General features: G+C 42.2%; 1 pseudogene; it reads right to left on the bottom strand.

Annotated features, from left to right (window-relative positions):
- Positions 1-64,435: 64,435 nt before the first annotated feature.
- Positions 64,436-126,234, bottom strand: LOC126184189 (uncharacterized; annotated as a pseudogene).
- Between the last annotated feature and the right edge of the window lie 17,945 nt (positions 126,235-144,179).

The raw sequence follows: 144,179 nt of genomic DNA, 5'->3' as shown, positions 1-144,179 counted from the left end.
TCACTAAATTCCGAAATCCAATCTTCACCGAGGATGTAGAGCATATATTATTACCACCAACTTTCAAATCGCGTAATGATCATCATTCAAAGATAAGGGAAATAAGAGCTCGTACTGAGGCGTTCAGACAGTCATTTTTTCCTCGTGCGATCCGCGAGTGGAACTGAGGGGGGGGGGGGGATATAACTTTGGCGCGAATTGTGCCCTCCGCCACACGCCACACACCGCTTGGTGGCTAGCAGAGTATATATGTAGATGCAAAGTGGCGTCCGGGGGGGGGGGAGGAGGCTTAACTGAACTGCGTGAACTCAGCTATGTGGGTGCAGTTGAGAAGCTAGGTGGATGAAAAATAGATACCCCAAGATCATAAAACTCTCAGTGGCAAGGCGAGAGATGGGTTAACCACTTTGCCTCTCCGTACTGCACTCACTGATGTTTGCAAAGATGACAGTAGGGTCAGGCCGGCCGAAGTGGCCGAGCGGTTCTAGGCGCTTCAGTATGGAACCGCGTGTCTGCTATGGTCACAGGTTTGAATCCTGCCTCTGGCATGGATGTGTGTGGTGTCCTTAGGTTAGTTAGGTTTAAGTAGTTCTAAGTTCTAGGGGACTGATGACCTCCGATGTTAAGTCCCATAGTGCTCAGAGCCATTTGAACCATCTGAACTATCAAATTTGTGTGTGATGTTTCCAACGACGCTTTGGGTTGTATTTTAGGTCAGAAAGTCGACGGGAAGAAATATCCGTTGGCATATGCCTCCAGACAGTTGGATAAGGATGAAACTGATTATTCGACATCTGAAAAAGTAGTGTTAGCAGTTATTTATGGAATCCCTTAGTTTCGTTGTTATTTGTACGGTCGTAAATTTAAAGCGATTACAGACCATTCATCTCTAAAATGGTTATTAGGGTTGAAAGATCCATGATGGGCTTTAAAGTTAAATGAGTTCGACTATAAAGCAATTCACAAGCCAGCAGTCAAAGGTACGAACGCTGATACCCTAAGCAGGAAGACTGCAGTTTTACAAGTAGTTGGTGGAAGCCAGGCAGACTGGATAAAGGCACAATCAGCTGACAGTGATTGTCAATTACTTCGAACGAAACCTCTGTTTGAAACGCAAGAAGGTTTGCTATGCAGATCTACAAAATACAGATCTCACTTTGCAGTTTCTGCAGCGCTGAGAATGGAAGTATTACATGAAGCATACAACCACTTTTTATCCGGTCATGGGGTGAAAAGAACAGCTGATACATGTGTAGCTGAAAGGTTTTGGTGGAAATCGCGTCGCAGTGATTAGAACGATATGGAAGAAACTGCATCCCGTGTGCACAAAGGGCAAATTGGAGTTATCGAAAAATTCAGTTGACAGAGACTACCAGAAGCTGACACACCATTTTCTATGATAGCATTGGATGTTTTATGGTCTTCTAATAGAACAAAAGTAGGGAATAAATATGTTCTTACGATGTTAGATCATTTTTCTAGATATTTAGTTACGGTAGCCATCCCAGATCAGAAGGCGAATACGGTAGCACAGGCAATGGTAAACAAGCTGTTACTACAATTTGGCGTGCCTGGAATCATTATTAGGCACCTAGGAACCAGCATTGTTTCCGAACTAATGAAACAGTTATCTCACTTATTGAAAATTAAGAAGCTACGTTCCAGCTCGTTCCATCCTCAAATGAATGGACGACCAGAACGAGTTCACTGTACTTTTCCAAAATCTTAAGTTATTAGGTGATTTCACAGCATTCAGATTGGGATGTGTACTTAAGTTTTGTTGTCAGTGCATAAAATTAAAAAGTTAATACCAGAGATGGCCTCTCGCCGTACGAAGTAATACATGGGTGAAAAGTGCTCTCACCTTTTGAAGTAGTGCAACCTAAACTGGGTTGGCACGTCGAAAAAGTGGAAAATTTTGCCAAGAAAATGAGAGAAATTTGGCAAAGACTAAAGTGTGCCAGCACAAAAGCGTTAGAGAAACAAGGACGCGTTTGGAAACGGGCGAGAAAACTGTCACAATAGAGAATTGGAGACTATTACTAGCTAATCGGTGTACCCCCATGGACAAAACGAAAAGTTCTTAACCAACTATCATGGACCTTGACCAGTTATTGAAATGACATCGCCAGTCAACATAAAATTACAGTTACCAACTGGAGCCTCTAATGTCCATTAAGTAGGGTCAAACCGTTAAGAGGTGAGAGTGATGCATTGCCACAGATTCCTTCAACCGTTGCAGAAGAAGAAGGATTAATATGGAAACCTGAATATCACAGAAACATAACTTATGCACTTAGATCTAGGAAATATCGTAAATTCATGTAATATGCACATGTGTTATTTGTTAGTTACTTAGGCTAATCTTAATTTTCTTTACTTGTCATGTTCTGTATTTATTTACTTATTTAAAGCAAGGGGGGGGATTGTTGTTATTCCTTTTTTTTCAGGACTTAAAACTCTCGTATGAGAAATTGAAGACTCAGTTGCAACAGTCAAGAGAAGTAGTAACACGAACGCTAATACGTAAAGTACGAGGTTGGTTACATGCAGGAGAGAAACTGTTAAAAAATATGTTCGGAGCGCCGGATACTGAAGACAGCAAAAATTTAAAAAGCGCAGTTGGGAAATGTCTACAGATAAAAACTCGCGAAGTGGTACTAGACCGAGAAATCCGCATGTCATTATGTCTGTATCAGATTTAAAACATTGTATCAGAGAAAGTGTTAGCATTTTCCCAATAAGTGTGATACAAAGGAACAGTCAGTCAATAAAATACAGTTGTTCTTAGGGAAATAGGAAGCAGCAGAGCGCGAGAAAATGTTTTAGATCTTGAGCCAAAAATCCAAAAAGTTTGAGATCAGTGGATTTACTTCATATTTACACCTGGAACAGTAGTTATCACTTGGAGATATATTTATGATTAAAGCAAGCGAAGGCATGGAAAGTCAGCGGAAGGGACACGGAAATACAGATTTTGCTGTGACTACAGATATCTAAATGAACGAACCATTTCAGATGCTTATCCAATTCCAAACATCACGGAAGCTTTGGATAATCTTGGTCAGTGTTAGTTCTTTACAACTATGAACCTCAGGAGTGAATACCATCAATTGGTGGTGGCGCGTGAAGATAGGTCGAAAACAGTGTTTGCTTTCCCAGCAGGACATTTTCATTACAAACGCATGCCATATGGAGTAAAGAATGTAGCGGCAACTTTTCAGCGATTAAGCATTTGAGACGTTTGGAGGATGTCTTTAGCAGACTACGATCGGCACGTTTGACATTAAGTGTGGACAAGTGCCATTTTGCGCAAGCTCAAGTAAACTATCGGGGGCACGTGATAAGTGAGTGTGGCGTACAGACCGATCCTCGTCTTACAGACGCAGTTCAAAATTATCCGATACCATAAACAAATAAGTAGATCCAGTCGTTCATTGGCGTCTGTAATTATTAAAGACGGTTTGTGAAAAACTTTGAGAAAATAGCCGGACCCTTCAACAAGCTACTGAAGAAAGGGACGAAATTCCATTGGTCGCAGAAATGTTAGGAAGCATTTGAAAAATTGAAACGAATATTAGTTTCAGATCTAATATAGTTTTTTCCAGATTTCGAGAAAGAGTTTATCCTTTCGTGTGATGCTTCAAATGAGGTAGTCGGCTGTGCTTTGGGATAGATGGTAGATGGTCAGGAACATCCATTAGCTTACGCTTCAAGGCAATTAAACAAGGTAACTACTCAACAACGGAAAAAGAGATGTTGGTGGTGGTATTACATATTTTCGGTGTGGTAGGAAGTTTAAAATCGTGACACATCATGCCTCACTGAAATGGTTGCTTGGTTTGAAAGGTCCTCTAGTAGATTAACGGATGGGCCCTTAAGCTTAGTGAATTCGAGTACGAGGTAATCCATAAATTACCGAGATCACACGCAAATGTAGATTTGTTAAGGCGTGGGGTAAGAATGTTAAATACGTTAAGGAAGGGCGTTGAAGAGTGACAGCAGGCACAGGCAAAGGATGAGTGCCAGGCATTTAAGGCACAGCTACATTTCGCCGTGCGCGAGGGTTTGTTGTGTAGAACGACGAGTTGTGAATCACGTGTGGTGATTCCAGAGGGTTTTCAGAAGGAAGTTTTGCGGAAAGTTCACGACCATATTTTGTCAGGTCATGACGGGCGGTGTGCAACGGACAGACGTGTGTGTAGCAGGGCAGCTTCGGCGGGCGAACAGGAAGTGTGACGTAGAACATTATATTAAGGACTGTTTGCCATCCTCACAGAGAACCGATATTACGGATCAGAAAGTGCCATTGCAGAGGTCACCGGAGGCGTCCAGTCCATTTTCTATGTTGGGATTGATGTCCTCTGGCCATTTAATAAAATACCTGCAGGAAATAGATGTGTTCTCGCGATCATCGATCATTTTTCTCGATTTTTGGCAATGGTATCGTTGCCAGACCAACGAGCTAGTGCCGAAGTGCATGCGTTAGTAAATAACTGGGTATTAAAGTTTGGGGTGCCTGTGACCATTTTATTTATTTATCGTATCCAAGACATCACCATTTTACAAAAAAAAATTATATTACAATGCAAGAGAAGCAGTTATAATACAATAATACATGGTTATAAGGTAAATTAACTACAATAATATAGGAAAGTATGTAACATATAATGATAAGCGCTAAGGATGCGAAACAGAGCGATTTTCATATCCCACGTGAAGCCCAATACACTGCAGCTTGAATAGCCTTGTCATTTGCTTCAAATAGGTCTTGAGTCGAACACGGGTTGCTTAGTTTCCTGCAGACCAGTAGGTGTTGTGGGTCTTGCTGTTCTCCACACTCGCAGGGCTCGTCTGCACTGATGTAGCCCCATTTTTCCAAGTTTGCTCTGCATCTTGATACGCCTGTTCGTAGTCTATTCAGGGCTTTCCAGGTCGTATATGGGAGTTCAGAGCCAGCTGTGGGTTCTTCCCTGGGGCTATTCCCTGGTCTTCCTGGGTCCACATTGTACCACTGCTCTTCTCGTCATGCTCTAGGCGATAAAAGAGTTGCTTCAGTTGTTCGTAGGAAACTCTTCCTTGATTTAAGTCGGCGAGGTTGAAGATTGTATCCGAACATTGGATGCCTGGGATCTGTCTCCTGTTTATGTTTCTCGATTTCTGCGGCAGTCCTTCTTCTGATATCTGGCGGAGCTACGCCCATGAGGTGGTACAGCTGCTTTGTGGGAGTTGGGCGGAGGCATCCTGTCACGATGCGTCCAGTTTCATTCAATGCTATATTTACTTGTTCAGCGTGGGTGGAATTTTGCCAAACGGGTGCCGAGTACTCCGCAGTGGAGAAACATAAAGCTAAAGCTGACGTGCGGAGAACTGTAGGTTGCGCTCCCCATCTGCTATTTGTTAGCTTGCGGATGATGTTGTTCCTGGCACTCACTTTCATCTTTGTGGCCAAACAGTGTTCCTTGTAGGTGAGAGCACGGTCAAGTTTAATCCCAAGATATTTTGGTGTGTCGCAGTGAGATAGATGTTGTCCCTTCCAGCTTATGTTGAGTTTCCTCCTTGCTTCCTTATTACGTAGGTGAAAAGCACAGACCTGGGTTTTTGCTGGGTTTGGTTTGAGGTGGTTATTATCATAATAGTCACCCAGCTTTTCAATCGCTAAAGTTAATTTACTTTCTACCTCTTCAAAGGTTTTTCCCTGGGTGGCAACGACTGTATCGTCTGCATAGATGAAGGAACGAGCGTCCATGCTGATCGGTTGGTCATTGGTATAAATATTATACAACAATGGGGCGAGGACGCCACCTTGGGGTAGGCCGTTTTTCTGGGTCCGCCATCGGCTCTTCTTCGACTGCAGCGTGACATAATACCGTCTATTCTGCAACAGGCACTGGATGAATTGCGCCAGTCGGTAGTCTTTTGTGGTGTTATATATTTTTGATATTAACTTACTGTGGTTTATGGTGTCATAAGCTGCTGTAAGGTCGATAAAGGCTGCACCTGTAATTTGTTTCCGCTCGTATCCATCTTCTATGTACTGTGTAAGGTTGAGGATTTGTCCACAGCATGACCTTCCTGGGCGGAATCCTGCTTGCTCTTTAATTATATTCTTGTCCACATGTTCTGAGATGCGGTTAAGGATCATTCTTTCTAAGACTTTATAGAGCTGACAGAGCAGGGAGATAGGCCGAAAATTTTTAGGGTCTGTGGGGTTTTTTCCAGGTTTTGGTATAGCTACTATATTTGCCTTCCGCCAAGTCTTGGGGATTTTCATTTCAAGAACACATTTGTTCATCATATCTAGTAACCACCGTCTGGTAACAGGTCCGAACATTTTTATTTGTTCTGGGCGTAGATCATCTATGCCAGCGGCTTTATTAATTTTGGGTGCCTGAGACCATAATTACGGGCCAAGGTACGAATTTTGTCTCGGATTTAATGAAGAAGCTATGCCGCGCGTTGCGAATAGGGAAGGTACGGACGAATCCGCTTCATCTGCAGGCTAACAGGAGAACGGAACGCGTGCACAGTACAATTGCAAATATGTTGAGCTATTACGTAGGTTTCGGACACGACGATTGGGACGCTTATTTAACTTAGGTTCAATGCGCTTATAATTCGAAGGTTCATACTGCAACGGACTTGTTACCATTTGAGGTGGTGCACGGCGGGAAACTGCCATCTCCCTTTGACGTTTTGATTCCTAAGTTAAGACCGGATGGTGAGTCGGTGAGGAAGTTTGCCAGGAGAATTTGGGAGATTTGCAGGAATGTGCAAAAGCCAAGCACGAAGGCACTAGAAAGCCAGGAACAACCAAACAGACGCATGGGCAAATTGTCGCAATACCGCCTGGGACAATGGGTAATGGTCACTAGTCCCTATACGTCGAAGGGGAAACCGAAGAAATTCTTAACAAAATACCAGGGACGATACCAGGCCGTGGAAATAACCCCAACAGTGAATGTGAAGATACAGTTCCCCACAAAGAAGTCTATTACGCACATCAGTAGCATAAAACCATTTAAAGGAATGGTAGCGGAATACCACAGTTATCGGCAGCCAGTCAGGAGGTGAAAGTTACAAAGGGCAAAAAGAAGGAACCTGGAATTGGTGAACAACGGAAGGTACATGATGTACGATACGTGTTAAGGTCGCGTAAGTAACTTGTATAATTGTAATTTGTTGTTTTTCTGTTTAGTACATCAGGGAATACGTATTTTTATTGCTATGTGGAATTTGTTGTTTTTCCTTTTTGCGTATTTTTTAGTTTTTCATGTCGTTATTACTGATATAGGTTTTTTTGTGTTCTCGGAAAGAGGGAGCGAGTAGAAGATTAATTTGCGATATGACCGGGTGGCCAAGTACGGACTGATTTGCGGACATATGAAGCGAGTTTCTTTCTGGGGGAAGTAAATGGTGGCCACGCGGTTCTAGGCGCTGCAGTCCGGAACCGCGCGACTGGTAGGGTCGCAGGTTCGAATCCTGCCTCGGGCATGGATGTGTTTGATGTCCTTAGGTTAGTTAGGTTTGAGTAGTTCTAAGTTCTAGGGGACTGATGACCTCAGCTGTTAAGTCCCATAGTACTCAGAGCCATTTGAACCATTTTTGAAGTAAATGGGACGAGTTGCGGGAAGAAGCTTCTGGCAGCCCGAACGTACTTCCAGAGACTGGATACCCATTGATTATACTCCGTATTGACACCGGAAAATGTTATGGCTGAATTGGTACAAAGGAGGCAGACCAATAGGGTTGAAAAAACACCAGCTTGGGGAAAACGGAATAGTGATTAATGGCACGACTTGTGAGGCAGTCGGGACGGATTTTCGTCTTCCGGCTACTCTCACAGGCTCAACTGTTATGACATTATCGCGGAATACATTGTATTGGCCAAAAGAACCTCTGAGGGTGTTACCTATTCAAAATTTAACGAATTTAAATGACACACTCAATCCAGAACTTTTGCAGTCCTTGTACAGATCAATAGAGTCATAGCAGGGAGAAATTTGATGAAAAAAATGTGGCAGCACGTACACCATTTCCGGGAAGAACAGGAGGACAAAGTATTAGTGGTGAGCGTGTCGGCTACCAGCTGTGGCGTGTTTCTAGCAGGCCTTTGGGTACTGTATTTCTGGGTAAGACGCAAGAGGGCCCAGGATGTGGACGTGCCAACACACCAGTTACCAGTAGAATGGCTGACGGACAATAGTCGGAGAAGCAATTAGTTTTAAGGTGTTCATTAAGGTATAAGGGTATGATAAGGGATACATGGTAGTAGTAAAACGTGAGCGAAAGTCCTGTATGGTAAATTCGGGAGATTGTCTTCAATATGTAAGTTATTATAGTAAGGTAGATGAGTGGAAACACGATATTAAAGATTCGGGACGAATATTCTCGGAGGGGAGGATGTAAGCTGCGTCACGAATAAGTACAGGCTTAGATTTGTGGAATTCTTGTAAATCTCGCGCAGCTATGGCTGGAAGGCAGTAGCTAAGGGAGCGATTGGAACATCGGATGGCAGGCGAGGCCGATGTTGATATTTTGCAAACGATTCTGAGAGGTCAGTTTACGACACCGCTCGAGGGCTAGAAAGCACGGGTTGGCGGGCACTGTGTACTAATGTGAAGTAATCAGGGCAGCACAGGGCACCGACGTGCTGTAAAGAACACATACATTGCAGTTACAACAGCGCCTAATGAACTGTGCGTAGGGGAGGAAGCAGGCTGAGGAAAGCTGACGTAATTATCAACGGGCACTCTACTTGTCCCCTCCAGAGGAACTGCGTCACAGGCTTAGGGAAAAGACGTATAAGTAAACGAGCCCGGAGGCTCAAAGCAGGCAGTGGTGTCGCCGTTTTGTCCGCGTCTACAACCGGAGAGAATGAGTACTGTTTAAATTGCAGGCCAACCACGACGACCTGTTGGTGATGGATATCGGCGGTCAACCGGCCCGCTGAAGCTACCTCCAACCTCCGCTGCGCGGCGCCATCACCGAGTTCAGCGAAAGGCCGGCTGTGTAGCTTCGATGTAATAAAGTCAGTGCACCCTTGCCTGTGTTTCTCTGCACGCTTCAGGGTGAGTCATCTCTCTCTGACATAATAGAACCCATGAGCTTTGGGGTTATAAGAATAGCTTCAACAAGAAAGAAGAAAGCCTCAAGGTGAACGGATCCTGGATTCCCATGCTGCAGCGGACGACCGTTGCAGGTGGCAAAGGGGAAACCCGCAACAGAAATGACCAAGGAAAAGCCCTTTGGCGTTGACGCGCCAGGTTCATACAATCTGCGGCCGCGAGCTCGTCTCCAGTTCACCACCAGCCATGGAGTGTGAAGCTTTGGCAATGCCAATCACGAGCGCTAGCGAAACGTCAGGAAAGTCAACTAACAAACGTCGGCCGTAGATCTCGATACAGAAGTCAACAGCCAGTCTGTGAATAAATTATAACTCAACTCAACATTTACAAATTGCTACACTGAATTAAAAGAGATTTTCCCAGAGGGGAGAAGACTTACAATAAAAGTAAAGGGAGTGAGATCTGAAAGGAGAGGTATGTCGTTTCATCGGTACTACCAAGATTTAAATATCACTGGAAACAAAAGTACTGCAATCGTTATTAAATAAAATTAAAGCCACAATAACAATATCGATGTGCTACAAACCCAAAAAGCCCAGCATTACAGATCACATTAACACTACATGAAAACCCAATAGACGAGATGAAACGGTGAACTAAGTGGGATTTTTCATCCCAGTTTAGATTTCAAGAATCATTTGAAGGGAATATCAATTATTTCATTATTCCTGCACAGAGGCATAAACGTAAAGTTATATTGTAGAAGCAGCCTTAGCTCTGCTAAACAATAAATAGCATCTCTTAATGGCGGATAATATGGGATAAACATATTAACAAATCCTAGCACAGCAATGTCAGAGATGGATTGAGCAAATTTATACCAGGAAAGTAAATATCCACTTTGTTGTTGTAGTCTTCAGTCCTGAGACTGGTTTGATGCAGCTCTCCATGCTATTCTATCCTGTGCAAGCTTCTTCATCTCCCAGTACCTACTGCAACCTACATCCTTCTGAATCTGCTTAGTGTATTCATCCACTTATAACATGAAATTATGACGTTACTATAAGCAAAAAAGAAACGTCGTGTAACTTTTATATGAAACAGATGTAATTACCAAATCATGAAAGGCTGCAAAAAAACAAAACAAAAAAGGAGAGGGAGAAAAATCATCCAAGTACGAATGTTAACAATAAGCTGTATAACTTAGGTAGAGACGTGCAGTGTAAGCCACTTTCGTCAGCCCATTAAGAGATAACAGGTATTGGGAAACCGCTGATTTCACGCTCTCTGATTGCGAAGTGGAGGTAAAAACTGACGCAGTCACGGATCATCTATAAGCAAACAACCTCAAATGCAGTATATAGTGGTCCTTAAACGCTAAGCGAGTTGGAGTTCGTCAGAGTTCGAGAGTTCCAGTGAACAGAAGAGATGCAGCAACGGCAGCCTCGGATGAACTAGTCCACAGGAGATACTATGTAAGTGAGCAGCCAGACTCAGTTAACTTTGTCCACTAATGATTCGAAAAATCTTGCCTATACGTATCTCTGGGCTAGGGTTATTGGTTTCCATCGTACATTTGTCTACATGTACCTATGTTTGTATGACGCTTACGTTGTGACGATTACTTGAACCTAACAGTTCGATTATAGCAACAGAATCTGGCACTTTCATGGTTCGTGGTCTGTTGTACTGTGTATAATCGAACGTTAACAAAGTTATAGGCTGGGGTGGCAATTTGTTCTGGTAAGTGATTGGATGGTTTGGTAAACCTCATCTTTATTTTATAAACCAGTGTCTGTGCCCTTCTGCATGTTCATTGTTAACAGATGATGTTGCAATAAAAAGAAGACCATTAAGCCAACGCATAGTCTCATATCACGATTATCACCATATACACACAACAAAAAAAGTTTTGCATCACCTCGGTTCCGAGAGTTCCGGAACCCGTACAGAAAATTGGAATAGAGATCATAAACATCATTTCCGCAGTTTTTATTGCTCATGAAAACCACACATTGCATGTTGTACGAGCATACAGCGAGACCTTCAGACGTGGTGGTCCAGATTGCTGTACACACCGGTACCTCTAATACCCAGTGGAACGTCCTCTTGCATTGATGCATGCCTGTATTCGTCGTGGCATACTATCCACAAGTTCATCGAGGCACTGTTGGTCCAGATTGTCCCACTCCTCAAGGACGATTCGGCGTAGATCCCTCAGAGTGGTTGGTGGGTCACGTCATCCATAATCAGCCCTTTTCAATCTATCCCAGGCACGTTCGATAGGGTTCATGTCTGGAGAACATGCTCACCACCCTAGTCGAGCGATGTCGTTAACCTGAAGGAAGTCATTCACAAGATGCGGGCGCGAATTGTCGTGCATGAAGACGAATGCCTCGCCAATATGCTGCCAACATGGTTGCACTATCGGTCGGAGGATAGCATTCACGTATCGTACAGCCGTTATGGCGTCTTCCATGACCACCAGCGGCGTACATAATTTCACCCCAAAACAGTAGGGAACCCCCACCTTGCTGCACTCGCTGGACAGTGTGTCTAAGGCGTTCAGCTTGACCGGGTTGCCTCTAAACAGGTCTCCGACGATTGTCTGGTAGAAGGCATATGCGACACTCATCGGTGAAGAGAACGTGCTGCCAATACTGAGCGGTTCATTCGGCATGTTGTTGGGCCCATCTGTACCGAGATGCATGATGTTGTGGTTGCAAAGGTGGACCTCACCATGGACGTCGGGAGTGAAATCGTGCATCATGCAGCCCATTGTGCACAATTTGAGTCGTAACACGACATCCTGTGGCTGCACGAAAAGCATTATTCAACATGGTGGCGTTACTTTCAGGGTTCCTCCGAGCCATAATCCGTACGTAGAGGTCATCCACTGCAGTAGTAGGCCTTGGGCGACCTGAGCGAGGCATGTCGTCGACAGTTCCTGTCTCTCTGTATCTCCTCCATGTCCTAACAACATCACTGTGGTTCACTCCGAGACCCCTGGACACTTCCCTTGTTGAGAGCCCCTTCGTGGCACAAAGTAACAATGCGGACGCGATCGAACTGCGGTATTGAGTCTAGGCACAGTTGAACTACAGACAACACGAGCCGTGTATCTCCTTCCTGGTGGAATGACTGGAGCTAATCGGCTGTCGGACCCCCTCCGTCTAATAGGCGCTGCTAATGCATGGTTGTTTACATCTTTGGCCGGGTTTAATAACATCTCTGAACAGTCAAAGGGACTATATCTGTGATGCAATATCCACAGTCAACGTCTATCTTCAGGAGTTCTGGTAACTGGGGCGATGTAAAACTTTATTTGATCTGTGTATATCTCCTTAGGTTAGCGTCCAAGTCATTTTCTACTGTCTCCAACCACAGAGACCTGAAACATCTCAGCTGGACCCCGTCGCGGTTTCACTCCTTTACACAGCCGCTCGTGTACCAAGAAACGGATGAGACAAAGTCCTGCGTCACCTGTGATCTGAGAGTGAACTTCTAATATATGTTCAATGACTCTGAGCACTATGGGACTTAACTGCTGTTGTCATCAGTCCCCTGGAACTTAGAACTACTTAAACCTAACCAACCTAAGGATATAACACACATCCATGCCCGAGGCAGGATTCGAACCTGTGACCGTAGCGGTCGCGCGGTCCAGACTGTAGCGCCTAGAACCACTCAGCCTCTCCGGGCGGCTAATGTATGTACGTTGCGACCCAAGTCATGTTACGACACAGATGTGATACGAGGTAAACTGTAACGACCAATGCGTCTTAGTTATTCGAAGTACTCAGAAACTTCATGTAGCGATTATATCGATAGTAAAACAGGACGTTGTAACAGTCAACGAAACTAAAGCAATGGGGAAAGCTTGAAGAAACAAAGAAGCCCACTGTAGCTTTATGAGCACATAAATGCAAACCACATACAAAAAAGGAAGGCGTAAATATCAGGAAAATAAAGATAACATCACAGCAGCCACGCTTGGTAGCCCTATATATCGTTTTGCTGAATCATATCAGGTGAGTGGTGGCGTGGTCGGTAGGCTCTTCTAGCCATGGGCCACTGGTCACCTCCTTATCGCTCCTTTCCAGGAACTTGGCCGTAAGCTGCGTATCGCGCGAGGAGAGTGTAGGTGTAGCTGGCCGTCCTCGTAATACCGTCGCGTCGCTGGCCGCCGACAATTCTAAGAACTGCGTAGTACTCGACGCTTTCTGTTGCTCACTGTCGTAAGGAGATATCCGGAAAGAACTGGGTCCCGCTTGACTAAGATGATTACATTACTTGGGTGATTTAGAAGTGACTATGATGTTTTGTGTTTTCTTCGTATGAATAAAACATAATGTATCGGTCATTGGTTTTTCTTCTGATTGGTTTAACTAACCATCTATGCTACTGGTCTTAGAGAAATAGGCTACTTCCCTATGTTGAAAATATGGTTCGGGTTATTGTTATTCTGAGTGATTATAACATTCAAATAGCATTTACGGTCAATATTATTATAAAATATCTGTTTTTTCTATGTAATTAAAGCTTAAAAATCATTAGATTCAAAGTTTGGCCACGTGATCGAAAACACTGAACTCTGGTGTTGTAAGAATGTTAGCCGAAGTTACTAGGTTTTTACGTACTTTTTTTTGCAAATAGTTTACCTATTTAGTGATGGAAAACACATTTACAACTTTTAAGTAACAATAGAAAGGAACCTTGTGAAGGCTTACGTTCCACCCATTTACAGCGGCGGTATGTACAAGGGCAACTCGCTCAAAACTAAGGAATTGCAGAACTTTTGCAAATGTGTCCGCATCTTGTTTCCAGATTGTCGACTATCAGTCATGATACAACCCAAAGCACAATAAAATTATTCTTGGCAAATATTAGTATTGATTTCCTTATACAGCACACTCTGCAGAAGTCTAGCTCCGTGGCGCAAAGGGTAGCGTGTCTGAATACTGATAAAGAGATTGAAAGTCTTATACGAAATTCGAAAATACCGTTAGCAAGAATTCACTGCAGCCACTGTTTTGATGCTGGGATGTATTATATATAGCTAAACATTAATTTTTGTGTGTGAGAAATGGACAACTGAGGAAACATGCATTTACTTTGCGTATAAACAATACATTTTTTTGCAAAGCCTTGCTTGTAGTCAAGATATCACCATACGCCCACAGTACAACGATGTGTAGGACCATGAGGTTTTGTATGGGGAGAGATGTAAGGCATTTACAACATGTAGGTAACACAAACATAAGGGCTGTGATGTTTGTCAGTGTAAGCTAACATCAATGTCTGAAACCGACTTACTGATCTTTATGTTAGGTCATGAAACTTCAAAAGTTTAGACAATAAGTATCTTAGCTGCTCAGTACGAAGACAAAAAAACACTGTTCCTAATAAAGTAAAAAGTGTGTGGTCACATGATCAGGAAAACATCGTTTTGAACGTAACGTGTGTGAACAGCGACTGCAAATGTAAGCGCATGTAAATGACACTGAAAACAAAATAATACTCAGTTTCTGATCGGTGTGCTGAAGTTTTGTGATTGTGATTTGGTTTTCATATGAGAGGACTGTCGAGTCGTTTTGCAAAGAAGTTAAAACATTTTTTTCGGCTTGATTCGACCCAGCGGTTTATGGATATCACCTAATCGAATTCGATGGACTGCTGCTTCACCAACATTATTTTTTAACTTGGTTTATTCACGCCAACGATATTACAGAGCTTGACCACGTTAAAAACGTTACAGCTCACACCATTAAAGGGAAAGTCGTTCGAGAGTGGCCAACAGCAGACTGACTACACTTTTAAAGATGTAAATGACATTCATGATTAATTCCTTTATTTGATTGTAAGATCGTAATCGCTGCAGCCGTCGATCAGGTGGGTATTGTATCCGCGTGAAATGTAGCCGCAGCCGTCTACGCTCGCCTTCGCTGCATGAGAAATCTCGGGTCAGTGACTGCTTCAGGTTGGCCTTCTCGAAGGGTTGCTTCTTGGTTTTCCGTTTCATACCAGGTATGTATCCACACTCTGTTTTTTTCTGAGCTACCGAATGACTTGCGAGAAGCTGAGTATAACGACAATTTTCACTAACAGTTTAATTTCGGTCAATGACGTTATCCTTCCCTGTAATAGTGGGAAAGCATATCTCGGAGGTAAATTAATGTTAACGTCAGAGTGCAAGACATTTTGTATCGACTTGATGGCATTTTATCCGTACGGTGCAACCATACTTTACACAACTTCTGATTCTTTGGCACACTCAAAAACAATTTTCGGGAGTTTTTATACATGTATTTGTGCAGAGTCGTACTACACACTATTTGTAAACCATTTTCCGAAACGCAAATTCCAAAACAAGACATCACTATGAATCAGCTTTATGACAGTAGGAGCAGCGATCTAACCCAAATTACTTTAATTTCATTTCAATTTTTATAAAAGAATACTGACATCGAGGGAAAAAAGCATGTTATGAGCACAAAATGATATAATTAACCATTTAAGGTGATTTCCTGAAAATAGTAAAATACGCTTTTGTGCTGATTCGACAATGGCGATTAAGTCAACTGCGGGACGGTATTAGGGTATTATTCAAAGGGGAATTAGAACGGAATTTTTTTTATAGTTTCGATTTGTAATCCTGTTATAAAATTTAAAATTTCATTAATAAAATAGAATACAAACCGCTTATAAACTGGTATGGGAACTATCCTATTTACATTTAAAATATCGTCAGCACCTGTTTAAATTGTTGAAAATTTAACGTGCTTACTTGAAGATCAATTGTAGTCGGAAACTTTTTAAACAGTAGGCCGAGGATTGCAGAATTACAAAGGCAAAATTACGTTGTTTCTATTAGTAGCTCTGTCGAAAATAATATTGTAGTATGTCATAATGTAAACACATATTTTATGTACAAGTTCGAGGAATTCTGCTGCTACAGTAACGAATGAGGATACTAGGAAGATAATAGGATTTCACTTTCTAACAAAACCACATTTTAAATGTAAATCAGAGAACTAAGCAAAACATATCTGTGATAGCAATTATGAATAAGTGGAGGAATGGAGGCCTCTGCAGCTACTGAAATTTCCAATCGATCTACATCTACATCGATACCTCGCACTCCACCTTACGGCGCGTGGCGGAGGGTACCCCGTACCACTACTACTAGTCATTTTCTTTCCTGCCCACTCGCAAATAGAACGAGGGTTGAACGACTGTCTGTATGCCTCCGTATGAGCCTTAATTTCTCGTATCTTATCTTCGTGGTGCTTACGCGCATTGTATGTTCGAGGCAACAGAATCGTTCTGCAGTCAGTTTCAAATGCCGGTTCTCTAAATTTTCTCTACAGTGTTCCTCGAAAAGAACGTCGCCTTCCCTCCAGGGATTGCCATTTGAGTTCCCGAAGCATCTCTGCAACAATTAAGTGTTGTTCGAAACTACCAGTAACAAATCTAGCAGCCCGTCTCTCAATTGCTTCGATGTCTTCCTTTAATCCGACCTGGTACGGATCCCAGGCACTCGAGTAGTACTCAAGAATAGGTCGCACTAGCGTCCTACACTCGGTCTTCTTTACAGACGAACCACACTTTCCTAGAATTCTCCCAATAAACCGTAATCGACTATTCACCGTTCCTATCACAATCCTCACATGCTCGTTCCATTTTATACCGCTTTGCAACGTTACGCCCCGACATTTAAACGACGTCAATCAGGATACTACGAATGCTGTATCCGAGCATTATGGGTTTGTTTTTCCTACTCATCCTCATTATTGGAGGTCGAAATGTGTATAGAGGACTGAGACTGCAGTTCACATGTGAGGTTTCTGCAGTCTTTGGAGGTAGTACATGGTTGACTCTTGCTGTTCTTTGGGGTAACCATGCCGACTACAGTGGCCTTGCAGCTTTCACTGATGCAAATATTCATTACATTTTTCTACATTTAGAGCTAGCGGCCATTCATCACACCAACTAGAAATTTTGTTTACGACATCTTGCATCCTCCTACAGTCAACCAACTTCGACCTTACCATACGTGACAGTATCATCGGCAAACAACCGGAGATTGCTGCCCACTCTGTCCGTCAAATCATTTATGTATATAGAGGACAACAGCGGTCCTATCGCGCTTCCCTGGGGCTCCCCTAACTATACCCTTGTTTCTGATGAACATTCGCCGTCGAGGACAACATACTGGGTCCTATAACTTAAGCCTTCGACCCTTTCACATATCTATGAACATAGTCCGTATGTTCGTACCTTCTTTAACAGCCTTCAATGGATCACCGTGTCAAACGCTTTCCTGAAATCTAGAAATGCGGAATCTGCATGTTGCCCTTCATCCATAGTTCGCAATGTATCATGCGAGAAAAGGGCAAGCTCAGTTTCGCACGAGCGAAGCTTCCTAAATCCATGCTGATTCGTGGACATGTCACTCGATCTCAAGAAAATTTATTACATTCTAAGTGAGAATGTGTTCAAGGATTCTGCAGAAAATCGATGTTAGGGATATTGGTCTGTAATTTTGTGGGCCTGTTCTTCTATCCTTGTATTCACGAGTCACCTGCGCTTTTTTCCAGTCACTTTGCGCTTGGCGAGAGATTCGCGATAAATGCAAGCTAAATAAGGGGCCGATGCTATAGAGTACTCTTTGAAAAACCGAATTGGGATCCCACCCGAACCTGGAGACCTATTTGTTTCCACCTCCTACGCCAGAGATGCTTATTACTATATCGTCCATGCGGGAGTCTGTTCGATGGTCAAACGACGGTACATTTGTACGATTCTTCTGCATGAACGATTTCTTGAGAAATTTATAACTTCAGCTTTCGTTTTTCTATCTTCAACTGCCTCACCACAACCGGACTGGTCAACAAGTGACTAGATGGAAGCCTTACACCCATTTAGCGATTTTACATAGGACCGGACCCATGAACGAAACGAATGTTTGTTCCGCTAAGTTCTTAGGTTATTGTGAGTCAAAAGGATGCAACAGTATAGTAGCGCCTTATAGTGATAATCTTATCACAAAATTGGAATGTGTGAATCACTTCCAGGAGAGTATCGGCACCAGTCTCAGGAAGCTGATGCTAAGTATGAGGAACAAAAATCTTTCTAATGATAAAACCATAACGGGTAGGCTGGCAGACGAAATTATTGATGAATGACGATACTATGGGTTGGCCATTAGGAATAACAGTGATGATTTGCTCAGAATGACGCACGCCTTATGGGCTACCTTCTTCCACAAACAGATGAAAAACTAAATTATCAACTTCGTCCTCCAACATCAGATACATATAGCACCTTTCGCAACGCTCAGTACTCAAATACTTCATGCATCCATAAACATTCCATCCCAGCAGCCGCAATGGAAGTCATAAAGCCCATTTATATAGAATTGCACATGCTGACTTGCTGAGGAAGTGTCTGTATGGGCGGACTCAGACTCCAAATGCGTCCCTCAACAATCTGATATGAACTCACATGGCAATTTTTTTTTGAAGGATGATACTAAAATGGGGATCTGTGATGCCGTTGTCGCTTTTAATGATAGCAACACTGGTAGGATGAAAGTGCAAAGTATATCGGATTTAATCCTGGAGTAAACTATATCACAGAACTTTAACGGATGGACAAAATTTATATTTATAAAGCACAATATGTAGCAGAAATGACCTCAAAATGCTCCAGAAAGGAGAAAATATCGACAGTATGATATGCAGTGTGATCCAGGGTGTTTCTAGGTGAGTGAAAATAAAAAGAAATAAACATGTATTAAGTTGGTTTTAGTTTCTGAAAACGTACATTTTCCGTTGCGTTTTTCCTCGAATCTGCGGAACCACTTGGAGTAGAGTGTTCCGATTTTCAGGGAGTAGCAAGATACAAATTCTACGTTTGCTGAACTAAAATAAGAACGTTATGTAAAATAAAATTAAAATTATTTTGAAGAAATTACATACTTTTTTAAAAAAAATTAGACGTATATTTTAAAAATTGCATTTCACAAACCATTGACGTAAATGCTATTATTTGAGCACACTAAGAAAATAACGTGTAATGTAGTGCAAAAGTTTCTTGTCAATTGCTACAGTGGTTTATAAAATACATAGAAGCCATGTAACTACATTGAACATTGTTGAGATAGGGCATTCCAACTCCCCTTAGGAAAATTTGGAAAAAGATTAACGTCTCGTCGACGATGAGATCACTATGAACGGAGAACTTGCTCGGAATTAGAAGGGAAATAGACCGTGTTTTTCCGCGATATACCTCGTAATCGATTTAGGGAAACCATAGGAAATGTAAATCTGACGGTTTATGTAGGTACGATATGCAACCAGCCGCATTTAGAGATTAATACGATATAGTGTACCATTAACTAGTTCTCGAGCCAGTGCAGACCCATCAGGCAGAGGTATTCGAAAAGCGAGTGGTTGCATAACATGGCTACACAAAACGGCCAGTTTAAATGACAGTTGCAGTTCGTCATCCACAACGGACATAATGAAACGCAGACCTTTATTGGCGGGTGGTATTAAATTGAACTGGGGTGTGTTTTGACTTCGGAACAGCTGCTTGTGGTGTGAAAAACTCCAGCAATGTAACTAACTTGTAGGTCTGACAAGAAGTAAAAGTATTCAAAATCAAACTTGTAGATTCAAAGCCAGAACATGTAGAAGTTTAGTCTATTCTAAACTCTCTCAGTAATGAACATTATGGTTTTTGGACGACACTGGCAGTACTTCATCACTTACACGTTTCTCGTATGAAATATCAAGAATCGTCCTAGAACAACGTTACTGATAAACATTGAACATTTTGAATATACGTTTACAAATTTACCGGTAACAATCCTGAAGATTTAAATAGTGTTAGTGGTATTTTTGCTTCTGTAGATCATGCCTAAATAAAATTGGTTGTGGTGGTAAGGTCTTATGGGACCAAACTGCGAAGGTCATCGGTCCCTAAGCTTACGCACTACTTAACCTAACTTACACTAAGCACGACACACATACACACCCATGCCCGAGGGAGGACTCGAACCTCCAACGGGGGGGAGGGGGGGAGCCACGCAGGTCTGACAAGGCGCCCCAGACCGCGCGGCTACCCCGCGCGGCGCCTAAATAAAAAATACACTTGTGTCCATTAGAATGGTAACACAAGGAAGAATGGAAACTAACGAAGCTTTACTTATTTTGCATATGAAGTGTGAAGAACGTAAATTCCTAATTCATATGTGATTTGAGGGTACAAAGAGCGCAAAACTCAGAAAACAGATCTGCCACCTCTGGCAGCAACATTAGCTTAAATCCGGTTGGGCATCAAGTCGAATTGCGTTTGGATGACAGATAAGGGTGTGTCGCACCGTGCTGCTTCTCTTATATGCCAGAGTTCATCAATCATAGGGGCTGACGAGTTATGACGTGGCTGTTTTTCGGCAGTGCACGACAAGAAGTTTTCGATCAGTAGATCTGTAGATCGTGATGACCCGGGCAACAGTCGAACACACTATCTAGCTATATATATCAGAAGAGCATAGGCAACAGGCCGTCTTGAGTTGTCTTGTTGAAAACTAACGGCATGGAGAACTCGAAGATAGGGTACAATCATCGGTCTAAATACGCCAGAAATATAACGCCAACTGTTCTAATTGCTAGCTATGGGAGCCAAAGGTGATTCAAAGCCACCCTCTACCATCACGTCAGTTGCAGGGCACTTATGACTATGAGAAGTGCAATCTGCCAACTTTCGTTCTACTCGGAGCCTCCACACACTGATACGTCCATTGTGATGCTGTACGCAGTATCGGAACTCGTCTGAAAAAGACGACGTGGTGCCACTTCCGTGTCCAGTGACGTCATCGGGCCCAGCAAAGTCGGCGCGTCTCTCTCCTGCTGCGTCCAGCAACTCGCAACAGTGGTGGCCGCGCTGACAGTTTTCGTTGCTCCACGCATCATAGCACTGTCCCTGTGTTTTCTTGGCTTTTTTCTGGTGTCCTGCTACCCACTCTGCTATCCTGTTTTTGCAATATTCTAGTCAGCTGTTATACAGGGCAGAGGAAGCTGCTCCTACCAACTGCCCTGTGTAAAAGCTTACTAGATTATTGCAAAAACAGGATAGCAGAGTGGGTAGCAGGAAACCGGGAACTAGTCAAAAAAATAACGAAGGCTGCCCTCAAGGTTCAGCCAGTGGACCAATATTTTGGGACATTGCTATCGAGCCACACCCAAATAATTTGGGTACGGATTTGGGTCATACCAGTGTTAGGTTTGTGTCGGTTCTAGAGCGCCACGACCGACCTCATTTGAGCTCTTCTGTCAGGAGAGTTAATTTGGAGTTGGAACGGCTACTTGGATCTGGTGCAGGGTCACACATTGGTGTGGTTCCTGTTGATTCACTCTGTAGGTGGGACTATACTAGACATGGCCTACACCTCAACAAGAAAGGGAAGGGTAAACTGGCTGGGCTGATAGCAGGAAATTTAAAGGAGGGAGGAACTACATCTCATGGTGGAAACTCTTTTTTAGTGTAAGATCAGTGTCCGGTGGGAAACTCAGCCAGGCAAGTACTAAAGATGTTAAAAAAGTTCAAGATACTCACAAAAGTAAAGTGAAAAATAATGTTAGTATATTTCATCAAAATATTGGGGGATTGAAGAATAAAATTGATGAGCTTCTGCTTTGTTTAGAAGATATAGAAACTGAGAATGTAATAGATGTACTATGCCTGTCTGAGGATCACATTGTCACTGATATGCAAAAGGTTAGCATCAATGGGTACAAATTAGCTGCACATGTAAGTAGAGATAATATGATGAGAGGAGGAGTTGCCATATATGTCAAAAGCTTCCACAGTGTAAAAAATTTTAAAACTAAAAAAATTTTGTGTAGAGCAACATATGGAAGCATGTGCCACTGAACTAAAACTAAATGATAGCACTTTCATAGTTGTAACAGTGTATAGGTCCCCCTCAGGGAATTTCCAGCTATTTCTAGAAAACTTGGATGCTTTGTTGTGCTATCTGTCAGACAGGGGGAAGCAAATTATCATTTGTGGGGATTTCAATGTTGATTCCCTGAAAGAGTGTAATAGGAAGAATGACCCTGTAGTATTACTCACTTCTTTCAATTTGAGCTCCGTCATTGATTTTCCTACTTGGATAACAAAGAACAGCAGGACATTTATACATAACTTTTTTATAGACCAAGATAAGTTTAAGGACATAAATGCTTATCCTGTTGAGAATGGTCTTTCAGATCATGGTGCACAGCTAGTTACAGTACATGACATAGCTCCATGCAGTATATCAAATCAGAATTTCAGAGCAGTGCGTTCAATTAACAATATAAATATTGCAAACTTTAGGGAAAGCCTACAGCAGCTAGACTGGGATGAAGTGTATAAGGAACCCGATGCAAACTTGAAATATAACTTATTTCACGATACATTTTTAAGGGTATTTGAAAATTGTTTTCCCAAGAAAATAGTTAAACATAATTCGAAGAAAACATACAAAAAACTTTGGCTAACTAAAGGAATAAGGATATCTTGCAACCGTAAAAGAGAACTGTATCTAACAGCAAGAGGGAGTAATGACCACAAAATTGTTCAATATTACAAAAACTATTGTGTGGTACTAAGAAAAGTTGTTAAAAACTCCAGAAGCATGTGTATCATGTCTGAGATCAGTAACTCTGATAATAAAATTAAAGCAATTTGGAATATTATTGAAAGGGAAACAGGACAACCAAGTGCACAGGAGGACTTTAGTGCCATAAAACTGAATGACAAGTGTACTAACAAACAATCAGAAATTGAAAATATTTTCAATAATCATTTTTTAAATGTTGTGGAGAAACTAGGATCTAGATCTTCACTAGAAGAGGCAAGCCTACTAATAGAAGAGGCCATACCTGTGCAGTTTGAAACAACTGTATTTCCACCAACCTCTCCCTCTGAAATCAGTAAAATAATAAACTCACTGAAAAGTAAAAGCTCTTATGGAATTGATGGCATTTCCAGCAAGGTACGTAAAGCTTGTTCCCCACAGATAAGTAGGATTCTCAGCCACGTATGTAACAGCTCCTTGGAGCAGGGTGTTTTCCTAGACTGAAATATGCCATTGTAAAACCATTGCATAAAAAGGGGGATACGTCGGATGTCAACAACTATCGCCCAGTCTCTCTTCTGACAGCTCTATCAAACATTTTTGAGAAAGTAATATATTCAAGAGAAGCCTCCCATATTTGTAAAAATAAAGTACTAACAAAATGTCAGTTTGGTTTTCAGAAAGGCTTTTCAACAGAAAATGCTATATACGCTTTCACTGATCAACTATTAAATGCTCTGAATAACTGGACATCACCCATTGGTATTTTTTGTGATCTCTCAAAGGCCTTTGATTGTGTAAATTCCAAAGACTTTTGTGGCAGCATAATTTACCCCTTTCTGTGCCAAAGTCAGATTTAACCCTGCATAGTGAAGATCATCCTTTCTCCTGGTGTTATAGCTATGCACACTGCTATTCCTTTGAACTGGGTTGGATTATTAACAACAAATTCTGGAATTCTTTTAGAATTCTTTTAGATGGAATTCTTTTAGATAAGCTAAATCATTATGGTTTGAGGGGGGCAGTGCACAAATGGTTTAATTCATACTTAAATGGAAGAATTCAGAAAGTTGAAATAAGTGGTTCATGTAATGTTAAAACAACAGCCCATTCCTCAAACCAGGGGGCTATCAAGTACGGGGTCCCACAGGGTTCTGTCTTAGGTCCTTTACTGTTCTTGATATACATTAATGACTTACCATTCCACATTGATGAAGATGCAACGTTAGTTCTTTTTGCTGATGATACAAGTATAGTAATAACATCCAAAAACCAAGAACTAAGTGATGTAATTGTAAATGATGTTTTTCACAAAATTATTGAGTGGTTCTCAGCAAACCGACTCTCTTTAAATTATGATAGAACACAGTATATACAGTTCCGTACAGTAAATGGCACAACTCCAGTAATAAATATAGACTCTGAACAGAAGTCTGTAGCTAAGGTAGAATTTTCAAAATTTTTAGGTGTGTTCATTGATGAGAAGTTAAACTGGAAGCAACACATTGATAGTTTGCTGGAACGTCTGAGTTCAGCTACGTATGCTATTAGGGTTATTGCAAATTTTGGTGATAAGAATCTCAGTAAATTAGTTTACTATGCCTAATTTCATTCACTGCTTTCGTATGGCATCATATTCTGGGGTAATTCATCGTTGAGTAGAAAAGTATTCATTGCTCAAAAACGTGTAATCAGAATAATTGCTGGAGCCCACCCACGGTCATCCTGCAGACATCTATTTAGGGATCTAGGGATCCTCATAGTAACCTCACAGTATATATATTTACTTATGAAATTTGTTGTTAATAATCCAACCCAGTTCAAAAGTAATAACAGTGTGCATAGCTATAACACCAGGAGAAAAGATGGTCTTCACTATGCAGGGTTAAATCTAACTTTGACACAGAAAGGGGTAAATTATGCTGCCACAAAAGTTTTTGGTCACCTACCAAACAGTATCAAAAGCCTGACAGAAAGCCACCCAACATTTAAAAATAAATTAAAAGAATTTCTAGATGACAACTCCTTCTACTCATTGGCTGAATTTTTAGATATAAATTAAGGGAGGAAAAAAACAACTTAAACATTAGTGTCATGCAACATTTTTTGTAATGTAATATCTTGTACAGACATCTTTTATTAACCTGACACGTTCCTCATCATCACGAAGTGTCGTATTCATGATCTATGGAACAAGTATTAATCTAATCTAATCTAATCTAGAGAGTAAACGGGCAGGTCGCTTATGCAGATGACTTATTAGTTGTTGTTTCAGAAAACTCACGAGTACACCTAGAAAACAAAGCTACACAACTTCTCATTAGTATAAGTAACTGGTGTACCCAAAACAAACTCAAAATAGCAGCAAATAAAACAGTATAGCTGTTATTCTTGAGTTTCTCCCGGCGTATTTGATAATCAAAATATCCACGGGTATGCTGCCGGTCTATAGTGTCCAACGGGCACAATATTTCGGCGATCAAACATGTCGCCATCATCAGGTGAACTGACGGACTGAGCTCCTGTGAACGTGCCGGCACGGAGATCCGTACGCTATGGCTGCTCAGAGGGAACTGGGTTTGGTCTCTCTCTACTCTCTAATTTCTTCCTCGTATTGGAAGTGTTGCGGGGAAGGTTGTTGTCCCTTGGGGACATTTCCTTCACTTTGATTTGGTGTGTGGGTATGTGCTGATCTTTTGTTTTACTGTTTTGGTGAGAGGTGTGTGTTTCTTTCTTTACTCAGGAGAGTATTGATTTTGGTCTTTTGTATTTATCGTTTCTTTGATCGTATTGACCTAGTGTACTGATTAGTTGGTTTTGTGGGGTACCGGCTGTGGCATAAAACTGTTGTGCCAGGTGTCGGAACCGTGTGTGTAGTGTTTCGATATCCGCAGCTGCATGTATATCTGCTGTGGGGAATCGTGGAGGTACGTGTAGAGCTCTCCGGAGGGCTCTGTTTTGAATTTTTTGTAGGCGGCCTATTGTCGATCTGGCAGCATAGCCCCATACGGGGCATGCGTATTCCAGTATCGGCCTAATAAGGCTTCTATAGACCGCCACTCCAGTGCTGGGGTCTAGTGAACTGTGTTCATTCAGAATTGGGTACAGGACTTGCATTCTGCCAAGGGCTTTCTTGCGGAGTTCCTCGATGTGGCACTTCCAAGTCAGTCGCTTGTCCAGTGTCACACCGAGGTATCTCGCCGTGTTTCTCCAGGGGAGATTTTGCCCTTGTAGCTGCAGCAGTTGGATGGGTCTTCTTAGGGGTCGGCGTTTTCCGTAGCGTCTAGTTATCATTAGCGCCTGCGTCTTCTCGGTATTTAATGAGATGCGCCATTTCTTGGCCCATTGGTCTGTGCTATTTAATGCGGTTTGTAATCTTCTCGTTGCCAGGTTCCTGTTCGTGGAGCAGGAGAAGAATGCAGTGTCGTCTGCATATTGTGCTGTTTGGACGTGCTGCGTGACAGGGATGTCGGCTGTATAGAGGTTGTACAGGGTAGGACCCAGTACCGACCCTTGGGGCACTCCAGCGCGTATTCTTCTCCTGCTCGACTGTGATCTATCGATCTTAACGGAGAATGTCCTACCGGTTAGATAGCTCTGTATGAGTTTTACTATCGTCCCTGGGAAGCCTTGGGTGTACATTTTGTGCAAGATTCCGGTGTGCCAGACTGAATCAAAAGCCTTGGCGACGTCTAATAAGACAATCCGCCGTCCGCGCCCAGCGCCACGGTCGCGCGGTGGAACAGATTGCGACGGCGTCTGAGATGACGTCGGTGTGATGGCTCTGTCCGCCGTGGTCGTCACAACTATACGTCTGCTCGATTTACTCTTGATTAACCCGATCGCTGGTTCCCAAGCCTTGCTAAGATTATAGCCACAGTCCCGGTTTATGAGGTCGTCATTGGTGCGAATTTCGATGGCCTCTCTAACAACGCTGTCCCAGTATCTGGTACAGACGTCGAGATACTGGGACAGCGTTGTTAGAGAGGCCATCGAAATTCGCACCAATGACGACCTCATAAACCGGGACTGTGGCTATAATCTTAGCAAGGCTTGGGAACCAGCGATCGGGTTAATCAAGAGTAAATCGAGCAGACGTATAGTTGTGACGACCACGGCGGACAGAGCCATCACACCGACGTCATCTCAGACGCCGTCGCAATCTGTTCCACCGCGCGACCGTGGCGCTGGGCGCGGACGGCGGAGGGAGCGCGCCGCGGGCGGAGGGTATTTAAATCGGCCGCCGCCACGACCAAACCCAGTTCCCTCTGAGCAGCCATAGCGTACGGATCTCCGTGCCGGCACGTTCACAGGAGCTCAGTCCGTCAGTTCACCTGATGATGGCGACATGTTTGATCGCCGAAATATTGTGCCCGTTGGACACTATAGACCGGCAGCATACCCGTGGATATTTTGAGTATAGCTGTTACTTAAAAGGACACTGAATCGGAACCCAGTTATTAAATTAGATAGCCTTAGCATAAATAGAAAACAAAAACACTACGTTCAGGAATACATATTGACGAAGAACTTACTTTCAGTGTGCACACAAGACTGGAAATTGACAAAGCGACGAAACTAATGTACAAACTTGCAATGCCAAATACCACACGGTACCGACCACTTCTGAAGATACTACGTATGTATCACATAGCTCTCTAGGAAGCCAATGTATGCTTTGCACCAAGTGCGTGGGCGCAACTTCTGTGTCTAGCGACCTATAGAAACACAGTGAGGCGAGGACAGAGAAGTATAGGGAAGTATACTACTCAGAATGTCGAGTGCTTTTGGCACCACATCAATAGAAGACTTGTGTATGGTTCTGGGGACTTGCCCCATCGACATCACTATCCGCCACAGAGAAGCGGCATACTGGCTAACGAGGGGGAGACACGACAAGGTTCCAGAAATAACAGGGGAAAACATCGTAGAAATGCGTCAATTAAACATCTGGGCATTGACACATGGTAACGGGAGTGGGAGACGCCCGAAAAAGACCGTTGCGTTTTCTGCTTCTTCCCCAATAAAAGGGAACGGCTGAAGCTGAAGCATGCGGATCAAAGCCGCGGCATGATTCACTTTTTGACCGGCCACTGCCCGTATCCAGCACATTTGAACAGCTTGGGCCATAGCCAGAGTGCTACTTGTACATGCGAGGCATATGGTTCTCCTGAACACGTGGCATTACACTGCAACACCGGCACACACCTAAGACTTGTGACAGAATATAATGACATAAAGGAAATGTTACGCGACGCAGACAAATGGTGTGGTCGAGGTAACATCGCTGATAAGGTTTCAAGAACGCTGCATGACGTACATAGACAAGAAAATCCACACGGCAGATCTCAAACATACAAGAAACACGACAGCAGGACCTCTAGAAGGACACAGACTCAGACACAGCCACAGACACTGATACATACGCGGACACAGAAAATGACACAAACACAATAACAACATTAGATACATACTCATAGCACAAGGAGTATAACACCTAAAATAGGTAAGATAATTATAAGAAAAGCAGACATAGCATGTGATTGGTTCATGTATTTAAACTGCCTTTTAAATATGACAACTAAATAATGTAAAGGAATATGAATAATATAAACAACAAGGCAATCTGAACATCTAAGGAATACGCCATATGAGAAGGCGAGGTTCGAAATTTTAAGTTCCGAGGCTTCCTTCCCGCCTATGGCGCTGGTCATGTCCACAAACATACAACATAATAGTACACATAGAACATGTAGAACTATATTTAGTTATAGTAACACAAATAGTACAATGGGTATGCTCTACATAAGCACTTAAAAGATGTAATACGTAGAACTAGTTTCTTAGACAGTAGAAACAAATAAATACAGAGTCACTTATGATGTATTTTATTTAGTAATGCAAGAACACATAATTTTGTACGCTACTTCAGGTGGGACAGGCTCGATGTTTCTGCCGTGGCCCTGCCACCTGGAATAGCAACACGAAGCATAATTTATATGTTATAGTTTATCTTAATGGTAAAGAAAAAGCGTTGATTGTTCCTTTCACATCTTTCTATTATTTTCTCGTAAATTACTAAAATTTATTATTTTTGCACTCCGTTTCCCACAGCTAATTTAATTTCTTTGTAACTTATTTTTATTACCCTTGTTTTATTGTTCAAAACAAACCTTTGCTAGTAATGTGGAACAATGTACTACTACGTGTAAAACAATTATGATTATGTACAACCTGCTTTTTAAAATGTTAGGCAGCATGTCTTCAAACATTCAATAAATGAAATGAATATCCCTGTGGGTACCTGTCTTACTGCGAGCAAGCGAATTTCCTGTATTAAGTAATGTGACGTAGCTCTACGACCTTGCATAACCGACTAGTTCTGGAGATGCTACGAATGTATCACACAGCTCTCTAGGAAGCCATAATATGCACTGCATCAAGTGCATGGGCGCACCGTCTGTGTCCAGTGACCTATAGAAACACTGTGACGTGAGGACAGAGGAGTATACTACTCGGAATGTCGGGCGCTTTTGCCGCCACATCAACATAAGCCTAGTGTGTGTTCTCTCGGGCTTTCGTCGTGGGCCTATTCAGATCGCGAATGGCGTTTGATATGGTCCTCCTGAACTCATCGATTCTGTATTCGAATGATGGTCGTTGGATCCCGACCATGCGAGCAACAGTATCGTGAAACAATAAACTCTAGACTCCGTAGGCCACAGTCCTGGAACTGTCGAATTCAGGTACGTGTTGACAGATATTTATATGACGTGTGACACGATGTTCTTCATTCAAATTCGATTTCTGTATGGAAAGCCTGCTGCCTAAATTTTACTAGCATGCAGAATGTAGACGGCTTTCAAACTAAAATTTCCGGTAAGGATAAAAATAGTTATTAAAGATAATATTGAGCATACTGAAATGGATTTTGTTGGATAGAAAGAGAAATATTCATTTTACGAAATATTGTGTAGGAGAATCATTGCATTGTAAAATAAAATACCACAAGTGAAATTGGAAATTTGTGGTAAGTTCTATGGGACCAAACTGCTGAGGTCATCGGTCCCTCGAAGAATCTAACTTAAACTAAGGACAACACAAACACCCATGCCCAAGGGAGGACTCGAACCTGAGACGGAGGTAGCCGCGCGAACCGTGGCAAGGCCCCTTAGACCGCACGGCTACCACGCGCGGCCCGCAACTGAAAATGATGTTTACATTTGCAGAGGACACTGGAACTATATTACTACAATATTTATTTTGTATGCACGCTTACGACATTACAATTAAGTGTCAGTGCTAATAGGGCACTTAAGCTTGCTCAGGAAAGGTAATACCAGTCGGCATGAATGGGATTCATCCAGTCAAGCACATTTGTCAACGTAGTGGTAATTTACATTCGGGACTGGACAGCGACGGTAAAGAGATGGCCGCTAATGTGACCCCGTTCCGTAAAACAGATGCCAGTTCAAATGGTTCTGAGCACTATGGGACTTAACATCTGAGGTCATCAGTCCCTTAGAACTTAGAACTACTTAAACCTAACTAACCTAAAGACATCACACACATCCATGCCCGAGGCTGGATTCGAACCTGCGACCGTAGCAGCAACGCGGTTCCAGACTGAAGCGCCTAGAACCGCACGACCACACAGATGCCAGTCAAAAGTTACAAAATTACTTCTATAAGCAAAATGTATTAAGCATGGTACACAAATAAAACAGGAATACGCATTTCAGCATATCAGTGTGACGTGTACAATGGGACTAAGATCTTGTCTGTATTCCAAACACTCTGCATCCTATAAGCACTTAAATTACATTTCTTGTTATTTTTAATATTCATATTTATTTTGCCTAGTAACAAATGATAGGATACCGGTGATAAGTCGCATTATAACGAAGAATGTTATCCACAATATGTAGGCAACACAAACTTATACCATCTATACCATAACAGCGACATCACTTTTAATTGAATAGTGACACGTGAATCGAATTTTATTCACGGACTGCGAGTGAACGCCGACACCGAAAACCACGGAGGAGATGTTATTGGACAATATTTGTTACACAATATTATGCACGTAAAAATATACAGCATATATTAAGCATACTTGAGTAGTGCTAAATATATGACTTCTGGTAAGCAAATCGGAAATCATGCAGCGTAATTAATATTTTCAGCGAATTTTGCAGCTCTTAGAATAACATTTGTGTAAATTCTGTTTATTCCTCATCCAAAGACACGTAGTGAGAGGCATTAAAACGATCAGCACGCTTAGGCGCTTACTTTCAATATGCGGGTCATCATATAACCCGTATTCCTCAGAGTACACTTGTAAATACGTAGTTTTGCAACGGCAGCACGACAAGCTATTGCAAAGGATTAGGCAACGCTGACAAATAGGAGCAGAGAACTGGGTTCTGTGGAGGGGCACTTTTTACAGAGAGAATTTTCGTTAGTTGGTCGTGAGGTTCTTTTCTGCTTCAGGAGCAGATATGTTGTGATATTCTCCTGTTGTCTGAAGGTTTCAGAGTGCTGTTTGAAGGTGATAGATCCTGGCCACAGGTTGTCCCGCCTCACAAGAACGTGAACCCTGATCTGTGGTAAAGAATCGGCGTAATCTATTTACTGAGCTTTGCCATTGGCTTGAAGTACTGCTGTAACTAGGATACGATCAGTGTGAACTACATCATCGATGTCATCGATGGTTCCTCAGATCAGTACCCTCATGTACGGAGTAATTTCCAGTGGAGCATTTAGGCACAGAAGCTCAACACGGTAGTTTTCTACACTGAAGAACCAAAGAAACTGGAACACCTGCCTAATATCATGTAGGGCCCCACGAGCACGCAGAAGTGCCGCAACACGACGTGGCATGGATTCGACTAATGTCAGAAGTAGTACTGGAGGGAATTCACTCCGTATATCCTGCAGAACTGTCCATAAATCCATATGAGTACAAGGGGGTAGCGATCTCTTCTGAACCTAGCTTTGCAAGGTACCCCAGATATGTTCAATAATGTTCATGTTTGGGGAACTTGGTGGCCAGCGAACCAGCGGAAGCGTTTAAACTCAGAAGAGTATTTCTGGAGTCACTCTGAACCAATTCTGGAAGTGTGGGATGTTGGCCGCTGTGGCCGAGCGGTTCTAGTCGCTTCAGTCCGGAACCGCGCGACTGCTGCGGTCGCAGGTTCGAATCCTGCCTCGGGCATGGATGTGTGTGATGACCTTAGGTTAGTTAGGTTTAAGTAGTTTTAAGTTCTAGGGGACTGACGACCTCAGATGTTAAGTCCCATAGTGCTCAGAGCCATTTGTGGGCTGTCGCATTGTCCTGCTGGAATAGCCCAAGTCTGTCGGAATGCACAATGGACAGGAATGGATGCATGTGATCAGATAGGACTTTTATGTTCGTTTACCCGTCAGAGTCGTATCTAGACGAGTCAGGGGTCTCATATCACTCCAACTGCACACGCCCGCACACTATTACAGAGCCGGTACCAGCTTGAACAGTCGCCTGCTGACATGCAGAGTTCATGGATTCATGTGGTGGTCTCCATACCCGTACACGTCCATCCGCTCGATACAATTTGAAACGAGACCCATCCGACCACGCACCATGTTTCCAATCAACAGCCCAACGTCTCTGTTGACGGGCCCAGGCAAGGCGTAAAGATTTGTGTCGTACAGTCATCAAGGGTACACGAGTGGTTTCAAAATGGTTCAGATGGCTCTAAGCACTATGGGACTTAACATCTGAGGTCATTAATCCTTAGACGTAGAACTACTTAAACCTAACTAACCTAAGGACATCACACACATCCACGCCCGAGGCAGGATTCGAACCTGCGACCGCTGTTCCGAACTGAAGCACCTAGGACCACTCGGCCACAGAGGCCGGCACACGAGTGGGCCTTATGCTCCAAAATCCCATATCGGTGATGTTTCGTTGAATTGCTCGCTCGCTGACAGTTGTTAATGGCCCAGCACTGAAATTTGCAGCAATTTTCGGAAGGGTTGATCTTCTTCCACGTTGAACGATTCCCTTCAGTGGTCGTTGGTCTCGTTCTTGTAGGATCTTTTCCCAGCCGCAGCGTTATCAGAGATTTGATATTTTAACGGATTTCTGATATTCACGGTTCACTCGTGAATTGGTCGTAAGGGAAAATTCCCACTCCATCACTACCTCGGAGTGGCTATATCCCATCGCTCGTGCGCCGACTATAGCACCACGTTCAAACTCACTTCAATCTCGATAACCTACCATTGTAGCAGCAGTAATCGATCCAACAACTGCTCGAGACACTTGTCTTATATAGCCGTTGCCGACTGCAGTACCGTATTCTGCATGTTCACATATCTCTGTATTTTATCTGAAATTTCTTCCTCATGTCAACATTCTCTGAAAAGGTCAAAAAAATGGTTCAAATGGCTCTGAGCACTATGGGACTTAACTTCTGAGGTCATCAGTCCCCTAGAACTTAGAACTACTTAAACCAAACTAACCTAAGGACAGCACACACATCCATGCCCGAGGCAGGATTCGAACCTGCGACCGTAGCGGTCGCGCGGTCCCATGAAAAGTCAATTTAGCTCGAATTTTTAACTTTTTGCGCTTTATACTGTTATGTCGATAGCCAGTTCCAGTAGTAGCCTGCCCTTGAAAAATTAGTACAAATGTGTTTACTATCTCGATTAAATTTCACTCTAATATGTTACCCTACTCATATTAACAACTAAGGGGATTAAGACATTTGACAATAATCCAACTTTGAAATTTCGTGATACGAGCTCTGCAGCCATATTGCGCCATGTATTCTTGAAAATTTATTTGCTCCTGTTTCTGAAAAGCTACGATATTTCGTCATTATGATTATTATATAAAAGGAGAGCTCTGTTTGAGAGCAAACCAAAATATTCTTAACAATATTTCATTCGAAGTGATTTGTTTATAATTAACTGAAATGTAATTTAAATTGTTGTACCGTTAAATTCATTGAGACTGTACATAAAGTTAAGTAACCTCTTCGAAATTGAGTATCAGAACATGTAGGGGAATATGTGGCTCAGTTTTTAATTTAAGTAACTAAAATCGTGTAATGATTTTTAATTGTTATTTTGTAAATCCTACATTTAACAATGTATTCGATTGTTTAGTTTTACATAAAAGGGAGGGCACGTGAGCCAAGCGGAAGTGGCCCTGTGAGAAGCAGTCAGTCAGTGAGTCAGTATTATTGTCTTTCGAAAGCTGTTTGCGTGAGACTCATTCAGAGGTTGTCAGACAACAAATGTATCTTACATCAATGTACATGCTAATCGGTAATAATATAAGAGAAGAAATGTGATTTACTCTGCGTTTTACCTAAAGATTAGTACATCAGCATCCCCGAACGCTGGGACTTCCTGAAGCAAACATAATATGGAGCGTCTATGTTATTATGTGAACTTCCATTACCTGTGTTTGAAATTTTCTAGTTTTCACTCATCTTCGCACTTGTGAATCGTGGAGGCCCAAACTATTAAGTTGCCCCGATGGTATGATTGAGAATTGACTATTGCCACTGCCCAATTACAGACAGAACTACAGAAACTGTATATTTCATTCTCACTCAGCGTCAGTGGTAATTAAAATGTTTCCCTCCTGTCACACATATAAGGGTGGCGTTTTACTTGTAGCCCTTAGGAATCCATCTGGGATAGCAGTAGCATCAGGTTTCATATGCTGCTGGCACTCATCAGTAGTATCTATACCAAGGAAGGTCAGAACAGTGGTATGCTGCCCCCCCCCCACCCCACCCCCCCCTCCCCCAGTTTCAGTAAATTTTGTGAGATGCATTTTTATATGTACATATATTCCACTAGATGTCTGATGTAATACATAAATAAAAATACGAACATATTTACCGAGCATTACAGATTAAGTAAGCCCCAGAAGGAAAGAGATTTACAAGAAGATTGAAAATACACTCAACAACGCAACAGCACTTACTGTGATATAATTTCTAGTTCATTCAGCAAATGATTACAAACCTGGCTTGATTTGCTGTTCAGGAATTGCACCGACTTACGTAATGTGTCAGGCGTATGCCAATGAAATTTCACAGTTTTTCTTTACTTGTAAATTCCATTACTACGCACAACTCCTTTGGCTGGTAGGAAGTGCCATATTATTTCTGGATAGGTGCTGGGCTTCACGTTGCTGCGTCAGCAGACAACGAAGTGCCGTCTAACGACGTTATGCTGACGAGTTGGGTTGGGTTGTTTGGGGGTGGAGACCAGACAGTGAGGTCATCGGTCTCGTCGGATTAGGTAAGGACGGGGAAGGAAGTAGGCCGTGCCCTTTCAAAGGAACCATCCCGTCATTTGCCTGGAGCGATTTGGGGAAATCACGGAAAACATAAATCAGGATGGCCGGACGCAGGATTGAGCCGTCGCCCTCCCGAATGCGAGTCCAGTGTGCTATCCACTGCGCCACCCCGCTCGGTATGCTGACGACGAATGTTGAAGGCGAGCACACTATGCCGCCTTGGTCACGCTGCACCCACACAGAAACGTTTCCTTTGCATCCCACCGGCGTGTCATTGCATCACTTCCGTCCCATCACCGCTCCAATAGGCCTGAAGTCTGGTGGAAATGTCATCTTCTGGTGTAGCAATGTGCAGTTTCTGCGAATCCGAACTCAGGACTGTAAATCGCTGTTATCAGTCCGTCCCACTCGCTTACTTCAACATACGCCATGTTAGAGCGCTCTGTTATCTTGTCTTCACTTGCATTCACGTTGTCTGTAGTACTGACAGCTGTGTCCTGAGCTTATAAGACAGAATACATTGAATATACTATGTCCTCGCTGAACTACTCAGTAACTGCTTGTCTCGAATTTTTGCACTCGGCGAGCATTGGCATAGTTTATAACATTATATGTAAAACACTGAATGTAAAAACATTGTATGTAAAGAAAAAAAGAAATTTTATGTCTAGAATATTTTTGTTTGAGTTGTCACCTACTTATCCTCTGCAATATATTAATAGGACCGAGATGAAATTTGCTGATGAATAGGCAGTACAATGTTTGAAATAAACAGAGACACAAGAGATATACTGCTGATGAGGCAGTATAGTATTTTGCATGTGTGAAAACGAGTCAGAGGCAAATATGTTTGACTTTGAAACCTCCTGGCATATTAAAACTGTATATCGGACTGAGAATCTAAATCAGGACTTCTGCCTTTCGCAGGCCAGTGCTCTACCGACTGAACTACCCACGACCCCTCTTTAAGCTTTACTTCCCTCAGTACATCATCTCCTACCTTCGAAATTTCGCAGAAGCACTCCTGCGTAGCTAGAAAAGACTAGCACTCCTGAAAGAAAGAAGACATGGCTTTGCCACAGCCTGGAGGTTTTTTCTAGAACTAAACTTTCGCTCTGGGAAGCTCAGTCGGTGGGTAGAACACTTGCCCGCGAAAGGTCGGGAACAAGTTTTAAATACGTCAGGAAGTTTTGTATCAGCGCACATTCCGCTACAGAATGAAAATTTCATTCCACGTTTGACCTTAATGTCTGTAAAGGTCACATAATTCTTTCTGCATACCTTTGAACTTGACATCATTTTTTATACTACGCTTTAACTGGCTATAGAACCTGTGGGGGGGGGGGGGTACGAAGCACAACGTGGTTAGTTGGATTTTTTAAATTTATTTTATTTTTGAATCTACATTCTGCATTGGACCGCCTCCTTTTAATACTACGCTCAGACTGGTTGAGACAAGTGAGGGAGGCAGGGTCTTGATAACGTCATAGGAGGCGCGGCTTCGCCACAAAATTTGAACTACGTGGGCGAAAACATAGAAAGTAAACAAAGTGTGTTGGATGGTACATAATTTATACAACTCTTGCACCAAGTTTAACCAATATTGGATCGCCGTGTTTAATCATGCAGAGTCATTGTCTTCACCTGTTTCTGCAGAGGATTCTGAAGAACCTGCCTCTAACGAATCATCACGTATTTACTTTCTTGAAATTTTTTTTCGTCTATAGTTTCTGGATGAGACTGAAAACATCCACTTCAGTAGCGAATGTTTTGTTATAAACTCGACCGGTTTCAGGGAAATTATATTCCCATCTTCAGCTGTACCTGGGATCCATACTGACCAATAAAAGTGAAGTGACGAAAGAAGTGCAGCAACGAATAACAAACGCTAATCGCGTTTTCTTCGGCATAAACAGTCTATTCAAATTCCGGCTGATATCGCTAAAAACAAAATTCGGCTGTACAGGACATTAGTACGGCCGGTACTTTTATATGGTTGTGAAACCTGGGAAACTTCAGCAACAACTGAAGAAGCAATTTGTGCGTTCGAGAGGAAGGTACTTCGAAAGATATATGGATCCGTCTGCAATACCATGGAAGGTAAATGGGAACGAAGAACAAAAGAAGACCTTTACCAGCGGTATGGAAAGCCACACATGAGCCGAATATTGGGGCAGAAGAGGCTGCAGTGGTTTGGCCACATCTTCCGAGCTGGTGGATCCCTCCTTAACCGTGTTCTCCGCCCCCAACCTGCTGGGAGATGCCCAAAGGGACAACCGACGACGCGATGGAAGCATCGGGCACTGGCAATACTCAAACAAATGGAGCCGACAGCGGTAAAAGATGAGGCTGGTGACCGACAGCGATTGACCGCCATCTGCAATAAATGTCTTCTAGTCTGAGATTGTGACTGACTAATGTTTTTTTTTCCTTTCTTTTTGTAATGTGTACCTTTGCAAATTTTTATGATGCGCAGTTTGTTGTATTCTTTTTATGTCGTGGTTTTTATCCGTTTTTATTCTGATGTAGGCCTTAAAGGCACGTAAATGCAATAAATGATGATGAATACGATCAGGTGTATAAATTCAGGTGTATAAATTTGGTAGTCTGCTGTGATGTGGTCGCATGCCGTGGACGCTCGACTGCACTGTAAAACAGGCGGACGTAACAATGTGATAGACCAGAAAGATCACCGTCACGTCTGCCTGTTATACAGTGCAGTCTAGCGCCCATAGCATTCAATCATCTCACAGCTGACTGCAAAATTTGTACGCCCAAAGATGGGAAAGTAATTTTACCGAAACCGGTCGTGTTTGTAATAAAGCAGTCACAGCTGAAGCGGATATTTTTAATCTCACCATGCAACTCAGTTGCGGATGTTGTGCAACCAAAATCCTATTGTTTCTGGAGATGTAAATATAGCGCTTTCTGCTTCCTGGGTGAATATTCTGGTGCGGACTTCTTTAGAGACGGCAACAGTTCCTGATATGAGACAGAAGAACCTAGCCTAGAAATGTTATCATGAACTGGACTAGCGGCAGGTGACAGAGGATGAAATTCAATTTCCTTTGATTTCACAAGCTGCGACATCGTCGCGAATAAAACAGTGGCCCGTATTTACAATAACTTTCCTTTAATTTATGTCTATGGTCACAAACTTTTTGTTAAGATTACCGGTTTCGGTCTATAATGACCATCAGCAGATCTACAACAAAAAATGAGAAAAAACGTAAATACACTCGCAGATTGTCTACAGTTTAAAAACAATAAATAGACCATAATAAAAAGTACTGCTGACAAATATATGCATTTGTGCGCTTTAAGTATGAAGAGGCATACCTGTTTTATAAAAACAAAGTCCTAATGTACTGCAGCCATAGTGGCATCGTCAAATGTTAAATGCAAAATCAGCACCAGCGTCGTCAAATATATATATAAATAACATCCTGTGCACGAGTCATGTTGTTAGTAGCTCCACTGTTCAAAACTAGCTGCCGTAAAGTAGCCACAAGATGTTTGTGTTGTAAGTTCACCAGATGTCGCTAATGTCGACATACACCAGTTTTCAATAATTAATAATTATAATTAATAATAGTAATTCAATAATTAATTGAACAGCGTAAAATAAAGTGGGATACAATAGCTGAAGTCTGTAATGAGCTTATAACGTATAAAAGGCATTACAACAATAAAAAGCGATGAAATAGAACACGAGAGTGGCTCCATGAAGACTCTTCTGAACTTAAACACTTCCGCAGCCCACCAAACTCCCCACTCATGAACGTCATTGAGCATATCTGGGGTGCCTACAAACATGCTGTTCTGAAGATATCTCCACCCCTCGTAGTCTTACAGATTTATCGACAGCCCTGAACGATTCATGATGTCAGTTCCTTCCAGCACTACTTCAGGCATTTGTCGTGTACATGCCACATCATCTTGTGACACTTCCGTGTGCTTGCAGATACCCTACAAGATATTAAACAGGTATACCAGTTTCTTTGACTCTTCCATGTATTTTCAGGCATCCATGCCACACATCTGCAATAACTAACTGCCTGTATTATAATGCTTTAAGTACAGTAACCATATGCTGTTGTGCATTTGGTACATTGACCAGGCAAGAAGTTGGATCATTAGGAGTAAGGTGAAATATACAATATGGAAGTGTAGTGGAAACATAGCTCTTAGAACTTTGACTTGGAGTCTGAAAGGAGGAAATTTACTTAGATATTGGAAGGTTTCTTAATATATTCTGCACAGGACCAATGACCTTAAAGGGTTGGAAGTTATTTCAGAAAAGAATATGCGGGATGGCTAAACATGTGAGCTTACTGCTGCAGAGCAGAAATAGGCATTAAAACTAAGGCTCTCCACGATGATGAAGCTTTGTCATTTCTCCTGAAACGCTAATGATAGGTTTTCCTGAAAAGCTAATGATGGGTTTGATATGTGCATTCAGAATGGGACTTGTTCTTTGAAAGTGTCAAAAGACTAAGTAAAGAAGCATTATCACCTGACCATTACAAAACTTATTTAGAGCCACAACGCAATTTCAGTATTAAGAAGAAAATCACAAGCCCCACTGAAACTGACAAACGGCAAGTGCTATCCCATTGAAATACACTCCTGGAAATTGAAATAAGAACACCGTGAATTCATTGTCCCAGGAAGGGGAAACTTTATTGACACATTCCTGGGGTCAGATACATCACATGATCACACTGACAGAACCACAGGCACATAGACACAGGCAACAGAGCATGCACAATGTCGGCACTAGTACAGTGTATATCCACCTTTCGCAGCAATGCAGGCTCCTATTCTCCCATGGAGACGATCGTAGAGATGCTGGATGTAGTCCTGTGGAACGGCTTGCCATGCCATTTCCACCTGGCGCCTCAGTTGGACCAGCGTTCGTGCTGGACGTGCAGACCGCGTGAGACGACGCTTCATCCAGTTCCAAACATGCTCAATGGGGGACAGATCCGGAGATCTTGCTGGCCAGGGTAGTTGACTTACACCTTCTAGAGCACGTTGGGTGGCACGGGATACATGCGGACGTGCATTGTCCTGTTGGATCAGCAAGTTCCCTTGCCGGTCTAGGAATGGTAGAACGATGGCTTCGATGACGGTTTGGATGTACCGTGCACTATTCAGTGTCCCCTCGACGATCACCAGTGGTATACGGCCAGTGTAGGAGATCGCTCCCCACACTATGATGCCTGGTGTTGGCCCTGTGTGCCTCGGTCGTATGCAGTCCTGATTGTGGCGCTCACCTGCACGGCGCCAAACACGCATACGACCATCATTGGCACCAAGGCAGAAGCGACTCTCATCGCTGAAGACGACACGTCTCCATTCGTCCCTCCATTCACGCCTGTCGCGACACCACTGGAGGCGGGCTGCACGATGTTGGGGCGTGAGCGGAAGACGGCCTAACGGTGTGCGGGACCGTAGCCCAGCTTCATGGAGATGGTTGCGAATGGTCCTCGCCGATACCCCAGGAGCAACAGTGTCCCTAATTTGCTGGGAAGTGGCGGTGCGGTCCCCTACGGCACTGCGTAGGATCCTACGGTCTTGGCGTGCATCCGTGCGTCGCTGCGGTCCGGTCCCAGGTCGACGGGCACGTGCAGCTTCCGCCGACCACTGGCGACAACATCGATGTACTGTGGAGACCTCACACCCCACGTGTTGAGCAATTCGGCGGTACGTCCACCCGGCCTCCCGCATGCCCACTATACGCCCTCGCTCAAAGTCCGTCAACTGCACATACGGTTCACGTCCACGCTGTCGCGGCATGCTACCAGTGTTAAAGACTGCGATGGAGCTCCGTATGCCACGGCAAACTGGCTGACACTGACGGCGGCGGTGCACAAATGCTGCGCAGCTAGCGCCATTCGACGGCCAATACCGCGGTTCCTGGTGTGTCCGCTGTGCCGTGTGTGTGATCATTGCTTGTACAGCCCTCTCGCAGTGTCCGGAGCAAGTATGGTGGGTCTGACACACCGGTGTCAATGTGTTCTTTTTTCCATTTCCAGGAGTGTAGTTTCCTATACACTGTGATCACTACAGGCAGTACCGAGCGAGGTGGCGCAGTGGTTAGCACACTGGACTCGCATTCGGGAGGACGACGGTTCAATCCCGTCTCCGGCCATCCTGATTTAGGTTTTCCGTGATTTCCCTAAACCGTTTCAGGCAAATGCCGGGATGGTTCCTTTGAAAGGGCACGGCCGATTTCCTTCCCAATCCTTCCCTAACCCGAGCTTGCGCTCCGTCTCTAATGACCTCGTTGTCGATGGGACGTTAAACACTAACCACCACCACCACCACCACAGAGAGTACTTCTTTTCACAAATGCAGTTTCAATTTAGTTACTTTCTGTTGTTATACTTTGTGTGAAACTCACGTGTGTGTGTGTGTGTGTGTGAGAGAGAGAGAGAGAGAGAGAGAGAGAGAGAGAGAGAGAGAGAGAGAGAGAGAGAGAGAGAGAGAGGGGGGGGGGGCAATAAAAATGCAAAATGTTTCTTTCCTTATGTCATATTAGACAAAAAGGCAGTCTTAAGTACTGCTTACGTGTTTGGAATAATTACCAGGTCAGATTAAAGGAGGGCAGTAAAGCATTTCAGAGATGTGCTTCTAGATTTGTGACCAGTAGTTTTGATAACTTACAAGTGTTATGGAGGTGCTTTGTGAGCACATGTGGTAATCCCTCGAGGGAAGACGATGCTCGTTTTGCAAAACACTTTTGAGAATATTTAGAGAAGGACTATTTGCAGCTGACTGAAGAATGATTTTACTGGCACCAGCATACATTTTGCATAAGGTCTATGAAGACAAAACAAGAGAAATAAGTACTTATACAGGGGCATTGAAACAGTCATTTTTCCCTCACTCCATTTGCTAGTGGAATAGGAAAGGAAATTACTAAAAGTGAATGGTACCCTCTGGTACCCTTGGCACCCTCTGGAATACTCCTTTAATGTGACTTGTGGAGCATGTATGTAGATGTAGAATTTAGACTAACCATTCCTTCACAGAATAAGAACTTGCCTGGACAAGAAGTCACTGCTCCCATGTTTCAAGTGACTGAGCCAAAGTATTCAGCAAACAAGAAGTATTAAAAGCTAACAGCATTCCACTCAGCAAAAAGAGGTGGCAATGAAGAAGGAAATAATTCATGATCATCTTAAGAAATTGTGGTCATTGAGTAAGGATTCTTGTACAGTAAATTCATTAGCAATGAATGTGACTAAACCTATGTTTAAATTAAAATATTGGTTTAGTAACCAATAATACACAAAACTGATCCAAATAACACAAATATGACTTTATTCATAAAGCTCTGAACAATAAATTAAATAAGCCTTTCATGACTCTACAAATAACAAGACAAAGGAGCCATACACTGAAGGTGCAATGTAAGTGATACACAGAACAACTGATGTCAGCACTACAAACTAAAAGAACATAGTGAGAGTGAGTCAGTGCTACTCCAAGTGCTTATAGGCACAAGTTGACCATAGTTGGTGCGGCCAACACTGTGCTGTGTGCACACATTCTACAGGTGGCCTCTAGTAGCCGGTTCACACTGATACAATTGGCATTGCTCTAAGAACATAAGCACAGTGACGTCACAAGTTGTGCTCTGATACTCACATGTTCTAGTAGCAGGATGCAGTAACCAGAGAGCCTTAGAAAATTCTTTAAGGTCCTAAGCCCTATGAAGGTAAAATCCTCATCTGTAGCCCTCTGTGGTAGAGGATGGACACACAGAGAGGGACCAAATGAATGCCAGGACAATCATTCCCCCAAACTTTGTTTGGACAGGGACCTAGATATCCTACAGGTAAGAAACTGGCCCCTGAAAGCATATGGTCAGATTTAGGCTGAATAGAAACTCCTTATAGTAAGACATTTATCCCACATTCAGGAGGGATGGGGGTTGAAATCCCCCCTGGCCACCTCCATTTAGGTTTTCTGTGATTTTCGAAATTATTCATGGCATATGTCTGTATGGTAATAAACAAATCCATTGAAAATCTTAAATGTGTGCTGTTAATGATGTTTTTTTTTTTAATAAGCACTCTCAAGTTTCTTGTACTTCATTTATTAATGTAGTTTTATGTTCATGTAACTAGTGAATAAGCAGTAAAACGTTATTTTCATACTCTCCTTAGTGTGTTAGCAGAATCTGTGCATGGTTGGCAGCATTTCTAAGAAGTCATTTGTCATGTATGTTCACAATGAATAATTTGACTAGATCAATGAAGCCAATGAAGCAGTGTAATTCCCTTGTTTGGTTAGCTCATGTTAATTAATTCTATGTGTGTGTGTGTGTGTGAGTGTGTGTGTGTGTGTGTGTGTGTGTGTGTGTGTGTGTGTGTGTGTGTGTGTGTGTGTGTGTGTGTGCGCGCGCGCGCACGAGCGCACGACTGGGTGTGTGGGTGGGTTCGTCAATGTGTGTGGGTAGTTGGAAGGGTTGCAACTGTCTGGCCTGTTACAGATTAATAAGTGCTGCAATGACTTAATGATAATAGGAACTGAAGAGATCTCTATCTATGACATTCATATAAATTAAACAGAAGTGAACATCTTCGTCTTATACCTTACACATGTAATTTTCTATTAAAATTCCTATATATGTGGATCAGATGTAAAAAATTTTTTTGTAGATTTAAAATATGTAGTGGAATATGGCACCAAATTTAATAGTTTGAGTAAATTCTTCAACAAATGTATGTCTTTGTGGCTCAGTGTATTAGAGTCAGACTATGAATCTGAAGGCCACAATTTCCACGCAGATCAATTCTAGAATTTATATCTATCACTTATCACTTCTTTTGTCTCCTATAATGCTAGGTATTGTGAAAATGCTTTGGTGCATCATTGGTATGGAATCCATGCTAAACTACATGTTCCCATGTACCTGGCTGTGAAAGTTACTTCAAAGATCAGTGGAAGGTATCAACAAGAGCTTTACCAGGTAGTTTAACCCACCAACACTTTTGGCAATAAGTGATAGTAATTTCTCATGTGAATTACTTTCACTGAATGAAATGAATAAATTCAACAGGGTTAAAATCATTGGAGATACACACCTAAATAAACACCCTCAAGGACTGTGTTCAGTGGCATCAGAGTATTATCTGTAAATACTGAGACAATGTAGTATTTGTGCTTCATTTGTAATGATCACTGGCATTCAATTGGCCCTCTGCAGCCGGTATGTTCTCTGTAATTTGAATCTGCAGGCAATAATAGGGCAGAGGTCAGAGGTGAACTGTGTGTGCACTTTCATTCCAGGGAAGAACCATGTCATGCCGATTAGTATGTACTACAGTTCAACAACTTCAGCTATTTGAAAAGGATCACATTATGTGCCAGTGGGAAGCTGGAGATACATTTTAATGGGTTGATGCAAACATTGTGCATTATGTATCAGCAGTGTGTCATTGCATTCAACACTGCTCATAGGAATATTTCCACATTTTTAGGCCACTTTCTGGACATCTGTATAATACAGGTACACCTGAAGATTGAGATTCTGTGAGCACAGCAGTGGCTTGCCAAACATCATCCATAGAAGAAATCAGGGCACATGTTACACCTAATGTGTCAGCAAGGGCTACTATGAATGCCTGCTTCCACTAGTATTAAGATCACATGAGCCTTTATTCTGGTCACCAATGACACCATGACATCACAAATAATGGCTACTCTGGTGTCACAAAAGAGTTTACTGGCAAGTGGAATGGTACTCTCTTCAGTGATGGCAGTAGTTATTTTCTGTGTGTCAGTGATGGATATATGCTAGTACCATGATGATCTGATGAGCAAACCATTCCAGGGCACATTTTCCCACATGACACAGGTCCCCAATCAGGCTTAATGGTGTGGGGAGGAGCATCAGTTACAATTTTTGGTCACATTTGGCTTTTCTGCAGAGTTAAGTTACTCGTGGCCTCTATGCTGGGCAAGTTGTTATTGCCATGCTACTGCTATTACTTTCCTAGAAAGGTGAGTCAGTTTTTCCACAGGACAGTGCATACTTACGTACAACTGTTGCAACAAGAGATGCTCTTCACCACTTATAATGAATACTCAGGCCAGCAAGATCACTATCTCTTGGCAACTGAACATGTATGGGACATGCTGAAGCAGGAACTACTCATTCTCCAAAGCCTGCAAAAATAATTCCCGAATTGCAATAAAAGTACAAGATGCTTGTGAGAAATTTGTGCAGGATGCCATTCAGAATAGTTATGATTATTGGCATGCAAGAATATGTACCTGCATTTCCATGAGATTAAGGTACACTAGGTAGTGCAGTGCATGCTTTAGTATATCATGTGTTTCCTATAGTCTCAATTAGTTATCAGTTATCAAACAGTGATTAAATACCTTCACATCACTCGTCAATAAATTGGCCGTGTCCTTAAATGGTGTTACATTTTTGTCTGGCAGTATAATCAGATGAAATGATGTTAGTAGAAACTATTAAGAAATGCTGAGCCTGTAAAGCAATGAATATGTCGTGACAGTCGTAACTTCTCCTTACAGTGTCTTAGTTGTACATCTTAATATTATGGTGAGTTATTTATGTGAAATTATATGTGAATATCAAACTCTGTGAAGAGCTCTGAACATGATTTCTATGTTATTTTTCACATAACTATGAAAAATCACAAAATCAGTTCAGCAAATCAACACAAACCAGCTTCACAACTGTATAAAGCTCAAACACTGCATCACAATTAGAAATGATGAAAGGATGTTTGAGAATGAGAAATCCAATTTATATTTACTTGCTATTTTGGGGACCTTCAATGAAAAGTCGATTCAAGAAAATATTGAATGACAAACATGAAATCATGCAAAATCAGCATCATGTTTCACATGATAAACTGGTCACAACTTCTCTGTAGGGGATTGCCATCTTACTCACATTTATGGATGAACGCTTGCTCATTTAATTGCCGCAGAAGTGTCATAAGTTTAAATTTTAAAGAAAGTATGAGTCTGTCTTTGGGAAGGATAATTCAGAAGATTGCATCCTGTTAGACAGAAAATATATTTATAATATCAAAAAAGAGTATCAGCTAGGCAACACCTCACAAGAAAATGTTGTGGTCAGTGGGCACCTTTGATTTCAGCAAAAAAGGCTTCCTGGAGAAGATTTTTAAATTTTTTTTTCCATATCTCAGGAAGTAGAAGATGACATAGTGTGTTACGGTAATTATTACGTACCATACAATTGAAAATGGCAAAAATCTTCATTCCACATAAAGTGCTGAGAGACAGTACAATGGGACAAATCATTATAACTTTTATTTTATGATGCTGATAATAGTCACTGTATCTGTTGTTGACTTACCAAGCATAATCCATAGGAGAAATCAGGACACAATTTGCGTGTGATGTATCACCAAGGACCATTAGGAATGCCTACTTTCAATAGGACAAAGAACACACCAGTGACACCAAGAATAACTACTCTGGTGTCATGAAAGAGTGTGCAGGAGAGTGGAATGGTACTCTCTTGTCATCATTGATGAGAGTAGATGCTTTCTGTGTGAGTGACAGATGTATACAAGTACCATGTTGACCTGACAAGCAGTCCATTCCAGAGCACATTTGCCCACAATGCACACGTCCCAACTCAGGCTTCATGGTGTAGGGAGAAGTATCAGTTACAACTTCTGGTCCCATTTTGCATTTCTGCAGTGTTAAGTAACTCATGGTCTCGACACTGGACAGGTCATTATTGCCATGTTTCTGCTATTTCTTTCACAGGATGTGCATATGTACATACAACTGTTGCAACAAGAAATTCTGCTCATTGCATGTAATAAATATCTGGGCCAGCAAGATCACCATCTCTTGCCAACTGAAGATGTATGGAACATGATGAAGCAGAAACTTACTCATTCTCCAGAGCCCGAGAAGATCATTGCTGTATTGCAACAAAAGGTACAAGGCACTTCTGAGGAAATCTGGGGATGCCATTCAGCAACTTATTGATTGATGTCATGCCAGGATATCCATCTGCATTCCCATTAGAGGATGGTATAGTGGGTATTGTTTGAGTGTTTGGGTACCCTCTATTATAACATGTGTGTGTCAGACATCTGCAATAGCTACTTGTATTACAATTCTTTAAGTACAGTAGCCATAGGTTGTTGTACATTTGGCATACTGATCAGGCATTGAGATGAACTATTGCAGAGAAAGGTGGAAAACACAATGTGAAAATATAGTAAAAACATAATTATAAAAATTTTGCACTTGGAGGCAGAAATTTTCTCATTTGTAGGCTGATTTTTAATATATTCTGTGGAGGTGCACCTTAAGAGTTTGACATTACAAATGAATATGCAAGGTGTACAAATATGTGAGCTTACTGTTGCAGAGCAGTGTTAGGCTTTAACACTGGCATGTATTTGAGGCTATCCAAATAATGGTAAAGCTTTGTAATTTCTTCTGAAAAACTAATGGTACATGCACACAAACTATGCTTGATCAAGTAAAGGATTTGTTATATCGGAGTGTTAAAAGACTAAGTAGGGATGGATTCTCACCTGGCTACTGCAAAAGAAATTTGGAGCCATAGAGCAATTCTCAGTATCAAGAAGAAAACCACTAGCAAGACTGAAGCTGACAAATGGCAAGTGCTATCGTTTCAAAACTGTGACCAGAAAGAATGTTAATATATTTATTATAAAAAATGCAGTCTGGTTTTGTTACTTTCTGTTGTTGCAACTTGTGTGACACTGGTTCATGTTTGTTTGTGTGTGTGTGTGTGTGTGTGTGTGTGTGTGTGTGTGTGTGTGTGCATGTGTGCGTGTGTGTGTGTGTTTTTGCAGCCGTGTGTGCATAGGTGTAGTTCTTCCTGTATTAATTTAAGCTTGAAAGACAGCTTGTCTCCTATGTACCATGTACCACTACAGACAGTACATATGTTGGGACACTTATTAATTTCTGCTGAGTATTCATGGTACATATATTTGTTATGAAAAATGTGTTTCAATTTTGCACTTTCTGTTGTTGTAGAGTGTGTGACACTGGTGTGTGTGTGTGTGTGTGTGTGTGTGTGTGTGTGTGTGTGTGTGTGTGTGTGTGTGTGTGTGTATGCCTTATTTTGTTTGCAGGTGTGTGTGCACAGGTATATTTATTGCTGTATGAATTTTATGTTGAAGAGCAACTTCTGCAAATTTATTAAAGGCATTGTGATGTACTGTGGAGTCATCATGGTCCATTCAAGACAGTGGTTAAATGAAGACAAAGCTCTGCAAATGATAACAAAAATGGTAGCCCTGCAGCTGTCTTCTATCAAAAGCACTGTGATTTGGAATGACGCATTATACAAGAAAAGCACAGTGTTTTCATAAATGGTGGCAGATGTTAGAAATCAAAACGCACCTTTTCTTATGACATCATTACACAAATATGCAACAAACTCAGTCTTAAGGATCACTGGATTTTCTTCTTCTTTAACTCAAATGGGAATCCCTGGAGGGATTGTGATGCTCTTTTTGCGACATACTAAGAAAACTTAGAAAAAAGATATAGGCAGCTGACTGCAGAATTATTCTCCTGCTGCTAACATACAACTTCCAGAAGGAGTCTGACGGCAAAATAAGAAAAATTGGTACTCATATACATGCACTGAGACAGTCATTAAGGAAATGAATAACAATGGTACCACTGGCCAGTGTGGCCATGCGGTTCTAGGCGCTTCGGTCTGGAACCGCGTGACCGCTACAGTCGCAGGTTCGAATTCTGCCTCGGGCATGGATGTGTGTGATGACCTTAGGTTAGTTAGGTTTAAGTAGTTCTAAGTTCTATTGGACTGATGACCTCAGATGTTAGGTCCCATAGTGCTCAGAGCCATTTGAACCATTTTGAACAATGGTACCCTCTGTTACCTTTGGTACCCTCTGGTACCATACCATATTGTGACTTGCAGAGTGCGTATACAGATGTAGATGTAGAATACAATGTAGCCATTTCTTCACAGAAGAGGAACTTGCCTGGATAAGATGTCGCTGCTCCCAGTTTTCCAGTGAACGAACCAATGTGTTTAGTAAACAAGAAGTATTAGTAACTTAGAGCATTCCACTAAGTAAAAAGAGGAAGCGATGAATAAGAAAATAATTCATCATCACCTTAAGAAATTGTGGCCATTGAAGTAGGATTCTTGTACAGTATATTCATTAGCAATGCATGTGACCAAATCTATGTTTAAATTAAAGTACCAATATAGTAACCAAAATACACAAAACTGCCCCCAGTAACATAAATATGACTTTATTAATAAACTTCTGAACTATAAATTGAATAACCCTTTCATGACTCCACATACAACAAGATAAAAAGTCATACATAGAATTGGTACACAGAACAACTGATGCGAGTACTACAAACTAAAAGAACATAGTGAGAATGAGTCAGTGCTACTCCAAGCATATATAGGCGCAGGTTGCCAGCAGATGGTGTGGTCAAGATTGTGCTGTATGTACGCTTTCTATAGGTGGCCTCTAGTGGCCATTCCATGCTGATACAGTTGTCATTGTGATAAGCACACACTCGCAGTAACGCTGCACTTTGCGCACTCACACACGCATGCTCTAGTAGCAGGATATGGTTACCAGAGGTTTTTGAAAATTTCTGTAAGGTCCTAAGCCCTGTGAAGGTAAAATCCTCATTTGTAGCCCTCTGTGGCAGAGGATGGACACACAGAGAGGGACCAAATGAATGCCAGGAGAAACATTCCCCCAAACTTTGTTTTTACAGGGCCCCTGATTTCCTATTGGTAAAAAACTGACCCTCAAGCATGTAGTCAGATTTAAGCTGAATACAAACAACTTGTAGCAAGATGTTAGGCACACATTTAGGAGGGATAGCAATTAAAACATCTGCTGGCTAACTTCATTTAGGTTTTATGTGATTTTTGAAATTACTCATGGCATATGTCTGGATGATATTTAACAAATCCATTGTAAATTCTAAATTTGTTTCATTAATAAGCATTGTTTGTTTTCTTGTACTTCATTTGTTACTATCGTGTTATGTGAATGTAACATGGGAATAAGCCGCAAAAGGTTATTCTGATACTTTCATTACTGCATTAGCAGAGTCTGTGCATGGTTGACAGCATTTGTAAGAAATCATTTATCATATACATTCACTATGAATAATTTGACAGGATCAATGAAACAATGCTATTCCCTTCCTTGGTTAGCTCATGTTAATTAATTCTATGCTCCATAGAACATTTGCACAATTTTTTTCACGTATGTGATAGCTTAGGTCACAAGTGATGTGTAACTTATTTGTGCATGTGTGTGTGTGTGTGTGTGTGTGTGTGTGTGTGTGTGTGTGTTGTTTGTGTGTACTGGTCGGTGTGCGTGTTAGTGGGCGGGTGGAAGTGTTGCAACATATTGGCCTGTTATACATTAATAAATAATACAATGACTTAATGATAATAGGAACTGAAGAGATCTGTGTTAGACACTCATGCTATTTGTAACATCCATATAAATTTAACAGAAGTGGACATCTTTCTATTCTATCTTAAACATGTAATTTTCTATTACAATTCCCATATATGTTAATCAGATGAAATAATCTCTGTGTAGATTTAAAATATGCGTTGCAATATGTCACAAATATTAATATTTTGAATTAATTCTTCAACAAATATATATTTTAGTGGCTCATTGGAGAGTGTCAGTTGGATCTGAAGGTCACAGTTTTCACGCATATCTGTCCCAAGATTTATGTCTGTAACTTATGACTTCTTTATCTCTTGTAATGCCAGTTAATGTAAAAAATACTGAGGTGCACCATGGGTTGGGAATCCATGCTAAACTACATGTCCCCATGTAACTTGTTGTGAAAGTTACTTCAAAGATCAGTGGAAGGTAATAGCATGGCTTTACATGATATTTTGACCCACCAACATTTTCGGCAATAAGTAATGATAATTTCTCACTTGAATTACTTTCACTGAATGAAATAAATGAATGCAATGGGGATAAAATCAGTGGAGATACACAGCTAAATAAATGATCCAACACCCTCAAGGACTGTGTTCAGTGGCACCAGAGTATTGTATGTGTATACCAAGGGTATGTAGTATTAGTGCCTCATTTGTCATGGTCCTTGGCATTCAGATGACACTCTGGAGCCTGTCTGTGCATACTGTAATTTGACTCCACAGGCAGTAACTGAGCAGAGGTCAGAGGTGAACTGTGTGCACACATTCATTCTAGGGAAGAATCATGTCCTGCTGATGAGTGTGGACTTCTGTTGAACAATTTCAGCTGTTTGAACGGGGTCACATTATGTGCCTGTGGGAAGCTGGATGGACATATTACTGGGTTGATGCAAACATTGAGCATAATGTATCAGTGGTGGGTCACGGCTTTCAACAATGATTCTAGGAACATTTTCACCTTTGTAGACCACATTCTGGATGTATATAATACAGACACACCTGAAGATTGAGATTTTGTGAGAGCAGCAGTGGCTTACCAAACATCATCCACAGAAGACATCAGAGCACATGTTGCACCTGATGTATAATCAATGAGCATTAGCAATGCCCAGTTTTACTAGGCCTAACTAAAATTACATGTGCATTTATTGAGGTCAGCAGTGACACCATGACATCACCAATAATGACTACACTGGTCTCATGAAAGAGCTTACTGGGGAGTGGAATGGTACTCTCTTGTCTTCAGTGATGAGAGTATTTCCCTTCTGAATGTGAGTGACAGATGTACGCAAGTCCCATGTTGATCTGATGAGTGGACCATTCCAGGGTGCATTTGCCCACACGATGCAGGTCCTAACTCAGGCTTCATGGTGTTGGGAGGAGCATCAGTTACAACGTTTGATCACATTTGACTTTTCTGCAGCATTCAGTAACTCATTGCCTCTACACTTGACAGGTTGTTATCACCATGCTACTGCCATTTTGTTCACAGGAAGGTGAGGTATTTTCTTCGCAAGACAGTGCATATGTACATACAAGTGTTGCAACAAGAAATGCTCATCATTGCATATAATAAATATCCAGGCCAGCAAGATCATCATCTGGTGCCAACTGAACCTGTATGGAACATGATAAAGCAGGAACCATTCTCCAGAGTCTGAGAAGATCGTTGCTGTATTGCAACAAAGTGCACAAAGTGCTACTGAGGAAATCAGGGGATGCCATTCAGAAACTTAATGATTGATGTCATGTGAGGACATTCACCTTCATTTCCATGAGAGGAGGATATACAGGGTATTGATTGAGTGTTTGGGTATCGTCTGTTATAACATGTCTGTCTTAGGCTTGTGCAGTAGCTACCTATATTACAATGCTTTAAGTCCAGTAGCCATATGTTGTTGTGTATTTCGCATATTGACCAGGAATTGAGGTGAATCATTATGCAGCAAGGTGGAAAAGTAATAAAAGCACAGTACTTAAAAATTTGCATTTGGAGGCTGAAAGGCAGAAATTTTCTCAGGTGTTGGAAGATTTCTTAGTATATTCTGCAGAGGCCCAATGATCTTAAGACTCTGACTTTACAAATGAATATTCAGGGTGTAAAAATAAGTGGACTTATTGTTGCAGAACAGTATTAGGCCTTAACACTGTCATGTGTTCAGGGGCTATCAATATAATGGTGAAGCTTTGTTATTTCTCCAAATGACAGATTTGGTACATGCACACACATCCTGCTTGAACAAGTAAAGGACTTGTTATTTCAGAGTGTAAAAAAACTAAGTAGGGATGGCTTCTTACCTGGCCACTACAAAATTATTTTGGATCCATGAAGCATTTCTCAGTATTAAGAAGGAAACCATTAGCTACACGTAAGCTGACAAATGACAAGTTGTAGTCCTTTCTAAACTGTCTCCTGTAATCTGTGATCTCTACAGACAATGCATATGTTGGGATGCTTATCAAGTTTATTTGTCTCATAATGTACATAATCAAAATTATTTGTTTCAGGTGCAGGAGACACATCAAATTGTTGTTTAATTTCACCATAAACAAAGAACATCTGATGTCAAGAAACAACATCATATTAATAATGCAACTGTGATATATATACATACAATACAATATAACCATTAATTATCCCTCACTTGAATTATCATTTCATTGTCTATGAATTCTTCTATTGTATAGTAGCATTTCTCCCACAGAATCTGCTGAAGCTTCATTTTTAAAATTGCTGGCTTTCTGTTACATGTGTTTTCGCCGATTAACTTGTTGTATATTGTCATCCCCATATGCTGTGGAGTCCTTGTTCATAATTTCAACTGGTGTATGGGTGGCATAAAATTATTTTTATTTCTTTTGTTATATGTATGATTAAAATGAGTCTTCTCAAATAATTTTTTCTGCTGTGTAGGAAGGTTATTATTTCATAAATGTATACAGAGGGAACAGTTAGGATTTTTAGTGTCGGAAATAATGTGTGACAAGATTCTGTTTGCTGTGCAGTACACATGTATCAGGCAACTTTCATTTGCAGTTTCAGTACTTGAGATATACTACTTGAACTTCCCCTGAAAATTATCCCATATCAAATGACAGATTCAAAATAACTAAGATAAGCATTTTTTTTTGTGTACTCATGTCAGTGGAATTTTATAGTATTTGCATTCCAAATTCAAAACTGCTTAGTTTATTTCATAGGAAGCTAATATGTGTATTCCAGCTTAAGTTTTTGTCCACATTTAATAACAGGAATTTGACCATGCCAACTTCTTTTATAGGTTGATTGTTATATTGTATTTTAAGTTCCTCAGATTTTGAACATTTGATTTTGAAATGTGCCATATGGGCTTTTGCAATGTTCAGTTTCAACCCATTTAACTGGAGCCAGTTTTCTAAGGTATCCAATGTGCTTACCATGGATCTTGGAATTTTTTCTGCATCATCACCGTCAATCAAAACAGAAGTATTGTCTGCAAGCAGAATTGATGGGGAATTTATATTTATGGGAAAGTCATTTACATAGAACAGGAACAGGACTGGCCTCAAAATGGAGCCTTGAGGCACACCTTGTGATACTGTACTCCTTTTATAATAATAACTCAATGCATCTGAGGTGATAGTTACCCTCTGTTTTCTGTTGTGTAAGTACAATGTTAGCCAATGTAGAACATTGTCCTTAATCCAGTATTTGTCTAATTTGTAGATAAGCAGGTCATGATTCACAGAGTCAAATGCTTTTGTCAGATCACAGAAGATACCTGCAACTTTACTGCTCTGATCCAATGATTTGCCTACATTTTCAATAAAGTTATTCACTGCATCCAGAGGGTTTTTCCTGGTTTAAAGCCAAATTTGTTACTTATAATAATATATTTTACAATAAAGTTTTTGATATGGATTGCAGCTACTTTCTCTAACATTTTTGACAGGACTGGAAGAATAGAAATAGGCCAGCAGTTTCCAATGTCTTCCCTTGATCCATTCTTGGACATAGGTCTGACTTCGTCATACTTCAAAGCATTGGGAAAGAATCCCTGTTCAAAAGACTGATTGAATATTTTAGTTAGGGAATGTGTTATTTTGCCATACACCTTTTTGGTCACTTTAGTGGGTATCGCATCCCAACCAGCAGAGTATTTATTTTTTAATGATAATATAACATTTTTCACATTCTTCATTGTGACCTTTTTAAAATCTGTAAGATACTCAGCTTCTTGGTGAATTCCAAAGGGATTAACTTTACTCTGATACTCTGCTATGTCAACATCTGACTTTGCCACATTTATGAAGAATTCATGTAAACACTCTAATATTTGAACCTGGTTTACAATAAAGTTATCATCTACTTTAATCCTAGGTATTTCATTACTACTATCTCTAACACCTAACTCTCATTTGATGACAGACCACACTGCTTTTGTTTTACTTTTATGTTGTACACTTCTTGTTTGCCATTTGCTTGGCTGTCCTCACAACTTCTCAAGATATAGGATTATAATGAAAAGATACTCAGTAAAATGTCTGTTTTTATTCTGTTTCAGTTCATTGTAGAGTTTCCTCTTTCTGGCACTAGAAATTTTTATACCCTGGGTTATCCATTTAAGTTTATTAGTGATTTTGTTGCATGTGGTTCTAAGTGTAGAAGTTTCTTTAAATATATCAAGAAAACAACTTAAAATTGTTAAGGTTACTATTACTCAAAATACAGCTGTTGTAAGGCCATTGAATCTCTCTTGACTTATTAATTAATGTAACCGAATTTTTTTCAATGCAAATCAGAGGTGTGGTTCTATATTTGTTAATACTGTGTTTGATCAACACACAAATGCGATGGAGATGCTTTGTGAACCCAAATGGGAATTCCTGGAGGGATTGTGATGCCCCTTTTGCAAAATACTACTGTGAAAATTTAGAGAAGAGATATTTGCAACTGTCTGCAGAATTATTCTCCTGCTGCTAATATACAATAAAGGTTATGAAGACAAGATAAGAGAAATCAGATCTCATACAGAGACTTTGAGACAATCATTTTCCCTTACTCAATTTACAAGTGAAATAGGATAGTTAATAACTAGTTGTGCACAGTACCCTCCAGTACCATTGCTACCCTCCACCATACACCATACTGTGATTTGCGGAGCATGGATATAGATGGAAATTTAAAAACTAGTGTAGCTAATTGTTTGCAGAAGATGATCTAACCTGATCAAGAAGACACCGCACCCTATTTTCCATTATGTTGCAACATATAATTCCTTGAATAGCTCTTAATATTATATGTACCTTATTTCTCACATGAACAGGAACAATCAAAACCAATTTAGTACTCAACACACTAGTTTCACTATCCTATAAAGCCTAGACACTGCATCATCATGGGAAGAGATGAAAGGGTGATTGAGAATCAGAGGTTCCTTTTATATTTTGGGGACATGCTATGAAAAGCAGTTTTGGTAAAATATTGAATAACAAAGATGGAGTCATTCAAAATTGGTGAAAAGTTTTAGACTGGTTGTAGATTCTCTGTGGGGTCTTACCATCTTAATCATACTTACCAAGTAATGCTTGCTGGTTTAGTTGCAGCGGAAATACCACATGATGAAATTTTAAAGAATGTAAGAGATTGCGTTCACGAAGGATACTTCAGTGGGTTGCATCCTGAGAGAAAAAAAACATTTACAATATCAAAAAAGACTATCAGCTAGACAATTCAGCACAAGAAAATGATGCAGTCAATGTGCATCTTTGTGTTCAGTAAATTAAACTTCCTGGAAAAGATTCTGCTGTGATGTTTTACAAAGCTCAGTTATTAGAAGATGATATGTTATAGGAAAGTGTTTTTATGCTAGTTATGTGGAACCATTTGAATTAAAATGGCATAAACACTTCATTCTAAATAAAGCACTGAGAGACATGGCAAAAACCAGTAATACTTTTTAATTTATGATGCTGAAGACAGTCAATGTATCTGTTGTAGGGTGCTTAGTGGCTTCCTGCCTGAAAACACATTCTAACACATCACTGCAGTATCACATAGTATTATTTATTTGTTGTGGTAAGTTTACAGGTATTCTTGTCACACATCAGGAATCGGTGCCTGTATAACAATGCTTTAAGTACAGTAAACATAGGTTGTTGTGCATTTGGCATATTGACCTGTTACTGAGGTGAATCATTACCGAGTAAGGTGAAATATACAATATGGGAGTGTGGTAAAAACATAGTTCTGAAAACTTTTAATTTTGAGGCTGAAAGGAGGCAAATGTCTCAGATTTTGGAAGATTCCTTAATATATTCTGCAGAGGGCCAATAACCTTAAGAGTTTGGAAGTTATTTTAGAAATGAATCTGCAGGGTGTCGAAACATGTGAGCTTACTGTTGCAGAGCAGTATTATGCCCTAGCACTGGCATGTTTTTGGAGTCACTTCATATAATGTTGAAGCTTAGTTGGAATTTGTGCATGTGTGTGTGTGTGTGTGTGTGTGTGTGTGTGTGTGTGTGTGCACCTTATTTTGTTTGCAGGTGTGTATGTGCAGCTATGTTTCTTCTTCTATCAATTTTAAGTTGAAGGGCAACTTGTGCAAATTTATTCATGTCATCATGATGTGCTATGGCTTCATCATGGTCCATTTAGGACAGTGGTTAAATAGAGATGAAGCTCTGCAAATGATAAAAAAAATGGTAGCCCTGCAGCTGTCTTCTATCATCAGCACTGTGATGTGGAATGATGCATTATACCAGAAAAGCATAGTGCTTTCATGAATGATGGCAAATGTTAGAAATCAAAATGCTCCTTTTCTGCTGACAGCATTACGCAAACATGCAACAAACTCAGTCGTAAGTATTTTTGAGTGTTTGGGAGCCACCTCAGTTCAGATTAAAGAAGACTTCAAAGCAGCTCAGTGGTATGCTTCTACATTTGTTATCACTGGGTTTGATCAACACACAAGGGTTATCTAGATGCTTTGTGAACTCAAATGGAAATCCCTGATATGATTATGATGCTTTTTTTTTCAACATACTACTAAGAAAATTTGGAGGAAAGATATAGGCAGCTGACTGCAGAATTATTCTCCTGCTGCTAACATACAATTTGCAGAAGGATTATGAAGGCAAGATAAGAGAAATCAGTTCCCATAAATAGACACTGAGATAGTCATTTCCAACCACTCCATTTGTGGGTGAAATATTCTAGGAAACCCACTCTACCCTTGATACCTTCTGGCATACACCACAGTGTTTCACTTGCAGAGCATGTGTAGATGGAGATGTAGAAACTAGAGTAGTTAAATGTTTGGAGAAGAAGAACTCACCTAGTCAAGAAGTCACTGCTCCCCATTTTCCATTATATTGGAATATGTAATTCCTTGAAGAGCTCTTAATATGTTTTTCTACCTTATTTCTCACATGAACGTGAACAATCACAAAGTCAATCACCATCCTAGAAAGCTTAAACACTGCATCATAATGAGAACTGTTGAAAGGATGTTTGAGGACCAGATGTCCCTTTCATATTACACTTGCACTTTTGAGGAACTGCCATGAAAAGCAGTTTTGGTAAAATATTGAATGACAAAGATGGAGTCATGCAACATTGGTGTAAAGCTCTAGACTAGTCACAGCTTCTTTGTGGAGTCCTACCATCTTACCCATACCTATAAAGTAATGCTCTGTGGTTTACTTGCAGCAGAAATACCACAACTTTAAATTTTAAAGAAAATAAGAGATTGTGTTCATGAAGGATACTTCAGTGTGTAGCTCCTGATAGACAGAATACATATTTATAATATCAGAAAAGAGTATCAGCTAGACAGTTGTTTCTGATGTTGTAGAGTGTGTGACACTGGTCTTTGTGTGTGTGTGTGTGTGTGTGTGTGATTTTTTGTTTTGAGGTGTGTGTACACAGTTGAATTTCTTCCTGTATCGATTTTAAGTTGAAGGGCAACTTGCACAAATTTATTGATTTCATTATGATATACTGTTGAGTGATCATGGTCCCTCCAAGACAGTGGTTAGATGAAGATGAAGCTCTGCAGATAATAACAAAAGTGATAGCCCTGCAAAAGTCATCTATTAGTACCACTGAGAACTGGAAAGTTGCATTATTCAAGGAAAGCACAGTGCTTTCATAAATGATGCAAACATTAGAAATCAAAATACTCTTGCCTTATGACATCAATAGACAAACATGCAGCAAACTCAGTCTTAAGTCCTGCTTGAGGGTTTGGGATCCATGCCAGGTTACATTAAAAGAAGACCTCAAAGCAATTCAGAGTTGTGCTTCTACATTTGTCATAAGTGGGTTTCATTAACACGTGAGTATTATGGGGATGCTTTGTGTATTAAAATGGGAAATCCTGGAGTGACTGTGATGCTTTTTTTGCAAAATGCTTTTATGTTGGCAGAAGAGCCAACACCGTGTTATGAGTGGAGACTGAAATGCACGTGTTTTAGCTCATGCAGGCTGGTGTGAGGAGGGAAGAACTATACTGACGTGAGGTCTGGAACATGACAAGAAATGAGAATTCAGAAAGCGGACGTAATTAGTTTGAGACTTAATGATGAACATTGCTCTTGATGGCATATGATTCACAATATTATCTGTTTGGAATACATTCTTGAAGTAATTATAGTAACTGAACATGGCGCTTTGCTAGGTCATAGCAAATGACATAGCTGAAGGCTGTGCTAAACTGTCATCTCTGCAAATGAGTGCGTATATAGACAGTGAACCATCGCTAGCAAAGTCGGCTGTACAACTGGGGCGAGTGCTAGGGAGGCTCTCTAGACTAGACCTGCCGTGTGGCGGCACTCGGCCTGCAATCACTGATAGTGGCGACGCCCGGGTCCAACGTATACTAATGGACCGTGGCTGATTTAAAGGCTACCACCTAGGATGTGTGGTGTTTGGTGGTGACACCACAAATGCTATTCAAAAAATTTAGAGAAGACATAGTGCAACTGCCTGCAGAGCTATTCTATTGCTGCTAATATAGAATTTGCATAAGGATTATGAAGACTAGACAAGAGAAATTAGTACTCATACAGGGGCATTGAGACATTCAATTTTTCCGTACTCCTTTTCTGACTGTAGTAGGAAAGGAAATGACTAATAATGGATGGTACTCTCTGGTATCATTGGTACCCTCTGCTGTACACCTTACTGTGACTTCTGAAGCACATGTTTAGATGTAGATGTCGAAACTAGTTTAACAATTTGTTCACAGAAGAACAACTACCTGGCAAGAAGTCATTGCTCTCCATTTTACACTGTCTAAGTGACAGTGTTCAGCGAACAAGAAGTAAAAGGAGCAGAGATTATTCCAGTCATAAAAAGAGGAAGCAATGTAAAAGTAAGCAATTCATCATCATTTTAAGAAATTGTGGCCACTGAGGAAGGGGTCTTGTAAAATATGTTAGCACTGGAAGTGACAAACCTATATACAAGTTAAAGTACCAGAGGTTCTTAGGAAATTCCATCTCCTAAGCCCTATGAATAGCTTTGTGTAGCAGAGGATGGATCCACAGAAAGGAACCTAGTGAATGTCAAGACAAATGTTCCCCAACTTTTGCTTTGTGCAGAGTCCCTGACATCCTATGAATAAGAAATTACCACTGAAACCAAACGATTAGATTTAGGCTGAATACAAGCAACTTGTAGTAAAACAATGGATCCACATTTAGTAGGAATGAGTCTGAAATCCTCTGCTGTCCATCTTTGTTTAGGTTTCCTGGGGTTTTGTAAATTACTCAATACAAATATCAGGATGGTTGTTTGAACAAACCAATATGCACTTTTAAATGTGTGCTGTTAATGCAGTTCCTTCCATTATTAAAGTTTGTCCATTTTCTTGTACTTAGTCAGTATAGTCTTTATGTTCATGTAACTTTTGAATAAGCAGTAAAACGTTCTTTCAGTTCAGCTTTATTATTCTATTTACGTGTTTTCCTTATTGTGTTAACACAGTCTACTTGTGACTGTCTGTATTTATAAGAAATCTTTATCTTGTATATTCACTTTGAAAAACCTGACCAAATCAATTAAACATTACTATTATGTTCTTCAGTTTGATCAATTTAATTAATATATCAATTTAATTAATACTATACTCCATAGGCCATTTACAGAATTTTCTCAAATAATTGATAGCTTAGTTCACATGCAATGTGTAAGATTGTGTGTGTGTGTGTGTGTGTGTGTGTGTGTGTGTGGGTTGGGGGGGGGGGGGTTCAGTGGAAGGGTGGAGTGGAGGGAGGAGGGAGCCTACATGCTGGCCTATTATGCATTAATATTTATGACAATCACTTAAAGTTAATAGGAAGTGAACACAACTGTGTTTAACATTCATGCCATTTGTGACATACACAAAAATTGAACAGAAGTGAACATCTTTGTCTTGTCCTACAAATGTAATTTTCAATTAAAATTCCCATAAGTGTTGACTAGATGTAACAAATTTGGTTTAGATTTAAAATTTGCAGTGGAATATGTCACAAAGTTTATTATTTTGGGCAAATTCTTCATTTAAAATATGTTTGAGTGGGTAAGTGTTGGAGTTTCAGACTACAGATCTGAAGGTCACTGTTTCTGTCACCAATCATTTCCAGGGTTTTTATCTATAATTTATCATTTATTTTATCTCTTGCAGTGTTAGTATTGTGAAAAATGCTTAGTTTGGAGTCCATGCTAAACTGTATGTTCCCTTATAACTAGCTGTGAAATTCATTTCAAAGGTAAGAGTAAGTTAACAGCAATAACTGTGCTGAGATAAGAGATGAACCCTGTCAGCAACATTAATTCTAGGGAACAAAAATGCCCTGCCAATAAGTATTTACTCCTGTTGCAACTTCAGCCATTTGAACAGGGTCACATTATGTGCCTCTGGGAAACTGCATTTACATTTACAAATTGGTGGGCTGATGCACACATTGAACATAATGTATCAGGGGATGTCATCACTTTCAACATAGTTTGTGGAACATTTCCACATCTGTCTGTGTAGTACAGACACACTTGATGATCAACATTTTGTGAGAGTAGCAGTGGCTTACCAAACATCATCCAGAGAAGAAATAGGAGTTCATGTTGCACCTAATGTATAGCTAAGGTGCACTGGTAAAACCTGATTTCAGTAGGACTAAGATCACATGTGCTCTATTCATGCTTTCAATGATACCATAACATCAGCAAGAATGTTTAGATTGTGCCATGGAACAGTTCACTGGAGACTGAAATAGAACTCTTGTCTTCAGTGATGTGAGGGTAAACTAACTAGTGCCAGCTATTTGGCACAGGTGCTTTCCACCATGCTACTACCTTCTTTTTGGTGAGAAAATAATGTGTATTTTTCAGCAGGACAGTGCATAATTACATACATCTGCTGCAACACAAGATGCTAGTCAATGTGTACAATACCTGTTCTGGTCAGCGAGCTCACCATCTGTTGCCAAATGGCAATGTATGGAACGTAATGAAGCTGAAACTTACCCATTCCTCAATGACAGAAGGATATTAGGTGTTTCTGAGAAATTCAGTGAATATCATTTGGCAACTTTATGATTGTTTGTATGCAGCCATATTCAAGTGTATTTCCATGAGAGGCGTATTTACAGGGTATTGTTTGGCTGTTTGTGTACTCTTAATTGAAACATGTTCAGCTACTAAATCTTCCTGGAGAATATTCTTCTGTAATTTTTTAAGAAGTTCTGTTATTAGATGATTATATATTATAGAAAAGTTTCTTATGGTAGTTATGATGTACCATTTGAATTAAAATGACATTAACTCTTTATTCCACATAAAATTCTCAGAGACAGTACACATGACAAAAATCAATACAACTTTTATTTTATGATACTGAAGGTAGTCAATGTATCTGTTGTATAGAATGTAGTGGCTTCCTGCCTGAGAACACATTCTAACATATTACAGCAGTATCACACACTATTATTTATTTGGTATGGTATGTTTAGAGGTATTCCTTCAGACATCTGCAATAGCTATCTGTTTTACAATGCTTTAGTACAGTGAAAATAGGTTGTTGTGCATTTGGCACTTTGACCAGGGACTGAGGTGAATCATTATCAAGTAAGGTGAAATATACACTGTGGGAGTGTAGAAAAATCATAGTTCTTAAAACTTTGAATTTTGAGGCTGATTGCTGGAAATTTTCTCAGGTGTTGGAAGATTCTTAATTTATTCTGCAGAGCACCAATGAGCTTAAGAGTTTGGAAGTTATTTTAGAAATGAATTGCAGGGTGTCCAAATATGTGAGCTTACTGTTACAGAGCAGTATTATGCCTTAACTTAACACTGACACATATTTGGAGTCACTCCATGTGATGGTGAGGCTCTCTTATTTCTCATGGAGAGCTAATGATAAATTTGATACATACACTCAGGTCCTACTTGACCTAGCACAAGACTTGTTATTGGAGAGTGTTAAAAGACTGGGAAGCATTTTCACCTGGCCATGGAAAAAATAATTTGGAGCCATAAAGCAAGTCTCACTATTAAGAAGAAAATCATAAGCTTCACTGAAGTTGATGAATGGCAGGTATTATTCCTTTCAAAACCCTATATAGTTTAATCACTACAGACAGTACATATGTTGCGACACTTATCCAGGTCTGTCAAGCACGCATTTTACATGTGTTTGTTATCAAAAATGCGTTCCAGTTTTGTTACATTCTGTTGTTGCAATTTGTGTGATGCTGGTGTGTGTGTCTTTTTTGTTTGCAGTTGTGTGTGCAGGGGAGTAGTTCTTCCTAAAGGGCAACTGGTGCAAATTTAATCATGTCAGTACAATGTACTATTGAGACATTGTGTTCCCTTCAAGAGACTGGTGAAATGAACATGTAGCTCTGCAGATGATAACAAAAATGGTAGCACTGCATCCATCATCTGCCACCAGCACTGTGAACTGGAAAGATAAATTCTAAAGCAAAAGCAGAGCGTTTTCATAAATGATGGGAAATGTTGGAAATCAAAACGTTATTTTCCTTATGACATCATTAGACAAACATCTCAGTCTTAACTCCTGCTTGAAGGCTTGGGATCCATGCCAGGTCAGATTAAAGGAAGACCTCAAAGCAATTCAGAGGTGTGCCTCTAGATTTGACACCAGTGGATTTGAGCAACCAACGAGTGTTATGGGGATATTTTGTGAAGTGAAATGGGAATATCTGGTGGGACTGTGATACTTTTGTTGAAAAATCCTATTTAGAAAATTTAGAGAATGGGTATTTGCAGCTGAGTGAAGAATTATGCTATTGCCAGCAGCAAAAAATTTGCATAAGGATTATGAAGACAAGATAAGAGAAATTAGTACTCATACAGAGACTGAGACCATCATTTTCTCTTGCTCCATTTGGGAGTAAAATAGGAAAGGAAATGTCTAACAATGCATGGTACCCTCTGGAACCATTGATACCCTCTGCCATACACCATACTATTATGTTCCTAGACTGGGTCTTAATGAGTAGCTCTGGTAGAAGTTCACAATCGTTCTTTACTCCATCCAGGAGGATGCATCAAGGCCAAATATTACACAGAAACTATATTCCACTCCTATTGTGAGATGACACATACACTAACATTTTGTTGTCTTGCTAGTGCCCAAGAGTCGGCCAGAAAATAAACAATCTACACAGATAGCACTATAAACTACATTTCAGTTTCGATTATCATCTACTTTGCTGGCACACCCATGAGAGCTATGGAGGCACTACATTGCAGCCTGTATATGAGGTGTCCAGCTCTTGCTGGCATAATGTGTCCAGCTCTTGGCTATGGGAACTCCTTGTTGTGGTCGCTGCATCTTCTTAAATATCAATTCTTCCAGAAGAGATGTGCTGCCCTCTTTACACACATCCCCAGCAGATGCATGCCTAGGTGGTACTGCAGTGTCCTCTGGCTATGACTGATGATGCTCCTCACTTCTGGTATGCCTCCTGGTGACTTGCCAATAACTTAGGCCTCCGGCCATGTCGTGGCCGTGTGTATGATCAGCACCATTCCTTGCCTGTGCAGTGTAGTTGTGGTGCAGGTTGCAGATGGTGCCACTTGGCACCATAGCAATGCCTTCCCCTTCCAATGCGTTGAAGCACTGAAAGGGCCCAGTAGCTTTGGTGAAGTAGGAGTTGCTGCCAGGCAGGGTGGAGCTGTAAGGGTTGACATCCATTCGAGTTGGGAGGACGGCTTATTGACCTGCAGCATGCATTGGAGGGTCCTGAGCTGGTTTATCAGCTGAGGAAGCTATGCCTGCCTTTTCATGGAAATCTGGAACATAGAAAAGCATTAAGTAATCTGTCGGTGGGTCTGGTCCATGACATGTTCAGACTTGCTTGAGATGCTGGCAGCAGCGACCTCCCAGAAGCAGCTGGACTTAGACCATCACCCGACCAAGTGATCGGAGAATGATGGCAGGCTGCCACAGTGGATAGCCGCAACCATAGGTCTGCTCCAATTCTGGAGCATGTGGAGAAGAACATTGTCATCAATTAGCTGGTGGTGGTGAGGGGCTGGCATGGGGGTACATCAAAGAAAGCTGTGCTCAATGTTGCCAGCCATATAACTTCTCTACCGGTGAGGATCCATCGTGAGTTGATGCCCAGTATGACGAGAAGAAATGTGTCAAGGCATCTTCAATGGAGTGTTGAGACTTGAAGTTTGGCACTGACTGCTCAGCCATACCATTGGAGGCAGTGTGAAATGGTGCCATGTGGAGCAGCAACATGCCATTTGAGGAACAGAAGGCCTGGAACTCACCTGATGTAAATTGGGGTTCATGTCACAAACCAATGTTCCTCGTAAACCTTCCAGGGCGAATAACTGTGCCAAGACCTGTATGGTGCTTGCAGAGATGGTAGATTGCATGCAGAACACAAACAGAAACCCATTGCCTGAAGGAGATGAGCACACAAGGCATGCCCCATGGAGCCCTGTAGTAACACAACCTCGTATAGGGAGGAAAGTTCCTGTTGCCTGGTCCAGTAGGCTCGGAGATCACGGTGCAAGAGCTGTTTCCTGCCCATGGGCCATCCTTGTGTGGTATATTTCAGAACCAGCTTGATAGCTGGGTCATTTACCATATGCTGTGCCACTAGGCACAGGAGATGATATCTGTGTCTTCCTCACCCAGATGTTAGCAAACTTTGGGATCCTCACTGAAGTCACTATCTACACCAAAAGTCAGACAGGAGAGGAGGTCCGCATTGGCATGGGCAGCAGAAGAGCGATATTGGATGTCATATTTGTATTTGGAGAGGAACAGGGCCAACCACAGCAGCCAATGTGTCATGAGGGTTGGAATTACCATTGAGGGTTTCAAAATGGACAGAAGGGGCTTGTGGTACATCAGAAGTGTGAACAGTCTGCCACAAATGTAATTATGGAAACGTTTAATTCCAAAAATGCTAACTAAAGCCTGTTTTCAATCTGGCTGTAACGTTGTGATTGTTGGCATGCGAGAATATTCACTTGCATTTCCATGAGAGGAGGGTATACTGGCTATTGATTGGGTATCTGTTATTGTAACCTGAGCTTCCTGTGGTCTGGGTTTGTTATCACATAGTCTAACAGTGATAAGATATATGGCAAATCACTTGTGAATAAAATTGCCTTGTAGTTAAGGGTGTAGCTTCCCTTTCCAGCAGATGAAATGATGTTAGTAAAATCGGTCCTTGAAGATCTCTCAATACAATTTCTGCTTCTCTGTGTGGTCTTACCATCTTATGCATACTTATACAACAATGCTTGCTGGTTTAATTGCAGCAGGAATACCATAGGTGGAAATTTTAAAGAAAGTAAGAGAGTGTGTTCATGAGGAACACTTCAGCACATTGCATCCTCTTAGGCATAAAACATATTTATAACATAAAAAAGAGTATTAGCTAGACAATTCAGCACAAGAAAATGATGCAGACAGTGTGCACGTTTGAGTTCAGCAACAAAAGCTTCGTGAAGAAAATTCTTCCACAAATTTTTACTAAGCTCTGTTATTATGAGGTGATATGTTATTGGAAAGTGTTATTATTGTAGTAATGATGTACCATTTGAATTACAGTGGCATAAACTCTTCATTCCACATTAAATACCGAGAGCCAGTACACATGGCAGAAATCAGAACGACTTTTATTTTATGATTCTGAAGACAGTCAATGTATATGTTGTAGGATGCTTAGTGGCTTCCTGCCTGAGAACACATCTACATCTACATATACATGGATGCTCTGCAAATCACACTTAAGCGCCTGGCAGAGGGTACATTGAACTACCTTCAAAATAATTCTCTATTATTCCACTCTCTAACAGCGTGCGGAAAAAACGAACACCTATACCTTTCCGTGCGAGCTCTGATTTCCCTTGTTTTATCATGTTCATCGTTCCTCCCTATGTAGGTTTGCGTCAGGAAAGTATCTTCCCATTCGGTGGAGAAAGTTGGTGATCGAAATTTCGTGAGAAGATTCTGCTGAAACGAAAAACGACTTTGTTTTAATAGTGTCCACCGCAAACCCTGTACCATGTCCGTCACACTCTCTCCCCTATTTCGCGATAATACAAAATGTGCTGCTCTTCATTGAGCTTCCTCGATGTACTTCGTTAATCCTATGTGGTAAGGATCCTAGACCGCGCAGCAGTACTCAAAAAGAGGACGGGAAAGCATAGTGTAGGCAGTCTCTTTAGTAGATCTGTTACATTTTCTAAGTGCTCTGCCAACAAAACGCAATCTTTGGTTTGCCTTCGTACAAACACGTTCTTTCCAATTTAAATTGTTCTTAACTCTAATTCCTAGGAATTTAGTTAAATTTACAACCTTTAAATTAGACTGATTTATCGTGCAACCGAAGTTTAATGGGTTCCATTTAGCGCTCATGCGGATGACCTCACACTTTTCATTATTTAGGATCAATCGTCAATTTTCGCACCATTCAGATACCTTTTCTAAATTGTGTTGCAATTTGTTTTGATCTTCTGATGCGTTTACTAGACGGTAAACGACAGCATCACCTGCAAACAACCTAAGACGGCTGTTGAGATTGTATTCTAAATCTTATATTTAGATAAGGAACAACAGAGGGCCTATAACACTACCTTGGGGAACGCAAGATATCACTTCTATTTTACTCTGTGGCTTTCCGTCAATTGCTACGAACTATTTCCTCTCTGACAGGAAATCACGAATCCAGTCACACAAATGAGACGATATTCCATAAGCACGTAATTTCACTACAAGCCTCTTGTGTGGTACAGATTCAAAAGCCTTTTGGAAATCTAGAAATACAGAATCAATTTGTAATCCCTTGTCAATAGCACTCAACAGTTTGTATGTGTAAAGAGCTAGTTGTGTTTCATAACAATGATGTTTTCTAAATCCTTGTTGCCTGTGTGCCAGTAGACCGAGTTTAGAAGTTATTTCAGAAAAGAATATGCAGTGTGTTCAAATATGTGAGCTTGGAGTTGCAAAGCAGTATTGGGCCTTAATACTGACACACATTCAGAGGCATTCTACATAATGGTGGAGCTTTGCTATTTCTGCTGAAAAGCTAATGATAGAATTGATACATGCACTCAAGCCCTGTTTGACCAAGTACAGGACTTGTCATTTGAGATCGTTAAAAGACTAACGAGGGAATGGTCCAATAAGACATGTCGAAACCTACCCTGAAATGTTTTACACAGGAAGAAGACAACGAAAGAAATGCACCGTCAAAATTTTAGCTGTTAAGAGGCACTGCAATTATTTAAAAAAATAGCTGAAAACTGCCAAATTCGTAACGTTCCAGGCGGCGGAAGAAATGTACACCTCTATTGGGGCAGTAGCGACTGCACGCGCGCGCGCGCGCGCTCACACACAGCCGAAGTCGGCGGTACATTTGTAAACAGAAAACACGACGCAATGCGAGCGTTAAGTACACAGTTACTATTCTCTCGAATTAGCCACTCAAGTAACATCTATTACAAATTATCAGTTGCTTATTGCTGCATGGGTAAGCACTGACAATACAGACAAAGCTGAATTAATATTTGTTGTGCTTTCGTAAGGCGTGCCTGCTAATAGTACCTTTTTTCCTTCCATTTTCACAGTAATGTGGAATCCAATTAACGTTCTCAATTTAGTGAAGAACGTCGTTTCCAGCCGAAATCACCTACGTCTCCTGAGGACGTACATATGTGTCATTTGTTAGTTGAATTCCTTGACAGTCATTCGAATGATATCGACATTTCGTTTGAAATTGTGGATACGTTAGAAGAAATAGGAAATAACTGTGACGATTCCATGAAGTGTGGTTCGGATGACGTCGGAAAAAAAAGAACACGTACTGCAGCAGCTTTCAGCGACAAAGAAAAGGAAGTGAAATATTGGTTAAACGAAGGAAGGAAGAAACGCTTGCAGTTATCGCATTGTGCAAAGGCGTTTTCATTTCGTAAAATCGGAGCGTGAACTGTACAAATGGAAGAATGAATTCCATAAATTAAGAAATATGCGCCAAACGGAAACTCGAAACCATCTGAATGTGTTCGAAAGATTTCGAACTGCTCGTGAGAGGCTAAGCATCGTTCCCGATAGAGATCTACGAGACTGGGTCCTCTGGATTGCATCTGAGATTAACATTGCTAATTTCCAGGCTTCGTCGACCTGACTACGCAGGTTCAAGAAATCATACAGAATAGTAAGTCGCAAAATTAGCAAATTTACGTCACGTAAACGTGTAGAGCAGCTGCCAGTGATAGACAATGCTATAGAGAAATTCATAGGTGACGTAAAGACGAAACTTGCTGTTATCCCCGCAACTGCTGTTTATAACGCTGATCAGTCTGTTGACAACGCTGATCAGTCAGGTTTCGTGAAAGAACTGCGTGCACATCGCACTTTATCATTTCGGGGTGAAAAAAAAAAAAGAGACGGAGTCGGTTGCCCAGTCAAGGAATGCAAAGATACATTCATGTAAGATAATTCCAGAGATACGTATGATTGGTTTACTGTTTCCGGAGCAGTATATCTGTCTTCAACAACCGCAAGGCAAATTAGGACCAAAAATAAAAAAATGGACTGTTAGTTGCACAAATCTTGTAGTCGGCGTATCGAAATCTGGCAAAATTGGGAAAGAATAATTTTCAACTTTTCGTTCGAAAGGTATTGCTACCACCTGCCGAAACTAATTCATTGCTTTTGTTGGATTCATGATCTGGACATAACGACGCCTCTGTTTTTGTGGAGGACGACGAAAAATCTGTAGATGTAATGTGGATTCAGCCTGGAACTACTAGTGCGATTCAACCTCTCGATAAAGAATTTTTTCGACAGTGGAAAGCATTTTTCAGGCAATTATCAGACAACATTATTTCGGATACCTCTCTCTCATATCAGGTTTATCAGCAGATCAGCATTCTTCCAGTCATTTGTGCATTACCAGTTTTCTTAGCCATACTTGACGAATTTGATGAAGTAGGCCTGCTATGCAGCGCAATATACAGAACAACGGCTGGGACCATTTTTGATTCCATCGCAGTGCTGTCTAAATATAACTAGTGGTTACCGCGAAGTGCCTGACTGCATCAATTTTTCCTTTGTCCGGTGTGCCTGGTGCAAGAAAAATGTTTGTTTTTGTCATTCAATAGACACTTCGCATTTTTTGTGACGACTACAGGAAATAAACAGAAAACTGTTTCACTGATAGTCACATGTACAACATTAAAACATTATTATAAGGAATGGCATTTAGGAATTGTTATAAAATGTAGTACTGCAAGACACATTTCATTTCAACAAATTATAAGTCCTCACTGATGGAAGTCGTCTGTGACATCAAACACTGCCATGATTTTATCCCCTCTGCTAGCCACTTTTATCAGAATTACATGTGCAAGAATTGAACTGTCGATTCAAAAAACGTTTGTATAGTTTAAGTCAGGTTTTCACTGGAGTGAACAAGAAAAGAGACTTTTGTCTGGTGCACCCGGTAGGCCCTCTTGCAGGTCTTTCAATTGGACGCCACTGGAGCTACTTACACGTCCCTAACATTCCGCAGTTACCTAATCGGAAAATGGAGACCTGCAGTTTAACGTGGAATCTAAACCACATGTCTTTCGTGGCCACTCCAACATCTGTGAGAAGTGAATTGGCTCTGAGCACTAGGGGACTTAACATCTGGGGTCATCAGTCCCCTAGAACTTAGAAATACTTAAACCTAGCTAACCTAAGGACATCACACACATCCATGCCCAAGACAGGATTCGAACCTGCGACCGTAGCGGTCGCGCGGTTCCAGACTGAAGCGCCCAGAACCGCTCGGCCACTTCGGCCGGCAGAAGTGAATTCTTGATTAAAAATCATAGTGAAGAAGTTGTGGTCTGAACGAGATATGAACCCCCGTTCTTTGGATCACGAAGCACGCTCTTTGCCAATAGACCATTTTTGTTTCAGAAAAAAAAAAGAATATGACGATTAGACCTTACAGACGTAGTGAAAACGCTAACTGTTTCACCTCTTGAGATGATGCTCGACGTCGGTGGTTAGTGTTCTGTTATAAATTTCGCCTCAATGGTAATGAGAAGCCGGGGAATAATTGCAGCCGACATACAAGGAAATTTTGGACCAATGTTAAGCGGAGATGAAGATGCAATTCCGTGTAAAGTGCACGATCTCCACACTTCCGCACAAATTGAGACACTCAAATTCTTCCTTTCTGCGCCACTTTGCATACTCCGTCAAGAACAGTGCGCTCGCCATGCAAAATAATCCTCACTGAATAGCAAAGTTTCGCATTGTGGCTCTAACAAGATAGACTTGTATCCTGTATCCTGACAACACAGCGTTCATAGGCAATGTTCGCTACCTCGTGTTCTCTTCTGTTCCCTCTAGCATAAACGATTCTATCCATACGCAGGCTCAAACAACTCTACCCAATGCTCAACTGGGAAGTACACTAAATAGGAGGGTATACATGACATCTGATGACCTCTGATGACGTACGCAGCTCCCGTCTGGGGATACGCAGCTCCTACACTCCTGCGCCGCCAGCAGATCATAGTGCTACGCATCACTAGCAACGCTCCATGCTACACACTCATTGTGGATCTTCACAATGAATACCGCCTTGAAACCCTCAAGGAAGTATTAAAAAAGCACGCTACACGACTATACAGAAACTCGAGACACTCGAACAATCCTTTCATCCATACTCTGGGAAACTATGATGACAACCATAGGTGGAAGGATAAGCGGCCAAAGACACTACTAGCTAGGGCATAACCACCTATGGCAAGCTAACATACACCCACAAGCGATAAACGTCGGCAAGCCCCTGCATATCAATAACATCGACTGGATATACCAGCTGCTGTTAAAGCCGACCAACAGGCTACAGCAGGGAAACCGACAAGCTCGCACACTGATGCATAAACAAATCACTGACATCATCCTACACTGTGAATGTCATATATGACCTATCGGACACAAAACGTTGATGAAACTTTTACATGTAGGCTGCGCTGACCGAGAGATCAACACCGGCATCCAGCGGCAGCCGCCGAGTAACAGCACTGCACAAAGTCAAAGGTATCGACCTGCATGATACCCACTACTAACAAAGCCTACCCTTGCAAGACCTGTCGCAGGCAGCAAGAAAACCACAAACTGCTCTTACAAACTGACCCAACTATCGCAGAGGTTTTTTTTTCCCCTTGGCTCTAGCCTTGGCACTTTTTCCCCTCTGCCCTTCAAACCACTATCCTTCGTTCAACTTTCGACCAAATCTATCTCCAGATGAGCGCGTATTAATCGTTAAACTTCACCAGACGTACGCAAACTTCGAAGTACCCACATCCTGCGAGACCTCACTCTAGTTAAAACTAACCCTTTTGTAGAGATGGCGATAGATTTTCTGCGTTGGCCATCATGCCGGTGTAAGTGTGGAGGGACTCCACCTCTTATTTACAGGCGAATGATAGCGAATTTTCTGCATATGCTCATTCACACGTGTTCGCTTCCATTCGCTCCATTGTAAACCAGGCCTTAGGTGCTTAAAATTGGTGTCTGTGAACTCCGGATAATTCCGCTACGCGACGCTGAGTGGGTGATTTGCCGAGTCCCACTAGGCTGGCAGGGCTGTACAAACCGCTGTTATCGGCAAAAATGAGTAACGTCAACATTTTTTACAAGCGAATGATAGCAGTGCCTCTTAGCAGCTAAAATTTTGGCATTGCATTTCTTTTGTTGTGTTCTTCCGGTGTAAAAAATTTCAGGGTAGGTTTCGACATGTCTTATTGGACCATTCCCTTGTAAGTTGGGAAGCAGTACCACGCTTGGAGCTGTAAAGCTGTTCTCAGTATTTAGAAGAAAACCCTACTCTGAACTGAAGGTTTTGAGCGTTTGGCGCCATTGGCCGGGAGGCCTCTTACGGGGCAGGTCCGACAGCCTTGGTGCAGGTCTTATTACATTCGACGCCACATTGGGCGACCTGTGCACCGGATGGGGATGAAATGGTGATGAAGACAACAGAACAGCCAGTCCCTGAGCGGAGAAAATGCCCGGCCCAGCGGGGAATGGCAATCCGTCACGCTGACCACTCAACTAACGGGACGGACTGAAGTGAATGTGACAAATGGCAAGTGCTATTGCCTTCAAATTGTCTCCTATATACATGATCACTACAGACAGTACATGTGAAATGAAACTTTAAGTTCTGTTCATCATGCGCAATACATGTACTGGTACTTGAAACGCAGTCTCAACTCTGTTACTTTCTATTATTGCAGTTTGTATGACTTTGTTTTCAGGTGTGTGTGTGCAGAGGTGTATTTCTTCCTGTATCGATTTTGTGTTGAAGGGCACCATGTGCAAATTTATTCATGGCATTACGATGTAGTATGCAGACATCGTGGTCCCTTCAAGACAGGGCTTAAAATGAAGACGAATCTCTGCAACTAATGACAAAAATGGTAGGACTGCATCCATCATCTGCCATCACCACTGTGAACTGGCAAGATAAATTATAAAACAAAAGCACTGTGTTTTCATAAATGACGGCAAATGTTCGAACCAGTATACTCCTTTTCTTATGACATCATCAGGTAAACATGCAGCAAACTCAGTCTTAATTACTACTTCAGTGTTTGGGATCCATGCCAGGTCAGACTAACGGAAGACCTCAAAGCAGTTCAGGGATGTGCTTCTAGATCTGTTACGAGTAGGTTTGATCAACGCACGAGTGTTGTGGAGATGCTTTGTGGACTCAAATGGCAATCCGTGGTGGGATTGCGATGCTCTTTTTGCAAAATGCTATTGAGAAAATTGAGAAAAGAGATATGTGCAGTTCACTGCATAATCATTCTACTGCCGCAAACATACATTTCGCATAAGGATTATGAAGACAAAATAGAAGTAATTAGTACTCATACAGCAGACACTCAGACAGTCATTTTCCCCTCACTCCATTTGCGAGTGGAATGGTACCCTCTGGTTCATTGGCATCCTCTGCCATACACCACACTGCGACTTTCAGAGCATGTATCCAGATGTAGAGGTAGAAACTAGCGTACCTGTTTCTTTAAAGAAGAAGAACTCTCTTGGTCAGCAAGCCTTGCTCCCCATTTTCCAGATACTAAGCCAAAGTGTTTAACAAACAAGAAGTACAAGGAGTAGAAAGTATTCCACTCGGTAAAAAGATCAAGCACTGAAAAGGGAATAATTCATCATCATCCTAAGAAATTGTGGCCATTGAAGAATGACTCATGTACAGTAAATAAGTTAGCACAGGTGCTGACCATGCCTTTGTATCTGTTAAAGCACCAGAGGGTCTTGGGAAATTCTATATGCTCCCAAGCCTTATGAAAGAATAATCCCAATTTGTACCTCTCTGTGGCAGAGGATGGACCCACAGAAAGGGACCAAGTGAATGTCAGCACAAATGTTTCCCCAGCCTTTGGTTTGGACCGAGCTTCTGATTACCTATGGGTAAGAAATTGCCCTTGAAAGCAAAAGATTAGCTCTAGGCTGAATACAAACCTATTGTTCTAAGACATTGGACCCACATTTAGGAGGGATAGGGTTGTAATCCTTACGTGGGCATCTTCATTTAGGTTTTCTGGCGTTTTCTAAATTACTCAGTGTAAAGATCAGGATAGTTGTTTTAAGAAATTAATGAAAAATGTTAAATGTGTGCTGTTACAACAGTTTGTTCCATTAATAAGTATTGTCCACTTTCTTGTACTTCATTTGTCACTATAATCTTTATATTCATAGTACTTGTGAATGAACAATAAGAGGTTCTTCTGATTCAGCTTCACTTCTTCTATTTATGTGTTTCCCTTACTGTGTTAATACAGTCTGCACATGATTGTCAGCATTGATAAGAAATTTTTATCTTGTATATTGATTTTGAAAAACTTGTCTTTATCAATGAAACATTACTATTCCCTCCTTTGGTTAACCCAAGTCAATTAATTATATGCTCCATAGACCTTTTGCACAGTTTTCTCAAATATGTGATAACTTAGTCCACAAGTGATGTGTAAGATAGTTTGTGTGTGTGTGTGTGTGTGTGTGTGTGTGTGTGTGTGTGTTTGTCTGTGAGTTGGTGGAAGGATGGAAAGGAGGGTGGCTGCATGCTGGCCTGTCATAGACTGATAATTGCCACATTGACGTAAGGTTAATAGTAAGTGATCAGATCAATGTCTCACATTCTAGTTATTTTTGACACACACAAGTTTAACAGAAGTGAACATCTTTGTCTTGTGTCCTAGACCTGTAATTTTGAGTTAAAATTCCCATAGATGAACACCAGATGTAATAATTTCGGTTTAGATTTAAATGTTGCAGTGGAATATGTCACAAAATTTATTTTATTTTTTTTTGGCAAATTCTTCAACACATATACATGTCTTGGTGGCTCAGTGGTGAAGAGTCAGACTATGGATGCGAAGTTCACTATTTTTATCACCAATCAATCCTAGGAGTTTGATCTGTAATTACTACTTACTTTACCTCTTGCAGTGTTCGTTCCCTGTAACTGGCTGTGAAAGTCAGATCAGTGGTAAGAGGAAGTTAACAGCATAACAGCTTTACCTGACATTTTAACCCACCAACAGTGCTGATAATTCCTCACTTGAATTACTTTCACTGAATGAAATGAATGAATTCAGTGGGGATAAAATCAGTGAAGATACACATGCAACACCCTCTTGACTCTGTTTAATGGCACACTAGTATAATATTTGTGTACTGAGAGGTTTTAGTATTAGTGCTTCATTTGCCACGGTAATTGGCATTCTTTACGCCACTCTGGAGGCCTGTCTATGTGCACTGTGGTTTGACTATGCAGGCAGTAACTGTGCTGTGGGAAGTGGTGAACTCTGTGTGTAACATTCATTCTAGAGAACAACCATGTAGTGCTAATGAAAATGTACTTATGTTGAACAACTTCTGCCATTTGAACAGGGTCACATTAGGTGCCTTTCGGAAGATAGATGGACAAATTGATGGGTTGTTACACAGATTGAGCACAATGTATCAGTGGTGTGTCACTACTTTCAACTGTCGTCTGTGGAACATTTCCATGTGTGTACACCAGTGTGTACATATTTTGTACAGACACACATGAAGTTCGACATTTTGTGAGAGCAGCAGTGGCTTACGAAGCGTTATCGCCGGCCGGGGTGGCCGAGCGGTTGTAGGCGCTTCAGTCTGGAACCGCGCGACCGCTACGGTCGCAGGTTCGAATCCTGCCTTGGGCATGGATGTGTGTGATGTCCGTAGGTTAGTTACGTTTAAGTTGTTCTAAGTTCTAGGGGGCTGATGACTTCAGAAGTTAAGGCCCATAGTGCTCAGAGGCATTTGAAGCGTTATCCACAGAAAAATCGGGGAACATGTTGCACCTGATATATCACCAAGGAGCGTTGAGAATATCTACTTTCAGTAGCACTCCGATCACATATGCCACTATTCAGGTTACCAGTAACACCATGACATCACCAAGAATGACTACTCTGGTATCATGAAAGAGCTGAGTGGAGAGTTGAACAGTACTCTGTTGTCTTCAGTGATACGATTGTAAAGTTACTCGTGCCAGCTACATTGCATAGGTTGTTATCCATATACTACTGCCATTTCTTCAACAGGAAAGTGATGCGTTTTTTTCTGGAGGACATTGCGTATCTACAAAGAACTGTTGCGACACAAGTTGCTGTGCATGGCATACAATAACTGTAATGGCCAACGAAATCACTGTCTCTTACCAATTGAACACATATGGAATATTATGGAAAACATTTCCTAAATAGCAATAAAAGGTACACGGTGCTTGTGCGAAATCACAGGATGCCATTTGGTAATTTTATGGTTGTTAGTATGCGAGAGTATGTGATTGCATTTCCATGAGTTGACGGTATACTGGGTAGTGATTCAACTTTTTGGGCACAATCAAATGAAATTGTGTTATTAGAAACTATTTAGAAATGCTGAGCCTGTAAAGTGACGAATATGTCGTGAATGTGGTAACTTCTTCTTAGAGTATTTTACTTGTGCATCTTAATATTATGACGAGTTATTTATGACAAATTACACTGAAATATCTAACTCCTTAAAGACCTCTCACTACGATTTCTACGTTATTTCTCACATCACTATGAACAATCACAAAAACAATCCAGTAGTCAACATACACCAGCTCCACAACCCTATAAAGCTCAAACACTGCATCATAATGAGAACTGGTGGAAGGATATTTGAGAATGGGAAGTCCCACATGTATTTTACCGGACGTTTTGGGGACCTGTTATGAAAAGAAGTTTCAGCAAATAATTGAATGAGAAAGATGGGATAATGCAAAATTGGTGTCAGACTATGTATGACACACTGGTCACAACTTCTCTGTGGGGCCTTACTATCTTACTTAATCTTACAGAGCAATGCTTGCCGGTTTAATTGCGGCAGGAGTACCACAAGTTAAAATTTAGAAGAAAGTGAGAGAGTGTGTTTGTGAAGGGTACATCAGAGGGTTGCATCCTGTTAGACTGAAAACATATTTATAATATCAGAAAAGAATATCAGCTAGACAATTCAGCACAAGAAAATGATGCAGTGAATGTGCTCATTTGGGTTCAGCAACAAAAGGTTCCTGGAGCAGATTTTTCCATAATATTTTACAAAGCTCAGGCAGTAAAAGGTGACATATTAATAGAATCTACAGTCGCAGGTTCGAATCCTGCCTCGGGCATGGATGTGTGTGATGTCCTTAGGTTAGTTAGGTTTAAGTACACTCCTGTAAATGGAAAAAAGAACACATTGACACCGGTGTGTCAGACCCACCATACTTGCTCCGGACACTGCGAGAAGGCTGTACAAGCAATGATCACACGCACGGCACAGCGGACACACCAGGAACCGCGGTGTTGGCCGTCGAATGGCGCTAGCTGCGCAGCATTTGTGCACCGCCGCCGTCAGTGTCAGCCAGTTTGCCGTGGCATACGGAGCTCCATCGCAGTCTTTAACACTGGTAGCATGCCGCGACAGCGTGGACGTGAACCGTATGCGCAGTTGACGGACTTTGAGCGAGGGCGTATAGTGGGCAAGTGGGAGGCCGGGTGGACGTACCGCCGAATTGCTCAACACGTGGGGCGTGAGGTCTTCACAGTACATCGATGTTGTCGCCAGTGGTCGGCGGAAGGTGCACGTGCCCGTCGACCTGGGACCGGACCGCAGCGACGCACGGATGCACGCCAAGACCGTAGGATCATACGCAGTGCCGTAGGGGACCGCACCGCCACTTCCCAGCAAATTAGGGACACTGTTGCTCCTGGGGTATCGGCGAGGACCATTCGCAACCGTCTCCATGAAGCTGGGCTACGGTCCCGCACACCGTTAGGCCGTCTTCCGCTCACGCCCCAACATCGTGCAGCCCGCCTCCAGTGGTGTCGCGACAGGCGTGAATGGAGGGACGAATGGAGACGTGTAGTCTTCAGCGATGAGAGTCGCTTCTGCCTTGGTGCCAATGATGGTCGTATGCGTGTTTGGCGCCGTGCAGGTGAGCGCCACAATCAGGACTGCATACGACCGAGGCACACAGGGCCAACACCCGGCATCATGGTGTGGGGAGCGATCTCCTACACTGGCCGTACACCATTGGTGATCGTCGAGGGGACACTGAATAGTGCACGGTACATCCAAACCGTCATCGAACCCATCGTTCTACCATTCCTAGACCGGCAAGGGAACTTGCTGTTCCAACAGGACAATGCACGTCCGCATGTATCCCGTGCCACCCAACGTGCTCTAGAAGGTGTAAGTCAACTACCCTGGCCAGCAAGATCTCCGGATCTGTCCCCCATTGAGCATGTTTGGGACTGGATGAAGCGTCGTCTCACGCGGTCTGCACGTCCAGCACGAACGCTGGTCCAACTGAGGCGCCAGGTGGAAATGGCTTGGCAAGCCGTTCCACAAGACTACATCCAGCATCTCTACGATCGTCTCCATGGGAGAATAGCAGCCTGCATTGCTGCGAAAGGTGGATATACACTGTACTAGCGCCGACATTGTGCATGCTCTGTTGCCTGTGTCTATGTGCCTGTGGTTCTGTCAGTGTGATCATGAGATGTATCTGACCCCAGGAATGTGTCAATAAAGTTTCCCCTTCCTGGGACAATGAATTCACGGTGTTCTTATTTCAATTTCCAGGAGTGTAGTTCTAAGTTCTAGGGGGCTGATGACCACAGATGTTAAGTCCCATAGTGCTCAGAGCCATTTGAACCATTAATAGAATGTGTGTTTGTGGTAGTTATGATGTGTTGTGTCAAGGAATCCTTAATACTCGGTTCGCGAGACAAACAATCAAACAACTCGTATTAACGAGTTTTATTTCAACTAGACAAGTACAATACTTAACTTTGACACATGTGACACAAGCAAAGGGCGACATACAAAATAATCAGTTTTACTCAGAATACACAACACAAGTCTGTGCTACATAGAGATTCCTAATGAAGTCGCTAACGTTGATGCTGCTATCGGGCGCGGCCCTTATGTCCTCTTTACGTAGCACCGCTGCTGTCGCGTTGTCGTCCTGGAGGGAGGTCGGACAGAGAGCGATTGGCTGGCCTCTCCTCACAACCTTCCCTTTTCTTCTGTCAGGCGCTGACTTCATGCCGCAATATTCTTTCCCCCAAAGCGACGGACTGTTGTATATGGAACACGATAAAGGGGGGGGGGACGAAAGCTGTAGCTGTGGCTACAGGGGACTACAGACTTCCTGTCGTACCCCGCCATCTGGTCTTCACTCTGGTGGAAAAGACCCCCAGAAAACGTCCAGAAGGGTACGCGTCCACCTTCTAAGGCTCATACCAAGCAGGAGACTCCGTCGGGCGCTGCAGCGTGGACGGGTCCAGCCCCATTGGTAGGACGAGAGGAGGCAACGCTCCGTCTCCATGGGGTCATGCCGCGGTGTCGTGATGACACTGTGTGGCGGCTGCTGTGGCCACGCTGTCCCCGGGATCCGCGAATCTGGGGGAAGAGATGCAGAAGGATCACCCTGCGCATGACAGTGGCGAATTTGGTTGTGATGTCGGCTCTGCAATCCGTCTGGGCCTGAAATGATATACATGCATGCACCAACTCGACGAAGGATATCGCCTCGCGTCCACCGTCTGCTGCGACTAAAAACCCTGCCTTGCGGCCTTCCTTCGGTGCCGGATGCTGAGGAGGGTGGAGCGGCAGCCGTGAAACAATTCCTCCGGCGATGATCCATCTCGTGGATGCGAACGATAGGAGGAGAGAAACAGTTGCAATGCCTGATCCCTGGTGCGTGGGGTGCGAAGTTTGGCCATCTGCTTCTTGAAGGTTCTGAAAAAACGTTCCGCTTCGCTGTTGGACTGTGGATGGAACGGTGCACTGATCAGATGCTTTATGCCATTTCGTTCACAGAATGTTTCAAATTCATTTGAAACTGAGGTCCGTTGTCCGACACTATGACATCAGGCAAACCTTCGAGGCAAAAAATAGAGGACAACACCTGAATTGTGCTACGTGATGTTGTCGAGTTCACTGGCACAGCAAAAGGAAACTTGCAATAAGAATCTACCACAATCATCTAATGAATGTTCCAAAAAGGACCCTCAAAGTCTATGTGCACACGCTGCCATGGTGGCTCTGAGTTAGGTTAAGCAGAGGCTTTTTGGTGGAGTGGACTGATTTTAAGCACAATGTGACAATGTGACGTTATTTGTTCTACTGGGGTTCCATACCCTGGCAGGTACAGTGTCGACGCACTAACTGTTCCATACAAACAGTCGCACAGTGTCCTCCATAAAGGAACTGCATCGCTTCTTTTTGCAAAGCTTTGAGGATCAACACACGTGACTACGTGTCTGCCCACTTTCATTTTGAACAAGAATCACACTTTTCTGTATAGCGAGGCTATGCCGACATGCAAAGCATTGGCGCACTACAGAGGTCTTTGTGCTATGCAATGAGCGAGGCCAAGATGTGCGAATGTATTTTAGCAAAACGTTCAAATCTGAATCAGCTTCCATGGCCTTTGTAATTGTCCTACAGTTCAGAGGAGAGTACTGAAGCAATTCAGAATCAAGGTCAATCGAAGAACGTGAAAGTGCGTCCGCATGACTTGCTTTTTCTGATTAACAGTGTGGCAACGGATGAAAGCACAAATATTCTCTAGAACTGAATTTGGAAATGTACTGCAGGTCAAATTACTCCTATTTGCTCATCTATTTTCTTGTTCCGGAAATTGTTGTCAATAAGGGTGGGTTGGTAACCATTGTTTAGAGGCTTTGTTTGGATTGTGTATAACTCTTGGTTCAGTTCAGTTGTGGTCATAGTGACCAATATAAAATGCAATGTTACAAAATGGAAGGCAGCACATTTTGTTTTAGAGGAACTCTGAGGCAACTGGAATAAAGTTGGTCTTCTTCGACATTTTGTTTTTTTACTGGAAGCTTCCTGTATAGAAGTCTATGTCGATGCCCCGGAAGTTCTTGGTCACACAATCTGTCTCTCAAAACTTTACCTTTTTGGAGATGGTAAGTTCATTATTTAACTGTATTGTAGACATGAATAACATTCTTGCAACAGCATAACGAGAGCTAGGTCGTTTAAAATAGGAAGTCATGAAACGCAGGCAAAAATGTATTTTTTTGTACAGGATGTTCCAGAAGCAATGGTCAAAATTCAAAGATGTGACAGGACGATCATTCGAAGCCCAAAAGTCTAATAAACATGGGCTCTGAAATGCATAACTTAAGTGCTATGAGCCCTCCTTCACCTTAGACACTATGAAGCAAACCTCTTCTACTTCTTCAAGGTCTCCGCTTTCCATATTTTGGGAGGAGGTAATATGGGCCAAAGTAGAAATTTTATTTTGGTAAACGTGGGCTCAAACATGCATACTTAAAGAGTTATGAGCTCTTTTTCAGCAGAAGATACGTGTTTCACAGCAGCGAAGGTGAACAAGTGCTCATAGCTCTTAAGGTATCCACTTTAGAGCCCATATTTACTGGATATTTTTTTAAAATTTTGGTCTATCCTAACTTCTCCCATAATATGGAAAGCAAATAACTTGCAGTGGAAGAGATTTGTATCACAGTGATTTAGATGAAGAAGCGCTCATATATCACAAAGTTGCATTTTAGAGCCTATGTTCACTAGACTTTTTTCCTTCGAATGATCGTTCCTACTATTCCCTGAATATTGACCATTCGCCGTGGAACACCGTGTACAATAGTTATAACGTTTCATCAAGACCGCATTGTCAAGGGAACTCCTTGCTTAAATATTTTATCCACTTACAAATATGGCAAACTCTTTAACATCCAGAAGACAATTAAGTATCTACATTATTTATTTATTCCTTTATTTAACCTGGTAAGATTACACCTAATCAAGCATTTCGCATATATTGCATTACATTCATTATGATCAGTATGGTGTAAGTTACAGCTATTAAAAATATTATTAAAAATTTAGTAATTACTATAGTGTAGAAAAAATACATAGGTTACATGCTTAATGTAATGAGACAAGTTACAGGAAGATAGATTTAAAATTTTAAAGATTAGCAGCGAAGGACATGAGAGAAGGGATGAAAGAGAGAGAAAAAGAGGGACATGATACAATACCGTTACTGGAGATACGTGCAAAGAAAGTGACGAGATTGGTTAAGAAATGAAAAGACCAAAAACCGTAAATGGGAAAAGATGGAAGCATTTGTTTGGCCACATTATGAGGGTGACCGAAGAAAGTGTTTCAACATCTTCTTAAAAGCAATGGAGCAATTAAAGTGTGCGGGGAGTGTAGGGAAGCTTGTTCCAGGAGCTGACAGCAGCAACAGAGAGGATGAGGATATTAATTACTTCAATACAATAATGATCTCAGGAAGTGAAAATGTTTTTTAAGCACAATGGTACGGAAAAGACGGAAAATGAAAGGTAATAGAACTGCAAAAGTTAATTCTTTTAGAATATAATCCTACCTGATACTGAATGAAGCTAAAACTACAGATAAGACTTTCAGTTAGTTTTTTTGCTGGACGAGTTCCCAAGTAAGTAGTACAATTGCCTCTTTCTACCTCTCTTTGTAACCTCAAAGAAGTAAGACCTGAAACCTTTATTTCTTCTTTCTATCATGAAATAATTTCAGTTAATGTTTGATCAATACGTTATATTATCCTCACTTTTATTATGTATTCAAAGACATTAAGGCACCCTTAGGCCCTTGAGGATATACATCATGTACTGTAGAAAAATTGCATTAATAAATTATACATGCTGCACTGCCTGATTGTTCCTCTGTGGTACTGTTGTAACTGTAACAAGGCCAAATCCGATAATAACCGTACCGACCCCGTGTAGGTACGGGAGAAAGTCAAAAGAAAAAGAAAAAGAAAAAGAAAAAGAAAGAAGAAATATTCAAAAACCGAACGAAATTAAATCTTGATGACTGAGTCTTTTACGTAAATTCCTATGATGTGATAGATCCTTATGTAACTCGTACTTAAGAGGACAATAATGAGTAGGCAATGGATCCTTCAGTTGGTAAACCTTTCGGTATAATTTTGTTCACTGTATTCGGTATTTAGTGCTTAAATAAATGTAAATGTCGTGTAACTAGGGTCTCCCGTCGGGTAGTCTTTCGATTTGACGCCACTTCGGTGACTTGCGCGTCGATGGGGATGAAATGACGATGATTAGGACAACACAACACCCAGTCCCTGAGCGGAGAAAGTCTCCAACCCAGCCGGGAATCGAACCCGAACCCTTAGGATTGACGTTCTGTCGCGCTGACCACTCAGCTACCGGAGGCGGGCATTTAGTGCATACTTATGGTTTAAATTGGCTTCTTCCTCAGAATGTCGAACGTGCATTCCACAGTCTGTAATTTTAATTTTATAGTAGGGACTATAGCAGCCTCTGTAATTTTAATTTTATGATAGGGACTATAGCAGCCTAACTAAATTCGTATTATGTTGATATGGATGCGTTTACTCGTTCTGACTCCGTTTAATCACCTTTTTCTCGGCGGATGCGTTTGAATGCGGTCATACGTCATAAAATCTTCCTTTGCGTCTGTGGTTATAGTCCACTTTCTGTTACGTTCTTTCTGTTCTTCATGCCGCATTTTCCGTATAAAGTCAGAAATAGGATTCTAATTCCTTGGTATTTTTCTTGAGTGATGCTTTCTTTAGCATTTCTGTCACCTGTCCCGTTTCCTGTGACCCCTGAATGTCCTTTCATCCACATATAATTTGCGTCATTGTCAGCTTTTCTTGCGGTATGAATCAAACTCAATAAATTTTGGATATATTCGTTGGTGGTCCGATTCCGATATGGTGTTTCTATCCTTTATAGAGTACTGTTAGAGTTGAAAGATGCTTGTCTACTCATCACTTTCATTTCCTGAAAGTATTTTTGCCTTTTTGCTAATCGCGGTTCTTATCCTTTTTATAATCTGTGATAACTTCTTCTAACCAGTTTCGATCAGTCAATACAAGCTCTTTAACAGCATCTGTGCTCGAAAACTGCGACAAACTTAAGACTTTGGCATGTCGGTTTGCTCAAGACCAATACTAGTCTTCACGGGGCTGGGCCAAGTGGTCCTTGTCATCTTATCGTCATAATTAAGTTAACACTTTTTTAATGGTAGTGAAGCAGGACTCGTGTAGTGGCAGTTAGTCACAAGGACGGCGCCCGAGTCTTGCTTTTGCACTGCGTAAAACTTCGTAGCTGAGATTGCTCTTCCTTCCCTCTATTGAAACCATGTAGATAGCACGAGGAAGGGTCTCTACGTTGCCTACCACGTAGTGTTCGAATTCTGACCGATATGTACTCGAACACAACGTCTTGTACGTTTCTACTCTGTGTTGCTTCCAGCCTACTTTCTTCTGTCAGTAAGAGCCAGAGGAGACGAACGTGCCGTAAAGAAATGTTCTGCTGATGTCCAAATTTTAATGCAGCTCTCTGTATGCCTGGGTGTTTCAAAACATACCACCCTTAGGCAATTAATGTGTAGCGACGGTATGTGCAGTTTTTTTTCTGAATAACAACATGATTTAGTAAACCTGTTTATATATTCGCTAATTTTACCATCTCATAATCCATCTTTTACGAATACCTGAGGCAGATTTCTCTGTTTCAAATGACACACCCAACAAATTTATTACATTTAAAGTTGCCATGCTATAATCGTCGGACCACTGTGACTGGGGCCCGTCTAGAAAGTATTAAGTAAGGGAGTGACAGTCACTCTGACAACACAGCTATTCGACTATACTGAAAATCACAAATAATAATGACTAGAATTCTCTTCATGATAATTAGGCTTCACATGTTGATGAAAGGTGGGTCATCGTCTTATTGGCTGCTGACTCCTTCTATAGGACACACCTGTAGTGTTGTATCGCCTCACTTATGTGGTACAATGTCATGTGCGAAGAGAATTAGAATATCAAATGATCACTGTGATAATTAAATATTTTCTACTTTCTGAATGTGTGTGTACACAAACGGGGAGACAGCCCCAGTGCACAGCTGGACAATACAGACTCAAATCTAGCACATTTTCAAAGTAATCTATTGCATTTACGAACTTATTCACTTTTGTGCCACGTACACACATAATAGCCACATTTCTTTTCGTTGTGCTGAATTCATGAAGGTGTATTGTGTGACTATTTTCTATCTACTGTATTTCATGAATCAGATCACGTTTTAAGCTCTTTCTCTTTGGCATCAGCAATTTACATTCTGCGTATTTCCAAGTATCAGGGGTTATTTGTTACAATCTTTGAGAATAATCAATGTTTTTCCCAAACGTACACCTTTCAGAGTCTATTATGAATAGATCTATTTCTTATGCCACAGGTTATCTCGAATTGCTGATATTTCAGTGGTGTAGTAAGTATTTGCTTAATTAAGTATAGCATACCTCCCTGTACTGTTTGTTGAAGGGTAGTAGAAAGAATATCTTATTCCTTCTAGTGGCCTGGAGCCGATCGCGTAGCTTTGATCATAATTCGGGCAAGCACTTTCAACGGGAAATTTTGTATTCTCGCTGTCTGCTGGATTATTTGTCAATGAGAGCGACTAAAATAATTTGTTACCCAACAAAGCTACTTCCTGTGGATAGGCGTATTTTGGTAAGTGGTTTTCTTGTAGAATTAATGGTAACTCTACTCGGAGCCTATCGGAGCTTGTTGTAATAAGAGGAATTCTGTGAGTAAGACTTTTCTTTTTCTCTTGTATAAGTAGATTAATTGCTCTATATTCCCGACTGGTACGTTACTGGAGTCCGTGTGACGTCTTTGGAAGAATTTCTTTGATAGTAACTATCGTCGAATGTGGAATCGTAATTCTTTTACTTCTACAAGAAGTACATTGGCCGGCGATGTCGACATAGGATCTAAATATGTTTTCATTGCTCTGTATTGTAGCCTGACCAATTCCTCTAATTTAATTATCGATCAAAAAGCTTCCATTTGAGGGCGTTGCTGCGGTGTATATGCGACGTAGCATTACGTGGCATTACGGGTAAATAAGCATAGACATGTAGGCAAGGGGTTAATGTGGCATTCGTGTCCTTACGACGTGTGTGCGGTAAATGCGGAAACGTGAACTATGGCTAAACCAAGACCAGGCGACCTCATGTAGGCCCTACCGATGGACAGGCTCCGTCGAGCATTGCGGAAGGTAGTTGTAAAAAATCGCATTAAATCGGCGGAAGGAGCCACGAGTGACTTCCAAAGTGCTACCAGCAGTCCAGCTAGCACATTGACTAAACGTAAGAAGATGAAAAGAATGAGGTGCAATAGCCGAGCAGCTACTCACATAACACATTTGTGTAGTCGTAGCCGGTCGCCGTGGCCGAGCGGTTCTGGGCGCTTCAGTCCGCAACCGCGCTGCTGCTACGGTCGCAGGTTCGAATGCTCCCTCGGGCATGGATGTGTGTGATGTCCTTAAGTTAGTTAGGTTTAAGTAGTTCTAAGTTCTAGGGGACTGGTGACCTCAGAAGTTAAGTCCCATAGTGCTCAGAGCCATTTGAACCATTTGATACTGGGCAGTAGATAAATGGAAAAGAGTTATTTGTAGTGATGAATGACGCAGCACACTGTGTCAGTCGGATGGAATGGTGTGAGTTTGACTGTCGCCTGGGGATTTTTACCTGCCATCACATGTAGCGCCATAGTGAAAAACGGATGAGGTGGAGTTAGGGAATAGCGATGTTTTTCGTGGTTAGGGTGTGGTCCCCTTATTGAGCTTAAGAAAACGTTAAATTCGGATGTGTTTGAACACATTTTACAGCATTGTGTAGTGCTTACAGTAGAGGAACAGGTTGGAGACGATGACTGTTTATATCAGCACGACAACGTACCCTTTCATAAAGCAGGTAATGTGAGGCAATAGTTTGTGTTCAGTTATATTCTTGAAATGAACTGTCCTGCCCCGAGTACCGTCCCCAACGCAATGGAACACCTTTGGGATGATTTAGAAAGTAAACTTCGTTCCAGTCCCCAGCGTGCGACATCAGTACATTCTGTGGTTTCGGCTGTTGATGAAGAAATGAATACAGCAGTTACAGAATAGTGTGTGCTGACTGTTTACGTGAAAACCTGGCATTGGAAGATTTGTAGTTTTGAAAAGGGTGGTATGAATTTAAAAAATTAGGCCGAACGCCACTGAAGTGTGTAATTATAGAGTGACGTCACAGTAGAAGTGTGATGATAATATCCAAAGAAAACGAGATACACTAGTGATACTGCTCCAGTAAACTGGTCGTGCACCAGTAGGTCACTGAAAGGCAAAGTTAACAAGTTGCGACAATGAAGTACAGTGGTAGCTTTGTGTGACCTCTTCTTTGGATCTTGCGTAATCAGGCGAACTTGTGTTATTCTTGGTTCGTGAACGGCGAAGCTGTGGCATACCACTGCCCACTTAGTTCCATAGATGGCGACAGGGTGGCAATACTGCTTGATGCAAGCTTTGAGCTCGGCAATGGTAGCCGACGGCGCTTCGGGCGACGCAGCTATTACTGCAGATGAATGGCATCCTCGTTGACAAAGCGTATCTTTATGTGGAATAACTGACGCATACATTCATGGTCAAAGCACGCCTCGCACTTAAAAAACCGCAGGACTCCGAAGTTGATCGAACGTTCAGCTCGTACGCCGTCACCTATCATTGGTCATAGTCAAAATAGATCACGCGATAAATAACATGTTAATATAGATATCAAGAAATATGTTATAGAAGGTCTGGAAGAGTTCATCAATTTGTAAATAGTTATCTATAACATTATATGCAATGTTTCGTCAACGTTAATAATGAGCCGGCCGAGGTGTCCGAGCGGCTCTAGGCACTACAGTCTGGAACCGCGCGACCGCTACGGTCGCAGTTTCGAATCCTATCTCGGGCATGGATGTTTGTGATGTCCTTAGGTTAGTTAGGTTTAAGTAGTTCTAAGTTCTAGGGGACTGATGACCTCAGAAGTTAAGTCGCATAGTGCTCAGAGCCATTTGAACCGTTAATAATGAAAAAATATTTCTTCACGCTATACTTCTTCCTTGTTCTGTGTGAAGGCCTCGTACGCAGTCTGCCCAAGTAATATTGATAAACCTCGTACTCATTGTTAGAAGCACTGCGATAAAGAGGTAAAAGTTTCGTGCTACACTCCATTTGCAGTATACACCGCTTGGTAGACAGTAACAGTTAATTTTTCAAAAACAGTTTTTTTTCACATAGTATCTATTAGTATAGTGTTAACGGCATTTATATTTTTATTTATTTATCAGGTTCCGTGGACGAGTAAGCATATTTATTTATTTTTTGTTTAATCTGTTCCGATTAGGACCATCTGGTCCTCACTTACATCGTGCCAGGGATATTTACATACAATACACTTTTAACATAAAAGTTTTACCAAGAAACAACAATTTTAACACGACAAATAGTATTCAGATGGTTTGAGTGTCTATAGCGACAATATAAGAAATAATACTGACTATGAACTAATAAAGTTAATACCTTTTATTTGCTTTTGTAGGAATCCACAGCCTCTAAGTGTTTAATAAAACAATACCTTGTCCACTGTAGGCTGTATTGTGCGTTATTAAACTCGTGCTACTAGCTAATTTCGGCCGTGAGCCATTATCAAGCACATTTGCTATGTCACATATAGTGCTCATCACATTCCTGTATGTCACGTACATAAAATCGAAATTCGTACGTCATCATAACATGTTCTAAGTGGTGCAGCCTGACAGTTGAATGCGATGAGCACGATGTGTAATACACGACATACCGTATGTGCTTGATAATGGTTCACGGTCATAATTCGCTAATAGCATGATTTTAATAAAGCACGATACAGCGTACAACGGACAATGTATTCCTTCATTAAAGTTAATACTGGCAGTACTTCTACTATTACTACTGCTGCTGTCACTAATAATAACAATAATAATAATAATAATAGTAATAATAATATACAGAATGCTGACAAGAACATTTGCAAACAAAAGAACTGATGAATTAATAAAACATGAAAAAATTGTGACAAAGTATACGAATAAATAACACATTTTAGAGGAAAGTTCGTAATTATTGCGAGGAACTCGTGTAGATAACAAAAGAGAGTGTCACAAGGAAATTTTACGACACAGGTTTGAAGACAAGGGATTTGTCACTTAGTTTGCCAGAAGTCCACTGAAAATGAAACCTGCTAAATAGTGCACATCTTTCAGAACAATATCTAGGGAGTGTTATCCAAGTGCTAACCATTTTTCCGTCTACTTTTCACTGAATAAATGTTGCACATTATTCTGTATGGGTCAATATGGTCAACAAAATACCTCATGGAACATATGCACGGGGATGGCAGAGTTAAAATTCGTAGACACTTCAACAATGGCTTACACGAAGCTCGCTAACTGGATCCACAGATCTGTCCGACTGCCTTTTTCTGGGCTAAGAGTGTTTTTAGTGATGCTATGGAGATAATCAAGTGAAAGGAAGCAAAGTAAAGAAGCTTTCTTCGCATTTCACTGTCAGAGAGAGTGCAAATTATTGGTGTTGCTGACTATTAGCTCGAACACGTGCTCTACAATAATTCTTACGTCGTCTTCGAAGAGATATTTTTGAATCTTTTTAATATGTAGTGACAGATTATTGATTCAAAACAAAGAAAGCAATGGTCGCAGAATGGAACCTTGTGGCACACTACACTTTAAATGATCCCCGTTTGTTGACAAGGAGGACAATCTCCAGTTTCTTACTTTCCAGGTATGAAGCGAAACGTTTTTGAGCTTTTTCGATGATGCCATAGTGTTTCAACTTGTTTTTGTGGTCTTCAGTCCGAACACTGGTTTGATGCAGCTCTACATGCTACTCTATCTCGTGCAAGTTTCTCCATTTCCGAATAACTACTGCAACCTAGATCCTTCTGAATCTGCTTACTACATTTATCTCTTGTGCTCCCTCTATGATTTTTAACCCCGCCTCCATACATCGCAGAGTGTGTCCTATCAACCAGGCCCTTCTTTTAGTCAAGTTTTGCTACAAGTTTCTTGTCTCTCCAGTTTGTTTACTACCTCCTCATTAGTTACGCGATCACACCATCTAATCGTCAGTTTTCTTCTGTAGCAGCACATTTCAAAAGATTCTATTCTCTTCTTGCCTAAACCCTTTATTGCCCATGTTTCACTTTCACACATGGGTACACTCCAGCCAAATACCTCCAGAAAAGACTTCCTCACACTTAACTCTAGATTCGATGTTACAAAAATAATATTCTTCTCAAATGCTTTTCTTACCATTGACAGTCTACTGTACATATTATTTTCTCTCTGTTTCGGCAATCATCAGTTATTTTGCTGACCAAATTGCAAAACACGACTACTGCTTTTTGTGTCTCGTTTCCTAATCTAATTCCCTCAGTATCACCTGGTTTAATTGAACTACACTTCCTTATCCTTGTTTTGTTTTTGTTGACGGATATTTTATATCCTGCTTTCCAGGCTTTGTCCATTCAGTTCAACTACTCTACGAAGTTTTTTGTCGTCTCTGACAGAATTACATTGTCATCATCAAACCTCAAATTTTTATTTCTTCTCCCTGGACTTTAGTTCCTACTCCAATTTTTTCCCTTTTATGCCCCTAGATTCTTATAATTGCCCTCTGGTTTCTGCACAAGCTGTAAATAGTTTTTCGCTCCCTCTCAAAGAGAGTATTAAAGTCAACATATCAAAAACTTTCTCCAAGCCTACAAGTGCTACAAACGTGTATTTGCCGTTCCGTAAACTATTTTCGAAGAGAAGTCGTGTTGTCAGTATTGCCTCGCATATTCCTACATTTCCCTGGAATCCAAACTGATCTTCCCCGAAGTCAGCTTCTACCAGTTTCTCTATTCTTCTGCAAAGAATTCAAGTTTTGGTAGCATGACTTATTAAACTGATAGTTCCGTAATACTCCCACCTGTCAGCACCTGCTTTCTTTGGAATTGGAATTATTACATTCTTCTTGAAATCTGAGGCTATTTTGCCTGTCTCACACATCTTGCACGACAGATGGAATAGTTTCTTCACGACTGGTTCTCCCAAAGTTATCAGTAGTCCCAGGCGCCTTGTTTCGACTTAGGTCTTTCAGCGCTCTGCAAAATTCATCTCGTAGTGTCACATCTCCCATCTCATCTTCATCTACGTCCACTTCCCTTTCAATAATATTGCCTTCAAGTTCAGCTACCTTGTACAGCCTCGCTGTACACTCTTTCGCCTTTCAGCTTTCCTTTCTTTGCTTAGTCCTGGTTTTCCATCTGAGCTCTTGATATTCATACAGCTAGTTTTCTTTTTGTCCAAAGTCTCTTTCATTTTACTATAGACGGTATCTATATTCCCCTATGCTTCTTAATCCCTACATTTGTCATCTAGCCATTCGTGTTTAGCCATTTTGTAGTTCCTGTCAGTCTCATTTTTAGACTTTGTATACCCTGTCGCTTGCTTCATTTGCTGCGTTTTAGTGTTTTCTCCTTTCGTCAGTTAAATTCAATATCTACTGGGTTAGCCACGGATTTCTACTAGGACTTTTCGTTCTGCCTATTTGATTCCTTGCTGCCTTCATTCTTTCATTTCTTGAAGCCACCCATTCGTTTTCTATTGTATTCCTTATCCTGTTATAGACAATCGTCACCTAATGCTCCCTCTGAAACTTTCCATCTTACGCAAAATAATTCTGTGGTCGACAAAATTAAATCTAGGAAAATACCTCCTCTCCTTAATCTATCGTTTATTCCTGCTAGTTCCTCATACACAAAAGAATAAATAGCATTTGCTGTGGATAATCCTTTCCTGAAACAAACTGCGATTGTTACAACAAATTATGTGAACTGAGATGTGTCACTGACGTCTAAGACACCGCTCTCTCAAAAATTTTCGAAAATACTGAAAATAAAGCAACTGACCGGTAGCTGTGTTCATTATTTTTTTCTGCATTCTCTTAAAGTAGCGTCTCTGACGAAGAGTCTTTATTTATTGGTCTTGAAGGGAAGCCAGAGTGAATAGTCTGTCGGGAAAAGTGAGCTGAAATTAATTTTAACACTAATCCATCATCCAAACCACACACGAATTATGTAAAACAAGATGCCAAAGAACAGTGGGGTGAACAGACATGGGTAATACAATGGAGGATACAATGGAATATCGAACAGCGGACAGAATAATAGAATTTCGAAAGAATGAGATGACACGAGAAGAAAAAATGACCAAGAAAACACACAAAACTAATTAGCGAGTTTGTGGCGGTCCGCACATCCATGAATCAACAGCCGGGTCCACTAAATCAGTATGTACCGAGAAGACGATTACAATAAACACACTGCACCAAGAAACCAGCATCGAAACAGTAACTATCAATGCTATTGTCTGAAAACTTTTAGGGAATCACTTGTGGCAAATCATTTAGCTAATTGTGCTGCGGTTACACAGTCAGAAACGACGTCTTGTGCAGCTACAATGTAAAGCGGGAGCTACAGCGTATTACGACAATCAACGTTACAGTTGATAAAGAGGAGCCACGATAAATATTAACATTTTGGAGGACAGCAAACAGTTACTATAAGTAGAAAAGATCAGAGAGGAACGTAAAGAAGAAGAAAAGAAGGTGAGCGAAATTATAGCAAATACAGCAGTCAGAGTTGGTTTAATTCTTACGTTAGTCAAACAGGAAGAAAGCTTGGAAGCAGAATCTGGCGCTGAACAGTAGAAAGATGATGTCATTGCATAATGTTGAAAGAGAGAAGGTGGTGGTGTTGCAATTGCTTGACGTCACGACAGCAGAAAGGCAGATATGGAAAAAAATTAGGTGCAAAATGAGTAGAATAATGTGAAGATAAGCCTGTCCAGCTAGCCGTGCTGTCTAACACGCTGCTTCCCGAGAGGGAAGGCGTGCCGGTCTCCGGGACGAATCCAGGGCGCCGGCCAACCTGTAGATGGTTTTTAAGGCGGTTTTCCATCTGCCTTGGCGAATGCGGGCTGGTTCCCCTTATTCCGCCTCAGTTACACAATGTCGGCGACTGCTGCGTAAACACTGTCTCCACATACGCGTACACCATAATTACTCTACCACGCAATTAATCTAGAATGAGACGTTTCTGGAGGGGGGGGGTTGGTTCATTGGGGGCCGAACCGCAAAATAACCCTGGGTTCGATGTGGGGAGGCGGTGGGGTGGGTGGACTGCTGTGGTCTGTTGTGGGGTTGTAGACCACTGAGGGCTACGGCGCCACGAAGTCTCTCCGTCGTTTCTAGGTCCCCAGTTCAATACAGTAAGTTAGAAAATGGAGGAATAATGCGACAAGGATGTTGTGTCAAGGTGTTCTGCATACTCGCTTCGCTAGTCAATCTATCAAACAACTCGTATTAATGAGTTTTATTACAACGAGACAAATACAAATACTTAACTTTGGTCTGAGAAATCTTTTAGTCCTTTATACATGATCATCCAAAAGTGCAGTTACACAGAAGTGTCACAAGCAAAGAGCGATGTATAGAATAATCACTCTTCTTCAGAATAGACAGACACAAGTAACACTTCGGGTCCTGGCGACTATTCCTAGCAAAAGTTTGCCAAGTGAACTGCAGTGACTGCTGATCCCTAACAGAGCTGCGTAGAGATTGTTAATGAAGAGACTACAATGCGTCAGCTAACGAAATGGCTAACGTTAAAGCTGCTATCGAAGTGGGCTGCCACCAGTTGGCTGCAGCGCTTATGTCGTCTTTCCCTAGGGGCCACTGCTGTTACGTTGTCGTCCTGGAGAGAAGTCGGTCAGTGTGCACTTGACTGACCTCTTCTCACAGCCTTCTCATCTCTGTCAATCCCGACTGGCGTACCACCGCTGACTTTACGCCATAAGAAAGGATATTATTTTCGGGAAAATGATCAGTTTTGTAAGGAAAATGAAATGAAGAATGAAGAAGACAAGTTAGAAGAGAAAGAGAAGAAATCGGAGGTAGAGAATTTCGGAGAGGAAAACAAGAAAGAAGATGAAGAAGAGGAAGACAAAATAGAGGACGATAAAGAGGAGCAGCAATATAGATACTATAGATGTAGTAAAAAGGATGATGAAGAAGAGAGAGAATTTGCTGCAACAATAACTTTAGTTAGAAGTTGTATACATCTGAAGAAGCAAGACATCGTCGAAATTTAGCGGACTGACAAAGTGACGACGCCTACTCGTCATCACCGACTTCGTGAAAATTAGTGGTATATGCAGGGCTTTAACAGAAATGAAAGTGACAAAACTGGGAGCTTCGGATGACATTTAAGAACAATAACATTTTTGACACGGGGTGGAGGAGGTATGAGCTGTTTATGTTATCGTAGTTTCCAGGAATTGGTTGGCACAGTGAAAGGATTTCATATCGGTAATCCCACGGTCGTGGGGCCGTGTCACGACGTGCAATTTTTATTATTTTCAATTTTTACATTACTTGCACTGTAGATAATCCTGTGAGGGCATACTGAAAAGTAATGCCTCAACTTTTTATATGAAAACTCTTAGAGTTACTTAAATAAAACGAACATTACTAACACTGTACATCTTTATTCTTCATGTCTACATTTTTCTTTCTTAGTATAGTTACTCTGATGACAAACACATTTGTTCCAACGAGAGACCAGTTTCTTGATACCGTCTCTCTATAATGTCTGAATTCGTTAACAGAGCCACAACCTCACCTTTTCTTGCACCACTTCACCATTATCGAAGTGAATTTCTCGAACGTGTTCATCTTATTGGGCCAAGTCGGGACTATATCGCGGATGATCGATGACTGTGAACCCAAGGCGTCGGATTGTTGCAGATGTCACAGTGCGTGGTCTAGTCTTGTCATGCTGAACGACTGGGTGCTCCACCTGTCAAGGAACTCTTCGAATTAGAAACTTGATTACAGCACATAGTTACGTTACACATCGTCATGTTACGCGCAACAATTCGGTCCCACCTAGTGGCAGAGAGCTGCAAACATAGAGACATAAAGAAAAAGATGTAGAACGTTTAGCCATGTGCTCATTCAGCACGGTGGCCGCGTTCAACAGTTTGTGCGCGGTAGTTTTGCGCGTGTTCGCACTCGGTAGCCACCCGCAGGCGATACGCGACTTCACTCCATGGCGGGTGTTCGCTGATGATCGCTGGGTACTAAGTGTGTACATGAAGACCATGAATACGATACGTGCAGCGGATGACTTAATCCTGATGGCTAACATCGTAAACAATAGGAAGTCGGAAAGAAAAATGCTTTGGTGACAGAGAGAACTGTATCGCCAAAGAATGCAGTATGGAAACAGATTTATGCAAGATATGACTTTAGAAGTTTTAGAAGACACAATTAAAAATTTTACTCCATTGTCGTTACATGACTGCGAACAATTAAATGCTATGATAGGGCCAAAAATAAGAAAACTAAACACACAGTTTCGAAAAGCGATTATTATGAGCGAGAAGTTCGCAATTACTTTGAGATTGTTAGGCACAGGAGACACCTATGCAAGCATGCGATACATTTTACGTGTCTCCCAGAAGCGTATATGAAAAATAGTGCCTCAGGTTTATGATGCCACTATCGAGACTCTGAAGGAAAGTATAAAAGAAAGTGAAAAAGAAATTGTAACTACAAGCCCACTGAGAAATAAAATTTTTATTGGACTCCTGTATATTGATTACTTAGACAAGTATCCAGATATGTCTGGGGGGGGGGGGGGGTGGATGGAGAAGTTGCATTTTCATTGCTTTGGGTACATAGTTTGTAGCAGAAACATGAGAAACGACTGTTACTGGTATCCCTACTTCGGTGTAATTTTCGGTGGCATAACTGTGCGAATATTTTCCCATATCAGCATCAAAAGTTAGGTTATTAATTGCATGCTTCACTTGTGATAAGGTATGTGGATCGTAAGTCCTCATCTCACTGCCGACATGCTGACCATACGTAAACTAGGGGTCTATAGTCGTCATTGAACCCTATTTCAAGATTACGAATGCTTCCATTAGCATTGTCTGATTTTGTTGTGTGGTTGCAGCGTTGACTGATTTCTTAGGTTTGAGGTGCCTTTTGGATGGAGATGCTTCTGGTGACCTAGGAGCAGTTACCACCCTTTCAGTGTTCATCCTCCTCCCCAAAAACTAAACTTTGATCGCAGTGTGACACTTCACATTCCTGAAACGAAAAATCTCACATATTATGTTTTTTTAATTTTTTTTATAGATTCCAAATTCAGAACAAGAATGGATAAGCATTGCACAACAACTTGAGAAAAAGTGGGATTTTCCACATGCTGTAGGTACTACGGACGGAAAGCATATCACGTTACAAGCACCCATGAACTCAAGCACAGAGTGCTATAAATACGAGGTGCATTCAAGTTCTAAGGCCTCCGATTTTTTTTCTAATTAACTACTCACCCGAAATCGATGAAACTGGCGTTACTTCTCGACGTAATCGCCCTGCAGACGTACACATTTTTCACAACGCTGACGCCATGATTCCATGGCAGCGGCGAAGGCTTCTTTAGGAGTCTGTTTTGACCACTGGAAAATCGCTGAGGCAATAGCAGCACGGCTGGTGAATGTGCGGCCATGGAGAGTGTCTTTCGTTGTTGGAAAAAGCCAAAAGTCACTAGGAGCCAGGTCAGGTGAGTAGGGAGCATGAGGAATCACTTCAAAGTTGTTATCACGAAGAAACTGTTGCGTAACGTTAGCTCGATGTGCGGGTGCGTTGTCTTGGTGAAACAGCACACGCACAGCCCTTCCCGGACGTTTTTGTTGCAGTGCCGGAAGGAATTTGTTCTTCAAAACATTTTCGTAGGATGCACCTGTTACCGTAGTGCCCTTTGGAACGCAATGGGTAAGGATTACGCCCTCGCTGTCCCAGAACATGGACACCATAATTTTTTCAGCACTGGTGCTTACCCGAAATTTTTTTGGTGGCGGTGAATCTGTGTGCTTCCATTGAGCTGACTGGCGCTTTGTTTCTGGATTGAAAAATGGCATCCACGTCTCATCCATTGTCACAACCGATGAAAAGAAAGTCCCATTCATGCTGTCGTTGCGCGTCAACATTGGTTGGCAGCATGCCACACGGGCAGCCATGTGGTCGTCCATCAGCATTCGTGGCACCCACCTGGATGACACTTTTCGCATTTTCAGGTCGTCATGCAGGATTGTGTGCACAGAACCCACAGAAATGCCAACTCTGGAGGCGATCTGTTCAACAGTCATTCGGCGATCCCCCAAAACAATTGTCTCCACTTTCTCGATCATGTCGTCAGACCGGCTTGTGCGAGGGTGAGGTTGTTTCGGTTTGTTGTCACACAATGTTCTGCCTTCATTAAACTGTCGCATCCACGAAATTACTTTCGACACATCCATAACTCCATCACAACATGGCTCCTTCAACTGTCGATGAATTTCAATTGGTTTCACACCACGCAAATTCAGAAAACGAATGATTGCACGCTGCTCAAGTAAGGAAAACGTCGCCATTTTAAGTATTTAAAACAGTTCTCATTCTCGCCGCTGGCGGTAAAATTCCATCTGCCATACGGTGCTGCCATCTCTGGGACGTATTGACAATGAACGTGGCCTCATTTTAAAACAATGCGCATGTTTCTATCTCTTTCCAGTCCAGAGAAAAAAAATCGGAGGCCTTAGAACTTGAATGCACCTCGTACAGGCATTTTTTCAGCATTGTCTTATTTGGTCTAGTGGATGCGCTCTACAGTTTTCTTTATGTGGATGTTTTGTGTAAGGACAGGATATCTGATGGCAGTGTCTGCAAAAGTACGCAGTTGCATAAGAAACTACAAGAAAAATCGCCGAACATTTCTACTCCAACTGTACTCCAAGTAATATATGCAACTCAAGTTCTTATTTCTTCTTGGCTGACAAAGCATTCACATTAAATGAATATATGCACTATGAAACCATTTGAAGGAAACTCTGGTAAAGGTATTACGGAAAGCGTGTTCAGTCATAGGCTATCAAGAGCATGTGGAGTGGTGGAAAATGTTTCTGGTTTTCTAAGTTCTGTGTTAAGGCTCTTACGAAAAAACCGGTATTATTGAAACTTGAAAAAACAAAAAAAGTTTTTCATGTCTACTTTAAACTGATACAACATTTTGAGAAAAATGCAATTTACACTTCAGTAGGTAGTCTCGATACGGAGATCAGTGGAGTAATAATTGATGGTTGATGGAAAAAGAAGCGTAAGTGGTCGTTACTCAAGCCACTGAGAGCTACTTAGCGAAGAGCGAGCAACAGTGCCAAGGAAATTCGTTTGCGTCTCGCAAGACACTTTGTTAGAAACGGTGCAGTTCCTTCGAACTATAGTTATTAACCCAAATAATTTTAAAATGTCGTTGTAATCTACATGCTCACTCCGTTTTCTTTCCTTAATCATACTACGATTAAAAATTGAAGATATTGTAATGAAAAATATGTAAATCTTGCAATGTATTCACAGTTTCACTGGGATTATTTTTATCTGCCATAAAATGGAAAGCAAACCACTTGAAACTACCAGTTACTGCAGCTGTAAACACAACAACTGTTAAATATGTGTGCCCGTAGTTTCTGCAGTTGGTGTATAAATTCATTATTCAGTCTGCAACTATGAAATACTTTTCAACAACACACAAGTTTCATTTTAAGATATCATTAGTGATCTGAAAACTACGTATAGTTTATACTCTTTTGATACTTCATCATTTTCATAAATTAACATTTTTACATCTAAAATATTATAAGATTTATGCATTGTGCAGTCTCAGACCACCGTCGATGTTTTCATAAAACAAACCCTTATAGTAAAGAAAAACATTATCAATAAGTGTATTCTCACATTTACGTAACTAAAAATAATACAATCTCTACGTACCCTAGAAATTCAATAACCTGATGTGGAATGATTCTTAGTTCGAGACTTCTCTCTTCTGTAGGAAGCCGGTAAAGGTACCATTTTGTTTTTCAGTTCTTGAATCGGCATTTTTATTTCTCTGCTAATGTCCTACCATGCGTCCTCAGGCACATTTTAGTACATTGGTTTCTACAACACCTCTGTTGCTTTGTAGAGTTCTATTACGGCAAGGTTCATCTTTTTGTTCATTTTTACTGCGCACGAACAGTAGAACTACCGTCTTGACTGCACCGAGCACAGCATTCAGAGATCCCTTTGCGCGGGATGGTGGACTGCTCCGTTGTCTGATCGCTGCAAAGCACGTTCGACCGCGGCAACCGCGGGGTGAAACCGTTACTGTGTGGCCGCGAACCGCTGCCGCACTCTGTGGATACACGGCTTTGATAACGTCTGTTTTATTTAAGAAGCTTCTAGAAGTTTCGCATAAAAAATTCGGAGGCATTACTCTTCAGCACGCATTTGTAATAATGCTCAATGTAACATAGTATTTATTAATATTTTTCATAAAAGACATGAAAAGGAACAGCAAAGGAAGATTTGAGACTGCACAATAATTTCCAAGAAGGCATTGTAAGACGCATACTAGAAATTTGTATATAAAATTAAATTCTTTTATTATTTTACAGTTGATGATTTGCACATACTTGTGATATCCATCGTAAGAACAAGGGAAGCAGTAATTTTCTCGGCATCTTGCACTTGTTGTAAACGCCGTATATTAACAATTACATGATTGCTATAAGGTTTCTATAGAAAAACAAGTGACTTACATTCAGAATAGGTTCTCTCTGATCCTACGGTTTGGCAGAAAACCACGCGCAAAGCATCGTTTCGTCAAACATTGGCAAGTATAGCTGGTGATGTACAATGGAATGAATTTTGATACAGTCTTCTTGGGATGTAATTTCTTTTTCTCTCTAGTTGAGGTAAGAGCAGTTTTCAAGCTTTTTCAGCAAATTTTTTATCTGACCACAAAAATAGACATCGCAGAGTTGCACAGGCAGACTACATTTGTGGGGAGTCACTTTAATACTGCGTGATTTCTATCCTTCTTCATCCTGAAAAATCTAGTCAGGTACTTGTGAATTTGTTTGTCCACCGCATGAATCATTTAACAAAAGAAATTTGTCCTCCTGCATATAAGGATTCATCAGATCAGGTAAAATTTTTTGTACTGTATAAATATGTTATAACTTTCTCAGCAATTAATGAAGTAGTAACGACATTCCTATATCTTGTTGTGTACTCATCCATCCTTCTTAGAATCCTTGGTCCAAAAGAGCCAGTAATATCTTGTAGGCATAAGTAGGGGGCAGAGAGAGAGAATCATCGCATTTTGTTAGTGTGGCTCTCCTACAACAGGGCCAGGCATGTACTCAGAGGCAAACTTATTGTTTTCCTTTGATTGACAGATTATTAACCTATTGTTCTGCTAAGATCCTTTCTTTTGATTGACAGGTCCTTAACATATCGTTCTCCCACCCATCTCCGTCCAACCCCACAGGAAACCTGCATCCCTCTCCCTCCCCCTCCCCCTCGCTGATAAGGTACACTTTTAGGTCTGAGTTATTCGAATATCCCCCTCTCACTCTTACCAATTTGACTGAATACTTACAATTAATTAAGCCCTCGCCCTCTGGTAACCCCCTCCCCTCCCCTCTCCCACCTCCCGGAAATCGGTAGGAAAAATACAGTTGATTGGTCATTTGGAGGGAATACGACTGCAGTGTATGGAATATTGTTTAAACGATTTAGACAATTTATGGAATATCGTTTAATTATTTATGGCAGTGTATGGAATATAGTTTCTTTATTTAAATAAAGAATTTGTCAGGAAGTCGATTGAAGTGTATGGAATATTGTTTGAGCAATTTAGACAATGTGTGGAATGTCATTTACATACACAATTTATAGGATTCAAGGCACCGTATGGACTATGCTTAATTAATTAATTTAAAGTATTTTTGACGAAATCGATCACTCCCACCTCTTCGATGCCCTCACCTGTCCCCCTCCCCTCACCCTCCCAACCTCTACCTGGAATTTGGCGGCTCTGCAGTGGAGAGGGAGGATCTCATGAAAGGAAATTCGAGGGTATATTGTTTATTAATTAAAAAAAAATCAGTTTGCAGGGGTTGGATTTCTCTTGCTCATCATTCTCTGATGTTTGGAAAGATGCAGGTCTTTTAAAAATTAATTACATTGATCACCTTTCTTTTTATTCTAATCACACAAGGAATTCTGTCATGAAACACCTATCACAGCTAATTACATAGTTAAAAATCTTTAATTGTAAGTACAGCGCTCAAATATATATTTGGCCAGTTTCCTAGGACGATTCTGTCTGGGGGTGCGTGGCACGTGGCGGCGGTGGCCTATGGTGGGAATGATTCGTTTCCGCCTAATGGCAGGCGCCCTCCAAATGGAAAGGCCGGTTTGGGTACAGGAATATACATAACTTACGCGTGTCGCCTTCTAGTCGTCTGAATTGAGAACTGACACTTAGTATGTGTTTGGCAGCCTTTGTTATCGCGAGTGTTTTTAATAGAAATCTAAGTTTGCACTGGACCATTATTCCCTCCTATGTGAATTGTCCGGTTGACTACTTCTGCACATTTCTCGTCTTTATTTGGTTGAGAGAACATCGATTGTGGTGTGTTGTGTGCATCTAGAAGGTGAAAGACGGGTGGAAGACACGTTTACTCGTTCTCTAGACATGAGTAACACCTTAGTTAACTTTGTAAATTATAAGGATGATTTGGAATCTGTTACATCACCGACATTGGTATTCATGAGTGCAAAAGTTAGTTTCCTGTATTTTTTCGAGTTTTCGCATAAAGGTCTTCACAGACGAGATAAGTTTATAGTTACTCAGTGGTTTATAGTGCACTCCCCCTCGCTAATGTTCTAAGTTTGTAGAGTAATAATTTCCAGTCTACATCTTTAGAACTATGCTGTGCAAACTATACTGCTATGCAAGCGATATTGCTATGTGCTTGATATCGAGAAATATCGGAAAAATTGTATGATATTCTGGCAAACCATGAAAAAATACATATGTTCTAGTAATCCCACAATCTGGAGATGGATGTAGAAAGCAAGCAAGCAATCAGGTCTGAATCAGAAACAGTAACGCCTTTGTGCTCTGGGAAACCGACCCAGCCTTCGCACAACAGTTCAGAGAGTGACGTCATCTGCTGAGAGTGCTTCAGTCACACGTCGCGCTAGTGTGTGTGCCGGGGCAGAGGACTAGTGCTAGTGACTGTTGGCTGCAGTGAATGACCTACCGAGCTCGAGTGAAATAACTAGTGTAGAGAGGACTATATAAGGTGCATGTGCTTGTGCTGTCTGTCTTCGTGGTATATGTAGTAGAGTCTGATCGCCGATAGCTATATGCAGGACGCAGAATTGGTTATTTTGTATGGTTCAGGTTACGAATTGTGTGTTTAGCACATCGATGCAGTATGTGGTGGTATATAGCTGGGTTGGAGATCGGTTTCACGCTGAAATGTTCAATCTTCTGTCGCCAGTGGCAGCAGTGTAATTGGCGAAGCGTCTTTTCATATTTGATGAGCTGTAGACCACTTCTGCCGGATTTAACTGTCAGTGCAATATGGCGATCTATACAAAATAGATTTGCCACTGAAAGACTCGTCTGCAGAAAAAGAAAGGCGCACAGTGCTCCCACACTGGCAGAATCAGTAATTTGGCTGTTAAATTCAGTAAGAGCCAATCAGAATTCTCCATTCATTCACAAGGCATCGTTTCTGATGGGACAAAGGAGCCTCTACAGACTGGTTCGAACGAGATGGGACAAGGTATCTACGGAAAGTTGTGAGAGTAACGTGATGTCTTCTTTGTTCAAGTGTTGAAAGGCAAATTGAAGCAGACCGTCAATCTCTGTGGGATGCCTTCCCTTATTCGCCATTATGGGATTAGGACATTTCCAGACCAGTAGCAGCAGGACACCGAAACTTCCAACCATTTTTCTCTTCTGTAGGACAGTGCTTCGAATTCTGTTTGCATTATTGTTCTGATTTTCCCATTTGTGCTTAGACAGTACTGTCTTTCCAGACAACAAGAATGCTTTTATGGTTAACGGTATTTTCACAAGCATGCACAGTCATGATGAAGGCTTTTGAGAACGTTTACCATTTCTGAGGCATATGTTGGAAACAGGGCAACACGTGATGGATGGGGTACCTCATTAGGACGATACGGAAGAATGCACTCGATATTATTGTGGGCTATTCGTGTAAGCAGGTCCTGTTAGGACAATAATTTCGCCGGCCGGTGTGGCCGTGCGGTTCTAGGCGCTTCAGTCTGGAGCAACAAAAGATTCCTGGAGCAGATTTTTCCATAATATTTTACAAAGCTCAGGCAGTAAAAGATGACATATTAATAGAATCTACAGTCGCAGGTTCGAATCCTGCCTCGGGCATGGATGTGTGTGATGTCCTTAGGTTAGTTAGGTTTAAGTAGCTCTAAGTTCTAGAGGACTAATGACCACAGAAGTTAGGTCCCATAGTGCTCAGAGCCATTTTTGAACAATAATTTCCATGCAGACAAGCTGAGACGTCACGAAAGCTCCTACGACACCAGAAGCGACTGTTAACTATTTCTACTGCACTTTACAATTTCTGAGAATGGTTGATATATAAGGGATGGGTTACCTCATTAGGATTGCTTGGTAGAATGGATCCTGTATTTTTCTGAGATGTTTTCGTAAACAGTTTCTGAAAGCATTGCAAAAGATTTCTATATGGTTCAAGAGGCCCTGAGCACTATGGGACTTAACATCTCAGGTCATCATTCCCCTAGAACTTAGAACTACTTAAACCTAACTAACCTAAGGACATCACACACATCCATGCCCGAGGCAGGATTCGAACCTGCGACCGTAGCGGTCGCGCGGTTCCAGACTGAAGCGCCTAGAACCGCTCGCCTACACCGGCCGGCAAGATTTCTATAGCACGTCCTGAATGAGACTTGGCTGTTATATAGATAGACATGTAATGTCAGTATAGCTCTGACAACCTTTTAACTGCACCTGCGAGGCTGAGCTGCTATGCAAACATCTGACTGGTCTCACAGGTACAAAGGCTATGCGTTAACCATAGTGGTTAGGTAAACTCGTGTTTCAACAGGAATTTCTGAGATGTCAAGTATGAAAGGGATGCCGCCATCTTACGATTGCTCGACCAGAACGGACACCTGCGCGTGGCTCAGCAGCTGACGGCCGCATCATCGCTTTGCGTGGCCGCCAGTGCACCCTGACCCCTGACAGCATGTGCGGTGGCGCTCTGTGCAGTCCAGTGGACGGCGCATGCTTCGTGATCGATAAATTTTAAACTGTGTAATTACGAGTGATAGGTGTTTCATGACGAAATTCTTTGTGTGATCGTAATAAAAAGAAAGGCGATCGATTTAATTACTTTTTACAGGACCTGCATCTTTCCAAACAGCAGAAAATGGTCGGCAAAAGAAATTCAACACCCGCGAACTGATTTTTTTAAAAATAAATAAACAAATACCCTTGAATCAGCGAGCGTAAGAGGTTGGGTTGAAGATACCTGTGGGGCTGGGGGGCGAGGGGGAGGGGGAGACTCGAACAATAGGTTATGGGCCTTAAATCAAAAGGAAGGATCTTAGCAGGACAATAGGTTAATGATCTCTCAATCAAAGGAGAACAATGGATTTGCCCCTGAGTGCGTACCTGCTCATGATGTATTCCACCCACACTAAAAAAAATGCGCTGATTCTCTCCTTTCCCCCCCTATTGGCATACGTGGACCGTTGGAAATAATTATGCAGGAAGTGTTATAGCATATCGCACTGTATACTAGTGGGTTGCCTTTTCATATTCTGTCATTTCACGAGAACTACTTCTGCCCCGTGATGGTCAGGATTTGGTTTTATGTCATTGGTCCTAGCCATCTGGAAATATATGAATGAAACAATTTTATTACGCGTGACGTTAAAAAAGAACATTTCCATTGAATCTACGAATGAGAATTCTCGATTTACTTAATGTATTGGACACACTAGTTAGAAGCCCTTTTTAAAAGTTTTTTGCAAAGTCCTGAGGGCCTCTGTAAGGGGAATTCTTTCTTAGATATTTATTTGCCCTTTTTAAAAGTTTTTTGCAAAGTCCTGAGGGCCTCTGTAAGTGGAATTCTTTCTTAGATATTTATTTGCAATCGCAAACTTTCCTTTGCATTTCCCTTTCATGTCTTTTATGGAATTATCAATATTTACATTATTGATCATTATTTCGTTTCATTCGCAGTGTAAGTTACGTAAACATTGAAAATTAAATAGTAAAAAGCAGGTTTTTTTTCAGAAGGACTCGACACCACGACCTTCGGAATAATACTCTGAACTCTCTCTCCTACGCTAGCTGCTGCCTGAAAACTACACTAACATAAAGGCCTATGCCTCACCCGACCGGCACCAAAAATATTTATTTTCTAAGCTCTTGGCCATCTGCAGCTCTCATTTTTGTCATTTTCATTTCTGGCGAAGCCTTGCATGTACCGTATCTTTCGACGAAATCGGTGATGACGAGTAGGAGCGGTCCCCTTGTGAAGCTGAAGGAGTTGGGGGACTGTTATTGTTTTTAATGAGAAACGGAGTACCAAAAGAAGCATAAGAGCAAGAAGGTGAATGTGTCACAGAAGGTGACTTAGGAAGCCACCGGGTAAATCAGATGGACCCAGCAGGTTGGAAGTGTCAGCTACTTGTGACAATCGGAAAGTGAAAGTCTGTTTATTGAGAAAAGGCATGACAGAAGAACAAGTTTATGGCAGGTGTTGACTTTTAGTAAAGATACTATTGGAATTCATTATCGCTGACAGTTACAACAGTCAGAATGAGAATCAGCGAAATGTAGTGATGGTTGATACGTAAGCGGGAAGACGTGACCGTCTGACCTCGAGCATCACATAGCGGGGAAGCTCAGACAAGAGAAGAGATGGGAACACGGAGAGTAAACGTAAAGAAAATTCTGTAGCAAGTTTCAGGAGGGCGAGGTTGTCTATCTAACAGCAATACACTGCGCGTGCGTAGACAAGGGAACAGATGAAACCATATGGAATAAAACAGAAGTGAGCGTGCCGCTAAATAGAAAGAACAGATCAGATGACTGGAGAGTGAGTATTTCGATAGTTACATTAAAGTAAACTAAAATTTTTATTGTAAATTTCTATTGAAATGAAGTTTTTGTAGGCTTCATATTTTCTGTATTCGGGCATTTACCTGAATTTATAATTTGATTTTGAAAAATATTTTCCGCATTGTTTGAAGTATGGAACTACATCGAAGAGCCAAAGAAACTGGTACACCTGCCTAATATCGTGTAGCCCCCCCCTCCCCCTCCCCCCCCCCCCCCCCGCGAGTACGCGAGTATGCTGAAGTGCCGCAACACGACGTGCCGTGGACTCGACTAATTCTGCAGGGCTGTCCACAAATCCGTTAGATTACTAGAGAGTGGAGATCTCCTTTGAACAGCACTTTTCATGACACACCAGATACACTCAGTAATGTTCATATCTGGGGAGTCTGGTGGCCAGCGGAAGTGTTTAAAGTCAGAAGAGTGTTCCTGGAGCCACTGTGTAGCGATTCAGGAGGTGTGGAATGTCGCATTGTACCGCTGGAACTGCTCAACTCTGTCGGAATACACAATGGACATGAATGGATACAGGCGATCAGATAGGATGTATACGTACGTGTCACCTGTCAGAGTCGTATTTAGACGTATCAGGGGTCTCATATCATTCCAATTGCACACGCCCCACACCATTACAGAGCCTCCACAAGTTTGAAAGGTCCCTTGCTGACATGTAGGTTCCGTGGATTCATGAGGTTATCTCCATACCCATACACGTTCATCCTCTCAATACAATTTGAAACGAGACTCGTCCGACCAGATAACATGTTTCCAGTCATCAACAGTCCAATGTCAGTGTTGATGGGCCCAGGTGAGGCGTAAAGCCTTGTGTCATGCAGTCATCAAGGATACAAGAGTGGGCCTTCGCCTCCGAAAGATCATATCGATGATGTTTCGTTGAATGGTTCGCACGCTGACACTTGTTGATGGTCCAGCATAGAAATGTGCAGCAATTTGCGGAAGGGTTGCACTTCTGTCACGTTGAACGATTCTCTTCAGTCGTCGTTGGTCCCGTTCTTGCAGGATCTTTTCTGGCCGCAGCGATGTCGGAGATTTGATGTTTTAGCGGATTCATGATATTTATGATACACTCGTGAAATGGTCGTACTGGAAAATACCCACTTCATCGCTACCTCGGAGATTGTGTGTCCTATTGCTCTTGCTCAGACTGTAGCACCACATTCAAACTGACTTAAATCTTGATAACCTGCCGTTGTAGCAGCAGTAACCGATCTAACAACCGCGCCAAACACTTGTTGTCTTATATAGGCGTTGTCAACCGCTGTGCTGTCTTCTGCCTGTTTACATATCTCTGTATTTGAATTCGCATGCCTGTATGTACATACATATTTTCTGTTGTAAGGGCACTATGTCCAAGAAGGTTAAAATCTGTGTGAAATCGGATAAACTGACGTTAAAGAATACTGGAAGGTTGGAGAAAAGAAAAGAGACTTGGCGCAAGATTTTCTGGGCAAAGTGTGTATGAAAATTAATAATTTAAAGACTAATGGACTAACAATTGATGAAAGAGGTATTTAAAGTGAGAGTAAGGAACGTGTGATTTCAAGTGACTGAAAGTTAAGATTCTACAAGCGATTTCTGAAAGTAAAGGGGCTCAAGTGTGAGCTATAGTAGACACAAGAATGTAGCTTGTACTGAATTACGATGAGGAGTGATTAATTACTAAATAATACTTTTTAATCGCGCTCCTACATTTATATATCAGGCGTTGCGATCAAATATTAATGAAAATCATCAATAGTGAGTAAACTGAATACATTTGAACGACATGAAAATTCCTTAATGTATTTTTACGTTTTAGAAAATCTGTTTCATTCAGACCAGTTTGTGATCAATACTCGCGTAAAACCAAGAAAGACGCCACTCCATCTTAGGAAAATCAGTGAAGGCAGAGACTGCAGAAACAGTCGCAATACGTCATTAGGGAGCAAAAACTTCTTTCCTCTGGGAATCGGGACATATTAACATCAAAAATGAACTAAACAAAGAATGCCATGTATCTATAGCAGGAACCAACATAAAATTTAAGGAATTTCTCCTAGTGTGTACAAAACAAAATTATTTATTTAGAAGTGAATCGCAGACGATATTAATTGGACAGTTGATATATTTATTTGGGAGTGCTGGAGGTGTACCGAAACTAACGCTTAGATTTTATAACTAGCATAGTACCTTGTATGTAGCAGCAGATTAAAAGGCAAAATATTTTGAAATATTTAATACTTAAATAACTGCATGTTGAATGTCCGCCCCTGGTAGCTGACCGGATGCCGGCACGGTAGCTCAGCGTGTTCGGTCAGAGGGCTGCCTGCTCTTTGTTATTAAAAAATTGAGTTAAGGAATCATCGATCAACTTGAACGGATGTATTGTAACGTCCGCCCAGACCAAACGCAACGAACTAATTTCGTCCCCATCAACACGCAAGTCGCTGTAGCGGCGTCAACGCGAAACACTTGCACCAGGCGAACTGTCTACCCGACGGGAGGCCCTACCCACACAGTTTTTTTGTTTTTTTGTTTTTAGCATGCTGAATTGCAGATGTAGTTATCAGGGTGTCATACCTTGAAAAGTTTGTAGGTGTCTTATGTTGAGTATGTGGAAGAATCTTATATGTACAACGTTAATACAATTTTTTCACCGAAATAAATTGCAGGAGAACTTCATGAAGCAAGTAAAATAAAGTAAAAGGAATACAGAGACAGTTATAAACAGACAGCAGATTCAACGTTAGTCAATATGGGAATACATATGTTGCTTTTGGCAGATCTCACCAATGAAAACGTTAAAGAAATAATAGAACAAAAGTCATTTCTTCAATAGACACTCCGTATTATCAGGAATGTTCTTGGTATATATTATTATAACATATAGTGAACCAGCGTACTGATTAAAGGCAAAATGAAAAAGATAACATAAGAAGGACAATGTGAGAGTGGAGGGGTGGTACTGAGAATAGGAGAACAATGATAGGAGCCCACAAGTTTTGAACAAGTTTCCCAATCTAAAGAACGTTTTACTTTTCTGCGTCGTTCTTCACTTCGCTGGCTTTTTGACCTCGCCTCCGCCGGTTCTGCTCCTTTCTACAGACGCCCTGTGTGTCCGCAGGCGCATGCATGAAACAACGGCGGCAACAAAAAGGCTGCAGCGCATGATAACGACAAGAGGAAAAAAGAGGAAAAAGGAGACAGCTCCCACAAAGTCGAGCGAGCTGCAGTAAACTAAAGAAGCCGACTGACCGGCAAGTGTGGTTTCTCATCGTTGTATCGGTCGAACAGCATAAATAGCGAAAAGGCTGGCCGCGGGTAGACCAGTTAACATACGGAGACCGCGTGGAGAGGCAACAGCTGAGGGATTTTAGCTCATTTTTTTCTGGACAATGTAAATGAACTCAACGGTTAGAAAATTTTATTATTAAGAATCTCATAATAAATAACGAATTGGCTGTTTTAGGTTAATGCTCATGGTTACAGTGATGCTTTCGAATTAACCTGCCACACACAGTATGAAGAGTCTGGGCTGAAAAATATTTTCGGCCTGTGCTTTACGTTTCGTTCATTATAAGCTATAAATTTCTGTGTACGAAATGTGTAAGATGCATCGCAAGTCCTTGTAACGCAGCAGTTCTATTCGAGGATATGTGCTAATGACCCAAAACACTATGGCCACTACCCACCGCGAGATTGAGGGCCACTTGGTGGATTTTGTAGGAACATGAAGCAGTAAGGAAAGGAAAGTAGATAAGCAGAGCAGAGACGAATTGGAAATCATACTAGCGCCGATACGGACCACAAATGGGGAAATCGGATGGCATAAGAGACTGACAAAGGGCAGCTCGTCGTGGCCGAGTGCAAGGTAACGAGTTTGTCGGAAACGGCGAAGCTGGTCGACTGCTCACTTGCTACTGTCGTGACCATCTATGGAGAGTGGTTGAACGACGATAACCCTAATGTAGGCGACATGTTGATATCCACGCACCATCACAGACGTAGAGACGGGAAGCTTGCCTGCTATGTGGAGCGGGATAGACGACGATCAGTGGCAGATCTAACGACCGGTGCTCACTATACAGCATACATTGTTGAACAAGGGGGCTTAACAGCAGACAACTACTGCGTGTTCCCATGTTGACCCAAACACATCGTCAGTTACGATTTCGGTGGGCACGGCATCATCAAGATTGAACCGTAGATAAATTTTCACGTGTCGCCTGGTTGGATGAATCGCGTTTCTTATTAAACCAGATCGTTGGGCCTATCCGTATCTATGCGTGTCCTGCATCACGGACTGAGGCCGGTGAAGGTAGTATTATGCTATGGGGAACATTCACATGGGTTTCCATAGGACATACGGTAGTAACCGCAGACACCATGCCAGCTGCGAACTATCTGCATCCCTTCATCCTCGATGTCTTCACCAATGTGATGGCATCTTCCAGGAGGAAAACTGTTGGTGTTTGAAGGCCATAATCGTGCTTCAGTGATTTGAGGAACACGACAGTGAACTCACCCAAATATCGTGGCTACCAAACGCGACTGATTTGAACCCGATGTAACGCGTCTAAGATGCTAGCGGGCTGTAGGTCCGTGCTCACAATTCAACGTCCGTTAAGTTAAGGGGAATAGGCTATTTTCCTATGTTAAAAATATGGTTGTTATTCTGATCAATTATAGCATTTACATTGCATTTACGGTGAATTTTCTCACAAAATATCTGTTGTTTTTACGTAATTAAACTTTAAAAATCATTAAATATCAAGATATGGTTGCGTGATCGAAAACGCTCTGTTGTTGGCTGATGCTCTGGTGACGTCACAGGCTAGGAGTACGACGAAGCTATATGTGTGTATAGGAGAGTTAGGCGAAGTTACGAGGTTTGTACGTACTTTTTCTGCAAACAGTTTAGCTATTTAGTGATGGGAAACGCAAGTAACAATATAAAGGAATTTTGTGAACACTGATAGTGGATGGCTTGCGAAAGCTAGTGCGTTTATTCTCCACCCATTACAGCGGCGATGTTGGCAATGACGGACGTTCTGTAACATCATTAAACTCTATCAGAACTAAGGAATTGTAGAATTTTTGCATATGGGTCCGTGTATTTTAACTAGACTGAAGATTATTAGTCATGAGCTACGACCCAAAGGGCAATAAAATTATTCTTGGCAAAACTTAGTGCTGATGTCCTCTGTGGAAGACTCTCAGCAGAGAACCTAACTCTAAAAAGCGTTCGGTGGCGCAACGGATAACGCATCCGACTGCAAAGAAAAGGTCATATGTTGTTAAAGGTTTTATCCGAAATACAAAACTAGTGTTAGCAAGAATCGATTGTAGCAGTTGTTTCTATTGCGGAATAGCTTCACATTCGTCTTAGTCTGAGACATGGACAATGAAGGATAAACGCATTTACTTTGCGAACAGACAATTCACTTTTTTGGGAAGCATTGTAGTGAAGATATCACTATACGGCCACAGTACAACGAGGTATAGGATGATGAGGCTATACGGAGAGATGTAAAGCGTGTACAAACGTAAGGGCTGTGATGTTTTTAAGTAAACTAACGTTAGCGTGTGAAGCAAACTTACTTCATCTTTATGTAAGATGATGAAGCTGCAAAAGTTTAAACAATAAGGGTCCTAGCTGGACATTACGAAGACAAAAACATTGTTTTTCATTTAGCATTATGACAGTAAGAGCAGCCAGTGACGTCACAGGCATCACAAGACTCGAATGGAATGCTTTAGCGAGCTTTCAATTTATTTGAATTTCATTTTAGTTTTATGAAAGAATACCGAAATTTAAGAGGAAAAAAAGCATGTTGGGGCATAAAATGACATAATTAATCATTTAAGACAATTTCCAGAAAACTGTCAAATACCCTATTGCGTGACCTGTACGTTGACATCTGCTGCCACATACCATCGGAAACCTAACAGTGACCTTTCTAATCCCTGTCAGACAGAATCGCTGCTGCATTCTGTTCCATTGGTGGACGAACACGCTATTAATCAGGTGGTCGTAATATTTTTGGCTATTAGTGTATAATCCACAAGCAGTACTCTATTACAATTTTTTATAAGATTCTGTGTGTTTTTTAAATCCACAGACTTACATTCTAAATACAAGAGAAAAATGTTTTTAATTGTTAAAAGGCCGGCCGGTGCGGCCGTGCGGTTCTAGGCGCTTCAGTCTGGAACCGCGCGACCGCTACGGTCGCAGGTTCGAATCCTGCATCGGGCATGGATGTGTGTGATGTCCTTAAGTCACTTAGGTTTAAGTAGTTCTAAGTTCTAGGAGACTGATGACCTCAGAAGTTAAGTCGCATAGTGCTCAGAGCCATTTGAACCATTTTTGGTACTACCTGACGTAGTCGAGTTCGTGGATACTGCAAACGGATATTTAATAAAGAGTCCACAACAACTGTTGCAAAACAGCCCACCTAACTCAATTTGCACTCATTCCCACTGTGCAGAGACTTTGGCCAAGCTGAAAACGTTTGCGGCAAGGGCGATAGATTTTCGGCACAAGCGCGGCACTGTGCCGCCATCTTTTCAATGTCGGTGTGTCCTTGCCCGGCCAAGTACAGTGCCGGCGCGCTAACTATTTTGTGGTTACAATTCCCCAATGTCCTTGGTGGAGCAGTCGAAATACATCTTTTTTCAACACTTCAGGAATGAGCACACGCTATCTTCCACAGTCATTTTGCAATAAAATCACACCGTGATGGACGGAGAGGCTACGCCGAAGAGCAAAACATCGACGCACAAAAGAATTGTGAATTCTTTTTTTTACTGATCGAGGCCAAACAGTACAGATGTAGTGCAAGAAAAGGTTCAAGTTAGGATCTGCTTCTGTGGCCTGTGCAATTTTCCTATAGTGCAGTGGAAAAAGTCTTAAAATTCAGTGTCCCGTGAATCGATTTGACAACAGCTGCGGCAGTAGCATCAAATTCAGAATCAGGACCAACGGAAAGGCTTGAAAGGGCGTCAGCATTTGCATGCTTCGACGTGGGCCGGTACAGTATCTCGTGCTGATACTGTGACAGCTCCAGCGTTGCAGCTTGTGAGCCATGCGTGGCGGAGCAGGTTTGGACGGATGAAACAAAGACTGAAGTGGCTTATAGTCCGTCACTAGGTAAAGCTTCGTACCAAACAGATAATAATGAAACTGCCACGCCACGGATAATAGCGAGCGCTTCCTTCTCGATTTGGGAATAGTTACACAAAGTCTTGGTCAATAACTTGGAGGTGCAACCAATCGGTCTGTCCTGCAAACCAAATCTGTGCCAGAGCACAGTTCCGATTGCTTACGAAGAAGCGTCCACTGCCAAAACCACAGGCTTAGTGGGATCGAAATGAAGAAGGCATCTGTCACTCAACAAGGCATTAAGTTTATGGAATGCATCCTGACACTCTTTGGTCCAAACAAAAGGCATAGTCTTCCGTTGCAAACGATGCAACCGAGCCGCGATCTGGGCTGCGATGGATATAAACCGGATATAATATGCCGTCTTCCCGAGAACTGACTGCAATTCCGTCAAGTTTCGCGGTTTGCGGCGGTCCCGAATGGCCAGTAAATGTGAGTGAAGGCAATGAACACCTTGGATATTAAAAACATGGCGTAAGTACTGAATTTCAGATTGAAAAAATGGACATTTGTCCACGTGGCGCTTCAGATCTGCAGCTGAAAGTACTTGAAAAAAATGTACTAAGGTTACTGATATGTTCCTCCTGTGAACGTCTTGCCACCACTATATTGTCCAAATAATTGGAACAGAATGGAACTTTTGCAGTAAGCTGTTCTAAGTATCGTTGGAATATGGCAGTCGTGGAAGCGCTGTCAAAGAATAAGCGCAAAATTTAAATAACCCTAAATGTGTGTTGAGCACAACCAATTTCTGAGACTCCTCGTCAAGCCCAATTTGCAAATTCGCAACACGTAAGTCAGTTTTTGAAAAATAGCGGCCTGCACAAAGCCTGTTCATTCATTCCTCAGGGCGAGGCAATGAATAAGCATCCATTATTGTTTGTGGGTTCACAAAGACGAAGTTATAGAAGGCTTTGGTAAGATGACTAAGGGAGAAACCCATTGACTAGCCTGGACAGCAGCAATAACACCACTGTTTTGCCATTCTTTAAGTTCACTTGCAACTTTGTCTCTAAGTGCATGAGGGACTGACGTACCCGAAAATACTTAGGTTGTGCATTGTCCTCCACTGTCACATGCACCACAAAATTATTTGCTCTGCGAAGTCCGACACAAAATAAATCAGTAAACTCCTCAAAAATGGTTCAAATGGCTCTGAGCACTATGGGACTTAACATCTTAAGTCATCAGTCCTCTAGAACTTAGAACTACTTAAACATAACTAACCTAAGGACATCACACACATCCATGACCGAGGCAGGATTCGAACCTGCGACCGTAGCGGTCGCGCGGTTCCAGACTGAAGCGCCTAGAACCGCTCGGCCACCCCAGCGGGCAGGAAGCTCCTCACTCAATTGAGTAACACTGTCTTTTGGGTTGAAAGTAGATAGAAAGTAAATCGCCCTGAATACGAACACCAAACAAATCAAAAGAATCTGACCCCAAAATATTTTCACAGTCTCGTGATAGCAAAATTGTAACTGTCACTGTTCTAGTATGAGCCTGGAATGTGGCAGACAAACTACGTGTACCAAGCACTGGATTGTCCTGACTATTATGAGCAGTTAGTTGCGTGCAAGATTTTGTCAACTGTGCGAGCCCAATTGTTCGTAAGTGGCACGACCAAGCAATGTAATGGAAGCGTCAGTGCCTAACTGAAGTCGCATACAGCGGCCAGCAGTGACTAAGTTCACAAACAGGTAGTCTGACTGCCGTTGCACAGCACTTGGACTAACGTAAGTGAAGGGACATACTGAATTCGGTCGTTATTAGTAACGGTAGCCGGTTTAGAAAAAACTACATTTACTGAATGAGAAGGTGGTCTGCACTTATGAGAGCGGCTGGGGGTAGAGTTCTTTTTCTGTTGCAAGCCCACAGACTGTACGTGATCTGGCTTTCCAAAAGCAAAGCAAGTTGCGTTCCGCGAAGGGCTGTTTTGACTTTTATGTATGGAAAGGCAGTGGGGCCATGATTTAAAAGCAGTCACACGCTTTGGCGCTTGTTTACTCTGTCCACGATGCGGCGGCCTGTTTGCATACCATGGTCGGTCGCAGGGCTGTACCTGTTTGTCACTTTGCGTTACACTGCAGACGGGACTTCTTAAAAGTTTTCCATGGCACAGTTACAAGAGTTCTGACGTTCAATAATTTGTAACACTTGTTTCAAAGTAGGATCAGACTTTTTGGTCACTTGTTCACGAATCCTAATATCTGGCACATTGTACATAATTGCATCATGAATCATTCCTTCACTGTAGTACCGTCCACAGCTACACTGAGCCGGCCGCGGTGGTCTCGCGGTTCTAGGCGCGCAGTCCGGAACCGCGCGACTGCTACGGTCGCAGGTTCGAATCCTGCCTCGGGCATGGATGTGTGTGATGTCCTTAGGTTAGTTAGGTTTAAGTAGTTCTAAGTTCTAGGGGACTGATGACCACAGCTGTTAAGTCCCATAGTGATCAGAGCCATTTTTTGAACCAGCTACACTGAAAACGACACTGTCGTGTCAAGCCCTGAAGTTCAGTGAGCCATTCACGGTACGTTTGTTCTGGCTCTTTCTGCAATCGAAAGAGCTTTTAACAAGCTGCAGCAACCTGTATCTGATCCTCGTAATACTTAGTGAGGGCAGAAACTAAATCTTCAAAAACTATAAACTCTAGCCAACTAGTCGGGAATAACTTCTTACCAAACCGGTAAACTCCTGTGCCGGCCATTGACAAGAAATAAGAAAGTTTCGGAGCACCTTGTACTTTATGTGTAGCACAATGAGCTTTTAACTGATTGTACCGCTCTTTTCATTCCTCTTGTTGTTCACCGAAAGCTCGGAACGGTGGGATGCACGGAGGCGATGTGCGGATAAGGCTGGCTATTGGGCAGAGTTGATGCTGCAGCGGCTTGTGCATTAATGAGATGCTGGACTGCCATCATCAACTGCGACATTTGGTGGTTCTGGAACTAAATAAACTGTGTTAGATCAATGGCAGCAGCAACCGAAGCCGTAGCTGCAGGGCGCGTAGGAAGCGGAAATTGGAAATTTGTGGTAAGTTCTATGGGACCAAACTACTGAGGTCATCGGTTCCTAAGCTTACACACTACTTAATCTAACTTAAACTAACTTACGCTAAGGACAACACACACACCCATGCCCGAGGGAGGACTCGAAACTCCGACGGGAGCAGCCGCGGTAGGAAGCAGGTTAGAGGCCATTTTAAAGAGAGGAGAGTCACAACAAAGGTGTTTTAAGTACTTCAAATACACAAACAGTGAAAGCGTTGCGGATAGTCTTCAAGAAAGTTCACAATTAGTAGCACTGTTCGTGCTCAATGGGGGACAGATCCGGAGATCTTGCTGGCCAGGGTAGTTGACTTACACCTTCTAGAGCACGTTGGGTGGCACGGGATACATGCGGACGTGCATTGTCCTGTTGGAACAGCAAGTTCCCTTGCCGGTCTAGGAATGGTAGAACGATGGGTTCGATGACGGTTTGGATGTACCGTGCACTATTCAGTGTCCCCTCGACGATCACCAGTGGTGTACGGCCAGTGTAGGAGATCGCTCCCCACACCATGATGCCGGGTGTTGGCCCTGTGTGCCTCGGTCGTATGCAGTCCTGATTGTGGCGCTCACCTGCACGGCGCCAAACACGCATACGACCATCATTGGCACCAAGGCAGAAGCGACTCTCATCGCTGAAGACGACACGTCTCCATTCGTCCCTCCATTCACGCCTGTCGCGACACCACTGGAGGCGGGCTGCACGATGTTGGGGCGTGAGCGGAAGACGGCCTAACGGTGTGCGGGACCGTAGCCCAGCTTCATGGAGACGGTTGCGAATGGTCCTCGCCGATACCCCAGGAGCAACAGTGTCCTTAATTTGCTGGGAAGTGGCGGTGCGGTCCCCTACGGCACTGCGTAGGATCCTAAGGTCTTGGCGTGCATCCGTGCGTCGCTGCGGTCCGGTCCCAGGTCGACGGGCACGTGCACCTTCCGCCGACCACTGGCGACAACATCGATGTACTGTGGAGACCTCACGCCCCACGTGTTGAGCAATTCGGCGGTACGTCCACCCGGCCTCCCTCATGCCCACTATACGCCCTCGCTCAAAGTCCGTCAACTGCACATACGGTTCACGTCCACGCTGTCGCGGCATCCTACCAGTGTTAAAGACTGCGATGGAGCTCCGTATGCCACGGCAAACTGGCTGACACTGACGGCGGCGGTGCACAAATGCTGCGCAGCTAGCGCTATTCGACGGCCAACACCGCGGTTCCTGGTGTGTCCGCTGTGCCGTGCGTGTGATCATTGCTTGTACAGCCCTCTCGCAGTGTCCGGAGCAAGTATGGTGGGTCTGACACACCGGTGTCAATGTGTTCTTTTTTCCATTTCCAGGAGTGTATTAATAATGCGCTGTGACGGAGCGGCGAAGAGCGAAGGCAGCGTTGGTTCTGGAATCCACGGCGGCAGATGTAGCATCGGCTACTGTGAGAATCAGCACCAACACAATCAAGGAAGGCGAGAAGTTGCCAACCGATCTATGCCTAACACTTGCAAATTAATAGAACATTTTATTTCTAAAAGGAAACGAAACATAACTTCTCGTTATGAAGTGGCTTGATCGGCGTCCTCTACTTCCTACGTGCAATTACTTTTTCGCACTATTACTACTCCTATTTCTCAGTACTGATGCTTTTGATGTCTGCGACCGAACTGGGCTCGACCAGCGATGGGCGGCTGGTTAAGTCAGCGTTGATAAGGGGCGCTGAACTCTATCTTCCTGAAGGTGTGCGCTGCCCTCTCTTTATATTGGCGAGCAGGTCAGCTTCTTTTTGATACCTTTTCGGGGCGCTGCGCTGTTCGGTGAGCAATCGATGCTTTAGGGCAGCACATAATCGAAGGGCAGTTAAAATATGACCACCAGCAGTAGTCTGTCTATAGCGGTCCATACTGCAGAGTAGAAGTCACACATGTTCACCACACTTCAACAATATAAAATTACTTGTCAGAGGCACATATTCCTTCTCCCATTGCTCCATATGCAAGTGGAATAAGAAAATGGTCTGCCTAGCAGTAATGTAAGATATTCTCCACAGTGTGCTAAATGTAAGTTTATTATGCATCAAGAATATATTGGAGCGAGACAGCATCCAAGAATTTAACACATGCCATTAACAGCACTAACTTTACACTCCAACACATACTTGACAACATAATCGAAGACAAGCTTAAGACATGTCCACCATAGACTGAGTCCCTCAATACACCTGAATGCGCGAAGTTACTTGACTGAGGCACAAACACTGAGGTGACTGAATTCATGGGGTATCTCTTAAAATCGTGTCGGACCTCCTTTTGCCCGGTATAGTGCAGAAAATTGTATGATATGGACACAAAACATCGTCGGAATTCCACTGCATGAGTATTGAGCCATGCTGCCTTTACAGTCCTCTAAAAATGATGAAAGTGGTGCCAGTGCAGGAGGTAATGTACGAACTGACCTCCCCATTATGTCCCATAAATGTTCGTGGGATTCATGTCCGGCGATCTGGGTGGCCAGATCATTTGCTCAAGTTGTCCAGAATGTTCTTCAAACTAATTGTGAACAACTGTGGCCTGGTGACATGACATTGTTGTTTGGGAACATGAAGTCCATGAATGGGTGCAAATGGTCTCCATGCAGCCGAACCTAAACATTTCTAGTCAATGAGCGGTTCAATTGAACCAGAGGACCCAGTTAATTACAAGCAAACACAGGCCACACCAGTATGGGGATCACCACCAGCTTGCACAGTGCTTCTTTGACAACTTCTGTCAAATGGTTCGAATAGCTCTGAGCACTATGTGACTTAACATCTCAGGTCATCAGTCGCCTAGAACTTAGAACTACTTAAACCTAACTAACCTAAGGGCATCGCACACATCCATGCCCGAGGCAGGATTCGAACCTGCGACCGTAGCGGTCGCGCGGTTTCAGACTGAAGCGCCTAGAACCGCTCGGCCACATCGGCCAGTCAACTTCTGTCCATTGCTTCATGAGGTCTGCGGTACACTCAAACCCTACCATCATCTCTTTGGAAGTGAAAAAAATCGGGTCTCACTCGAATTTGAATGGTTGTTGTCGAAGAGATGATGGTGCTATTGATCTTGTACGAAGGAGAAACCGGTGCAATCACCTTTCGTAATTCGATAATGGCGAGACAGTAGGTTACTGAGATTGAGTTTATCGTTCTGCGATACCACTACTTCCATTGGTTAGTATCCCACGACTGTCATACGAAGATGGAATCGATGGGTTCAAGAGGGCCATCCACGATCTCAATGACCCATGTGATTAGAGTTCGAGGGGAAAGACACTACTGACTTGGCCGTGCAGGGTTGAAAGACCATACAGCAAGGTCACGTCACTCCTCAGAAAATAATCTAGTTTGCAGCAAGAAAAGTGTCCCTACGCACAGTGCAGCGACGTCTGGATACCACAGACTTAGCACGTCGACGATGCGGCAGTTTTTGCAGCTGTTCTTCATGCCGCAGCAGAGACAGAATCGCCGATAATGGTGCACCCAAGGAAGAGGTGGCACAAGAGTGGCACCACGTCTTCTTTTCAGAAGTGTTCCGATTCTGCTGCGAGGCTCCGAGGATAACGAGCTTTGTCATACAGCATTCGTCTTCACTACACAGGCCCAACACCTTGAGTGATGATATAGCGTGTCACTAGTTACACAATTCGATCAGCTCTCGTTTGCATAGGCGATAATTTTTACAGCACCCCTTATATTTCTTACGTGTTAAGGCTGGTAGCTGTGCCATACCTTTGAGCACCCCAGTTATTTTATCTTTCAAGAAAGTAATACAAGACTGCATCTTGTCCATGGCGTCCTAAGCTATCTCAACTCACGATACAAAGGGCGTTCAACTGTTGCTCCAGACAGTATATCCTCCGGATCTTTAATCTACTGAAAACTCTTGATTCTGAGTTGCCGAGACATTAGCAGCCAACCACTCGCCAGCCACTACAACTGATGATCGAAACAGCATGGAATGACATACCTTACCTATATCTATCATCCCAGCTCAATTCGATTCGAAGCCTAGCCAGGTTAGAACTAGTTTCTGACAAAGGTGCCAGTATTGTGTACTAAATTTCACACCAAATATATGTTCAAAGAAACTGTAAATTTAATAATCTGTTATTCCCACTATACTGAAACGTGCGTATGGCATTTGTGACCGTGTTCCACCTGCCGGGGAATCGACAGCCAGGTGCAAGTCTTTTTAGCTGACGCCATCGGAGACTTGAGCGTCGATGATGATGATGATGATGGAATGATAATGATGACAAAACACACACACACACACACACACACACACACACACACACAGTTCCGAGCGGAGAAAATCCCCGACCGGATCGGGAATCGAACCCAGGGCCCCGAGATCAAGAGTCAGCACTGGTTATCGCATGAATACTGAATATGCACAACAAGCAAAACTACGTTATTTTCATTCGTCCTGGCATTGCAACTTTAAAGGCTATATCAACACCAGCACACAACGATAATTTTTTGCTTGACAGTTTATGCTTAAAAGCTTGTGCTTGCTTCACAGATGGTGCCTATGTAGAAAAACAAATAGGATTGTGTGAAATGATAATCACACATCTCTGCGGGATATTTGAGTATTTTTCTAATTATTTCTTGGTTATTCTTGAGGAGAGTGCAAGGCTTACTAACTCAGGAAGAAGGTATTCAAATATCTTCTTAGAAACGAGCGGCCCCGGGTGTTCGCCCGTGGCCCGGCGTTTCCTGAAGCCCGGCGTGATGGCTGGAGGTTAGTCGGAGAGGCCTAGAGAAGGGACACTGACCACCGCAGTTTGGAGAAACTAGGTGGGGTAAACCACCGCTCCGCGCTTATGGACAAATGCAGTTTTCTCCTTCGAAGGCAGTCTGCCACTAAGCTATTGCAAGTCCCTAACGTATCACTGAGCTTGGCGAACTCACCTTCTTGTACACAAGACTAAGAATTGGTCGTTGCCTTTGTGACCAGATTTTGTTACCCAATCAAATGAGTCTTTCCACCACCTTGCCTAAGCTCAAAGGGATACACCAGTGTGTGAAATATGGCTAGCAGTTGATATCAACCTCTGGCGTGTTAAGATGTGTTCTGTAAGCGAAGAATGAGAAATTACTGCAGGGTTCCCCTGTATTCAAGTAAATTAACCAACATTTTGGTGGTAACGTTGGCAGTAGCTCTGAGTTTTCCCACCCAGGTGAAGTTTTCTAAAAATTGGTGAGTTATGTTTGGAGGGGTATAATATAGGACACCTGTGGTCCTGCCGCGGTGGGAGAGAGACTTTTGATCGAAGCACCAAGCAGGCGCTGGTGCCTGTACCGTTCAAGGGTCAAGTTGCTTAGTTCGCTGCTAGTCATGTGACTCTCCAGTGTCCACTTCTTAGCTGATCAAACATTTAATAGCAGCATCTAACTCGTCACACAAATATTTCGCTTCCTCTCGCCAACAAACGATTTCCCAACTTTCTTACTAACTTAAGCTGACTACTTTACTACTGGCTGTTTCACCCTACGCGACACCTCCCTTCACCACGGGAAAATTTTTTAAGCTCTGACCTCTGCGGCTACAAAATTTTCATCATCTACTACGGTGTGCCCGTGGTCCTTGCGAGCTTCTATTTTCAGCATTATGTTCCACATTACAAAGTTTATGGATTTTTCACTTTAGTTTACAAACAGGAGTACATATTGACTGTAGTATAAGGTACATTTCAACAAAAGTCTGCTATTCGAGGTCACTGACCTCATTCGTTGTTTGATGTGAGTACACTCCTCACATTTAGGCTTAAGTCGGCTACAGGTCACACTTTGCACTTCACCACATGAAGGTTCAAGGCATTACATATTTACACATGGACTGACATAAATATAAGTCATCTAATGACCTCGATACATTTCACATTGCACTTATAACCAAGGGATTGGTGCTAATTTGTCTCTTGTCAGAACATAGCGCTAGCGCTCCAACACACGCGTATTTGCCTCCATCTTTCTGGTGAGTCGTGGAGTCTGACTACGTTCCTTCCACAACACTCGGTCGGAAAGAGGGTTACGTTGCACGGACCTCAGTTCGTAGTCTATTACATCTTGCTCCTCTGTGCACTGTTCAGACTGGGGCAAGGGAGTGTACCTCACACTGCCATTAGGGATACTATTAGTTACTACTGTAGTCGTCCCACACACTCTGGTACAACAGCTCCCTCCTGCTTCACAAAGCCGTTTTCCACATCTTCTACAATACTTACAATAAAAACATATTATCACTAGACAGATCAGTACCGAACCACCGTATCCCCACATGGAATGCACACTCCTCACCCATCCTATTGAAGGTCGTCCGTTGTTGGTACTCTGTTTCATATTGTAAGTCGTCTATTTTGCGACCTGCTACTTTTAGATCATCTAAATGCCTAACTATATGCTCTAATGGCAAGAGTATGGGGATTTGAGTCACGCTTTGTTTTTTCTCGTCTATCATCCAACAATCTATGTCTGTGGTTAACTTAGGAACTATGTCTATCTGACTGATATTTGTACGAATGGCATGGTTGGCCTGCAACATAATCTGTGTACCATTTACCTTACATTCACTGACAAAACCATACCAGTGGCCCGCACAATAAGGTCGCTGAGTGGCGAATGTTTACATTATATTGTTAAGTATTAATCTTTTGGGGCTACGTACAACCATTCGTAGTCTTGCATCTGCGTCCACATACTTTCGTTGAATACAGTGTATTTAAGATTGCAGTCTTTGGTAATTTCTCTTACTGGTTGTAACATACGAGTTTCACATCGCTGGTGATCGTAAGTGGAAATTAGGACGAAATTTTGTTTATAGATAAGGTTTCTCAAAGGGACCGTTTTACAGCGTAGTTGGTCACAGGACTGTTGCGCATACTGTCGTTTCCTTCGTTTACAATTATTAATAACTTTTATGATGCTATATATGCGAAGTACACACATCAAGAAACGTTTTGCATCACCTCAGTTCCGAGAGTTCCGGAACCTGTACAGAAAACAGGAACAGAGATCAACATAAACATCATTTCCGCCCTTTTTGTTTCTCATGGCTCAAATGGCTCTGAGCACTATGCAACTTAACTTCTGAGATCATCAGTAGCCTAGAACTTAGAACTAATTAAACCTAACTAACCTAATGATATCACACACATCCATGTCCGAGGCAGGATTCTAACCTGCGACCGGAGTGGTCGCTCGGTTCCAGACTGTAGAGCCTAGAACCGCAAGGCACACCGGCTGGTTATTGCTCATGAAAACCACACATTGCATGTTGTACCACCATACAGCGAGACCTTCAGAGTAGTGGTCAAGACTGATGTACACACCGGTATCTCTGATACCTTGTAGCACGTCCTCTTGCATTGATGCATGCCTGTATTCATCGTGGCATACTATGCACAAGTTCATCAAGGCACTGTTGGTCGAGATTGTCCCACTCCTCAACGGCGATTCGGCGTAGATCCCTCAGAGTGGTTGGTGGGTCACGTCGACCATAAACAGCCCTTTTCAGTCTCTCGCAGGCATGTTCAATAGGGTCCATGTCTGGAGAACATGCTGGCCACTGTAGTCAAGCGATGTCGTTATCCTGAAGGAAGTCATTCACAGGATGTGCACGATGGGGGCGCGAATTGTCGTCCATGAAGACGAATGCATCACCAATATGCTGCCGATGTGGTTGCACTAGCGGTCGGAAGATGGCATTCACGTATCGTACAGCCGTAACGGCGCCTTGTAATACCACCAGCGGCGTACGTCGGCCTCACATAGTGCCACCCCAAAACAGCAGGAAACCTCCACCTTCCTGCACTTGCTGGACAGTGTGTATAAGGTGTTCAGCCTGACCGGGTTGCCTCCAAACACGTCTCCGACGATTGCCTGGTTGAAGGCATATGCAACACTCATCGGTGGGTGGTCCATTCGGCATGTTCTTGGGCCCATCTGTACTGCACTGTATGGTGTCGTAGTTGCTAAGATGGACCTCGCCATGGACGTTGGAAGTGAAGTTGCACATCATGCAATCTACTGCGCACAGTTTGAGTCGTAACACGACATCCTGTGGCTGCACGAAAAGCATTATTCAACATGGTGGCGTTGCTGTCAGGTTTCCTCCTAGCCATAATCCCTTGGTAGCGGTCATTATTGCAGTAGTAGCCCTTGGGCGGCCTGAGCGAGGCATGTAATCGACAGTTCCTTGTCTGTCTGTATCTCGTCCATGTCAGAACAACATCGCTTTGGTTCACTCCGAGAGGCCTGGACTCTTCCCTTGTTGAGAGCCCTTCCTGGCACAAAGTAACAATGCGGACACCGTCTAGGCATGGTTGAACTACAGCCGTGTACCTCCTTCCTGGTGGAATGATTGGAACTGATCGATTGTCGGATCCCCTCCGTCTAACAGGCGTTGCTCATGCATGATTGTCTACATCTTTTGGTGCGCTTAGTGATATTCCTGAACAGTCAAAGGGACTGTGTCTGTGATACAATATCCACAGTCAACGTCTATCTTCAGAAATTCTGGGAACCGGGGTGATGCAAACCTTTTTTTCATGTGTGTATTTCTGTGTCTTATCGCACTCAGCTTGTAGTGGCCACACCTTATATAGTATACATACATTATTGTCAACTAAAGGTACATTTAATACAGAACTTAACGTATTGCCGGCTAAAAATACGTCTAAATTTATGATACGAAGCAACAGCTACCCTTGGTCCCTCGTGAGTGCAAATGGGAACTTTTTGTCTTTCAATTCTCCTTTTATTAGTTCTAGATACTTAACTACCTGCACAGGATTTATTAAGTGTGGTCCCAAGAGACTTTTCTGCACGTTCACGATGGCAGAAACTAACAAGTCATACTCTCATTCCAATTCATTAAACATGGCCGTGATTTGCATGAACTGTTCGGTGATAAGTATTAGAATTAGGGCCTGTTGTACCTTCTTGCTTAATCCCATCAGCGATAATTTGAGCATTCTTGGTTACTGCGTCGGGCGTTTGATTTACTCCTGTCAATGACGTCCTTACAATACCAGTTGCTCTTTGGAAACCGCTTCAGCTGATCCTGTTGCTCCTCTAGTACATCTATTTTAGCTTTAAAGAATGGCGCATGTCTTCATCTGACCTACCGAACAGTACGTTGCACGTCTCACCAATAAAGTTTAATATTCCTCTTATAGCCCTCGTTGACTCGTGCCAAGCCAACTGCTCAGTTAACCCACTCGTCTCCGTAATTTTACCCACATGCCATTTTACTGTTTTCTGAACGTCCTCACACTCTCAAATGTTCACCTTTGCCTGAAGCAGCTTGGTCACACAATGCTCTTCTGCTTTGTTGGCCATACTTGCGTTTGCTCAAATTTTTAGTGCAGTTCTCGTAGATTAAAACACACTACTGGCCATTAAAATTGCTACACCACGAAGATGAAGTGCTACAGACGCTAAACTTAACCAACAGGAAGAAGATGCTGTGATATGCAAATGATTAGCTTTTCAGAGCATTCACACAAGGTTAGCGCCGGTGGCGACACCTACAACGTGCTGACATGAGGAAAGTCTCCAACCGATTTCTCATACACAAACAGCAGTTGACCGGCGTTGCCTGAGTCAACAGATGGGTACGATTGCAAGACAACAACCATCTGAACGAACAGTTCGACGACGTTTGCAGCAGCAAGGACTATCAGCTCGGAGACCATGCGTGCGATTACCCTTGACGCTGCATCACAGACAGGAGCGCCTGCGATGGTGTACTCAACGACGAACCTGGGAGCACGAATGACAAAACGTCATTTTTCCGGATGAATCCAGGTTCTGTTTACAGCGTCATGATGGTCGCATCCGTGTTTGGCGACATCGTGGTGAACGCACATGTGAAGCGTGTATTCGTCATCGTCATACTGGCCTCTCACCCGGCGTGATGGTATGAGTTGCCATTGGTTACACGTCTCGGTTACCTCTTATTCGCATTGACGGCACTTTGAACAGTGGATGTTACATTTCAGATGTGTTACGACCCGTGGCTCTACGCTTCATTCGATCCCTGCGAAACCCTACATTTCAGCAGGATAATGCATGACCGCATGTTGCAGGTCCTGTACGGGCCTTTCTGGATACAGAAAATGTTCGACTGCTGCCCTGGCCAGCACATTTTCCAGATCTCTCACCAATTGAAAACGTCTGGTCAATGGTGGCCGAGCAACTGGCTAGTCACAATACGGCAGTCACTACTCTTGATGAACAGTGGTATCTTGTTGAAGCTGCATGGCCAGCTGTACCTGTACCTGCCATCCAAGCTGTGTTTGACTCAATGCCCAGGCGTATCAAGGCCGTTATTACGGCCAGAGGTGGTTCTTGGTACTGATTTCTCAGGATCTATGCATCCAAATTGCGTGAAAATGTAATCACATGTCAGTTCTAGTATAATATATTTGACCAATGAATACCCGTTTATCACCTGCATTTCTTCTTGGTGTAGCAATTTTAATGGTCAGTAGTGTAACTCACAGTGCTCCAAGTTGTACTATATAGACTAATGGTTCAAATGGCTCTGAGCACTATGGGACTTAACAGCTGTGGTCATCAGTCCCCTAGAACTTAGAACTACTTAAACCTAACTAACCTAAGGACATCACACACATCCATGCCCGAGGCAGGATTCGAACCTGCGACCGTAGCAGTCGCGCGGTTCCGGACTGCGCCCCTAGAACCGCGAGACCACCGCGGACGGCCTATATAGACTAACCCATGGTCGTCATAATATATCCCTGGTGTCGAATTAAACCGTTGCACTTGTATGTCTAGCGGCGACGTGTCTCGTACCGTGAGGCCGCCCAGGAACGTACTCCCCACAACGGTGTCGCCCACGGTATGTTCACTCCTGGCGTTCTCAACCTCCCAATTCCATTTGCACAAACCCCGTTTGAACACTAATTCACCATGAAATGCATACACTTCATATTGATAATCCAACCATGACTGTCTTCCGGATACTTTTGTAACTATCCCCAGGACTCAAAAAACTTTTTCAAACGATTTTCGTTCACTTTCACACATTTCTTTCCTTTCAATGTGATTGTTACGTTTGGTCCCTGTACATCAATCACAATGAACGGTCCTGACCATTGACTGTCTAGCTTCTTACTGCGTCCTCTACGCATGCTCTTATCATACAATAACAGGCGGTCATGGTACCAAATTCCTTTGGGTCTTGAGTTTTGTCGTAATTGACCTTATGTCTCTCCTTGTTTACATGTATCGCCGTGCGGGCATGCTGATGCAACATCTGCATCTGTTGTCGGTCACGTAATTCTCGTAGTTGTAAACTACGTTCGCGGTTTTATTCTGTAGCCACCCAGGTAAGTTGCACTTTTTCCCGAGAAACAGTTCTAACTGTGTGTACTCTGTAATACTGTGTGGGGCAGTGTTGTACACAACCATTGGTCCCAATCGTCTTACCCTCTGTTAACATTTCAGTTAGTGTACGATGTGTGCGCTCTAGTGCGCCGTTTGACTGAGGATGGTAAGTGGTTGTCTGCACTTTGTCTATTCTGAACAGTTTACAGACTGCTTCATAGTATCGCTTATGAAATTATTACCCATGTCGCTGAGCAGAGCCGTAGGGATTCCAAATTTTGTTAACTTCGCGTGAGTATGTCGGCGTCCTGTCGGTCAATAGGCTCGCCCAAGACCAACTTTGTGAGTGATTCCTGAAACGTCATGATATATCGGTTCTTGGATTGTGTTGGTGGTAATGGACTTACTATATCAATATTGCATCTTTCAAATACGAAATCCGGGGTCGGTGTTAATTATAATGGTTGATTCGTCTTTGCATGGCTTATTTTGTTTTTCTGACAACTCTCACATTATTTTATAAATTTCTCTTTATCTGCCTTGATTCCAGACCACGTGCAATAGTGTTTCACCCGCTCATAAGTTCTCCCCATCTCCTGGTCTCCGCCTAAAGGGAATATATGCATTTGAGTTAACGCTGCCAGTTTGTCCGAGGGACTCATCACATTCTCCTCGCTTATCTGCGGTGTGTAGGTCGTCCCTTCCCTGTCTGGCGATTCGGTGGCTGCTACCGTGGCTGCTATCGCTGAACCCGCTGACTTGGCGTGCGTCTCTACTGACACGGCCTCGTCCTGCTTATCTCCACGCTCGCCGAGCTCTTCGGCGGGTTCTTCGGTACTCTGTTCCGGCAGCGTATCCTCAACAAGTACGCTTCAGATAAGGGAAAGCACATCAGCTACTCAATTCTGCTTACCCTCTTTGTACAGTATCTGATAGTCGTATTCCTCTAACTTTAGACGGAACCTTGTTAGCCTAGATGACGAATCATAAATACTGCTCAACCCCACCAGTGGTTCATGGTCCGTAATTATCCTAAATTTCTTCCAGAATAGGTATGACCGAAAGTATTTGACAGAACATACTATTGCTAGAAACTTGCGTTCTACAGTACTACAATTTTGTTCTGCTTTGTTAAGGGTTCTGGGTATATAAGTTATATGCGATCTGCATGTCTTTTCCCATTGGTAATTGGCTGACATATGCACATAGCGAGTGACCGCTTGCATCAGTCGTGATCAAAAAGCCTTTACTGAAATCCGGATACTGCAGGATCGGAGGGCGAATTATGCTACTGACCATTAAAATTGTTACACCAAGAGGAAATGCAGATGATAAACAGGTATTCATTGGACAGATATATTATACTAGAACTGACATGTGATTACATTTTCGCGCAATTTGGGTGCATAGATCCTGAGAAATCAGTACCCAGAACAACCGCCTCTGGCCGTAATAATGGCCTTGATACGCCTGGGCATTGAGTCAGACAGAGATTGGATGGCGTGTACGGGTACAGTCGCCCATGCAGCTTCAACACGATACCACAGTTCATCAAGAGTAGTGTCTGCCGTATTGTGACGAGCCAGATGCTCGACCACCATTGACCAGACGTTTTCAGTTGGTGAGGGATCTGGAGAATGTGCTGGCCAGGGCAGCAGTCGAACATTTTCTGTATCCCGAAAGGCCCGTACAGGACCTGCAACATGCGCTCGTGCATTATCCTGCTGAAATGCAGGATTTCGCAGGTATCGAATGAAGGATAGAGCCACGGGTCGTAACACATCTGAAATGTAACGTCCACTGTTCAAAGTGCCGTCAATGCGAACAAGAAGTGACCGAGACGTGTAACCAATGGCAAACCATACCATCACGCCGGGTGATACGCCAGTATGGCGATGACGAATACACGCTTCAAATGTGCGTTCACCGCGATGTCGCCAAACACGGATGCGACCATCATGATGCTGTAAACCTGGATTCAGGTTCGTCGTTGAGTACACCATCGCAGGCGCTCCTGTCTGTGATGCAGCGTCAAGGGTAACAGCAGCCATGGTCTCCGAGCTGATAGTCCATGTTGCTGCAAACGTCGTCGAACTGTTCGTTCAGATGGTTGTTGTCTTGCAATCGTACCCATTTGTTGACTCAGGGATCTAGACGTGGCTGCACGATCCGTTACATCCATGCGGATAAGATGCCTGTCATCTCGACTGCTAGTGATACGAGGCCGTTGGGATCCAGCACGGCGTTCCGTATTACCCTCCTGAACCCACCGATTCCATATTCTGTTAACACTCATTGGACCTCGAGCAACGCGAGCAGCAATGTCGTGATACGATAAACCGCAATCGCGATAGGCTACAATCCGACGTTTATCAAAGTCGGAAGCGTGATGGTACCAATTTCTTCTCCTTACACGAGGCATCACAACAACGTTTCACCAGGCAACGCCGGTCAACTGCTGTTTGTGTATGAGAAATCGGTTGGAAACTTTCCTCATGTCAGCACGTTGTAGGTGTCGCCACCGGCGCCAACCTTATGTGACTGCTCTGAAAAGATAATCATTCGCATATCACAGCATCTTCTTCCTGTCGGTTAAATTTCGCGTCTGTTGAGCGTCATCTTCGAGGTGTATCAATTTTAATGGCTAGTAGTGTATTTCCCCTGTTAATTTAATGGGTGACATGGCCATAACAGGTCACACAACATTGAAATGGCTTTTGGGACTAGAAGATCCAACTAGCTTTTTAACCTGCTGAGCTTTACAGCTAAGTCAATTTGATTTTGAGGTCGTACATCGTCCTTGGAAATCTCATATTAATGCAGACAGACTTAGTCGTAAAATATGCACTGCAAAATGTTTCGGTGCAAATTCAGAAGAACGGCGGAGAGTCCAAGCCACTGATACAGATTGTCAGCAATTCGTGAAGCGAGTGCACTACTCCTATGATGACAGAGTGCTGTGCAAGCAAATTAGTTGCGGACACCGCATAGCTGTGTCAGCACGTTCGCAGAGTGTCGTATTGGGGAAGGCTCATGATTCTATTTTGGCAGGATGCAATGTATGGTATGCCACAGACTGCTGCATTGTAGAAAATTATTGGTGGAAGATGACAAAGCAACAGTTAGAGCTTTTCATAAGGAACTGCATTCCTTGAGCTCAAAGAGAAGACCTGAGTCGTCACTGGCTCACATTACAAAGGTTACGTGTGGTGGATAGACCATTCAATATGATCAGTATGCACATCCTTCGTCCCTCTGCACAAAAACCAGGAACTAATCGTCACGTATTAATTATAATTCAGAATCGTTCACGTTTTGTGGCCATGACTGCTCTACCGATTATATATGCTGAAACGGTGGCGTAGGCAATGGTAAACCAGAGGATACTGAAATTCGGAACATCAGACACAATGAAAACTGACCACGGTACTAACCTTATATCTTCAGTGATGCATAAAGAAGTTACGTATTGGTGCCCTACACCTACAAATGAACAGCAGGATGGACATGCTACACATAACATAGGAAAAAAGCTGAGTTATTACAGAAATAGTTATCATAGTGCTTGGGACACTCTGCTGCCATATATAGCAGCAGTATATTACGCAATGAACCACGAAAATGTGGGCTTATCACCCTATTAGGTTGTTTTTGGCCAGAGAAACCCCTCCCCTTTCAAATTAGGCCAACTGCCCCAAGCAGAAGATGTATCCTTCATTCGAAATTTTGCTGGTAGATTAAAAAGTATCTGATCCAGCTTAATAACACAAATACAAATGCTGCAGAATGGCAGGAAGACACCCTCAACAAAAAAGTAAAACCCCACAAGTACCACATCTGGCAGTGGGTAATGTTGATTAACCCTTACGTCCAAAAACAAAAAGCTAAGAAGTACATTTCACATTACCAATAAGCTTATGAGGTAATCGAAAACTCGTATCCGGTTAATTTCAAACTGTAACTTTCGATCCAAACCACACCTGTGCACGTAGACTGAATCAGTTCATGTCAGGGTGCACTGGAAACGCTGTTTCAAATGGCGTTAACTTCTTCTGAAGGTGAAAGGGAAGGGGTTGGAGAAAAGGGAAAGATGGGTAAAACCGGGCAAGTGGAACAGGATATCCCTACAATTATTCCGACCCATCCCTAGGAGGTTAGGTTGCGAAAAGGACTGGCAAACTAACATAGAATTTCCACTTCCAGTAAGCCGCAGTCAAGATCCAACACAGGATCAACTCTCAGAGAACAGAGTGTAGCAACTCCCATCTGCTGACATTGAGTGTAACGTAAGCGGGAATCTGAACACGAGAGGCAACATCGTTGTAATGTTTCTGAGCCTGTTGGGCAGCTGTGAATTGCCAGAAGCTCTCAAAGTATGTCCTTTGGTTGGTGGCTTAGTATTTACACAGCAGCCAGATGTAGTGAATCAGAAAACTGGTGGACACTGACCACAAACTTTAGCGTATGAGCAACAGAAAACGAAATTCAACGACTGGAAGATACCTTCTGGAGACTGCATGATACAAGGCAAGACTGGGCTGAATGTAACTTGAGGGGGATATCAGTTATTGCAATCAGCCTTCATTCATTTGCAGGGGCTGCTGTGCCGGACTACGGAATTAGTCTCGCGGGTCCGACAAAATGGTGGCTGTTTAGACACAGGTGAAGACTGTATTCAGTACTGACGATGCAGAAGGCTTAGAAAAGATAATCATGGTGTTGGAACAAATACAAGCAGATGTGGAAGAGAATCACGGACCACTAAATTGCGCACTAGACAGCTCACAAGTCAGGAAAGGGCGTGGCGAAAAATACACGCAAATTACGTATCATGACTGCCACCCAATGACCCTGGCATGGGAACTGACAGATGCAGTAAACCACGACTTTGACGTGCTCAAAGACTATTGAGATAATGCACCCCTCCACAGTTTCCATGGTTATCTGAGCCTGATGCTATTGTTACTATTAAGTCAGTTCTTGGAAGGACTATGTAAAGTACGAGCCGAGTTACCCGCACCGCTGGAATTATTAGTAGCAAAATAAAAAGAATCTGTGCCACTGTACTACCAAATGGGCAACGTTGCTAGCACGGACGTTAATCCATAATTTTCCTTCCTTCCTTCCTTCACGAGTACGCAAGAGGGAAACTGATTAAGAGTTTGGTGCAGTTACTGCTAACGAGCAAGGATTGCCGATTTGAGGGTTTAGCCATTCACCCCCGACCAGAAGCATGTGGCATTCTGCAGAAATTTCTGCGTTTTTACGTACACGAAATACTATTGCTAGCACCTGATAGATATTCTTATGTCTTACTCTGTCACGGGATTACTGCAGTGCCAAACTAGGCTAGCCACCATGAGCCCTATAAAACGGGTACACACAGCATCTGGGTCATGCCGATGCATGTTTCACCCTGAAAAGCCTGTGGCTGAGTGCGCAAGGAGATCAGTACACGTGGAAACAAATTCTTCCGAACGATAAGGTATCATTGGCTGTTCTGAGTAGAAAAACCGGTGGTCGTTATTTGCATCTGCTACGAACAAGGATATTTCGGTAGCACGTAATGACAAACTGCATGGGCAATGTATTGCGAACAAGTGTTGTATCGTTGAGAGATACGGGGGCGCGCAGTGACTTACCTTACATCACTGCTGCTAGCGCCACGTCATCATAACATGCCTACGTGTAGCATACAAAGTATTGCGCTATAATCTAACAACGAAATTAAAAATTAAAAAAACTTTCCCAAACTTTGTCAGGGTATGCTTCAGTATATTAATGTGAAAACTGTTAAATCTCAGAATGATCAGATGAATAAACTTTTTAAATATATTACTTAAAGAAAAAGAAGTGGCGCTCAATAATGAAGCTAGAAAGCCAAAAATTGTTCAGACTGTGCTTATATGTGTCACAATCAAAAGTTACAAGTTTCAACTTGATCGGTGCAGTGTTTTGGTCAAAATCGGTGTTTTACGAAAAATTGAGGCTCTAAATATTAGACTCAGTAAGATGAAAATTCGTATGTAGTCTCAGTTTGATATAAAGACATTAACTATGTGACTCCATTACGATGCCTCTATTAGTTTTCAAGTTATTTACTAAAATCCAAATTTGCAATGAAAACATCCTTAATCATGATAAAGTGTCATTTGTAATATTTATAGAAAGTTCTAATTACAGCACTCGATTATGTTAAGGAAATAATACATCTGTATCAGGTTTCAAGACTTTATCGTAAATAACTACAGTTACAAGGAATTTTAAGGAGCCAGTTCAGATGTCATGTTCTTACGTCAGTTCCATTCTAATAATTCTAGCTGGCAAAGTTTAAATGCAATCGAGCTAAAACTTTTTTAGTGACTAAAGCAAACTTAACTCTTTTTATGTAAAAGTTAAAAAGACTGAACTATTAATCGACAGAGACATTAATTAATAAATATGGCCTGTGCCTATAGCAGTTAATAAGATATCAGTTTGTCAGCTTCAGTCAAACGCCTGTGTGTGTTGTGCCTCGGATGATGTCACAGCCAGGCAGCTACCAAATGCGTTTTTGGCAAAAGTGGGAAATAAACTCGCGAGGAAGTAACAGTTTACATGCCGCCCGTAATGCTAACAAAACTGCGTGGCAAGTGGTGAGTTTTCGACTTTTGAGGCAAGCAATTAACTTTTGATTATTAGAAGTCACGGCGATAAACCATTTTACTTGGAATTTCTCATAGAGGTTGCCTCTGACTTGCTGACAGTGCTTTTTCTGATAGGGACATTGCTATTACTATCAGGAATATTGTTACGGCTCGCCAGCGTAGCAGAGAGCGGTAATGCGCTGCTTCCTGGACTCGGGTAGGCGCGCCGACCCCAGAGCGAATTCGCCCGGCGGACTGAAGACGAGGACCGGTCTTCTGGCGAGCCTGGATGTGGTTTTTAGGCGGTTTTCCACATCCTGCTAGGTGAATACCGAGCTGGTCCCCACGTTCCGCCTCAGTTACACGACTCGCAGACATCTGAACAAGTTCGCACTATTTCATGGCTTACACTAGACACAGACCGCTGAGGTACATTAATTCCGTCTCGGAGGGTTTGAGGTGGCGACAGGAAGGGCATCTGGCCACCCTCTGCAACTAACACCGCCAGATCCATAGTAACATGGCCGATCCCGCGTTCAAGCGGGAGAAAGGTCCAAAGAAAATGATCAGGAATATTGTCATGCCTGTGTGTGTAAACTTTTACTGAATATATTAATCAGTTACAACTCCAAAGTTTTATTTAGTCATAGTTCTTGATCCCGCTGTGTAAATAGCAAGTATGAATATTTTATTTCAGTGAGCACGAAGGGTAATGTGGATTTGCAGACTGGAAATTATGGTCAGCATGTTTTCCATCGCTTTTTGGTGGACCAAAGAAGTAGTTTTCAGTCTCTTGCAAACAGCGAGGCTTTATCTGATTTTTCCACCCGCCTCCCCATATATGGTGCATCACAGTGCAAGTGATCAGTAGAAAACAGGGAGCTCAGTAGGCTCTAACAATATACTGAAGTTAAATATGCCGAAATCAGTGCGAGTACCATTTTAAAATTTGTTCACAAGTGTGGAAGCTACATTGAAGATGTTAGCCACCATAACGTTGAACGTGATGGTGGGATTTAAGAAGAAGGCCACCGGCGCTGAGGTTAGAAGGGGATGGTGTACCATCATGGAGTTGCGTGAGCCTATGAGTTACCTGCAAGCTACTGCGTGTGCTCACCGGTGCCCGCCGCGCCTCCCCCCACCCCCCCACCCATTCCCCCTTGGAGCTACTGCAGTAGGCTATACTCGCTGCCATCCTCACCACCACAGTTGCTGCTCTGCTACTACTGCCTGCATTACGTCACAACACATCACATTTGCTGGTACACCGCGCTGGCATCACTCGTCGAGGTCAAGCAACTAAGTTAAGTGAAGAATATTTAAAGTATTTGCTAACTGCTTAGTCTAACAGGCTATTAAAAATGGAATCTAATGATAAGGATAATGTGAAAGTTAAGACTGAACCGGTCTCTGGCGATGAATCCTCAGAATTCGAAATCGAAATTAACAAGGATAGTTCTGTCAAAGTATTAAATCCAAAATCTGAAGGTGATTTGTCAGAAGCAGAATCAAAAGTAAAATTTAATGTTACTGTGAAGTTAAAACCAATTTCTGATGATGATGTATTGTAGCTGAAGTCAAAAAATAAAACGCAGAATTAACAGAGTTATCAGATAATGAAACTTAGTTCAATATGTCTGAAATTCAGCCAAGTCAGGAAATGCAAGGAACTCCTTTAAAACAGATGGAGGCACCAAACTGAATGTGACTACTGTTATCTAAACTTGAATCGTATCATAAAGAATTGAAGGATAGTAATAAAGAACTAAACAGTAAGATTGAATCTGGTAGAAAAGAACTAAAGGATGAAATGATCCCAAACCTGAATAACTTTATAATTTAACTTTATAATTTAAATTGATTGTTACCACCACGATTTGCAAGTAAAGTAGGGCAACAGCTAGCTAATGTGCACAGTATTTTCAAATCCGAAATTGGCGAAATTCACAAAGATTTCAAAGACAAAGATGAACTTATGGAAGGGAGGTTCTGAGAAAGAATAGGTAACGAATCCGAACTTTGCTCTGATCGATCTGAAGAAGTAACTAATAAAGTAAATGTTTGTCAGAATGATATTAAGAAATCTGGCTGTGAAATTATGTGAGAACGTTGACAAAAAATTTTCTAGCAGAGTTGAGGCAGTAGAATTATAAGTAGAAGAACTAAATCTACTATTAGTAACATAGAAAATAGAGTAAATTCTGGTAGCTCTTGTAATACTACTGTACAGCGCCTTGTTTCAGTAATGCCGCTTTCATCGGATGTCGTCAGCTTTACGTTTTGATCCAGACAAACAAATTCACCCATTAGACGTTCTGGAATGATTATGAGGATGTTTTGGAAATGCGCAGCCAGAACTTGAGAACATTTCCTTCATAAGAAGCTATTTGTCAGTAGATGCTTTGCAATTGTCACCTGACGTAGTTATTAGATGTAAAACTCTTTCTGAATTTAAAACTGCATTCCTTGATGAGTACTGGTCTTGTAACAATCGCTGTATCATTGTGAGAGGAACAGAGGCGAGCGAGTGTGTCGGGAAATAACCCCAGTTCACTGCTACTAGTGCCAAGATATCATAACGCACCTACGTGTAGCATAAAATGTATTGTGCCACAGTATAAGAATGAAATAAAAAATTAAAGAGTTCGTCCAAAATTTGTCAGAGTTTGCTTCAGTATACTAATGTGAAAATTGTAAAATTTCAGGATTATCAAATGAATAAGTTTTGATAAATATATTATTTGGAGAAAAAATAAATGGCGCTAAATAATGAGACTAGAAAGCCAAAAATTGTTCAGAATGTGCAAATGTATGTCACAATCAAAAGTTACAAGTCTCAACTTGATCGGTGGAATATTTTGGTCAAAATCGGTTTTTTACGAAAACTGGAACGCGCTAAATATTATACTCAGAAAGATGAAAATCCGTATGTAGTCTCAGTTTGATATAAAAACATTAACTATGTGACTACATTAAGCTGCTTGTATTACTTTGCAAGTTATTTGCTAAAATCCAGATTTGGAATGGAAACATCCTTATTCGTCATTGACTTAGTATCATTTGTAATTGTTATAGCACTCGATTACATTACAGAAATAACACATCTGTACAAAGTTTGAAGAATTTATTGTAAATAACTTCAGTTAAAACAAATTTTAAAGAGCTCATTCAGAGATGATGTTATGCTGTCAGTTCCTTTCTAATTTTCTAGCTGGCAAAGTTTAAATGGACTCAAGCTAAAACATTTTTTGTAACTAAAGCAAACTTAACTCTTTTTATATAAAAATTGAGAAGACTGTGAACCATTAAACGACAGAAGTAGTGGGCCAACAAGGACATGAGGGCATTTGGTAGTGCAGGTAGCCTACATTCAGGGGCAAATATTCATTCACAGCCACAAATATAGTTCTCATTTGATCGATAGGTCCTGAACCTATTGTTCTGCTAATAGGATTATGACCCCCTGAGAACAATCTGTCCTTTTGTGAAACCTCCCACCAGCCTACCCCCTCCCCCTCCTCCCCAACTCCTGAGGAAACTTCATACCTCCTACCCTCTCCTCTCTCTTCGCTTTCAGATCTGAGTTGTCCAAATAGCCCCCCCCCCCCACCCCCTCACTCTATCAATTTGACTGACTACTTAAATAAATTGATAAATTAATTCAAATGGTTCTGAGCACTATGGGACTTAACAACTGAGGTCATCAGTCCCCTAGAACTTAGAACTACTTAAACCTAACTAACCTAAGGACATCACACACATCCATGCCTGAGACAGGATTCGAACCTGTGACCGTAGCGGTCGCGCAGTTCCAGACTGAAGCGCCTAGAACCTCTTGGCCACACCAGCCAGCTATCAATTAATTAATCACTCGCCTCTGGTAAAGGCCCGACCTCCCTCCCTTCTCCCCCTCCCCTACATGGAAATTGGCGGCTCTGTGCTAGGGAGGATGGATTTCACAACAGGAAATTCAGTTACATAGCAGAGGGTATATTGTTTATTTATATAAAAAAAAACATTTTGCAGAGGTTGGAACTCTGCTGCTCATCACTCTCTGCTGTTTTGTCTAGTAAATTACACCAAAAAGAATTAATTAAATCTATCGTTATTTTGTATTCCCGTCATGCATGTAATACCCTCATTAAAAACCCATTACACGTGATTCCACTGCTAAAAATCTATCGAGCGATAAGCATGCACCGTACGCTGGCCCACACCCAGTGACACTTCGCGCCACCCGTACAGGGTTCCCGGAATCGGTGTGCCCTGGGGGGCGAGCCTGTGAAGCGATGTGTCTATCAGCGGCCCCGCCGCGCACCTGTGTCCAAGATGTCATACTAATCCCTGAACAAAAGCATCAGCTGACAGCAACCCTTTGATACTTGATACCCAAGAAATTCCTGTCGAGAAATGTGCTTTCTCTCTCTCTCTCTTTCTACTCCTGTAGCCTCCCACTGCTGGGCCTGCACGCGCCGTCGGTCACGGTCAGACTGAACGGCAAAGAAAGCAGCGCTTACCTGGTGAACCCCTGCAGAATACCGACACACACGAGAACTCCTTCCAAGACAAATGCTAGGCCGAGAATCGATCAAGAAATACAGCTCAAGTAAATAAAAAATTAATTTCCGGTCATATGATCGTGATGTAGGGGATATAAGACGGACACGGTAGCTATCTCACACACACAAATAAATGATGTCACCCAACTAGTAGCTAGCTGACTCGAAATACACGTTAAAAAAAGATCGTTGCATACAAAGAGAAAGAGCTGTAATTTTCTTTGCAGATGACGTGGGACATTTCATTCCGCCATGGGTTCTTCAAAGGTGCTCCAGGCTTCCTGTCCCACATTCTTATGTTGCATTTCATGAACTGCTTCATGGATTACGAAATCTCGTTAGGAATATCATATTTTGAAGATGTCACAAATGGTGCTTCAGGAGAAGTGCCACAGGAATGATAGCTGGAATTTCAAATTTCGACGTTAGTTTGTACGGTCACTGTTATAGAATTCCCGACCACTAGATATCTGCTTAGTGTATTATCTTTCTTAAAGCACTATAGCATTCGTAAATTGGTTCTCTCTGCTACATTCGGAAGGAGGAATGCTTACTGCATGCTACGACAGAGACAACAGCTGACGCCACTGCAAGACAGGGTCTACTGGGACGTAGTGTGAAGCACTATACACGACACACTTAAACCATGATACAGTCTGTAGTTATAAGTTGTCATGGCTAGATGTAAGAGATCGCTATCAATCGGGAATTGGGCGTCTATACTAAGTCCTTAAAGCACTGTTCTCTTCGTTACATTCAGAAGGAGGATGGCCTTCTGCATGATAGGACAGAGACAATAGCAAATACCACAGGAAGACAGTCCTTTGCAATGTATTGAGAAGTACTAAACACGGCACACTCAAACCACAATCCAGCCAAATAGTGATATGTCATCATGACCAGATGCCAGAGTTCGCTATTAATCGGGGATTTGACGTCGTGATTAGGGGTTTAAAGCATTATAGAATTCCTAAGTTACTTCTTTCTGATACGTTCTGAATAAGGAAAGCTATACTGCGTAATAGGATAGAGACAACAGCAAACACCACTAAAGACAGAGTCCACTGCAGTGTATTGAGATCCGCTAGAAACGACAAACTTAAACCATGACCCAGTCCGTAGCAGTAGTGCCATGGGTTGATGTCGGAAATCGCTAAAACTCTCGCACACCCACACACAGCGCGCCAGTCACCTTGTACACCGCCAGCACCTTTCAGGGACTGGAGGAAACTGCAGCTGCGGCAGCAACCGCAGTAGTGGACGAACATGTATGCCCGAGTGCGCCACCACCGGCCATGAAGAGCATCCGGGGATGATTGGAGTGGTAGGAATTCGGATGTTATCAATAAGTCCAGGGCCAACATCCATCACTTCGAATCTTCTCTAACGCAACTCACACGCGCTCACTCAGCACACTGGTCACTTCGCCAGCCCTTGCTGCCGTGGGTACGATCTGACAGGTTCAGCTCATTCTTTTTACCCGGCCCAGGCTGAGCTAATCCGTTACTTCTGGTTGTGAATAACTCGTGACCGCCGCTGCAGCCAGCCGTGGTGCACCGCGAAACAAGCAATTGATGCTTGGACGTATATAGTAGTTCTAGACAATTCGACTTTGACATAAATCCACCAGTTGAAAAAATCCACCCAGACCGAGGCAGCAATGTTGTTGCACATATACCTCGAATTTCTCACGCGAAATGTAGTTTCCTCCGGTTTATACGAGTTATTTTCAAAGACAGAAGAAATCGGACATTACACGCGTTCTCACATCGCTAAAGTATTGTTACTTGTTGTGAAAATCCTGGAGAGCACTATGGCATAGGCAATATTCCCTCTAACTGTCCTTTCATCAAGTAGAATAATATCTTTCCTTATCTATCACGTCCAGCATCACAGGACTAGAATATTAAACTCATTTTTGGCTCATAAAGCAGTTCTAATATCTACCACTGTCACAGGACGCCTCCTCACTTTCAGACTCTCTCTTAAGGTTTATATTACGTAGCATTCTTCAAATTCGGTAATACATCTGATTTTATTACGATGATCACATCTCCCTGTGTAGGTGAGAGATTCAAATGTTGAAAGATACCGCCGAAACGGGAAAAACGCCAAAAACTATATCCTTGGCACCCTAGCCATCGCCTCCACCCACCAGCCGGCGTGTCACTGATATCAGATTGATAGGTAACTTAATTAAATTGATCAAGAGAGTCATTTTACATGGCGAGTAATTTTTCTTTTTCAGTAGTCGGGTTACACTCACCAGGTAGTTCAAATGGGAATCCCTGGGGGGAAGACGATGTTCTTTTCGAGGAACCCCACTGAGAACCGAAGTTTGAAGCTGACCACAGGACTCTATCGCCAGTAACATACATTGCGCCTAAGGACCGCGCCATTAAAAACACTATCACAACGACTATGTCATCGTCACCCTGCATAAAAAGCGGTCTTGGTTGTACAGGGACATACAAGAGTCGCCGATAGCGTTACAATTTGTGGTTGAAATGCTGTCTGCGATTTAGAATCAAGTCTATCCGGTCAACCACATACATGCTTTGAATCCAATGGAGACGTCTTTTAATGATTACAGCCTCTGGTGAATCTTATTCATGCCAGTCTCATATCTCGAAATGAGCGACCTTTTTCGAACCTGTTTGCTATACCAAAACTCCAACGTGGCTTTAGACAGTCTCTCTCCGTCTTGTAACTGTTCCTCAGTCTCTGCCACGCCTTCTCTGCAGCTTCGTCCGTGTGATCATTCCAGTTTAAGTCGGAACTGAACACAAGTGGGTGAGCGCTATATCTACCACCCTCAGCACCCCGTGAAGAAACAGGTTGAACTAAGTTAATGCGACAGGACCGTCTTTTTTGACCATATTGACAATGAGGATATTTTGTCTCAGCTGCGCCAACGGAGTACGATGTGTAAGGCCAGCGCCAAACCGAAGCTTTCTCCTGCAAAATGAGGTACTATAAAAGACAGTACGGGAACTGAAAGAAGTACGAGGATTTTTCTATTGCATTGTTGTGCGTCTCAAAACTGCTTACAGGTACTACCGTTCGAAGGAGATCTGTATCCCTCAGGGTGCATGCAGGTCTGTCACCCAAACATTCTCTCTATCATCGTTATTTTGTATCATCCAACAGGGAAACACTGCCAACTATAAAAGCTCCACTAACTTAATCCGACAGAGAACTCGATAAGATTTTACCGCGTCTCTCTCTTCCGATATACTGAAAACAAACATCGTCTGTTTACTGGAAACTGAAAGAGTTTTGCGTTCCCAGACAGCTCTCCTAAGGTGACTGATGATCTCTACATTTAAACTCATGTTTCACAGTGACAGGGTAGCAAGTGGCTCCGTGTTCCATTTCGAATGATTCCTCATATGCAGTCATGTACGTGATCACTGTTTCTGTGCTGGCCATCCCCAGAAGGTGTTGGTCCCACCAGGACTCTCTCCATCTCAATCATTATGCGGTAATCAACAGCGTACCAGTGGGTGGATTGGATGGGAAACACACAATCGATGTACTGTAATAAGAACCACAATTGATAGTGCGAACAATTATAGCGATTTTGCCAGTTCCTTTCTGTAATTTCAACGCCGACTAATAATACGGCAGCATGCTTACCAATTTCTGTAGCTTTGCTAAACCGCCCCTCCATTACTTTGCGAGTAGCATTGCAAATGTAGATAGATGACTGTGCAGTACGTCCATTCATTGTTAATTCTCCATATATAGGCCTATACCAAAGTATACCAGACAGCGATCTACATAGTTCTAGCATTTCGATCTTAGTGCGTAATTTACGATTACGATTGCCCATCTTTCCCCATGCGGATGGAAGTCACAGAGCATTCTCGCCTTCTTGGTACAAAGTTAGAGACTGAAAGATCTCCTCGCATTGCCTTTGACCAATCTCACTGCAGCTCTGTCACTGATTTATTCTGCAGCTGACCAGAAGTAGACCGATACATTCCACGTCTCGTGAAGGAACAGAACCAGCCTAGTCCATAACTGCTGTTCCATGCCGATCTTACTCACTGCCCCCAGTCGATGGCCCCTGTCCATGATGGACCAACAGAGAATTTCTTTATATGTGGAAGAAGATGGGAGCCAGAGAGTGCATATGACGTTTCTTGCTTCAGTTCGTTGCATATTCCTAAGTTTTCTCATTGCCGGGGCACTTTTATGGGCCGGTGAATTGTCTTGAAAGATGATAATTTCTTGTGCAATTAGATGTCTTCTCCCGTTTTTTTTCCCAGCTGATTAGTCAGAATTACGGTACACAATTTACCAGTTGTTACTTAAGGATTTGCGAGTTAGTGAGCGTTGAGTATCATCGAGGAAAGCGTTCATAATATGTGGGTAGATGACAATGACTTCACTTTCTAGATGGAGGATCAACAGCTGTTACCCATTGCTTTTATAATTATTTAGTTCCGTTCATGAAAAGGTGTACCCACAGCTCATTCATAGCTAGAGTCATTCTACATAATGATTTGAATTTTGTCTAAAACAGTCCAAACTTTGCAAAGGTTTCGTTTCCGCATTTATTTTGCACTTGAATCGAGTTTTTTAAAGGGGCGTACATAACGCTGAGTAAGTGTTTTTAAGGTGCACTGAAAACTGTGTCAAGACACAAATACACTGTCTATCCGTTTTGGTTGTTTTATGTGATTGGTAAGTTACAAATTGGGATTATACGATACAGATATTCACCTTACGGAATTATGCT

Source organism: Schistocerca cancellata, chromosome 4 (genome assembly GCF_023864275.1).
Source record: "Schistocerca cancellata isolate TAMUIC-IGC-003103 chromosome 4, iqSchCanc2.1, whole genome shotgun sequence".
Classification (NCBI taxonomy): domain Eukaryota; kingdom Metazoa; phylum Arthropoda; class Insecta; order Orthoptera; family Acrididae; genus Schistocerca; species Schistocerca cancellata.
Note: the sequence above shows the minus strand (reverse complement) of the source record. Positions and strands in the feature narration are given on the sequence as shown.